We start from the raw sequence: 144,179 nt of genomic DNA, 5'->3' as shown, positions 1-144,179 counted from the left end.
CGAATATTGGAATATCTGACATTAGACAATCGCTTTTTAGCTAATGTTTCTTTTCATAAGTTCAACTCCGAAAAATAGAGAGAAGCAAGTGCTTGCACTTCTGGAAGTAGTTCCCGAGTCCGATTGGGATGTCCCATTTTTGCTAGACCTATGTGAGAGAGCCAAATATTATCAGGTTTGTGGATTGATTCATTCCATCAGACATGAGTATGTGGCTGCATTGGGTAGTTACATGAAGGATGTAGATGCGCACGTTCATGCCTTCCTCTTTAACAATAAAGCATTCTCATAGTTGATTGGCAAGACCTGCATTGATGTTCAAAAAAAAGGGTCATCCCTTCACTATTGTTAGGTGAATCTGAATTTGCACACGGTTTGCAAACAGACCTGTATCAAACTGCTACTGTGATCTTAAGCATGATTTACCAGAAGATGACTAAAGGTGGGATTTTGTCAAGTAGTTCTTCATTACCAACTAGCAGTAATACATGTAGCTCCCTCATAAAATATGGGGATAATGCTCTTCAAAGACCTGTGCTTCCTGCATGGGAAATAATGGAAGCTCTTCCTTTTGTCCTGGAAGCAATCTTAACTGCATGTGTTCATGGAAGGCTTTCATCACGAGACTTGACAACAGGTCTGAGAGACCTTGTTGATTTTCTTCCAGCGTCAATTGCTGCCATTATTGATTACTTTTCTTCAGAAGTTACTCGGGGTGTATGGAGACTAGTTCCAATGAATTGAACAGATTGGCCTAGTCCAGCAACAATTCTTAAATCAGTGGAATCCGAAATAAAAGCTATATTGACTCATGTTGGCGTTGCGGTTCCAAACTGTTCTTCTGGAGATTCACCAGTAATGCTTTCGTTACCAATGGCAGCTCTTGTCAGTTTGTCCATTACTTTTAAACTTGACAAGAGCCTGGAGTACATCCATGCCATCACTGGAGCTGCTTTGGAAAATTGTGCATCCAGTTGCCCTTGGCCTAGCATGCATGTAATTGTTTCTTTGTAGGCACAAAAGGTTCGCCGCTGGCACAACTTCATTGTCGTGTCAGGCTCTCGTTCTGTATTCAAACATAACAATGAATCTGTTGCTCAGCTGGTGAGAAGTTGCTTCACCTCATTCCTTGGAATATTTAGTATAACCTCAAAAGCCGAAACATGGCCGAAGGTCAAAGAGTTTCATGCAGTTATGATAATTCTAAAGTTTTAACATGCATTCTTGAACGCATGGAGAACGATCTTCATTTCTCTGCAAAGGTGTCTCTTGCTGATTATGTTCTAAGTGTTGTTGAAAAGGAAGTAAACCTAGTAATTCCTTTCCTAGAAAAGATAAATTCAGTGAGTTGCTGCAGGTTAATGCTTACAAGTAAAACATCAGTTAAAGAAATTCTAAATGACAAGTTTGTCAATCCTGCGGAAGGTATAGACTCAATTTGCACGTCTTCACCTGGAAACCGAATGTCTAATGTCTTCTCAAAAGCATTTTAAGATTTGTGTGGACATTTAAATGACACGGTTGATGAAGAGGAGTTTGGTGACATGCCACCTGGATTTGAGAAGAACTCGCAAATAATATTCCCTCCCTACAACTCAAAATTTCAACCTTCAAGAATAGTTGAATGTAATCCCAAGATTACAGAGTATGTTGTAGTTGCACTGTGCAGACAGAAGTTGCATGATGAAGTCTTAGAGAAGTGGAAGTTGTCAATTCTTGATTCTACATTTAAACAGGTTCTCATGTCATCATGTACCGTAAAGAAGAACTTTCAGTCTTATGGTCATGAGAGGAAGTCATTTAGTGCAAATAAGGAACATTTGAATAATGCTACTTCTGGAAAATGTTAACACCCATCAAATTTGATCAGTCACCAGTTATGCTAGGTATTTCACTATTTAACTGTAAATAAGTCAGGTAAACTGCGTAAACTGAAGCATTTTTAGTTAGATATAAGCTCAATTCTATAATATAAAGTGTGTTGTTACTTATGAATTTCTTGAGGATATTTTACACTTTTGGGTATGTTAGCAGGTCAAAAACTAGTCTGGAAGCTCAGGGAATCAAACGTCAGATGCGAAATTAAGCCCGAGCAAGAAAACGGAAGAAAAAATCAATTCTTGGAGAACCTGCTGTCCATACGCGTATGGCCTTACATGATACGCGTATGGACCTTCCCAGTACGCGTAGCATACGCATATCTCCAGAGGTATGGAAAATCTAGTAAAAAGACAAGCTTCTGGTGATACGCGTATGAGACTGGTGATACGCGTACCAGACTGGGCAATACGCGTATCAGAGGCTGTCTTACGTGCAGTACGCGTATGAGATTGGGCAATACGCGTATGAGACTGGGCAATACGCGTATGAAGCCCAAAATCAGGAAAAGCCCAACTGAATAGCTATTTAGAGGGGAGAACACGATTTTCCGGGGGTTGACGATTTTGGAGAGAAAAAAGATGCGTTTTGAGAGCTGGAGACTCTACGATTATCAGAGGATTCATATGTTCAAGAGTTTTCCGACGATTGAAGATTGATTCCTCACGAAATTCTGTAATGACAACAATGTTAATCTTTGTTTTTATTTCGATTATGAGTAGCTAAACCCCCCCATTGCTAGGGGGGTGACCCTGATTCTGAATGTGACAGGTTTTATGTTTATGAGTGCATTGACTATTTCTTCTTTTCCATTGATTTGTTCTTATTACCGTTCTTTATGCTTTATTCGTCGGACCAACGAATGATGATTAATATGAATAGTTTAAGCTGGACAGCAATTATTCATTGATATGTACAAGAATTCTGGATAGTAAAAATAACCTAGGACTAGGGATTTTCTATCTGACCGGTAATTCTTGATATTCGAATGCTTGAGTATGAACTTAATTATTTATGGACATAGTAATTAGGTTACATAATCAAAGGTCTTTTCACTAAGGAATTAGGAATAGATACCCTTGAGGACCGGAATTAATTGGACAGAATTATTGTCTAAGCCTTCATAAATTATATCTGTTACAAGAAGTTTCATTCACCGAACCCTAGCAATCTTCTCTCATTTGTCTCTTGTTCAACCTTTTACTTGTTTTATTTATTTGCAATTGGTAGTATAATTACTCACAACACAAAAACCAAAGGCTTTTGTCTAATTGAAACAATCTATAAACTCTGTATCGTCAAGCAGTCCTTGAGATCGAGAAACGGGGAATTTCCCTTTTATTACTACAGTGAGAAAAATAGTACACTTGCTATTTTCCCATCAAGTTTTTGGCGCCGTTGCCGGGGACTGCCAAAGATAATAGAGTTTATTAATTTATTTTCAATTAGAATTTTGTTGCTCTGCATCCAAAATTTTATTTACTGTTAATTTTATATTTTTTTTTATTATTATTATAAATAATTTCTGTCTAATCTGTGTATGCGAGGTAAGGCCTCAGCTGATTTTCATTTTGACGGAGAACTAGAGAGAACATTGCGTGCAAAGCTCAGAGAAGCTAGAAGAAAGAAACTGGCAAACTCTGACACCGAAGAACTGGTCACACCTAGCACACCAGCCTCTGTTCACTCCGAAAAATCTGAGTCAGACACAGATTCACATCCAGACACTATTAACATGGCTGCAGACCCACCCCCAGCGGAAAGACTTTTAGGTGACTATGGCAGACAAAATAATCCAGCAGTGCGGTTGACCATTGTTAACCAACCTGTTAATGTTGCTCACTTCCAGTTACACCCCTCAACTATCCGTCAGTTAGAAAGCAAACCTTTTGCAGGAAAGATCAATGAGGATGCAAACAAGCATCTGCAGAGGTTTCTGACTATGACTACATCATTAAAAATTGATGGGCATTCTGAAGAGGCAAAGAGATTGGTCATGTTCCCATTCACGTTATCTGAGGACGCTGAGGAATGGTTCTATTCCCTACCCGCAGGAAGCATTACTACTTGGCAACAAATGGAAACAACATTCTTGAACGAGTATTTTCCTGCTTCTGTGTATATCCGTAAGAGGTATGACATTGTGAATTTTAAACAGAAAGACGGTGAGACACTTGGAGATGCATACAAAAGATTCAAGAGATGTTTAGTTTCATGCCCTACACATAATCTGGACGCAACTGAATAAATGCAGAATTTTGTAAACGGGTTGAAGATGAGAACGAAGCAACTCATTGATACAGCTGCTGGTGGTTCATCTAATTTTTCAACAGCAACAGGTATCAAAAAGATCATCGAAGCTATTGCAGCGAATGAGCATTTGGAATTATATGACCGTACTGTGAATCAGCCGGAGGGAAAAATTGACTTGAAATTAGCAAATCAGGTAGTGAAAATGGAAGACCAGATTGCAGCTGAGGTTGAAAGAAGATTAAAAGCTATGAATTTAGGTACCCAGACTGTTGCTCAAGTTCAACCGGTTCAGACCATGATTTGTGAGATTTGTAGTGGACCACACTTTGCCATGCATTGTGTTGCAACCGCAGAACAAGTGCAAGCTATAAATTACCTGAGGCAGAATAATCCCTACTCAAATACATATAATCCGGGGTGGAAAAATCATCCTAATTTCTCTTGGAAGGATCAGCAAGGTGATATTCAGAAGCAAGGACCTCCACAACAACAACCACCTTACCAACCACAATATCAGTCGCAACAGCAACCTTATCAGCAACAAGTACCAAAGAAAGCGGATTGGGAGATTGCTATAGAGAAGATGGCGACTCAGGTTATGCAATTCCAGGAAGAAACCAGGAATAATCAGAAAAACACCAATGCATCCATCAAAAATTTGGAAATTCAATTGGGTCAGATAGCACAACAGATAACAAATTCTCAAACACCGGGCGCATTACCTAGTGCAACAGTGACAAATCTGAGGGAGCACCATAATGTGAGTACGGTAACAACAAGAAGCGGAAGATCTGTTGAAGATCTTAAGAAGAAGGATGAAGAAGAAGATCAATTGCTAGAAGTGGACTTGGAAATCTTAGAAAATAAGGCACCACCTGAGGAAGAAATTGTAATACCGCCGGTGGTACAAGAAAAGCTCACTGCACCAAAACCCATCATTAAGCTTCCATTCCCACAAAGAAACAAAAAGAAGAAGCAAGATGAGAAATTTTTTCAGAAATTCATGGAGTTGTTCAAGAAATTAGAAATCAATATTCCATTCTCTGAGGCACTCGAGCAGATGCCTATCTATGCGAAATTCATGAAAGACATCATCTCCAAGAAGCACCACTGACACTGACCCTGTTATACTAACTGAAACTTGTAGTGCTATTTTGCAGGGTATGAAGATTCCAGTGAAGAAGCCAGATAGAGGTTCTGTGACCATCCCGTGTACCATTGGAGATAGGTCCTTTAAAAGGGCGCTGATTGATTTGGGGGCTAGTGTTAGCCTTATGCCTTTGTCTATTTACAGGAAGCTAGGAACTCGAAATGTTCAAGATACCAGAATGACACTTCAATTTGCTGACCACTCAGTGAAGAGACCTTTTAGGGTAGTTGAGGATGTTCTGGTCAAAGTTGATAAATTTGTTTTTCCTGTTGATTTTGTAATTTTGGAAATGCCAGAAGATGAAGAGATACCTCTGATTCTGGGCAGACCTTTCTTAGAAACAGGTAGATGCATGATAGACATGGAGGGAGGTACCTTGACCCTAAAGGTATATGATGAAGAGCTCCGAATTGATGTCCTAGATACTATGAAACATAAAGAGAATATGTGTACAAACCACTCCGTGGAAGTAATTGATCAAATTGTAACTAGCACAATTCAAAGAAAGCTTCCTGAATTACCGTTGGAAAGAGTTCTTAGTCTGTCGTTCAGAGAGATTGAGGAGAAGGATGATGAAAAAGAAAAAGAAGTGGTAAGGAAAGAGGTTGTAAAGTTGTTAGATTCGGGAATGATTTACCCCATTTCTGACAGCTCGTGGGTAAGTCCTGTGCATGTGGTACCAAAGAAAGGGGGAACCACAGCAGCTTTAAATGAGAAGAATGGCGATACCTTCAAGGTTAATGGTCAGAGGTTGAAACCATATGATCCAGATGAAGGGGGACCAATTGAAACTGTTAAACTCATCTGAGTATGAGGTGTCCCGTCGAGCCATGCGACGTTAAACGAAGCGCTGCTTGGGAGGCAACCCAAGGGAGGTTTGAAATTTTTGTTTTTTGTTATTTTAATTTTGTCGAGTCAGTTGAAATTTGAATTTTAGTTTTATTTAGCATTTGTTCATGTCATCTGAGTCATTGTTTATTTTCTTTTGCTTTGATGTAATCACTTATTATGGGTTGTCTTAATCTAATGAATTTGATTTTGTTTACCTACATTTTCCTGTTTATTTCGTTAGATATGTGACTATGTCTGGCTATTGGTTATTTTGATCACTTACACCAAATACTTGGGTGTCCTCTCATTCAGTCCCCTTGACTGCAGATACTGTTGTTTATGATTGGACGCACTGGTTAAGATTAACATCAGAACCACAAGCACATGAGCTTTGAACTCAGAGGTATGATAGAACAAGTCAGCTTAACCCGTCCTGGTGAGATCAGAAAAAGCCAAACACTTATCATCATATGAGAGATATCAGGTATGTCTTTATCAATCTTGGTTTGCGTATGTTCTTTTGTTATTATTAGCTGTACGAATACACACACTGAGGCATGTTTTTGTTTATCACCTAGAGCCTTTCTAGCCATCCCATTATTATTATTATCCATTGTTTCACCCTATTGAGCCTGTTAATCATTTATTTCTGATATACCCGTTTTTTTTTCTCTCAACCCATAACCTTGTAAATATCCTACCCTGTTCAGAGTATGTGAGGATTGATTTCAGCTCTACGTTTCTATCTAAGTTTGGGGTTGCTGTTGGAATATCAACCTTTAAGTTTGGGGTAGCTTTGCAGTAAGTGAACAGTAAGTGAATGTAGTATAAAAAAAAAAGAAAAAAGAAAAACAACAACAACATGAAAAGAAAGAAAGAGAAAAGCGAAAAACAATAAAAGAACAGCTTTTGAGAAATGCTACATTCACTATAGATAAAAGGAAAAGAGGATTACAAAACCCTACAGGAATAATAGGAAAGAAACGTAGTGAGAGAATGAGTTCATGTACTCTGAACCAAAAAAAAACCTTTGTTCCAATTTCATACCCTACCTAAACCAAAGCTCCATTGCAACCCAAAAGACCTCAAAAAGTGTGTATGATTGTACATGTTGATAGGATGAGAGAATTTATTCAAACTTCTGATTTGATATTGCATATTGTGATTTGAGCGTGATAACACTTTAACCCAGAGAGACTTGGTGAGAGTGTGATATGAGCTGACAGGTAAAGTTATATCTCTGAGGGAAAGAGTTTCTAGCTCGTTGGTTATGTGGAAAAATCAGAAAACCTGAAAGAACATCAAGAGGTCCAGTGCGAATGATTTCAGCAGTATTGTGGCAAGAACTATTTTAAAGTAAGTTTGGGGTGACATGATCTTTGATGGTAATAAAATGTTACTTGAGGACAAGCAACAAGCTAAGTTTAGGGTTGTGATCAGTCACCAGTTATGCTAGGTATTTCACTATTTAACCGTAAATAAGTCAGGTAAACTGCGTAAACTGAAGCATTTTTAGTTAGATATAAGCTCAATTCTATAATATAAAGTGTGTTGTTACTTATGAATTTCTTGAGGATATTTTACACTTTTGGGTATGTTAGCAGGTCAAAAACTAGTCTGGAAGCTCAGGGAATCAAACGTCAGATGCGAAATTAAGCCCGAGCAAGAAAACGGAAGAAAAAATCAATTCTTGGAGAACCTGCTGTCCATACGCGTATGGCCTTACATGATACGCGTATGGACCTTCCCAGTACGCGTAGCATACGCATATCATCAGAGGTATGGAAAATCTAGTAAAAAGACAAGCTTCTGGTGATACGCGTATGAGACTGGTGATACGCGTACCAGACTGGGCAATACGCGTATGAGACTGGGCAATACGCGTATCAGAGGCTGTCTTACGTGCAGTACGCGTATGAGACTGGGCAATACGCGTATGAGACTGGGCAATACGCATATGAAGCCCAAAATCAGGAAAAGCCCAACTGAATAGCTATTTAGAGGGGAGAACACGATTTTCCGGGGGTTGGACGATTTTGGAGAGAAAAAAGACGCGTTTTGAGAGCTGGAGACTCTACGATTATCAGAGGATTCATATGTTCAAGAGTTTTTCGACGATTGAAGATTGATTCCTCACGAAATTCTGTAATGACAACAATGTTAATCTTTGTTTTTATTTCGATTATGAGTAGCTAAACCCCCCCATTGCTAGGGGGGTGACCCTGATTCTGAATGTGACAGGTTTTATGTTTATGAGTGCATTGACTATTTCTTCTTTTCCATTGATTTGTTCTTATTACCGTTCTTTATGCTTTATTCGTCGGACCAACGAATGATGATTAATATGAATAGTTTAAGCTGGACAACAATTATTCATTGATATGTATAAGAATTCTGGATAGTAAAAATAACCTAGGACTAGGGATTTTCTATCTGACCGATAATTCTTGATATTGGAATGCTTGAGTATGAACTTAATTATTTATGGACATAGTAATTAGGTTACATAATCAAAGGTCTTTTCACTAAGGAATTAGGAATAGATACCCTTGAGGACCGGAATTAATTGGACAGAATTATTGTCTAAGCCTTCATAAATTATATCTGTTACAAGAAGTTTCATTCACCGAACCCTAGCAATCTTCTCTCATTTGTCTCTTGTTCAACCTTTTACTTGTTTTATTTATTTGCAATTGGTAGTATAATTACTCACAACACAAAAACCAAAGGCTTTTGTCTAATTGAAACAATCTATAAACTTTGTATCGTCATGCAGTCCTTGAGATCGACAAATGGGGAATTTCCCTTTTATTACTACAGTGAGAAAAATAGTACACTTGCTATTTTCCCATCAAAATTCATTCAAGCACTTCTAAAAATGCCATGAATTTGTCTTCGGATGTTCATGTTTTGCCCGAAGCTCCGGTACCGGATACTGAGATCAAGCCAAATGATTTGCCTTCTCATAATGGTTTTGAACATGTCCATGCTGCAATACCCGCTCCATTTTCTTGCTGAAGTAGTAGACAGGATGCCCATTTTGTATCAATATTACACACACTCCATTTCTTCAAGTGTGTCGAGAAATTTCACTGCAGTAAAAAATCACAATAACTCAGTAAGGCAGTAAAGGTTCACAAGCAACAAAAATAAAACATTTTCACAGAAGAAGTACAAGGTACATGTTACCTTTTTCAGAATAAACACCAAAACGGGGTAGACAAACTGGCGGCACCAAAAGCACTTCCAAGTTCGACATCCCTTTGATCTTAGCGGCCAATGCAAAACCCTAGCAGTGGGACTATAAAAGGAGCGGATACTGTTCACAGAGAGGAGGAGAAGATTAACGACTACTGTTCAAGAGCCGAAAAACCCTAGTTCCTTAGAGGAGCCGCTACTGTTCACTAAGAGAAAAAGGAGCCGGCGACAAGGAAGAAAGAAAACCATAGTTGTTCTTGGTGGTGAAGAGTGGAAGATCAAAAACCGGTTCAGACGGAACCTTACCTACATCCGTCGGTCAATCTTGCCGCAACCGGTTAGTTTCCTTTTCGAGTTTCTATTTCCATTTCTCCGTTTAGCTCCCTTGAAGCTTCCATTTTGTGTGGTTATCTTGCCGTTAAATCTTTGTTGTTCAAAAATGGAAAGAAACAGAATCTATGTGCGTTAAAGATGAACTTGTTCTCCTACTGTTTTATCAACTTTGTATTTTATTTAAAAGGTTTTGGTCCATTTTTTATCTTATGTATTAGTGCTTGAAACCATATGACAGGGATGCCTACTTGGCGGAGTTGGCTAGAGCGTCGGTTTGGTAGGCCTTTGGTTGTGGGTTCGATACCCTGATGCTGTATTTTATTCGAGTTCCATTCCATTTTCTTTATTTAACACTATGTCTTCATTAGAGCCTTTGGGTTATAATAGGGTCATGAGTTCCATCCTTGTATAATTCATATTCCTAATCTTTATGTTTTATTTTCATTTCCTGACTTTTGTTAATTTTTATAATTGTCATCAATTTATTTTATTGTTTAAACATCGATTTTAATTTATGGATTTGGCAATTTTCTTGTTATTTATCCGTGATTATTTTTATCGATATAGTGATAGTATTTCGCCGCGTTTTGACTAATCACATATGACATTTCAATTATTGTCAATATGTGCAAACCGACTTTGAGCACATTATTTAGGTTTTGTGTGTCCCTCAATTTCCATCCGTGCAAATCCCGATTTTACTTTTTTTCGATTTAATTTTTAAGTGTATTGTAAATATAACTTGTTGTGTTATTTATTTTCTTCACATGACTTACTCTTGGGCCTTCTTACAATGAGCCAGTTCTCTTGCACTTACACTCATACATTGCATTATTTGTTGTTTGGGCCCGATTTAATTATTCCAGTACTTTGAATCCCCATTTGATAAAATGTACCCCCACTCCCCCGATGTGTAATAATTTTACTGCTTTTCATTTCTTTATTGGTTTGACTGTTTAGTTAGCTACTAACACAAGAATAAAATCAACCATTTCCAAAAGATCAAAAATAATGACTCGATCCAACGCCGAGTATTTTTCTCAATAAACGAATCAAATCCATTTCTTCCTCCCATTTTATTCCATTTCTTTCAAAACTTTATCAAACGCTTGATCCGACGTCAAGCCATTTTTTCATAACAAAAACTCAAAAAATAATAATTCATATTTAAGACCTTTTCAATAAAGATGGAAATGGAACATGGTGTATACCACGCACTCCTGAAACTAGGGTTCGAGATGGATGTCTCGCCTACCCTAGCTCTCGCCATCATCCAAATTTATCTACTTTGTTTTCTCTCAAACACTCATTCAAATATTTCTCTTAAACGTCCATCAATGCTTGATCTAATGTCAAGTCATTTTCACAACAAAAACTCAAAATACTTAATTCCTATCTAAACACCTTTCAATAAAAATGGAAATGGAATGTGGTGTATACCACGCACTCCTGAGATTAAGATTCGAGGTGGATGCCTCGCCTATCTTAACTCTCGCCATCATTTAAAATTGTCAAATGCGGTTTCTTCAAACCCTTTCTCAATCAAACCTTAAAAAAACTTAATGCTTATTAAACATTTTTGCAAATAAGATGGAAATGGAACGTGGTGTATACCACGCACTCCTGAGACTAGGATTCGAGATGGATATCTCGTTCATCCAAGTTCTCGCCATTACTCAAAACACATCAAACCAATCAATTTCTTTTTCTCACCGTCGTGCGATTAACCCTTCAAACCTTTTCTCAAACGAAAGGTACTTTGTTTCAAAACAATGCAAGGCAATGTTTTCTACCTGTTTTGGGTAGTCCAACAATGTTTTCGTCGATTTGACATAAAGTAGCTTTCGCTAAAATCGACCAACAAACAAACATTTTTCTACCCAGAACTACGTAAGCCTTGACTTCTCTATTGAGATACGTAGGAGCAGGATTTGTAAATCTTGTCAGGTCCACTAATAAAAAACTTAGGTTTAGTCCTTCGTCAAAAATCCAAAAATATTCTCCTCTCATCCTTTCTTTCTTTCCCACTTAATAACTTGAAAAGCCTAACATTTCAAACTAACACTAACGCACACAACTGACCTAATGGTTCCCGTTGAGTACAACGGACGTGAGGGGTGTTAATACCTTCCCCTTGCGTAATCGACTCCCGAACCCTGATATTGGTTGCGATGACCATATCTTATCCTTTCTTTTAGAGGTTTTATCGATATTTCCCCTTTCCTTTTTAGGAATAAATAAAGTTCGGTGGCGACTCTGTTCAGTCCATCATTGCGAGCGTGCGATCGCACTTCGCTTTAAAGTCGTATCCCCATTTTTTGAGGTGCGACAACTACAACTAACTGTAAATAATTTATTCTGTACGTTTTTCGGTTTAGATGGTCTGATCTAGGGATGAACTACAACAAATGTCTTAAACATGCTATAATGGATTGTTCTAGTGACATATGTTTGGATGAATTTTATTTGTAATCTAACAATTTAAACATGTCTTTTTGTATGTAATGAATTACATAATATTATATAATTGGAAGGTAGTATTCTGACAATTTCTCCAACAAATGAATTCCTCGTCTCCTTTAAGTGTCATTCTTTTCTCACAAAGAAAATAACAACCACCTCAAGCTTAAACACAACACAACTAGAAACACCATAAAGTATATCTATAGAAGAGACATAAGTTCTAAAAATAAAATATAATATACCCATTTCTAAAGTATGATTGTCCTTCGCAAGAGACAATGAAAAAATTATACATATCTTTTGTGACAAAATTCATGCATGCAGTAGTTCTAGGAATTGAACCACTATCATGAACAAACATATGAAGAAGTATCCTAATAATCCAAATATATAATTTGATAAGAGGAAAAAACAATTGGTCTTATAAAAAGTTGTGAAGATGGTCCTAATAGCAATGTTAGTTTTAATTTTTTTGAATTTAGTCAAAAATCGACACAATTATTTTTTACAAAGATGATAATTATGAGTGAGTTTATTTTTGAATATGTTCAAAATGAAGTATTTAGATATTTTGTTAGTGTGAATTGTTCTAGATTTAAAATTCCTATTCATGTATTTGTTGCTCAAGATTGCATATTTTTCTATAATGATGAGAAAAAGAAATTGAAGAGCATGTTGTCTACAAATAAACAAATGGTATCTCTTACCATCAATTGTTGGATATCGGTACAAAATTTAAATGACATGTGTTTGAGTTAAATAAGAAAATATTAAGCTTGAATCTAATTTTAGATCACAGTGGATAAATAATTGGTAAATGCTTAGAGACATCCTTGAAAGAATGGGATTAAAACGTTTGCTGTATAATTGTAGATAATGAAAGTGCTAATAATATTGATCTCACATATCTAATTAGAAGAATAGTAATTTGAGTGGTCATACTTTGTTAAATGAGGAGTTCATGCATATGAGGTGCTCAATAATTGTTGTACATGCATCAATCTAACCACTCTTTCCTCTAATAAGATATGGGAATGCAACATTATTAACACTTACTTTATCAATAGTTACACAATAAACTTTTTCGATCCTCCACTATTTGAAGCATATGCCTTTAAGAACTTATCAATTCTTTTTCCCTTGTGATACAAAATCATATTTAAACTCAATATATATCTTATTCAACTCTTACCACTCATCAATGAAAAATATGCACATGTTATTCAATTTGTACATGTGTCCAACAATCTATGGTAAAAGAAACAATTTACTTATTTGAAGATCATATGCTCTTTGACTTCTCTTTCACATCATTATACAAAAGCATGCAATATTTAACCATTCTAACACGAGTAGAAACTTCAAATTTAAGACAATCCACAATAACATAATACCTAAGTCTTTCATTTCAATATTTTTAAAATAAAAATCATCCATAATTATTATATGTACATCGAATAACAATGTAAGTTCTTGATTAAATTTAACAAATTCAAAAATAACAGTCTTATTAGGGTTATCTTCACAATCTTTGCCTACACCAATTTTTTTTCTCTTATCAAATTTCTTATTGAGACTAAGATGTTTGTTTATGCTAATGATTATATTCCTAGAGCTAGTGCGTGCATATACTTTATTACAAAAGATACATATCTCCTTATCATTGTCACGTGTGAAGTATAGTCGAACTTTAGAAAAGAATCTAAAAGGTTTTCTTTTCGTACTTATTTATTATTTGAACATGTACCTTTTGTTCTTAGTTATTTCGGTGTTTAAGCATGAGGTGTTTATTTTTTTCCTTGTGATGAAAGAATAATACTCAGAGGAGGAGGGATAGATCCACTTGTTTGAGAATAGCCGACTTATGTACGACTGCTTATAACACTATCACTTGTTATGTTTGACTGTTTTCTTCTTCCAAACAAGTGCATCATTGAAATATATTCGATGCAATTCGGATACTGAGTTTTTGAGTGCAGGTTATACTTTATTATGTTCTTATAGATCAATTTATCCTGCATCTTCCATTAAAATCATGTCATACACTTCTAGAAAGCTTATGATGTTATGTTTGACTATTTTCTTCTTCCAGACAATTGCATCATTTAAATTTACAGTGTTAAACTCGTTGGGTCGAATTCAGACTATGGTAGCTATATGAGGAACCAATGTGATCTACGTATATACAATGTGCGTTTCTATTTCTTCAAAGCTAAAATCATAGTTAAACACTATTGTCTTGTAACATTAAGCAACTAAATTATTCTAAACAAATTTATTATAATTGGTAGGATATCTTCGTTATGCTCCAGAGCTCGGAATTTACACATAATACAATGGCGCACCAAAAAAAGATGGAATCTTTATGTATGCCAGAGTTGTAATTGATGTATGTTGTAACCATCGAGAAACTCAACTGACTGAACTTGTTGTTGAAAAAGTGTTGCAATTAGATAATCACATTCACATTGGAGTCTATGTTTTGCTTTATAATCTGTCTGTAATGTAACACCCTAAACCCCAAAATGCGAAATAATGCAAATATAAAACAACTACACACATAAGGTGTCACTCAAACACAACATAAACCTGCTCCATAACACGAGTTATATAAAACATGCATTAATTTAAACACCTGACATCACTTACTCGCCTTTACATAGGCTCATCGTTACGGGGAAAAAATCAAATAAAGTAACTCAACAACCAAATAAGTATCATAACATAAAACATGATTATGGAAAAATTCCTTAAACGTCAATAACTTTAAAATAAATAACAAATAATAAGACCAAAACATTCGTTCATCCAATGTTACAGATCAGAGTAACGAAATCTAAATATCGCATACAAATGGGGGAAAAAAGAATAGTCTTGTCGCACCATGAAAAATACAGAGTCGCCACCGGATTTTATTTATTCTAAAGGAAAGGGAAAATAGTGATAAAACCCCAAATGAGAGAAATGGTCTCGCAACCAAGAGTGGATTCGGAAGTCGGTTATGCAAAGGGGAGATATTAGCACCCCTCACATCCATGGTACTCCATGGGAACCACTTGCTCGTATCAAATGGGTATGGATGTTTTTTATCTATATGTTGCTTGCTATAGGGAATGAGATGAAATAATATGTGGCTTGCCAAGGATTTGGGCCCTTGCACCTATGTATCCTCATACGTGCAATAAGGAAGTCAGAGCTCTGTAGTTCAGCTTACAAACGGAACATTTATTTGATTGTTTTTATTGAGCAATATTAACATTCACATGCTACTGTTCACTTACTTGTATACTCTGTCATGGGAGCAAGAAGTATTTGCTTGTTTACGGTAAAGTGGATGTTCTTGGCTCAAACTCTAGCAGTTAAACATTACTTGCTCACCCATGAATGCTTAAGCGTTATTCACGGTGGAATGGAAGTAACACGTTCTTTCTGACAGGTTTTGAAAAGGATGCCCTAAGGTAAAAGATGATTTGATTTGTCGGAGTTGATTTTATGTACGGAGACAAGCATTAGACCATTGGCTAGATACTGTCAACAGTCCAAGAACTCGGGAGTTAAGAGGACAATGTTATCATAACCACTCTTTTTCATCCAAAAAAGAGATTTGAATTATGAAAGTAGTTTGGCAAGTCTAATCATTGGAACTTAGAGGGAGACGAGTATCTGACCATCGACTAAGTACGGTCGACAATCAGAGTACTTGGGAATCGAGAGGACAATGAAGTCCTAACTACTCCTTTTCTCCCTCATAGCACCTAGATCTAACTTGTTTGAATCATTAGATGTTTTAAGGGGGAAAGTCAAGTGTTGGGTCCTCAGGCTAGGTACGGCCGACAACCCAAGTACTTGAATTTTGTGTACAAGCACGTACACCCCATTTTGCATTCCGATTTGTTATGAAAATGGTTTTGAAAAAGAAACTTGGCGTTGGATCAAGTGGTTAAATTTTTTATGAAAAGTGTGAGTGAAGAATGAGAGTGAGAGATAGAATTAAGTTGAGAATAAAATGGAGAAGAGATGATATAATGGATCATGGAATAAATGGGGAATGCTTGTCGTTGGATCAAATATTCACGTTGCAATGGTGTGAGTTTTATTCGAAAAATAACTTGACGTTGAATCAAGTACCTTTTGTTTCTTTCGAAATGCTTTGTTTATCATTTTCTATTTTATCTTTGTTATTAGCATGCATGGTGAATTAACTAGAAAGCGATAAATCTATGTTATTACATGATCATGGGGTGGGGGAGCATTCAACACAAAATGGGGGGATGGATCCACACAATACATCATAAGAGAATGAAAAGGAAATAGAAGTTATAAAGTATTAAACTGTGTATTATGCCTAAAGTATACAAGTGGCATGGTACTTCAAATAATACAAGGCTGTTGAATGAGAATGGATTGGTTAGGAGCATGACTAGTTAGGAGTGAGCCCGGATCTCAACGTCACATGTGGGTACAAAACAACAAACGGGTTAGCATGAGATCAAGTCAAATAAATAAGAATGATGCAACAATATGTAAGCATATTCAATGGTTAAGACCGATTTGAATGGTAATGGATTAATCAATGAAAAGTAATCAAAGATCTATCATATGATCATGGCAAATGAAATTAGACATACAAAGAATTCATCACCTAAATTGAAATTGGATTTTTAATTTATCAATATGATCACAAACCAAATGAATCGATTAAATGGACAATTAAAGTGAACATTAATCCTAATGGTTAAAATCTACTTAAACATGAGTTATAACCAAATTAAAAAGGGAAATTCACAATCCAAATTACAACTTGGTCACCTCTGACAGTTATGATAAAAAGGGTTTTCATTTACCAGTTGGAGTTTGTTGAGACCGTTAAAGGTTGAAGAGGTTGTTACAATTTTTTTGAATTCTGTTAGGGGATTGGAGAGATTTGAGAGGAGGTTCTGTTAGTTAGTTACATTGCAGGTTGGTTTAAGTCTTCACACGAAGGGAACCTCTCTTTAAATAATAATACACAACATCCAACATATAAGCCCAATAAGGTTTTGACAAAAAGTGTATGGCTTCCAAAAATATAAATAAAATAAAACTCCACAAAATCAATTCTAAATCTTCGAGAATCAAATATAAATAAATCTTACTTAAAAATAAATAAGAATTCCAAAAACTTCACCAAAGGATTAAGAGTAAAATCAAAGGAAAATTCATTTTGAATCAAGTTCCTGATTTATCAAAAAAGGAAACAAATCTTGTAGCGCAAAATCTAATAAAGTTCACTTAAGTATCGTAAGGTACCACGTACTTAAGTGATTTTGGTATATCATAAGATATGGGCCACATACACTTAAGTGGGCTTTTTAGCTTACAGCCCACACAAGTGGTTCTATAAATAGAACCCTTGTGCAGAAGCATTTGATATATATGAAATTTTGTTTCTCTCTCTCACTCTCACTCAAAGCCTTCATTCGTAGCAGCTAGCACTGGGATTGAAGGAATCCGTTCATGTGGACTGAGTAGAGGCATTGTCATCATTCAACGTTCGTGATCACTCCTTAGATCTGCATCAAAGGTTTCAATCGCCACAAGAGGTAACGATTCTATCACTGATCATGCCCATTCATAAAGATCACCAAAGGAGAAAATTTTTAATTTCCGCTGCGTTTTGGATCGTTATTATCCTTTAGTGGTATCAGAGTCACTTACGAAATCATGGATTTGATAGTTTTTTATTTTCTATATTTTTTGTATTAATACGATTAAAATAAAAAATGAATCAAAGAATAAACGAGTAATTAAATTTGGCATCATGTGTGTACGATTTGGATGATTGATGTTGACTATGCTTCAGAATCCGATGTTAGTATGGTGGAGCAGCTATACATCGATCGCCCATAGGTTACACAATTGTGATCGATCAAGTTATATATATGATATAAGTAATTTTGATGCAAACTACGGTATATATGATATATTGTTTCTCTTTCGTTCATTCAAACACTTAATGGTTTTTTTCCTTTGAGCGATCAATGGTCATTTGCTTCGAAATCTGACGAAAGTATGGTGAAGCAATGACGTGTTGATCAATCATACTGAATTAACAATCGAGGTGTGTTTGACGGTATGAAACTAGTGCATTAGGGTTCATGACGGTACAAGGATTGTGTTGTCAAAAAGTTATGTGATTAAGGTTATGACTGCACAAGAGTTGTGCTTTAAAGTATCAAGTGTTGATGCGAAAAACAACGTCGATTTCAAATGAATTGTTCATGTAAATTTTGCGTCGGGGCGCTGCCCCTACAACCTCGCTAACTCTACATAGTGTGATCGATCACCGTGTTCTCAAGATGATTGGGTCCCCGTGTTCTCAAGATGATTGGGTATATGGAGAACCTCGGGAGGTTGGGTTTTCCCCTCAGAAAGGAACTTGCGACTGATTTGATCTTGCAATCATTCCCATATAGATTCAGACAATTTTTCTGTAATTTCAATATGAATGATATGGACAAATCTCTTTCTGAACTGCTATCCATGCTAAGAACTGCTGAGCAGAATCTGAAGTCAAAAGGGAAGTCCATTATGATGATCGGAAATGGAAAGAGATAGAACAAAAGACCCACCAAGCAGGGTGATAAAGGGAAAGGCAAGGAAGTTGCCAAACCCAAACCATAGCTCCTGCTTTGAAGCCTAGTGGAGGCATAGCAAAGGAAGTCACCTGCTTCCATTGCGGTAAGACCGTAAACTGGAAGAGAAACTGCCCAAAGTACCTGGAAGATAAGAAGAATGGAGTAGAGACTTCAACTTTAGGTATTTTTGTTATTGAAATTAATTTATCTACTTCTGCGTCATGGGTATTAGATACTGGATGTGGTTCTCACATTTGTACCAATGTGCAAGGGATAAAAAGGAGTAGAGATTTGGCAAAAGGTGAAGTTGACCTACGAGTGGGCAATGGAGCAAAGGTTGCTGCTTTATCCGTAGGAACTTATGTATTGACTTTACCTAGTGGTTTAATAATTCAGTTAGAGAACTGTTATTATGTACTTGCAATTAGCAGGAATATTATTTTTGTTTTTTGTTTCTTGCTTGGATAAGTTTGGTTTTTCATTTATAATAAAGAACAATTGTTTCTCCATTTATTTGAATGATATATTCTATGCTACTGCACAAATGAACAATGGACTATATGTCCTTGATCTTGAAATACCGATTTATAACATTAATACTAAAAGGATGAAACCTAATGAGTTAAATCCAACTTACCTTTGGCATTGTCAATTAGGCCATATAAATGAGAAACGCATTTCCAAACTCCCCAAATATGGACTCTTGGATTCTTTTGATTATGAATCATATAAGACATGCAGATCTTGTTTAATTGGAAAGATGACAAAGTCTCCATTCATAGGAAAAGGTGAAAGAGTTAATGATCTTTGGCCCTTATACATACTGATGTATGTGGACCATTGAATGATTTTTAGTACTTCATCACATTTATTGATGATTTCAGTAGATATGGTTATGTGTATTTAATGAAATACAAATCAGAGTCCTTTGAAAATTTCAAGGAATTCAAGAATGAAGTACAAAACCAAATAGGTAAGAATATTAAAACTCTTCGATCAGATCGAGGTGGTGAGTATTTAAGCCTAGAGTTTGATGACCATCTGAAAGAGTGTGGGATTCTATCCCAACTTACTCCTCCTAGAACACCCTAATGGAACGATGTATCTGAGAGAAGAAATTGAACCTTGTTAGACATGGTCCGATCCATGACGACTTACGCCGATCTTCCAAACTCCTTTTGGGGACATGCACTATTGACAATAGCTTACACACTTAACTGTGTTCCATCCAAAAAGGTTGAGAAGACACCATATAAGATATGGAGTGGTATGAAACCACATATGTCTTACATGAAGATTTGGGGTTGAGAAGTTTATGTGAAATGACAAATTTCAACAAAGCTTGAGCCCAAATCTAACAAATGCTTATTTGTGGGGTATCCTAAAGAAACAAGAGGGTATTACTTCTACAATCCTTCTGAAGGCAAAGTGTTTGTCACTCGAACTAGAGTTTTCCTAGAAAAGGATTTTATTTCCAAAGGAATCAGTGGGAGGAAAGTAGAGCTTGAAGAAATTCAAGAATCACAAAGCATTGATACACCTATGGAGGAAATAGAGTAGGAAACACAAGTAGTTGTGGAAGAGCAACCTACTCAAGTAGAACAAGACCAGCGTAGGTCAAGCAGGATACGTCGCCTACCTGAGAGATATGGATATCTCATAACTGATCAAGGGGATGTATTACTCATGGATCAATATGAGAATGTGACCTACCAAGAGGCCATAATTGGTCCCGGGTCTGAGAAGTGGTTAGAAGCCATGAAATCTGAAATGGATTCCATGTACACAAACCAGGTTTGGACCTTGGTAGAGTCTCCTGTGGGAGTTAACCCTATAGGATGCAAGTGGGTCTTCAAAAAGAAGACGGACATGGATGGTAAGGTACATACCTATAAGGAAAGATTGGTTGTAAAAGGATATAAACAAATTCATGGGGTTGACTATGATGAAACCTCTTCACCAGTTGCAATGCTTAAATCTTTTTGGATTTTACTTGCTATCGCTGCATATCATGATTATGAAATATGGCAGATGGATGTCAAAACTGCTTTCCTTAATTGGAATCTTCTTGAGGATGTGTACATGACAGAACCTGAAGGATTTGACATACCAGAAGAAGCCCAAAAGATATGTAAGTTACAAAGATCAATCTATGGATTGAAGCAAGCTTCCAAAAGCTGGAATCTTCATTTTGATGAAACAGTAAAACAATGTGGATTCATCAAGAATTAAGATGAGCCTTGTGTCTACAAGAAGGTTAATGGGAGCATGATCGTATTCTTGGTATTATATGTAGATGACATATTACTCATTGGAAACAATGTCCCGACCCTACAACAAGTAAAGTCTTGGTTGGGGAAATACTTTTCTATGAAGGACCTAGGTGAAACAGCCTATTTATTAGGAATTAGGATCTATAGAGATAGATCACAAAAACTACTTGGCCTAAGTCAGAGTACATACATAGACAAAGTGCTGAGATGCTTTAATATGCATGATTCCAAGAAAGGATTCATACCTATGCAACATGACTTGTGTCTATCAAAAACACAATCCCCTTCAACTAAGGAAGAAAGGGATTGCATGAATAAGATTCGATATGCATCTGCAATAGGATCTATCATGTATGCCATGTTATATACTCGACCAGATGTCTCGTATGCTTTAAGTGCAACGAGTAGGTACCAATCTGATCCTGGTGATGCTCATTGGGTAGCTGTCAAGAATATCCTTAAGTATTTGAGAAGGACTAAGGACTCATTCTTGGTATATGAAGGTCAGGAAGAGCTTGTTGTAATTGGATACACCGATGCTAGCTTCCAGACAGATAAAGATGACTTTAGATCGCAATCTGGTTATGTGTTTTGCTTAAACGGTGGCGCTGTGAGCTTGAAAAGTTCAAAGCATGATATAATTGCTGATTCTACAATTGAGGCCGAGTATATTGCTGCCTCAAGTGCAACAAAGGAAGCTGTTTGGATCAAAAAGTTCATTAGTGAACTTGGCATAGTTCCTAGCATTGTGGATCCCATTGATCTCTATTGTGATAACAATGGTGCTATCGCACAAGCTAAGGAGCCTAGATCTCACCAACGATCCAAACACATACTTCAGAGTTATCACCTCATTCGAGAGATAATAGATAGAGGAGATGTGAAAATATGCAGAGTACCAACACTTGACAATATTCTTGACCCACTAACAAAGCCTCTTGCATAGCAGAAGCATGATGTCCATACTAGATCTATGGGCATTAGGGGTATGCCTGATTTGCTCTAGTGCTAGTGGGAGATTATTGGTGTAAGCCCTAGAGTCCAATATTTTTGGTAGTTGTATCGAATTATTTATTAATAATAAAAGGCTTTTTTTTATTATGTTTATTTAATAAAGTCCCTAGAATAGCTAGTCCGTTTAATGTATCAAGTGTGACTTAATCATGAGATCCCATTAAACATAAGGACAATATTCTTAAAGTATTTGTAGTCGAGCTTTGTTGTAAAATGGGATAACATTAAAGCATTAAGACTATTATGTATATAGACTGATGATCACATCTCATGGATCATGGATAAGGAGTTATCAAGTTTTAAACATAGGTATGAATTATAAGAGTAATATTTATACTGGATTGACCTGCTATGATAATACTATATAGAATGTTATGCAAAGTGTCATAAGTTATTCTCATGGTGATAGTGGTGTATACCACTCTTTGACCTAAAACCACTATGGATCCTAGATGTAGAGTCGAGTGCCTTATTGCTGATCAAACATTGTCTGTAACTGGATGATCATAAAGACAATTGATGGGTACTCCATGAAGCATGCTGAAGGACATGAGTGACCTAGATGGATTTTGTCCATCATGCGTAATAGGAGAAATGTCTAAGGGCTCAATATTAAACTGGACAAGGATGACACAGTCTATGCCTTATGTTCAATATAGACATAAGGGCAAAAGGGTAATTGTACACATTAGTATTATCACAAAAGGATTTATCAGATCACATGACATTTTCGTGTCTTTGGTAGCAGTGATGTGTTGCTAGATACCGCTCACTGTTTATTATGTTAAATACGTGATTTAATATAATTACCAATGTCGCGAGAACCTACATGGTCACACACAAAAGGAAGGATTGATGAGAGATAGAGTAAATAAGGAACACCGTAAGGTACAATGCACTTAAGTTAATTGTAGAACAATTTAAGGTATGGTGCACTTAAGTAGAATACGAAATATGGCAAGATACCACGTGCTTAAGTGGTTTTGGTATATCATAAGATATAGGCCACATACACTTAAGTGGACTTTTTAGATTACAACCCGCATAAGTGGTTCTATAAATAGAACCCTTGTACATAAGCATTTGATATATATGAAATTTTGTTTCTCTCTCTCTGTCTCTCTTAAAGCCTTCATTCGTAGCAGTTAGCACTGAGATTGAAGGAATCCGTTCGTGTGGACTGAGGAGAGGCGTTGTCACCATTCAACGTTCGTGATCACTCCTTAGATCTGCATCAAAGGTTTCAATCGCCATAAGAGGTAATAATTTTATCACTGATCATGTCCATTCGTAAGAATCACTACAGGAAAAAAATTTAATTTCCGCTGCGGTTTTGATCACTATTCTCCTTCACTAGCTTGGGTTGTCTTACCCTTACGTCGTCCCTTCTTATAGGGATGGAAATTTGACCCGTTTCCAGTAGGTACCCACAAAAATCCGCAAAAATGGGTACATGCACAAACTCGGATAATTATTTATTTAAATAAGTGAGTATGGATGCGGGTATGGACATCTTAGTACCCACCCCTCCCCATACCCGTAAAATATATTTATTTATATATTTTAATTTATATTATCATATAAAAATAAAAGTCTATCAATTTTTAAGAATACGTCAATGTTAAACCATTACATATTTAATATAAGTATTTGTTTATTTCTTAATTCAATAGTAAATTTTTTGAAAATTTTTAATGATCTTAAAAAGATAAAATGATATGATATTTTATATTTGATATATTTATTTTTATTATAAATGCGGGTAACAGGTATGAGTATGGGCACTTACATACCTAGAGGACACGAGTAGGGGTGTAAATGAGTCAGTTTGGGTTGGGTTTGGCCAAAGTCAAAATTCATACCACATAGACTATATTGAATTGGGTGAAATAAAATAACCACCCACAATATCATTGGGTCGGTTTGGATAAAACCATTGGGTTCGGTAGTGGGTCGCCCAATTCTTTTCCTTGTTTTATTGGATAATTGTAAATAATTTGACATTCTTTTTAAAAAAAGGCTCCAATTATTTTTTTTCTTGAAAAATACTTTAATCGTATTAACGTTATTCTTTTAACATCAAATATCTAAACAGTATATAAAATTTATAATAAAAGTATTTGCAAAAATCAAATTTGTATTACGGTAGTACCCATGGACGGATCCAGGTGATGGCAGGGTGTGGCTATAGTCACACTAGTTTTTTTAAATATTTTATATATTATATATATACACTAATGATTATTATTAGAATAATTAGTTTTTTTATATTATATATAAAAATACATGTTTATTAGAATAATTTATAAAAAATATGATTAACTCATATTTCTCTCTCACACACCATCTCTCATGCTTATCTCTTCCTCTCATATTTATCAAGCTTTAATTTTATTTCTCCAATTTTTTCACTTGGCTTGGTTGCATTTATTAATGGGTGGTTGAAAATCAAATGTAAAGTGAGTATATGGTGAAACTATGCTTTTGTTAGATGTGCTTCATTCTTTTGATTTTATCTTCATGTTATATATGATGGTTGAGATTTTTAGGATTTATAAATTATTTGAGTGTAACGCTACAAAAGTGTGATCAAGATATTTTGAACGCTTTATCACTTGTCAATGCTACCAAACAAGAATTACAAGAAATAAAGAATGATGGATGAGAAGAACTTATATCTAAGATTATGAAAATTTGCAATAAGCATGATATTTATGTGCCTGATATGGAGGCACCATATGTGCAAGGGAAGAAACCTAGACGACAGGCTACAACTTCTAGTGTTTCTAATTTGAATCATTATAGGCATGATTGTTTGTTTAGTGTTTTAGATTTGCAATTACATGAGCTTAATGCTAGGTTTGATGAAGAGAATACTGAACTTTTACAATGTGTTTCATGTTTGAGTCCCTCATCGTCATTTGCAACTTTTTTTGATGTGAAAACATTATTAAGGATGATTGAGTTTTATCCAAATGATTTTGTAAATGTGTCGGAAGTTATGGTGCGAAATCAACTTCAAAATTATGTTAGAAATGTTCTATGTGACCTAAAATTTGCAAATTTGAAAGGAACTTTAGATCTTTGTGCAAAACTTGTGGAAACAAATAAGTGCAACACATTCGATATGGTTTATAAGTTTCTGAATTTGACTTTAGTCTTACCGGTAGCAACTACAAGTGTGAAACGTAATTTTTCAGCTATGAAGTTTGTGAAGAGTCAACTATGTAACAAAATGAGTGATCAATGGTTAAATGATCGTCTTGTAACTTTTATAGAAAAAGATGGTCTTGGAACAATTAACAATGATGTTATTTTTAGTTCATTTTCAAGAAATGGATAGTAGACAATTTTCATTGTAAATGTACTTTATTAAACAATATTATTTCTTATTCTGAATATAATGTCTGGATCCACCTCTGATAATACCTAGAACTAGAATTACGTAAATTACTAAAAACTTACTAGTATTAAAATCAAAATAATCAAAGTGTAATATCCTAAATAATTAAAATGCATGGCTAATAAATTAAGAGCCTAAAATTGAAGCAATCAAGTATGAATACATCAAAGTCATCATTCATCAAAATACAAAAAAGAGACAATAACAATGTTAAAATGTCCTTCATAATTCAAAAAGGAAGTTTTGACTTCAACATTAATATCTTCAACAAAATTACAATGATAAAAATATAAATATTAGTTCATATATCAATTCATTAAGAGACATAAAAAAAACAAAAAAAGTTAATAGTTAATGGTAAACTTTATGGATTGAGTGGATTTTATGGGTTGGGTCTGTGTTTACCTGAAATCCAATTATTTTGAACAATTTTTCATTTTCCAAGATCATATGAACCGAATTACCCATTCAAATCCTCTTTTTTTGGATCATTTTGAATGAGTTTGGCCGAATTTAGTGAGTTTATCCAACTCATGTACATCCCTAGGTACGAGTACTAACGTTGATATGCTAGCGGGTATGGGCTTGGATACTATAGTATCCCCTACTCATTGTCATCCCTACCTTCCTATGAGTTCCTCTCTTTCTTCTCTACAAAATCCACATATTTATTTCTCAAATCTAAAATGTTAGTTGCTCTAGAACAATTAAAAGGTTAGTTGTAGTTTTTGAAATTAAAATTGATAAAATCCTATCTAAGATGAACAATGCCTTAACAAAGATTAAATGATTGACTTTACTATCCATTGAAAAAGAAATTTGATAAGAAATCGATTATGATAATTTAATAAATGATTTTACATCTTAGAAAGTCTAAAAAATAAGTATATTTAAATTATTTATATAAAAATTAATTTTATAAATGTCAAATTCTTAGAATTCGTTTTAGACCTAAATATTCTGCAAAGTGGTAACAATAATGGTAGTTATAAATAAAGTTATTTTAGATCATTTCAAAAGAGATTTTAACATTTTCTAAATCAAAAATTTAATTTTAAGAGTTTATTATAACAAATAATTAAAAACATAAATAATCATTAATTTAACAAAACAAAAATAATATATAACTAGTCCTATCCAGAATTTACATAAGATTAGGATATACCAAAATTAATATTTTATTAAAAAAAAACATTATCATAGTTTTTTTAGGACATTTATGTCGTTTAATAAAAAAAATATTTATTTCCTTCCGTATTTATTTTCCTTTTATAAAACTATTAAATAATCACTATTTTATCTTCATCTTATTTAATTAAATTTTTTAATAAATCAAATAAAATGCAAATAAATTAGGGACTAAGTCCGGATTATTTTCTTCAAAACCTAGAAATTATTTTTATTTTTTTGAGAGACTATATTAGATCTTGCATATTTTTCTCAAAAATTAAATCTACACTTATTTAATTCTTTCCTAATTTTTTGGCAGATAGTTTCCTAAAATATGGTATTATTAGTTACAATCATCTAGCAATTATATCCTATAAATGAACACAACCTAATCCATCATTCAAAACTTTCAAGCTTGAATCTTTTCTCCACAAAACTCTCCCTTTCTCCGAATTTGCAAACATCTATTTTTCTTAAGTGAAACATGGTTCCATTGCTTTGTGTCAATGGTTGTGGTTTCTACGGTTCTTCTTCAAACAACAATCTCTGCTCAAAGTGTTACAATGATTATCTCAAAGAAAACATTGAAAAGTCAAATGATGAAAGCTTTGTTTTTGAATCAACATCTTCTTGTTCTTCAATGACCCCTAATACTGATAGTATCTGTGAGGCTATGGCAGCTACTTCTCTTACCGACAATCAAAACATAAAGACAGAGAAAAATAGGTGCAAGAGTTGCAACAAAAAAGTGGGACTATTAGGATTTAATTGTCGTTGTGGAAATGTATTTTGTAAAATGCATAGATATCCTGAAGAACATGCATGCAAGGTGGATTTAAAGAAGATTGGTCGTCAAATATTAGATAAACAAAATCCTTTATGTGTGAGTGATAAATTAGAACACCGAGTTTAGATGTGGATATCAATTTTAATTTTAATTTTTAATAATTAAGATTGTAAATATATTGATTCTTTATGAATATTTATATATATTTTTAATTATTAATCCTTCAATGTTTTTTAACTATTACATATTGTCATTTATAATTATTTTATTGATTATTGTACCGGAATAATTTGGCTTGGCATGAGAGAGGGTGGTTCTAAGGATTTCAAACAAATATTAAAGTAACCATGTTTCAAACAAAAATATTTCGACCACGAGAGGAAGCGCCACAGGCAATGGCAGTAAAGCCTCTGATGAAGATCCGACTCTGAAACACGGAGACTTTCGAGTATCTTCAGTAGAGCTTGATATGTTGGTTAGATGGAGATTTTGCAGATGGTGAAAATATCAGAAGAATTCAAACGCTTGTTATGGTGTACAACAACAATGAAGAAATTCGGTTTTGGGAGTCAATTAAAATTGATATTGATTGTCGTATTATGATGCATAGTTGTGAGGAAATTGTCCTGATGGTTGTAATTGCATATATATGTTGTTTAGTCATTGTATTTATTTGTCTTGTTGTTTAGTTGTTGTTTAAATTGTTGTTTAGTTGTTGAAACCGAATATTGTGATATTTATGAAATAAACGTTATTTTCAATCTAAAATAAAATGGTTACATAAAATGAATTACATATAAAAAGCAAGACTAAAAGTGGATTATTGAATTATGTTGTGGAGCTTGCTACAATATTGAGACAATTTGTACGATTATGTTTGGGTTGACGACATGAACTACGTAATCTCACCATTTTGTTCGTCGTATCCATTTTGGTTTGAATATGTGTGCTGTTAGGGTAACCCTTTTTCTTTCTTTGCATATTTTCATTGTGTCAGACTATCTCCCCTTTGATATGCAGGCCAATAATCCTCATTTGCTACCACCAGAAAGTTATTGTTGTAGATATTACATAATTTTATGACTTTATAAACGGCGGATAGTAAGTTGGAAGCGTCTTATCGAGCCTTTGAACATGTCTCTGTGACATGTGACCATGGTATGCGGAAGGCTTGGAACTTTCACAATCGCACCAACCTCTATCTAGTTCAACTCGAAGTATCCCATTGCCTTCCCCTCTTTGTGGTCCATTGCCTCATCTACGTTGAACCAGCCTTTACAACGGTCAAACATTGTGACCTCTTGTGTGTTAGCTTTGAAAGTTTCCTCCTTAATGAATTTCATTGAAGTTTCACTAAACAACTCCTTTGATTGTAACATTAAATTTCATTTTAAATGTTTGATCTCAAACTGTAACCCTAACCTAAAATAGGTTGTTTTCACTAAAGAGGATATCGGTAGGTTTCGGAGATATTTTAGAGAAAAAATCCATCCACCAATAGTCTCCCCTTCAACTAGAGCGATGGCGATTGTAAAAATGTTCATGTTGTCATCTTGTGTCACTGCCATGAGTAGTGTTCCTTTGTATTTCCTATACAATCATGTTCCATCAATTTGTACAATAGGTTTACATAACGCAAAACCTTTGATGTAGGGTTTATACGCCCATAAGAGTCGGTGGAATATTCCATTTCCACTAACACGAGTCATGTCTGGGGTATATGTCGACAGGGTCTCAAATGCACAATAGCCCCAATAGCAAAATGCTTAAGTGCCATCAGGTATTGTAGAAGTTTTTTGTACGAATCCTCCCAATTTCTGAATATTCGTTCAACCGCCTTAGTTCTAATTATCCATGCATTCCTGTACGAGAGAGTATAATTGTATTGTGTAACGATATGTGAGATTATTGTACTTGAGGTTCAATGACGGATCCTTGCTAATGACAGACAAAATTTCATCACGTATTAACTATGGTTCAACTGTTATGTCACGTCTATGTAGTTCTTTGTATAAAAATGCACAAAAGGGTACTTGTTCATTTTATTCTTGCATTTTTTTGCTCCAAGCATGGGGTTGGTTGAGAATGTTGTCACTTACCCCGTCAATGGGTATAGCTTCACATTCCCTTACGTAAAAAAGTAAGTTTTTTAATTTAATGCAATCTTAATTAAATTCTAAATAAAATTTTATCCTGATTCAATCCTAAGAGAGTAAAGATTATATTTAAAATTAAAATTGGGTAACGATTACTTTCCTAATTTTTTGGCAGATAGTTTCCTAAAATTTGGTATTATTAGTTATAATCATCTAGCAATTATATCCTATAAATAAACACAACCTAATCCATCGTTCAAAACATTCAAGGTTGAATCTTTTCTCCACAAAACTCTCCCTTTCTCCAAGTTTGCAAACATCTATTTTTCTTAAATGAAACATGGTTCCATTGCTTTGTGTCAATGGTTGTGGTTTCTACAAAATTGTTTATGTGTGAGTGATAAGTTAGAACACCGGATCTAGATGTGATAAGACAATAAATAGTGGATATCAATTTTAGTTTTTGCTTTAATAATTAAAATTGTAAATATATTTATTCATTCTGAATATATAGTTTTTTTTATTATTAATCCTTCAATGTTTTTTAACTATTATTATTAATTATTGTATGGATTTGGACCATCGTTGTGGCAATCCACTTAATAAAATGTGGGTAGTTTTTTTTTTTTATAAACAAAGAATATATCGATGAGAATATAAAAAAGTAAGAATTAATAAGCAAAAAAGGATTGTCAAGTCAATCTAAGAAGCTAAGAGTGAAGTTTAACTAAAAACACTAAGGGCCGGTTTGAAATGCATCTTAAAAACTGTTTTTTAGTTTTTGAAAATTTAAAATTTAAAAACTTGTTTGAATATAATGTTTTGCAAAAGTGTTTTTAAAAACTCTTTTCTATTTTTCAGTTTTTAAAAGTAAAAAAGTGAAACAGTTTAGTTGTGTTTTCCTTCTCACTTTTTAGTTTTTAGTATTACAAAACTTGAAGAAAAAACATAAAAAATTTATAATTTTCATTAATAACATTAATGTGATTTTAAAAGATTAGATTATCAAACATGTTTTTTCATTTTCATATTTTTAAAACAGTTTTTAAAAATTACCTTATCAAACAAATTTTTTTGTTAATTTTCTTCTTAAAAATAATTTTTTAAAATAGATTTGAAAAACAAATTTTAAGAACTAAAATTGGAAAGTGTTTCAAACAGGCCCTAAGTCTTTCTCGATAAACAAATCCTTTTTGAAAAAGATAGCATTTCTTGTTACTCAAAGAGTCAACCGAAACCAAAAAAACAAACACCTTCCTGTGAATAAAATATCAAAGTTATGGAAGTGGTCCAAAATAAAAGAAGAAACGGCTCTCCAATTAAACATGACACCTTACGTTTTAAGTAAATTTATCTTGATACTTGTAAAAATTCTGAAAATCTTACCATTTCCAGCTTCATATTGAAAATTTTGTGTGGATACCAAATTTTTTGTGAATTTACATATTTTTACCGCTCTCGTAAGATAGATACCATAAATTGAAAATAATGCCAAATTTCTGGTATGATCCCAGAATTATAAAAAACATGAATTTTCAATTTTATTTGACACAACGGTCTGCATAACTGGTTCAATTAAAAAGTCATCATATATAATAGATACATATTTATCATAAAAATTGTTTTGTGTTCAAGATTACAAACTTCCTAACTTCATCTTCCCAGTAGTGTCTGTTTTTGCATCTGTTATCGGAAATTTCAAATATAATCAAAATTTTTTATCTATCGGAAATTTGAAAATTTCCTTGTATACTAGAAATTTCAAAAGTTATGGTATTTTTTGTTTATCCTTGGATATTTTTTGAATTTTTGGTATTGTATTTCGGGATTTTTGAAATTTGTGATCTTTTTATTGGATTTTCTCAAATTTCCAATATAAATACGTGAACTTTGAAAAATATGAAAAATTGTGTCTCAGAAATTTTAAAATAACTATCGAAAGCTTCATTTTAGTATGTTTGAAAATGTGAAAATTATGAAAGAAAAGTAAAATTTGAAGTGAAAATGTTAGCAAGAATATTTTGAAAATATGGAAATTTTGGATGATGTCAGGTTTATTGGAAAGTGGCAAGAAGAAATATCCCAATCAAACCAACACCAGAATCTATAAACGTGAAGCAACCGGAGAGAATAAAACATATGAAAACTTAAAACGAATCGGAAGCTTATTGAAAAAAAGTTTCCACAGTAAACCCTAAATTATTTCCAATTAATCTTTAGCACTTGAGCAATTGAGCAAGGGATAATGAGTTGCTTACTCTTCACATCAATAGCAAAGGAGGTGGGATATATGGTCGTAACTCATTCTTATAATTGGAGAGGATGCTCTAATTTTCTCTATAAAAATCATATATAAAATTTCTCATTACTCTATGTGAAATAACTTTAAATCTATTAAATACTCTAAATACCAAAAACATTTCTATAAATATATGATTATTTTTAAATGTTTTTTTAACAAGTACATTTATATTAAAATTATCATAGATATTAATTTGTATATATTATTAATAATTTTTTTACACACATATTAATTATAGAATGGTATATTTCAAAATAATTGTATTATAATATGATATTGTCATATTAATTTTTAATACATCTTTATTAATATATATGTTTAGGGTTTAAGTATTCTTACCTATCTTAATGCACATATATTTTATTTAATTTTTTTATTATAAAAAGTTTATATTTGAAAAAGAATGAAAGATACTTAAAATTTCACCGTATGTTAAATTTTTTAGGTGATTTTGATCACTCAAATTTGATTTTTTTTAATTAGCCATATTTATAAAAAAAATCAAAATAATTATATTTTCAGAAAAAATATCAAAGTAATTATGTTTCAAATAAATAAAAAATTGACCACAAGGGGAGGTGGCACAGGCAGTGCCGCATGCCCGCAAAATTTGAACCAAAGCGTCATAGGGTATAACGCATGCATTCATGTCATGTCGTTGCATATGGTGCATGCATGCATAATCTAAAAGCATGTGCCATAATCAGTGGCTACTGTATTTTGTTTATACATATAAAGCATCACATCCCCGTCATTTTTTATCCATCTTTTAATTCTCTCCTTCAATTTCTCTTCAAAATGATGTGTTATATTGTCAAGAGAAATGTTAATTTGATTTATTCAGCAGTAAAGTCTCCGATGGAGATCCGACTCTAGAACACGGTCGAACATCTTCAGAGGAACTTGATCTGTTGGTTAGATGTGACTTTGTAGACAGTGAAAAGATCAGAAGCGTTTAGAGATTTGTTAGGATGTACAACAACAATGGAGAAAGTCTTTTCTGAGAGTCAGTTAAAACTGACACTGATTGTAGTATTATGGTGCATAGTTGTGAGGAAATTATCCTGATGGTTGTAATTGCATATATATGTTGTTTAGTCATCATATTTATTTGTCTTGTTGTTGTTTAAATTATAGTTTAAATTGTTATTTAATTGTTGTAACCGAATATTGTGATATTTAAGAAATGAATGTCGTTTTTAATATCAAATAAAATAGTTACATAAAATTAATTACATATAAAATGCATGACTAAAAGTGGATTGTTGAATTATGTTCTGGAGCTTGCTCCAACATTGAGACAGTTTGTACGATTGTGTCCAGGCTGATGGCATGAACTACATAATCTCACCATTCACTACAAAAATTCACGTAAAGCCACAATTTAAAGTTGATTACGTCGGTTTTGTCGAACGACGTAATATTAGTAATAAAATATCGATTTCAACCGCCATTATTTTCTTAAGTGTTTCTGAAACTTCTCAGTGTACGACGCGCTTCACTTGGAACCTTCTCAGTGGCAATACCGCCTTTGATCAAAAGGGTCGAAGGGAGTAGTTAGTGATGAAGAGATATCTTTTTTTTTTCTATTGCGCTAAATCAGAAATCAGACGTTGTTAATAATTTTCAACATAATGGTTTTGTTTTTATAGGAGACAACCACAATTGAACTTAAAACCATACAAGTTGAAGTGTGAGAAAGAACATTTGAACTCTAGGGACTCTCTTTTCATAATTAATATCCTGCCATGTATTCCATACTACACGTGAGGCTTATGCACGCCACATAATCCAACTTCCTATCATAATCGTTTTGGTGGATCTTTCCCCATGTCACCTCTCTATATTCCCCAGTTTGTTTTGGTGGATTTTTCACTCTCTCCCCTCTCCACACATAAACATATGATAATACTATATCTCATCCTAATGTGAGACTCTTGACAATGGCTAGTGAAAAGAGAGAGATTCAAAGCATGGCAGCTGAGAATAACATTGTTCAACCTGCAATTCCTAAGTTTGATGGACATTACGATTATTGGTCCATGCTTATGGAAAATTTTCTTCGCTCAAAGGAGTATTGAAATTTGGTGGAAACTGGAGTCCCTGCAGCAGAAGGAGTGGAGCTAACTTCAGTACAACAAAAATCAAGTGCAAACCAGAAGCTAAAAGATTTGAAGGTTTAGAATTATCTGTTTCAAGCCATTGATTGAACCATTATGGAGACGATCCTCAATCGAGACACTGCCAAGCACATTTGGCACTCCATGAAGCAGAAGTACCAGGGTTCCACAAGAGTCAAAAGAGCACAACTCCAAGCTCTTCGAAAAATGTTTTGTGGCCTAACTAGTTGATTAGAGGAGTGTCTGACTAATTAGAAGACTATTTTACACTAAATAATATATTAACTCGTTAACCTAATCAATTATATGTTTCTTTCGTTGAGTATAAAATTGATTGGGACAGTCTCTAATGATTGGTAATTGCTAAATATCAAAATATTTCATTTGGAGCCTTAACAATCTATTTATAGTGTCTAATTGATTATCCTAATCGATTATGACATCGAATTGGCACATGGATTATTTCCAAATTTATATCATACCATATTCTATAAATAAAGAGCTTCTTTATCACTTTTTCACATCTAGAAAATGAGTAGTGATCTTACTTTATCATTTCACACAAAATAAAGAGCTTCTTTTTCATTTTCTCACATATATTTAGTCATAGTGCTTTGAGTGCATTCTCGAGTCTAAGTGAGGATATTTGTTTTAGGTAAGGGCTTATTTTTAATTTACCAAATATGATTTACCTCTTGTGTAAAATATTATTCCATAGAAATTTGTTGTTTGATTGCGAGCTAAACAAGTAAAACCCCAGTTTGGTTTAGAGGATAGACAACTCAAAACTCTATCTTAGTGCGAAATCATCTCGTGGAAAATATCTTTTGGTTTGGAGAATAAAAATTTTAAGCCTTGTTCACTGTTTGGTTATAAGTTAGCCTGAAAAGTTCATTTCCTAATATAAGCAGGTTCATGGGAAAATCTTTCTAAAAGCTCTTAAGTTTATTGGATACTCTCAAGAATAATTCTTGGGCGACAAAAGTAGGTCATTCAAGGCCAAACCTGTATGATTCTATGGTATTAATCTCTCTCCCTTATTTCTTGTAATTTCCATTAATTCTTGTTTTGGTTTTCTGCTGCCTATTTATTCATGTGTTTTACAAAAGAAAAATTAAACTCTGATTTTGCAAATAATTTTGTTTCAACCAAAGTTTTTCAAACCTCCACAATCCACCCCCTTTTGTTTGTGGAGTTACATGTTCAACACATATCTCACATGGTGAAGAAGAAACTCATGATCATTGAAAATTTTAAGTCTAACTGTACCACTACCATATGAAATTCTTTTCTAACTGTGGCAAAATGTCACACACAATATTCAGACAATGTACACAACAATGTGATGGTGCAACAACAAATAATGAATACACAAAATAAATAACATAAGAGATTGTTAACCCAGATCAATGCAAAAGCACCTACATTTGAAGGGCATCAACCCAACGAAAGGAAATTCATTAATTAGTAGTCAATAGTACATGAAGGTCTCATCTGGACTCCCCAATCCAGTTCCCTTTTCCAAATTCTAATTCGGCTCTACCTGAATTTAAGACACCTCTCACTTTAACTCAAACACTCTCCCCAGTGTTAGTACATATACAAAAATATAAGTTTCTGACAAAACCCTGTTATAAAACAATTACAATCTCCATAGAGATCACAACAAACAACGTAAACCATAAAGCATTATATAGTATTGGAATGTGATTATTTCTTCCTTGTTGGTACTAAAGTCTTTAATAACATTATTATCGTCATCTTAATTGGCTTCTAAATCATTATCACTCAAAATGTCATCTTTACGAGCAACATTAGACAGATTCTTGTTGACATCATGAACCACATTTTCACAAATGCTTTTAGGATCAACCTCAACAAGGGTTACATGCAAGGGTTTACTCGCACCAGTTTCATCACTCATGAAATTCTCAATGACATTCTCACAAAGATGGTTATCAGAAGTTATTAGGGTTTATATGGTTTGGTTATTATTATCATATTAATCTTTTATAGTTTTACTTGTCTCAATTAGGGTTTAAAACTACATCAACAATTTTAGGAATAGGGAGATCGGAAGGTCTATATGATTTAGATTTTTCATATTGATCCTTGATGGGATAGATAATATTGAGATGAACAACATCAAAGAGAACATCATATTGGTGGCTTTTAGATTTATCTTAAGGACGAAGAGACTCTTTAGTATCTTTGCTCTGCTTTGTAATTGAGACAGTTGCTAGTCCAATACTAGTTAGTTCTAACATGAAATATTTTTGTTGTTCGGGAGGATAGGGACCTTTGGCATGACCATCGTCCTTTTCTATTTTCACAACACCTTTCATGCGATTTCCAAGAAAAATTTGTGACAACATCATCTACTTTAGATATATTCATAAGTATTTTAACAATTTTCTTCTCCTTACTAGAATTGTTAGTCACTTTTCCTTCAAAATTTTAATTATTTTAATATATATATATATATATATATATATATATATATATATATATATATATATTTGGGGATAAACTTATTCTAAGAGTACGTTTTTTAGTTTAATCTAAATCATAGTCTTTAAATTAAATCTAATCTAATGGTTAATTGAGTAAAAATGTTAATTAACCATTAAATTAGATTCAATTTAAAGATTATGATTTGGAGCAAACTAAAAAAAATTTACTCATGAAGTAAGTTGATCCTCACTTTCTATATAGCATTTAGTTATAAAAAAATATATAAATATAACATCAATCAATTGTTGTGGTTTTTAAATTCAAAGAACAATTTTATTTTTGTGTAAAAAAAAGCTTGTCAATTATTATTAATTAAAAGAAATAACTTATTTTGTTAATTGCATTGCTTAAATGTCGTTGTCGATTACCATACTCTATATGTTATTATTTTTCAGCCTTATTGTTTGCAATTTCTATGAAAATATAGGTGATTGTTCATTGATGTTACTATAGAACAATTGAAAGGTCTAGTTATATTTTTTGAAATTAAAATTAATAAAATCCTATCTAAGATCAACAATGTCTTAATAAAGATTAAATGAATTGACTTTACTATCAATTGAAAAAGAAATTTGACAAGAAATCGATTATTATAATTTAATAAATAATTTTGCATCTCAAAAAGTCCAAAAAATAAAATATATTTAAATTATTTATATATAAAATACTAATTTTATAAAGACTCAATTCTTAGAGTTCATTTTAGGCTTCAATATTCATTGAGACGACCTTCAAAGTGGTAATAGTAATGAAAATAAAAGAGACTGACTAGTCTGACTCGAGAATCAGTTTTGACATCAAGTGATTTTAGCTTCCTCTCAATCATAGTTGCGCGAATTAAACCATGATTCTCCTCAATAAATTCAGCGTCAATCACCTCTAAATCAACTAACTTTTTGATGCGTCACTCGTTTAACAATACAATAGAACTATTTTTCTACCGTGGTTTATGATTGAAAACCTATAGTCTTATTTCTGGCAAATAGCATTTACAAATGAAATTATTTTAGATAATTCCACCCTAGTTTTTATCAAGCCTTTTCTAAATCTTAAATTTAATTTCAAGAGTTTAATATCAAAAAAGATGTAAAAACATAAATAATCATTAATTTAACAAAATAATAGTAATAATGTATAGCTAGTCATATCAAGAATTTACACAAAAAATAATTAGGATTTTCTTATATTATTATTTTATTTTAAAATAAATAAATTTATCATATTTTTTTCTTTAGGACATTAATGTTGTTTTATAAATAAAAATATTTATTTCCTTCCGTCTTTATTTTCCTAATAGCAAATTATTAAATAATCATTATTTTCACTTCTTTTATTTTTTTTATAAATAAAATAAAATAAAATGTAAATAAAACAAGGACAAAATCCGGATTATTTTCTACAAAGCCTAGATATTATTTTTATTTCTTGAGAGGCTAAATTAGATCTTGCATTTTTTTCTCAAAAATTAAATCTACACTTATTTAATTCTTTATTTAAAATAAAATAATTGAATTATATCTTAATTTTAAATTTTGATCAAATCAATATTCAACTTGATTCAATCTTAATTAGTTTTTAATACATATTTATTAATGTATATGTTTATGATTTAAGTATTCTTACATAGCTTAATGCACATATATTTTAGGGCGATCCTTTTTCTTTCTTCGCATAATTCTATTGTGTCAAACTTTCTCCCCTTAATATGCATATCAATAATCTTCCTTTGCTACCACTGAAAAGTTATTGTTGTACACATTGCATAAGTTTATGACTTTATAAGTGGCAGATAGTAACTTGGAAGGGTCTTGTCGAGCCTTTGAACATGTCGCTGTGACATCGGAACAACGCATGCGGAAGGCTTGGAACTTTCCGCAATCGCACCAACCTCTCTCTAGTTCGACTCGATAATATCATCTTGGGCTCCCCTCGTTATGGTCCATTGCCTCATCTACACTGAATCAATCTTTACAACAGTCAAACATTGTGACCACATGTGTGTTAGCTTTGGAAACTTCCTCCTTAACGAATTTCATTGAAGTTTCACTAAATAATTGCTTTGATTGTAACACTGAACTCCATTTTAAGCGTCTGATCTCAAATAGTGACTCTAACCTAAAATAGGTTGCTCTCGCCAAAGCGGTTATCGGTAGATTTTGGATGCCTTTGAAGACATAGTTCATTGATTCCATAAGATTTGTTGTCATGTGTCCCCATCATTGACCATTGTTGAATTCCCTAGTCCACTTCTCCAATGGAATATTATCGATCCACCTTAATGCATCTGCATTTGTCAATATGATCTCTTCGCGGTAGTGTTTGAAGGAAGGTTCTGCTAATGCATACCCTGGATTCACAATCTTCTTTCGTAGCGTCTTGTCTTTGATCTCCCGCATGAAATTTTGAGCGATGTGTCTAATATTGTAGACATGCGTAGAAGGAGGATCTTGCCAGCCGTTATCAAGGTTTTTATAAGCACTCTCAATAGATAGATGTCTGTCTGAAATCAAGCATAAGTTAGGTTGAAGACCAATGCGTAATCAGAGATTTTTTAGAAAAAACTCCATCCACCAGCAGTCTCCCTTTCAACTAGAGCGAAGGCGATTGAAAAAGTATCGATGTTGTCATCTTGTGCCACTGTCATGAGTAGTGTTCCTTTATATTTCATGTACAACCATGTTCCATCAATTTGTATAATAGGTTTACAGAATGCAAAACCTTTGATGCATGGTTCATACGCCTAGAAGAGTCGGTGGAATATTCCATTTCCACTAACACGAGTCCTGTTTGGGGTATATACCGATAAGATCTCCAAAATTGCAACTATTTTAGAAGCATAATGCTTAAGTGTCACCAGATATTGTGGAAGTTATTTGTATGAATCCTTCCAATTTCTGAATACTCATTCAACCGCCTTAGTCTTAGCTATCCATGCCTTCATGTATGTGGGAGTATAATTGTATCATATAAAGATATGCGAGATTATTGTACTTATCTTCAATAACTGGTCCTTGTTAATGATAGACAAAAGTTCATCGCATATTAACTGGGGTTAAGTTGTTTTATCCCATCTATATAGTTCTTTGTGTAAAAACGCACGAAAGGGTACTTGTTTGTTTTATTCTTGTGTTATTTTTCTCCAAGCATGGGGTTTGCGAGAGTGTTGTCACTATCCCCCGTTAATGTGAACAACTTCACATTCCATTACGCAACAAAGTAAGTTTATCTCATTTGTTCCATATGTTTATTTTATACTACTGTCATACCTCGATTTTGGCCTTGAAAATTTTTCCCCATCAATCACTCGTTTGCATTCTTTCTTCATTCAACTTCATACATGTTCATGTTTACTATTTCATATTTTTTACGTTTTTCACATTCCAAATTTACATTCATATTTTCTTCATTCACATTGAAAAAAAATTCCATTCATATTCAAGAATTTCCACATGCTCATTCATAGTTCGATTACTTCGTTCATTCATTCAATCATTATCATCCATGCACATGGCATATGAATAACTTATAATAAAAAAAACATCTCATCACATGAATACATGAAGTCTCTAAGATACAAAGAAAGATTTTGGACTTGCTACGAGAAACACCAATTTTTCATTCACATCAATGTCATATTCATTACAAATCAATAACTTGTCCGAAACATACATGATTTACAAGGGTGGCACTTAAGTTTTAATTACAAGGAGGAAATTTCCGACTTCGCTGATAATGAACCATGGAAGCATGAGAAAGGTTTTCCAAACTATTCATAAAACAAACTTCAGAATCAACACCAATCATAGGAGTTCGAGGACGACACAATATCGTTCATTCTAGTTTTGAACCAGCACAAAAGCCTTATGCTTCATAGGTGTGGGATAATGAAGATGCATCAAAGAGATGAAGGAAACCACCAAAGCATTCCTTGGCAAGACAGTTTGTGATGATGTCGTTACCACCCCAGCTTATTTCAATGATGCACAGAGACAGGCCACCACGGATGCTGATGTCATTGCCGGGTTCAATGTTGCTAGAATCATCAATGAACTCACAGCTGCTGCTATTGCTTTTTGAATCTATTCCACGTACTCTGGCACAAAATTGTGGAGGAAATGCATCAGGACAATGACTGCACTACAAAGAAAACATGTGAGATCTGTGATGTGTTATTGCACCGGCATCATCATCAGCCAATTGATGATATTCAGAAAAGGAGGATTAAGGATCTTGCAAAAAACGTCTAGAGGAGGCAATGTTAAAAGTTGTTTCCTCTAAGGAGGACTACATGAACTTGGAAACACTAGAGAGTCGTTTGTCTAATTTCCTTCGACGAGCAACTATGAATAATAACAGCCAACAATATCCTCGGTTTATTAGCTCCTCTCCCATTAGTACAATTTGTCTTGGAGATTGAGAAAATGGGGTAGCAAAAAGCTACTTTGTTTGTTGCATTTTCCGTGTGTGATCATGATAATCCCAATGTCAGATTTTATGATTGTGGGGTTTGGTTGACTCAAATCTTCATACTTTTTTCTGGTACAAGAAATGGCAAAACAGAACTGAAGAGTCTCAATTAAGAATAACACTAATATCATCAAGTTTTTGCCAAATCAAAACCATCTTAGCCATGGATACCTTGTCACAATCGGAGTGCAGACGCTTATATTCTTGGTGGTGGGATAGCCACAACAGCCCAAAGAATTCAAAATGGCTTCAGGAAAATCTTACAGATATAGACACCAAAGTCAAATCAATGATCAAGCTCATTGAAGAGGAAGCAGATTCATTTGCAAGGAGGGCAGAAATGTACTATAAGAAGCGTCCGGAACTCATGAAATTAGTGGAGGAGTTCTACCGAGCATATCGGGCATTAGCAAAGCGATACGATCATGCAATGAGGGAGCTACGTCATGCACAAAAAACAATGCCAGATGCATTTCCCTACTCAGCACATTACATCCTGAATGATGATTCGCCATGCAGTTCTTTGGGCCCTGAGGCTCAACCACCAGGACCAGGATTTTCCCGTCCAGTTCATCGATCAAAAAATAATGAAAGGAGTTCAGAAGAATCTGATGCTGAAGTTCAAACCTTAAGGGAAACCATGCCCAAAATGCAGTATGACAAGGATGCTCTCTTTGTTCAGTACCAGAAGAGTTTGGAGAAGTTGTCCAAAATGGAAAGTGATCTTAATAAGGCACAAGACGACGCTGAAGGCCTTGATGAACGAGCGAGTAAAGCTGAAATTGAAGTCGAAAATTTGAAAGAATCTCTGAAGCAGCACTCGATGTTACTTACTTTGATAGGATCCTTCTAACCTTCCATTTCCAAAAAAAACATAAGCCATGGATGATTTAGCTTGTTGTTGTTACTTGCATCTCTTTAGATGAAGGACCTTCACTCATTGATAGCCGACATCTAAACAGACCTCAAACCTGCAGGTTTTGGTTTCCAAACAAGCAAAATAAATTGTACATCAGTTCAATAGTAATATTAAACCAGATCATGTAACAATGGTAGCAGTTTTAATAGCTTGTATTCATTCTGGTCTTGTAGCACAAGGACAATTGCTATTCAGAAAAATGATAGAAGTCTATGCAAATAAATCCAAGGATTGAGCATTATTCTTGTATGGTCCATTTCTTTGGAAGGGATGGTCTTATTGACAAAGCAAAGGAGTTTGGAAGTGTTTAGTAATATCATACAGGATTATATATGTGCGGTTACCGTCATACTAAGACCCACCAAAGTCATTTCAAAACGGTTAAATTCCTGAACTGACCATTGTGCTTACAGGCCTCAGTTAAAACTTGAAAGCGACGCAAACCACACATCAATCTGCCAAGTAATGCATCAGGAACCTAGCAGTTTGATCCGTCACCCTTGCTCCATGAACCTCCTGTAATGCAAAAGTCGCATTTGGACTACTTCAGGTCAGCATGTCAAACATGTTTCAAATTCAAGGACGAATACATGGGTCAGCAGCAAATAGAATTGCCGACATATTTGATAATCTTGCAGCAGCATACCACCGATCTACACTGCTATCCTGCCAGAAGCTAGCCCCTGTAATTCAAAAACCAACTCAGTTCAGCTCATGTCAAGATGAAATTTGCAACAAACTTCGCCTTGCTTATGTATTTGTTCTGTTGTCAGAGTGTTATTTGCAGCTGGAAAATACCAAAGATTTATCACCAATAGCACAACCTGATCACACAAATGGCAATATAAGGTTTGCTCATTATTACAAGGTTGTAGAGCAAGAATGTAAAAATGTTTCCTTTATCAATAACCTGAACTTCAAAAATATAGTTGAATTACCATCAGACAACTTTGGAGCGTATATCATATCAATGGCTACTGCACCATCTGATGTGCTTGCAGTTGAACTTCTGCAACGCGAATGCCATGTCAAGCAAACGTTGAGAGTTGTACCGTTGTTTGAGAAGCTTGCAGATCTGGAGGCAGCTCCTGCCGCTTTGGCTAGGTTGTTTTCAATAGATTGGTACAAAATTCAGATCAATGGGAAACAAGAAGTCATGATTGGGTATTCTGGTTCAAGTAAAGATGCTGGAAGGTTTTCTGCAGCATGGCAGCTATACAAGGCCCAAGAAGAGCTTATAAAGGTAGCCAAGGAATTTGGTGTTAAACTAACCATGTTTTATGGTCGCGGAGGGACTGTTGGGAGAGGTGGCGGTTGTAACACCCCGATGAAATAAGGATAATTATTTAATTTAAATTAATATAATATTTATTAATTTAATTAATTAATTGGATTATTATTATAATTATAATTATTGGAATATAATGTTGGAATCAGTAAAAAGAGTCCCATTTGGTAAAAAGAGGTTTTCACGTGAAAACAGAGAAACGACTCAAAAGTGAAAAAGGGCAAAGAGCAAGAGAACAAGGGTTGAAGAAAGGAAAAGCTTGAGGGTCAAAGAATCAATTGCCGGATTAACTCAGGTAAGGGGGGTATATCGTCGATTAATGGGTATTATGGGATAACATGTAGTGGGAAGTGATAAAACATGATTTTGACTCTGATTAGAATGATGTATGCTGAAAATTGTGAAATATTGGATGAACGAAATATGGGTTTTAATTGGAGAAATTCGTAGGAATTAGATGTAATAATGGTAGGAATTGTGAAATCGAATAAGGTATGATTCGTGTTAGATGATATGAACGATTACTGTGTAAAAATTGGATTGTAGGAGGTTGGATCTGACGAATCTCGTGGTAGAGAAAACCATAGCAGATCTGAAAATCTGGTTTCTGGTCATACGCGTATGGCACTAGGCAATACGCGTATGAGATGGTCTGGTACGCGTATGGCACTAGGCAATACGCGTATGGATGAGGAAGATGATGATTTTAACGTAGTTTTGTCTCTGTTGGTACGCGTACGAGAAGGTGGTACGCGTAGCATACGCGTATGAGGCAGGCAATACGCGTATGGGATTGGCTGAGAATTGGGCCATACGCGTATGGGACTAGGCAATACGCGTATGGGCAGGATTGTGATTTTTTTGTGCAGTTGTTGTGCAGTTTTTGGTTGTTCAGCTGAGTAATGTAATTTAGCTGATGTATGATAGAGTAGGGATCATTTCCCGTTGTTTTGAGTAGTATAGGTATTAGTAGAGTGTGTTAATGCTGTGATTGATTATGTGGTATGACATGATATGATTACGTGGTGAATATGTTGATGATGTATGATGATATGCATAATGTTGTGAATGTATCTATCATGTATGAAATTATGAATGGACTGTTTATGGCTTAGAGTGTGAGCATATGTCCATTGTGGATGATTGTTGATGTTTGCATGACTAAGTGATTTAGCTTGCATATTGTGGCCTTTATGGTGGTAGCTAATTCCCATGGTGAGGAATTAGTGAGTTAGTATTGTGGATTGTTGTTGATGTTTGCATGCTAGGTGATTAACGTGCATATCATAGCCCTTGGGGTGGTAGCTAATTCCCATGGTGAGGAATTAGTGAGTGAGTCACTAGGTCTCAAATGAGTGGGACTAGTGAGCTTGGTAGCCGTATCTGGATTTGATCGGTGAGGTTGAACTATATGTTCACGAATAGTCGGTACCGCATGCATGGAGTCTCATTGCATAATGTATGTATGTATGACGTATAATATGAATGGATGTATTCCAATATTATACGTGTGTTTTATGGTTGTGTTGAGTTTGAGTATGATGATGATGATGATTATGAGTTGATATTGCCGTTGCTGAATATGTGAGATCTGATTAGGGTGGTGATATGTGTTAAATTACTTAGCATTACATGATATTTTATAATGCTTATTATATCGATTGAGGAACTCACCCTTACAACTATTTTTCAGGTAATGAGCAGTGATTGAGTAGAAGCTAGTCCTTGGAGTCTAGCGTAGTTCCTTAGTGGGTCATGCTCTGATAGATGTAACATCGGGATGGGATGTTTTTAATTGTTTTATTGTTGGTTGTTGAACCATTTTACATGTAATGTGTTACATGTTTTACTATGATTGATGAGATTTTTATCCGCTGCGTATTATGCAAATGTTTATTTTGATAAATAAATGAGTATGACCAGATATTTTGGAACACGGTGTGAAGTGTCAAGTGTGACACCCTTGAATTGCATATTTACTCTGATTTATGTTTTGATGTTTTAATTTATTTTTGGGGTATTTTAGAAGGGTGTTACATTAGTGGTATCAGAGCATAGTCGATCGAGTCGAGTCGTAATTATTCTGTTCCCCTGTACGGGATAGGTGTTGTGTAACCCTATCAGTACTTATTGTTTAGTTTGTTGGGTTTTCAGAATAGAGATGGCTGGAAGAGGTAGAGATGATGTTGCGATTGCTGAGGCTCTGGGTATGCTAGCTGGAGTACTTGGAGGGAATCCGAATGTTGTGGGAATGGGAGTTGCTCGTCAACTGAGTGAGTTCCAGAAGAACAATCCTCCAATGTTTAAGGGAGCATACGATCCAGAGGGTGCTCAGAAGTGGTTGAAGGAGATCGAGAGGATCTTCCGAGTGACTGAGTGTGCCGATAACCAGAAGGTCAGGTTCGGTACGCATATGCTGTCAGAGGAAGCAGATGATTGGTGGGTTACTACCCGCACTGAGTTGGAAGCTACTAGGAATGCTGAGATCACTTGGGCGGTGTTCAGAGAGAGATTCCTGAGGAAGTACTTTCCAGAGGATGTCAGAGGAAAGAAAGAGATAGAGTTCTTAGAATTGAAGCAGGGTAACAGGTCTGTTACTGAGTATGCTGCTAAGTTCACAGAGCTGTCGAAGTATTACACTCCCTATAATGAGGCTACTGGGGAATTTTCGAAATGTGTGAAGTTTGAGAACGGGTTACGTCCCGAGATCAAGCAGGCTATTGGGTATCAACGGATTAGAGTGTTTTCCGATTTGGTTGACTGTTGCAGGATTTTTGAACAGGATACCAAGGCTAGAGCAGAGAGCTATCAGCAAAGGGTTGATAGGAAAGGCAAGAATCAGAATGATCGTGGGAAGCCGTATGCAGTTGGCAAAGGTTTCCAGAGACAGAGTGGGATGAAGAGGCCTAGTGGGGGAGACTCCAGTGCCCCTGCTAAGTGTTACAGATGTGGTCAGGCTGGACATCGTATCCATGAGTGTACCAGTACTGAGAAGAAGTGTTTCAAGTGTGGAAAAGGTGGTCACTTGGCTGCAGAGTGCCGGTTGAAGACTGTGACTTGTTTCAACTGTGGAGAAGTGGGTCATATCAGTCCACAGTGTCCTAAGCCGAAGAGAGAGAACCAGTCGGGAGGCAAGGTCTTTGCTTTATCGGGTTCTGAGACTTTTGCAGATGATCGTTTGATCCAAGGTACGTGTTATATTAATGGCTTTCCTCTTGTAGCTATTATTGACACAGGTGCGACTCATTCCTTTATATCTTTGGATTGTGCTGTGAAACTTAAGTTAGAGATATCTGAGATGCATGGAAGTATGGTGATTGATACTCCTGCGAAGGGTTCAGTGACTACTACTTCAGTTTGTTTAAATTGTCCTTTGAGTATTTTTGGTAGAGACTTTGGGATGGACCTAGTGTGTCTTCCACTAGTGCAGATTGATGTTATTCTGGGTATGAACTGGTTGGTGTGTAACCGAGTTTATATCAACTGTTTTGATAAGACGGTGATCTTTCCTGAGATTGAGGAAGGAAAGGATTTGTTTCTATCAGCGAGGCAGGTGAATGAGGCAGTAGCAGATGGGGCAGAGTTGTTTATGCTGTTAGCGACTTTGGAGGCTAAAGATAAACTGGTGATTGGCGATCTAGCCGTGGTGTGTGATTTTCCTGATGTGTTTCCGGAAGAAGTGAATGAATTACCACCAGAGCGTGAAGTTGAGTTCTCGATTGATTTGGTACCTGGTACTAGGCCGATATCGATGGCTCCGTACCGTATGTCTGTTGTTGAGTTAACTGAATTGAAGAGTCAGCTAGAAGATCTGTTGGATAAGAAATTTATTCGTCCGAGTGTGTCACCGTGGGGTGCACTAGTGTTATTGGTTAAGAAGAAAGAAGGTACTATGAGATTGTGTGTGGACTACAGGCAACTGAATAAAGTGACGATCAAGAATCGGTATCCTTTGCCGAGGATTGATGATTTGATGGATCAGTTGGTTGGTGCGAGTGTGTTCAGCAAAATAGATTTGAGATCGGGATATCATCAGATACGTGTGAAAACTGAGGATATTCAGAAGACTGCTTTCAGAACAAGGTATGGACATTATGAGTATTCTGTAATGCCTTTTGGTGTGACTAATGCGCCTGGAGTGTTTATGGAGTATATGAATAGGATTTTCCATCCGTACCTAGATCAGTTTGTTGTGGTGTTTATTGACGATATTTTGGTGTATTCGAAATCTGAAGAAGAGCATGCTGAACATTTGAGAGTGGTTTTAGGGGTTCTACGAGAAAAGAAGTTATTTGCTAAACTGTCTAAGTGTGAATTTTGGTTAGAAGAGGTTAGTTTTCTTGGTCATGTGGTTTCAAGAGGTGGTGTTGCTGTTGATCCTTCTAAGATAGAAGCGGTATCTAAGTGGGAAGCTCCGAAGTCAGTTTCTGAGATAAGGAGTTTTCTTGGACTTGCAGGTTATTATAGGAAATTTATTGAGGGATTTTCTAAGTTGGCGTTACCGTTAACGATGTTGACTAGAAAGGGGCAAGCGTTTGTTTGGGACTCAAAGTGTGAAGAAGGTTTCCAAGAGTTAAAGAGAAGGTTAACAACTGCTCCTATTCTGATATTACCGAGTTCGTCGGAACCATTTGAGGTTTACTGTGATGCTTCACTGTTGGGTTTGGGTGGTGTGTTGATGCAGAACAAGCAGGTTGTAGCTTATGCTTCGAGACAACTGAAGGTTCATGAGAGGAACTATCCGACACACGATTTAGAGTTGGCAGCCGTGGTATTTGTTCTTAAGTTATGGAGGCATTACTTGTACGGGTCAAGATTTGAGGTTTTCAGTGACCATAAAAGTTTAAAGTATTTGTTTGATCAGAAAGAGCTGAATATGAGACAGAGGAGATGGTTAGAGTTTCTGAAGGATTATGACTTTGGTTTGAATTACCATCCGGGTAAAGCAAACGTAGTGGCTGATGCATTGAGTCGGAAATCATTGCATATGTCTATGTAAATGGTTAAGGAATTGGATTTAATTGAGCAGTTTAGAGACTTGAGTTTGGTGTGTGAGAGTACTCACAATAGTGTTAAATTGGGAAGGTTGAAGTTAACAAGTGGTATTCTGGATGAGATTAGAGAGAGTCAGAAATCCGATGTGCTTTTGGTTGATAAGTTGACTCTAGTGAATCAAGGTCAAGGTGGTGAATTCAGAGTTGATGAGAATGGTGTTTTGAAATTTGGTAATCGGGTGTGTATTCCGGATGTTACCGAGCTTAAGAAGAGTATTCTTGAGGAAGGACATCGTAGTGGCCTGAGTATTCATCCTGGGGCTACGAAGATGTATCATGATTTGAAAAAGTTATTTTGGTGGCCGGGAATGAAAAGAGAAATTGCGAGTTTTGTTTATTCTTGTTTGACTTGTCAGAAGTCAAAGATTGAGCATCAGAAGCCGTCTGGGCTAATGCAACCGTTGGCTATTCCAGAGTGGAAGTGGGATAGTATCAGTATGGATTTTGTTTCTGGTTTACCGAGGACAATTAGGAATTTTGAAGCTATTTGGGTGATTGTCGACAGATTGACAAAATCGGCTCATTTCATTCCGATCAGAATGGATTATCCGTTAGAGAGATTAGCTGAGTTGTATATTGAGAAAATTGTAAGTTTGCATGGTATCCCGTCGAGTATTGTTTCGGACAGAGATCCTAGGTTTACATCGAAGTTCTGGGAAGGTTTGCAGAGGGCTTTGGGAACTAAGCTGAGATTGAGTTCTGCATATCATCCGCAGACTGATGGTCAGACTGAGAGGACGATTCAGTCACTGGAGGATCTTTTGAGGGCTTGTGTTTTGGAAAAGGGAGGTGCTTGGGATTGCTATTTACCTTTGATTGAGTTTACCTACAACAATAGTTTTCATTCGAGCATTGGTATGGCACCGTTTGAAGCTTTGTATGGTAGGAGATGTCGGACACCTTTATGTTGGTATGAGTCCGGTGAGAGTGCTGCGATTGGACCGGAGATTGTTCAACAAACTACGGAAAGGATTAAGATGATTCAAGAGAAGATGAGGATTGCTCAGAGTCATCAGAAGAGTTATCACGACAAGAGAAGGAAGTCACTTGAGTTTCAAGAGGGAGATCATGTGTTTCTTCGTGTCACTCCGATAACTGGGGTTGGTCGAGCTTTGAAGTCGAAGAAATTGACACCTCGATTTATTGGTCCTTATCAGATTTTGGAGAGGATAGGAGAGGTAGCCTATCGTATCGCTTTACCGCCGTCACTTGCGAATTTGCATGAGGTTTTTCATGTGTCTCAGTTGAGGAGGTACATTCCTGATCCGTCGCATGTGGTCCACGTAGATGATGTACAGGTGAGAGATAACCTGACTGTTGAAACATCACCTATGAGGATTGAGGATCGAGAGTTGAAGCAGTTGCGGGGTAAAGAGATTGCTTTGGTGAAGGTAGCTTGGGGAGGACCAGCAGGTGGCAATGTAACTTGGGAACTTGAGAGTCAGATGAAGGAGTCTTATCCGGAGTTATTCACTTGAGGTATGTTTTCGAGGACGAAAACTCTTTTAGTGGGGGAGAGTTGTAACACCCCGATGAAATAAGGATAATTATTTAATTTAAATTAATATAATATTTATTAATTTAATTAATTAATTGGATTATTATTATAATTATTATTATTGGAATATAATGTTGGAATCAGTAAAAAGAGTCCCATTTGGTAAAAAGAGGTTTTCACGTGAAAACAGAGAAACGACTCAAAAGTGGAAAAGGGCAAAGAGCAAGAGAACAAGGGTTGAAGAAAGGAAAAGCTTGAGGGTCAAAGAATCAATTGCCGGATTAACTCAGGTAAGGGGGGTTTATCGTCGATTAATGGGTATTATGGGATAACATGTAGTGGGAAGTGATAAAACATGATTTTGACTCTGATTAGAATGATGTATGCTGAAAATTGTGAAATATTGGATGAACGAAATATGGGTTTTAATTGGAGAAATTCGTAGGAATTAGATGTAATAATGGTAGGAATTATGAAATCGAATAAGGTATGATTCGTGTTAGATGATATGAACGATTACTGTGTAAAAATTGGATTGTAGGAGGTTGGATCTGAGGAATCTCGTGGTAGAGAAAACCATAGCAGATCTGAAAATCTGGTTTCTGGTCATACGCGTATGGCACTAGGCAATACGCGTATGAGATGGTCTGATACGCGTATGGCACTAGGCAATACGCGTATGGATGAGGAAGATGATGATTTTAACGTAGTTTTGTCTCTATTGGTACGCGTACGAGAAGGTGGTACGCGTAGCATACGCGTATGAGGCAGGCAATACGCGTATGGGATTGGCTGAGAATTGGGCCATACGCGTATGGGACTAGGCAATACGCGTATGGGCAGGATTGTGATTTTTCTATGCAGTTGTTGTGCAGTTTTTGGTTGTTCAGCTCAGTAATATAATTTAGCTGATGTATGATAGAGTAGGGATCATTTCCCGTTGTTTTGAGTAGTATAGGTATTAGTAGAGTGTGCTAATGCTGTGATTGATTATGTGGTATGACATGATATGATTACGTGGTGAATATGTTGATGATGTATGATGATATGCATAATGTTGTGAATGTATCTATCATGTATGAAATTATGAATGGACTGTTTATGGCTTAGAGTGTGAGCATATGTCCATTGTGGATGATTGTTGATGTTTGCATGACTAAGTGATTTAGCTTGCATATTGTGGCCTTTATGGTGGTAGCTAATTCCCATGGTGAGGAATTAGTGAGTTAGTATTGTGGATTGTTGTTGATGTTTGCATGCTAGGTGATTAGCGTGCATATCATAGCCCTTGGGGTGGTAGCTAATTCCCATGGTGAGGAATTAGTGAGTGAGTCACTAGGTCTCAAATGAGTGGGACTAGTGAGCTTGGTAGCCGTATCTGGATTTGATCGGTGAGGTTGAACTATATGTTCACGAATAGTCGGTACCGCATGCATGGAGTCTCATTGCATAATGTATGTATGTATGACGTATAATATGAATGGATGTATTCCAATATTATACGTGTGTTTTATGGTTGTGTTGAGTTTGAGTATGATGATGATGATGATTATGAGTTGATATTGCCGTTGCTGAATATGTGAGATCTGATTAGGGTGGTGATATGTGTTAAATTACTTAGCATTACATGATATTTTATAATGCTTATTATATCGATTGAGGAACTCACCCTTACAACTATTTTTCAGGTAATGAGCAGTGATTGAGTAGAAGCTAGTCCTTGGAGTCTAGCGTAGTTCCTTAGTGGGTCATGCTCTGATAGATGTAACATCGGGATGGGATGTTTTTAATTGTTTTATTGTTGGTTGTTGAACCATTTTACATGTAATGTGTTACATGTTTTACAATGATTGATGAGATTTTTATCCGCTGCGTATTATGCAAATGTTTATTTTGATAAATAAATGAGTATGACCAGATATTTTGGAACACGGTGTGAAGTGTCAACTGTGACACCCTTGAATTGCATATTTACTCTGATTTATGTTTTGATGTTTTAATTTATTTTTGGGGTATTTTAGAAGGGTGTTACAGCGGTCCTACTCATCTTGCTATCCTGTCTCAGCCTCCAGATACTATCCATGGATCACTCCATGTAACTGTCCAAGGCGAAGTTATTGAGCAATCGTTTGGTGAGCAGCACTTGTATTTCAGAACACTACAATGTTTCACTACAGCTACTCTAGAGCATTGAATGCATCCTCCAATATCTCCCAAACCAGAATGGCGTGCTTTGATGGATCAGATGGCTGTCATTGCCACAGCAGAATACCATTGTATGGTATTCCAAGAACCACTTTTTATTGAGTATTTCAGGCTGGCCACTCAAGAGTTGGAGTATGGCCGTATGAATATCGGAAGTCGACCGACAAAGCGAAAGTCAAGTGGAGGTATTGAAACACTCCGTGCAATACCTTGGATCTTTGCCTGGACACAAACAAGGTTTCATCTTCCAGTGTGGCTAGGCTTTGGGGCAGCATTCAAGCATGTTATTGACAAGGATATTAGAAATCTTCAAATGCTTCAAGAGATGTACAAATCAATGGCCTTTCTTTAGGGTCACTATTGATTTAGTGGAAATGGTGTTTGCCAAGGGAGACCCTGGTATTGCTGCTCTATATGACAGGCTCCTTGTTTCAAATGATCTATGGTCATTTGGGGAGTTGTTGAGAACCAAATTTGTAGAAACCCTCTGGGAACTCATTTTACGAAAAAAGTTTGTCTCAAAGTCGTTCAAGATATGGGATGTGTCGGCGTGCTCATTACCATTTCAGGCAGCTGCAGCCAAGGAGGCTCCTATATCTGTTAGTCGTGTCGCATGGAGCCCTGGTGGAAGTTTTGTTGGTGTTGCATTTACCAAACATCTGATTCATTTATATGCGTACACCGGCTCAAAATGAGCTAACCCAACGTATAGAGATTGATTCCCATGTTGGTGGTGTGAATGATTTGTCATTTGCTCTTCCAAATAAATAGTGGTGCATTGTAACTTATGGAGATGATAAGTTGATAAAGGTGTGGGATGCAAATGGACGGAGACTATTTACCTTTGAGGGGCATGAGGCGCCCATATATTCAATATGTCCTCATCACAAAGAGAATATTCAGTTCATATTTTCAACAGCCATTGATGAAGAAACCAAAGGAAATAATAGTGTTACTGAAACTGAGAATATTTTGGTTCAGAATACAGTGGATGCTCTTATTCAGATAACTTATATGAATGTTGCTCCATCGGATACAACCTCTAGTGTTGGTGATGACGGATTAACAAAAGAGTGGCCTTCAAACGGCAAAGGTTGTCTGTTTGTGTTCATTGCATATTATGTTGCTCACCAAAGAGCTAAAGTTTCAAAGGACATGCTTTATCGAATATTGGAATATCTGACATTAGACAATCGCTTCTTAGCTAATGTTTCTTCTCATAAGTTCAACTCCGAAAAATAGAGAGAAGCAAGTGCTTGCACTTCTGGAAGTACTTCCTGAGTCCGATTGGGATGTCCCATTTTTGCTAGACCTATGTGAGAGAGCCAAATATTATCAGGTTTGTGGATTGATTCATTCCATCAGACATGAGTATGTGGCTGCATTGGGTAGTTACATGAAGGATGTAGATGAGCCTGTTCATGCCTTCGTCTTTAACAATAAAGCATTCTCACAGTTGATTGGCAAGACCTACATTGATGTTAAAAAAAAAGGGTCATCCCTTCACTATTGTTAGGTGAATCTGAATTTGCACATGGTTTGCAAACAGACCTGCATCAAACTGCTACTGTGATCTTAAGCATGATTTACCAGAAGATGACTAAAGGTGGGATTTTGTCAAGTAGTTCTTCATCACCAACTAGCAGTAATACATGTAGCTCCCTCATAAAATCTGGTGATGATGCTCTTCAAAGACCCGTGCTTCCTGCATGGGAAATAATGGAAGCTCTTCCTTTTATCCTGGAAGCAATCTTAACTGCATGTGTTCATGGAAAGCTTTCATCACGAGACTTGACAACAGGTCTAAGTGTTGTTGAAAAGGAAGTAAACCTAGTAATTCCTTTCCTAGAAAAGATAAATTCAGTGAGTTGCTGCAGGTTGATGATAGCAACTGCCATATCTCAGAGATGCTTACAAGTAAAACATCAGTTAAAGAAATTCTAAATGACAAGTCTGTCGATCCTGCGGAAGGTATAGACTCAATTTGCACGTCTTCACCTCGAAACTGAATGTCTAATGTCTTCTCAAAAGCATTTCAAGAATTGTGTGGACATTTAAATGACGTGGTTGATGAAGAGGAGTTTGGTGACATGCCACCTGGATTTGAAAAGAACTCACAAATAATATTCCCTCCCTACAACTCAAAATTTCAACCTTCAAGAATAGTTGAATGTAATCCCAAGATTACAGAGTATGTTGCAGTTGCATTGTGCAGACAGAAGCTGCATGATGAAGTCTTAGAGAAGTGGAAGTTGTCAATTCTTGATTCTACATTTAAACAGGTTCTCATGTCATCATGTACCGTAAAGAAGAATTTTCACTCTTATGGTCATGAGAGGAAGTAATTTGGTGCAAATAAGGGACATTTGAATAATGCTACTTCTGGAAAATGTTAACACCCAGCAAATTCATTCAAGCACTTCTGAAAATGCCATGATTTTGTCTTTGGATGTTCATGTTTTGCCCGAAGCTCTGGTACCGGATACTGAGATCAAGCCAAATGATTTGCCTTCTCATAATGGTTTTGAACATGTCCATGCTGCAATACTCGCTCCATTTGCTTGCTGAAGTAGTAGACAGGATGCCCATTTTGTATCAATATTACACACACTCCATTTCTTCAAGTGTGTCGAGAAATTTCATTGCAGTAAAAAATCACAATAACTCAGTAAGGCAGTAAAGGTTCACAAGCAACAAAAATAAAACATTTTCACATAAGAAGTACAAGGTACATGTTACCTTTTTCAGAATAAACACCAAAACGGGGTAGACAAACTGGCGGCACCAAAAGCACTTCCAAGTTCGACATCCCTTTGATCTTAGCGGCCAATGCAAAACCCTAGCAGTGGGACTATAAAAGGAGCGGATACTGTTCACAAAGAGGAGGAGAAGATTAACGGCTACTGTTCAAGAGCCGAAAAACCCTAATTCCTTAGAAGAGCCGCTACTGTTCATTAAGAGAAAAAGGAGCTGGCGGCAAGGAAGAAAGAAAACCATATTTGTTCTTGGTGGTGAAGAGCGGAAGATCAAAAACCGGTTCAGGCGGAACCTTACCTACATTCGTCGGTCAATCTCGCCGCAACCGGTTAGTTTCCTTTTCGAGTTTCTATTTCCATTTCTCCGTTTAGATCCCTTGAAGCTTCCATTTTGTGTGGTTATCTTGCCGTTAAATCTTTGTTGTTCAAAAATGGAAAGAAACAGAATCTATGTGCGTTAAAGATGAACTTGTTCTCCTACTGTTTTTTCAACTTTGTATTTTATTTAAAAGGTTTTGGTCCGTTTTTTTATCTTATGTATTAGTGCTTGAAACCATATGACAGGGATGCCTACTTGGCGGAGTTGGCTAGAGCGTTGGTTTGGTAGGCCTTTTGTTGTGGGTTCGATACCCTGATGCTGTATTTTATTCGAGTTCCATTCCATTTTCTTTATTTAACACTATGTCTTCATTAGAGCCTTTGGGTTATAATAGGGTCATGAGTTCCATCCTTGTATAATTCATATTCCTAATCTTTATGTTTTATTTTCATTTCCTGACTTTTGTTAATTTTTACAATTGTCATCAATTTATTTTATTGTTTAAACATCGATTTTAATTTATGGATTTGGCAATTTTCTTGTTATTTATCTGTGATTATTTTTATCGATAAAGTGATAGTATTTCGCCGCGTTTTGACTAATCACATATGACATTTCAATTGTTGTCAATATGTGCAAACCGGTTTTGAGCACATTATTTAGGTTTTATGTGTCCCTCAATTTCCATCCGTGCAAATCCCGATTTTACTTTTTTTCGATTTAATTTTTAAGTGTATTGTAAATATAACTTGTTGTGTTATTTATTTTCTTCACATGGCTTACTCTTGGGCCTTCTTACAATGAGCCAGTTCTCTTGCACTTACACTCATACATTGCATTATTTGTTGTTTGGGCCCGATTTAATTATTCCAGTACTTTGAATCCCCATTTGACAAAATGTACCCCCACTCCCCCGATGTGTAATAATTTTACTGCTTTTCATTTCTTTATTGGTTTGATTGTTTAGTTAGCTACTAACACAAGAATAAAATCAACCATTTCCAAAAGATCAAAAATAATGACTCGATCCAACGCCGAGTATTTTTCTCAAGAAACGAATCAAATCCATTTCTTCCTCCCATTCTATTCCATTTCTTTCAAAACTTTATCAAACGCTTGATCCGACGTCAAGCCATTTTTTCATAACAAAAACTCAAAAAATATTAATTCATATTTAAGACATTTTCAATAAAGATGGAAATGGAACGTGGTGTATACCACGCACTCCTGAAACTAGGGTTCGAGATGGATGTCTCGCCTACCCTAGCTCTCGCCATCATCCAAATTTATCTACTTTGTTTTCTCTCAAACACTCATTCAAATATTTCTCTTAAACGTCCATCAATGCTTGATCTAATGTCAAGTCATTTTCACAACAAAAACTCAAAATACTTAATTCCTATCTAAACACCTTTCAATAAAAATGGAAATGGAATGTGGTGTATACCACGCACTCCTGAGATTAAGATTTGAGGTGGATGCCTCGCCTATCTTAACTCTCGCCATCATTTAAAATTGTCAAATGCGGTTTCTTCAAACCCTTTCTCAATCAAACCTCAAAAACACTTAATGCTTATTAAACATTTTTGCAAATAAGATGGAAATGGAACGTGGTGTATACCACGCACTCTTGAGACTAGGATTCGAGATGGATATCTCGCTCATCCAAGTTCTCGCCATTACTCAAAACACATCAAACCAATCAATTTCTTTTTCTCGCCGCCGTGCGATTAACCCTTCAAACCTTTTCTCAAACGAAAGGTACTTTGTTTCAAAACAATGCAAGGCAATGTTTTTTTACCTGTTTTGGGTAGTCCAACAATGTTTTCGTCGATTTGACACAAAGTAGCTTTCGCTAAAATCGACCAACAAACAAACATTTTTCTACCCAGAACTACGTAAGCCTTGACTTCTCTATTGAGATACGTAGGAGCAGGATTTGTAAATCTTGTCAGGTCCACTAATAAAAAACTTAGGTTTAGTCCTTCGTCAAAAATCCAAAATTATTCTCCTCTCATCCTTTCTTTCTTTCCCACTTAATAACTTGAAAAGCCTAACATTTCAAACTAACACTAACACACACAACTGACCTAATGGTTCCCGTTGAGTACAACGGACATGAGGGGTGCTAATACCTTCCCCTTGCGTAATCGACTCCCGAACCCTGATATTGGTTGCGATGACCATATCTTATCCTTTCTTTTAGAGGTTTTATCGATATTTCCCCTTTCCTTTTTAGGAATAAATAAAGTTCGGCGGCGACTCTGTTCAGTCCATCATTGCGAGCGTGCGATCGCACTTCGCTTTAAAATCGTATCCCCATTTTTCAAGGTGCGACAACTATAACTAACTGTAAATAATTTATTTTGTACGTTTTTCGGTTTAGATGGTCTGATCTAGGGATGAACTACAACAAATGTCTTAAACATGCTATAAGGGATTGTTCTAGTGACATATGTTTGGATGAATTTTATTTGTAATCTAACAATGTAAACATGTCTTTTTGTATGTAATGAATTGCATAATATTATATAATTAGAAGGTAGTATTTTGACAATTTCTCCAACAAATGAATTCCTCGTCTCCTTTAAGTGTCATTCTTTTCTCACAAAGAAAATAACAACCTCCTCAAGCTTAAACACAACACAACTAGAAACACCATAAAGTATATCTATAGAAGATACACAAGTTCTAAAAATAAAATATAATATACCCATTTCTAAAGTATGATTGTCCTTCGCAAGAGACAATGAAAAAACTATACATATCTTTTGTGACAAAATTCATGCATGCAGTAGTTCTAGGAATTGAACCACTATCATGAACAAACATATGAAGAAGTATCCTAATAATCCAAATATATAATTTGATAAGAGGAAAAAACAATTGGTCTTATAAAAAGTTGTGAAGATGGTCCTAATAGAAATGCTAGTTTTAATTTTTTTGAATTTAGTCAAAAATCGACACAATTAGTTTTTACAAAGATGATAATTATGAGTGAGTTTGTTTTTGAATATGTTCAAAATGAAGTATTTAGATATTTTGTTAGTGTGAATTGTTCTAGATTTAAAGTTCCTATTCATGTCATTGTTGCTCAAGATTGCATATTTTTGTATAATGATGAGAAAAAGAAATTGAAGAGCATGTTGTCTACAAATAAACAAATGGTATCTCTTACCATCAATTGTTGGATATCGGTACAAAATTTAAATGACATGTGTTTGAGTTAAATAAGAAAATATTGAGCTTGAATCTAATTTTAGATCACAGTGGATAAATAATTGGTAAATGCTTAGAGACATCCTTGAAAGAATGGGATTAAAACGTTTGTTGTATAATTGTAGATAATGAAAGTGCTAATAATATTGATCTCACATATCTAATTAGAAGAATAGTAAATTGAGTGGTCATACTTTGTTAAATGAGGAGTTCATGCATATGAGGTGCTCAATAATTGTTGTACATGCATCAATCCAACCACTCTTTCCTCTAATAAGATATGGGAATGCAACATTATTAACACTTACTTTATCAATAGTTACACAATAAAATTTTTCGATCCTCCACTATTTGAAGCATATGCCTTTAAGAACTTATCAATTCTTTTTCCCTTGTGATACGAAATCATATTTAAACTCAATATATATCTTATTCAACTCTTACCACTCATCAATGAAAAATATGCACATGTTATTCAATTTGTACATGTGTCCAACAATCTATGGTAAAAGAAACAATTTACTTATTTGAAGACCATATGCTCTTTGACTTCTCTTTCACATCATTATACAAAAGCATGCAATATTTAACCATTCTAACACGAGTAGAACCTTCAAATTTGAGACAATCCACAATAACATAATACCTAAGTCTTTCATTTCAATATTTTTAAATAAAAATCATCCATAATTATCATATTTACATCGAATAACAATGTAAGTTCTTGATTAAATTTAACAAATTCAAAAATAACAGTCTTATTAGGGTTATCTTCACAATCTTTGCCTACACCAATTTTTTTTTCTCTTATCAAATTTCTTATTGAGACTAAGATGTTTGTTTATGCTAATGATTATATTCCTAGAGCTAGTGCGTGCATATACTTTATTACAAAAGATACATATCTCCTTATCATTGTCACGTGTGAAGTATAGTCGAACTTTAGAAAAGAATCTAAAAGGTTTTCTTTCCGTACTTGTTTATTATTTGAACATGTACCTTTTGTTCTTAGTTATTTCGGTATTTAAGCATGAGGTGTTTGTTTTTTTCCTTGTGATGAAAGAATAATACTCAGAGGAGGAGGGATAGATCCACTTATTTGAGAATAGCCGACTTATGTACGACTGCTTATAACACTATCACTTGTTATGTTTGACTATTTTCTTCTTCCAGACAAGTGAACCATTGAAATATATTCGATGCAATTCGGATACTGAGTTTTTGAGTGCAGGTTATACTTTATTATGTTCTTATAGATCAATTTATCCTGCATCTTCCATTAAAATCATGTCATACACTTCTAGAAAGCTTATGATGTTATGTTTGACTATTTTCTTCTTCCAGACAACTGCATCATTTAAATTTACAGTGTTAAACTCGTTGGGTCGAATTCAGACTATGGTAGCTATATGAGGAACCAATGTGACCTACGTTGATACAATGTGCGTTTCTATTTCTTCAAAGCTAAAATCATAGTTAAACACTATTGTCTTGTAACATTAAGCAACTAAATTATTCTAAACAAATTTATTATAATTGGTAGGATATCTTCGTTATGCTCCAGAGCTCGGAATTTACACATAATACAATGGCGCACCAAAAAAAGATGGAATCTTGATGTATGCCAGAGTTGTAATTGATGTATGTTGTGACCTTCGAGAAACTCAACTGACTAAACTCGTTGTTGAAAAAGTGTTGCAGTTAGATAATCACATTCACATTGGAGTCTATGTTTTGCTTTATAATCTGTGTGCAATGTAACACCCTAAACCTCAAAATGCGAAATAATACAAATATAAAACAACTACACACATAAGGTGTCACTCAAACACAACATAAACCTGCTCCATAACACGAGTTATATAAAACATGCATTAATTTAAACACTTGACATCACTTACTCGCCTTTACATAGGCTCATCGTTACGGGGAAAAAATCAAATAAAGTAACTCAACAACCAAATAAGTATCATAACATAAAACATGATTATGGAAAAATTCCTTAAACGTCAATAACTTTAAAATAAATAACAAATAATAAGACCAAAACATTCGTTCGTCCAATGTTACAGATCAGAGTAATGAAATCTAAATATCGCATACAAATGGGGGAAAAAAGAACAGTCTTGTCGCATCGCGAAAAATACAGAGTCGCCACCGGATTTTATTTATTCCAAAGGAAAGGGAAAATAGTGATAAAACCCCAAATGAGAGAAATGATCTCGCAACCAAGAGTGGATTCGGAAGTCGGTTATGCAAAGGGGAGATATTAGCACCCCTCACATCCATGGTACTCCATGGGAACCACTTGCTCGTATCAAATGGGTATGGATGTTTTTTATCTATATGTTGCTTGCTATAGGGAATGAGATGAAATAATATGTTGCTTGCCAAGGATTTGGGCCCTTGCACCTATGTATCCTCATACGTGCAATAAGGAAGTCAGAGCTCCGTAGTTCAGCTTACAAACGGAACATTTATTTGGTTGTTTTTACTGAGCAATATTAACATTCGCATGCTACTGTTCACTTACTTGTATACTCTGTCATGGGAGCGAGAAGTATTTGCTTGTTTGCGGTAAAGTGGATGTTCTTGGCTCAAACTCTAGCAGTTAAACATTACTTGCTCACCCATGAATGCTTAAGCATTATTCACGGTGGAATGGAAGTAACACGTTCTTCCTGACAGGTTTTGGAAAGGATGCCCTAAGGAAAAAGATGATTTGATTTGTCGGAGTTGATTTTATGTACGGAGACAAGCATTAGACCCTTGGCTAGATACTGTCAACAGTCCAAGAACTCGGGAGTTGAGAGGACAATGTTATCATAACCACTCTTTTTCATCCAAAAAAGAGATTTGAATTATGAAAGTAGTTTGGCAAGTCTAATCATTGGAACTTAGAGGGAGACGAGTATCTGACCATCGACTAAGTACGGTCGACAATCAGAGTACTTGGGAATTGAGAGGACAATGAAGTCCTAACTACTCCCTTTCTCCCTCATAGCACCTAGATCTAACTTGTTTGAATCATTAGATGTTTTAAGGGGGAAAGTCAAGTGTTGGGTCCTCAGGCTAGGTACGACCGACAACCCAAGTACTTGAATGTTGTGTACAAGCACGTACACCCCATTTTGCATTCCGATTTGTTATGAAAATGGTTTTGAAAAAGAAACTTGGCGTTGGATCAAGTGGTTGAATTTTTGATGAAAAGTGTGAGTGAAGAATGAGAGTGAGAGATAGAATGAAGTTGAGAATAAAATGGAGGAGAGATGATATAATGGATAATGGAATAAATGGGGAATACTTGTCGTTGGATCAAATATTCACGTTGCAATGGTGTGAGTTTTATTCGAAAAATAACTTGACGTTGAATCAAGTACCTTTTGTTTCTTTCGAAATGCTTTGTTTATCATTTTCTATTTTATCTTCGTTATTAGCATGCATGGTGAATTAACTAGAAAGCGATAAATCTATGTTATTACATGATCATGGGGTGGGGGAGCATTCAACACAAAATGGGGGGATGGATCCACACAATACATCATAAGAGAATGAAAAGGAAATACAAGTTATAAAGTATTAAACTATGTATTATGCCTAAAGTATACAAGTGGCATGGTACTTCAAATAATACAAGGCTGTTGAATGAGAATGGATTGGTTAGGAGCATGACTAGCTAGGAGTGAGCCCGGATCTCAAAGTCACATGTGGATACAAAACAACAAACGGGTTAGCATGAGATCAAGTCAAATGAATAAGAATGATGCAACAATATGTAAGCATATTCAATGGTTAAAACCGATTTGAATGGTAATGGATTAATCAATGAAAAGTAATCAAAGATCTATCATATGATCATGGCAAATGAAATTAGACATACAAAGAATTCATCACCTAAATTGAAATTGGATTTTTAATTTATCAATATGATCACAAACCAAATGAATCGATTAAATGGACAATTAAAGTGAACATTAATCCTAATGGTTAAAATCTACTTAAACATGAGTTATAACCAAATTAAAAAGGGAAAATCGCAATCCAAATTACAACTTGGTCACCTCTGTCAGTTATGATAAAAAGGGTTTTCATTTACCAGTTGGAGTTTGTTGAGACCGTTAAAGGTTGAAGAGGTTGCTACAATTTTTTTGAATTATGTTAGGGGATTGGAGAGATTTGAGAGGAGGTTCTGTTAGTTAGTTACATTGCAGGTTGGTTTAAGTCTTCACACGAAGGGAACCTCTCTTTAAATAATAATACACAACATCCAACATATAAGCCCAATAAGGTTTTGACAAAAAGTGTATGGCTTCCAAAAATATAAATAAAATAAAACTCCACAAAATCAATTCTAAATCTTCGAGAATCAAATATAAATAAATCTTACTTAAAAATAAATAAGAATTCCAAAAACTTCACCAAAGGACTAAGAGTAAAATCAAAGGAAAATTCATTTTGAATCAAGTTCCTGATTTAACAAAAAAGGAAACAAATCTTGTAGAGCAAAATCTAATAAAATATGAAACATGTGCCAAGTAAATAGATCGAGACACAATGTCTCACACCATGTCAAAACGTCTTGCTTAACAAGTTACTTACAAAAAATTGTCAATCAAGTGTAATAACAAACTCCCCTTAAGGCTATTTTTTTGGAAAATCAACAACATTAAAGATGTTATGCATATTCTTACACACTCTCTTCCAGTTCATCATTTGTAGATCATAAAAAATTCAAGACTCACATAAGAACACTAAAAAAATCATTGTGCCACAAACATCATATCACAACAGAACATCTTTTAGATGAGAGAACATAAATCACAACAGAGTATAAAGAGTAATATGCAATTCGCTTCATGAATAGCAATAATAGCAAATAAAAAAGGACAAAGGAAAGAGACTAATGTCAGGCCTACAAGGGCATACAAAAAACAAAAAAAATAGCCACATAAGGGGATATAACATCAACAAACAACAAAATTATAGGGAAAAATAATCAAGAGTGAAACAAAAATATTCAATCATACAAATGACACACATCTTCCTTGAAAGAAAAAATTCCAGTTAAAAGAAAAGAAATTGTGAACCCATAAACAAGTTATTGAAAGGAGGCATCTGAATCTTCATCAGAGACAATATAATACTCGACATCTTCATCCTCATCATCATTGGCCATGTCTTCATCTATAAAGAGTGTCACGTCATTTTTCTTAACATGTAATACAAAAAGTTGAGATGATAAAGTACCTGCAACATTTGGACTCAAAATTAGCCCTTCCCACACACCCTCTCTAGCATTGGGCGTAGATATGATTTCCTGTAAAATCTTGGCTTCTTGCATAAAGTCCTTTAGGAGATGTGTTCTAACAGGTCCAGGCAGGGGTGGTACATCATCAACAACTAGATTATACTTATCATTTTTTTGAATATTGAGAAGAACAATGTTAGAGACATGTTTCTTCGAAAACAACTTACAACTAAAATTTAACAAACCAGGAGATACACCTACTTTATTTCAACACAAACAATATTATTCTTTTGGTTGAACAAAATACCAAAAATAAGAAATGAAAATCCAATAGGAAATTTTATGGCATAGGATTCTACATGCTTAACTAATTGCTCAAACACATAGTCACCAAAATCGAAACTCTTTGAGAATTTAACGAAAGAGTTATGACATTTTATTTATTCATAACTAAATTTTTAAAAAAATAATAATTTTTTTTACCTAAAATATGGAGGCCTAAAGCCCAACCTGTTGTTGTAAGCCCTAGAGGCCAATACTTTTGGTACTTGTATCGAATTATTTATTAATAATAAAAGGTTTTTTCTTTATTATGTTTGTTTAATAAAGTCCCTAGAATAGCTAGTCCGTCTAATGTATCAAGTGTGACTTAATCATGACATCCCATTAAACATAAGAACATTATTCTTAAAGTATCCGTAGTCGAGCTTTGTTATAAAGTGGTATAACATTAAAGCATTAATACTATTATGTATATAGACTGATGATCACATCTCATGGATCATGGATAAGGAGTTATCAAGTCTTAAACATAGGTATGAATATTAAGAGTAATATTTATACTGGATTGACCCGTTATGAGAATACTATATAGAATATTATGCAAAGTGTCATAAGTTATTCTCATGGTGATAGTTGTGTATACCACCCTTCGATATGAAACCACTATGGACCCTAGATGTAGTGTCGAGTGCATTATTGCTGATCAAACGTTGTTCGTAATTGGATGACCATAAAGATAGTTGATGGGTACTCCACGAAGCATGCTGAGGGACATGAGTGACCTAGATGGAATTTGTCCATCCTGCGTAACCAGATAAATGTCTAAGGGCCCAATATTGAACTGGACAAGGATGACATGGTCTATGCCTTGTGTTCAATATAGACATAAGGGAAAAAGGGTAATTGTACACATAAGTATTATCACAAAAGGATTTGTCAGATCACATGACATTTTCGTGTCTTGGGTAATAGTGATGTGTTGCTAGATACCGCTTACTGTTTATTATGTTAAATACATGATTTAATATAATTATCAATGTAGCGAGAACCTATAGGGTCACACACAATAGGACGGATTGATCAGAGATGAAGTAAATAAGGAACACCATAAGGTATGATGCACTTAAGTGAATTGTAGAACATAGTAAGATACGGTGCACTTAAGTGGAATACGAAATATCGTAAGGTACCACGTACTTAAGTGATTTTGGTATATCATAAGATATGGGCCACATACACTTAAGTGGGCTTTTTAGCTTACAGCCCACACAAGTGGTTCTATAAATAGAACCCTTGTGCAGAAGCATTTGATATATATGAAATTTCGTTTCTCTTTCTCACTCTCACTCAAAGCCTTCATATTACTTGGTTTCTCTTCTGACGTTCGCTATTGTTCATTTTTGGTTTCATTTTTCTTGGTTCATACATTTATTGAGTATTCTCAACAATAATTATTATGTTGCAATGCTAGCAATGGAGACTAGACATTATGGGTTAAATTTCACCAACTGTTCCATTTGTTTCTCGATGTAGAAAAAGGAGGCAGCAATATCTAAAACACCTTCTACCAATCAAAGGTACACTATGCAGCTTATGAGTGTATTTATTCTAGCATACATAGCGTAGCTAGTAACTTAAGAAGTTTAGGTATGGATGTTATTTGATAGAGTAAATTAGAGTCGACTATTCTTCTGTTAGCTTTCAGTTAGACCATTATACAATTCTACATATATATTTTCTAGTCAATGTTTATCTTTTATAAAAACTATATGATGATATATAACTATGCTACAAATTAGTGCATACCACTAATGCTTAATGCATGGTTCATACATTCTCATGCTATTGAAGTCAGAGATATCTGAAAATGTTGAGAAACTAACTCAATAAACCAAAATTGTTTTGGTTTTGGGTTGTTGTTGGAGACATGAATGCCCTGCACAGAGACTAACTCAATAAAGCGAAATTGTTTTGTCTCATCCCATTTTTGGTTTCTCTTCTGAAATTGTTTTTTGTTTATTCTAATTAGTAATGGATAATACATGGATGTCTTCCAATCGATTGTCGAGAGAGTACGAGAATGGGGTATCAGAATTCGTTAAGTTTGTCGTTGCGCACGCCGAAGACCCCAGTAGAATGATATGTCCTTGCTTGGGATGTTGTTATGGGAAACGGGTTGACGCAGTTCATTTGGGTGTTTGATTATGAGAAGTTTCAGATTCCTATATTTGGTTGCAAGTGGGTTGAAAATAATAACGGCATTCGAATGGATAAGTCAGGATTTTTGCAAGTGGATCTTAATAGGGTGGGATACAAAGATGAGTCTTTTATTCTAGCCTCTCAAGCTAGACAAGTGTTCTGTGTCAATGATCCGAGAAGTACGAAATGGTCTATAGTTCTTTTTTCCAACAAAGTAATTGATGAAAACACTAGAGATCAAGGTGATATTGATGTTGAGATTGAATCGTTTACCAGAAATGATCAAGATGAGAATATTATATCAAATGATTCATATATTAGAAATGATCATAATGAGGGTATTTGGATCAATCCAACCGTCCGTGTTGTTAAGAGACATGTAGAACATATTCCAACCAAGAAAAGAAAGAGAACTTAGTGAAAAAGGTACAGGTCAAATGATTTTAATTGTTTTCTTTATTACGGGTAAAATGGCTTTTATTACAGCAAATCGAGTCAGTTGCATAAAAAAAAGGTATAAACACAATTATATGATATTTATGCATAAAAAATGTTAATTCTTGATCTTATACTTCACCTAACTAATTTTATGATATTTTACTTTCATGCTATTGATATTGAATAAAAAGAGGTTGTTGCTAAGAAGACTGCGGCTAGCAAAAAAAACATACATCTCAGAGATGCTTTTGCTACTTAGTTTTATTTCTTTTTAAGTTATGAATTGGTTGTATATTTAGAATCTTTAGAAGTTAAACGATTATATATCAGTGGATTGTTGTATATGTATGGATTGTTGTATATAAGGCTTGTTGAATGCAATGTGTGAAAAAGGGCTTCAAATTATACAGTTTTAGGTGTACTGCTTCAATATACAGGTTGTCTAAAATAAATAAAAAAATATAGCGCTTTTTAAAAAAAAAAAATTAAATAACCACCCACTTTAGAGGGCGCTTTCCAAAATAAGCGCCCTCTAAACCCTTTAAATTTCCACTTTAGAGGGCGCTTTCCAGTAAAAGCGCCCTCTAAACCCTTAAAAGTTTCCACTTTAGAGTGCGCTTTCTTTAAAAAGCGCCCTCTAAAGTGGCCCTTAAAGGGCTTAAAGAGCCACTTTAGAGAGCGCTTTCACCAGGAAAAAAAACGCTGTCTTTACCTATGCCAGCGCCAGATTAGAGGGCGCTTTAAAGCGCTGTTATAGGCCAAAAAAGCGCCCTCTTTTCCCTTATTTGGCGTAGTGAAAGGAGAAATTTTTAATTTCCGCTGCGTTTTGGATCACTATTCTCCTTTAGTGGTATCAGAGCCACTTACGAAATCATGCATTTGATAGTTGTTTATTTTCTGTATTTTTTGTATTAATACGATTAAAAGAAAAAATGAATCAAAGAATAAACGAGTAATTAAATTTGGCATCATGTGTGTACGATTTGGATGATTGATGTTGACTATGCTTCAGAATTCGATGTTAGTATGGTGGAGCAGCTATACATCGATCGCCCATAGGTTACACAATTGAGATCGATCAAGTTATATATATGATATAAGTAATTTTGATGCGAAATACGGTATATATGATATACTGTTTCTCTTTCGTTCATTCAAACACTTAATGGTTTTTTTCCTTTGAGCGATCAATGGTCATTTGCTTCGAAATCTGACGAAAGTATGATGAAGCAATGACGTGTTGATCAATCATACTGAATTAACAATCGAGGTGTGTTTGACGGTATGAAATTAGTGCATTAGGGTTCATGACGGTACAAGGATTGTGTTGTCAAAGAGTTATGTGATTAAGGTTATGACTGCACAAGAGTTGTGCTTTAAAGTATCAAGTGTTGATGCGAAAAACAACGGAGATTTCAAATGAATTGTTCATTAAAATTTTGCGTCGGGGCGCTGCCCCTACACCCTCGCTAACTCTGCATAGTGTGATTGATCACCGTGTTCTCAAGATGATTGAGTCCCCGTGTTCTCAAGATGACTGGGTATATGGAGAACCTTGGGAGGTTGGGTTTTCCCCTCGGAAAGGAACTTGCGACTGATTTGATCTTGCAATCATTCCCAGATAGATTCAGACATTTTTTTCCTTAATTTCAATATGAATGATATGGACAAATCTCTTCCTGAACTGTTATCCATGCTAAGAACTGCTGAGCAGAATCTGAAGTCAAAAGGGAAGTCCATTATGATGATCGGAAATGGAAAGAGATAGAACAAAAGACCCACCAAGCAGGATGATAAAGGGAAAGGCAAGGAAGTTGCCAAACCCAAACCATAGCTCCCGCTTTGAAGCCTAGTGGAGGCATAGCAAAGGAAGTCACCTGCTTCCATTGCGGTAAGACCGTAAACTAGAAGAGAAACTGCCCAAAGTACCTGGAAGATAAGAAGAATGGAGTAGAGACTTCAACTTTAGGTATTTTTGTTATTGAAATTAATTTATCTACTTCTGCATCATGGGTATTAGATACTGGATGTGGTTCTCACATTTGTACCAATGTGCAAGGGATAAAAAGGAGTAGAGATTTGGAAAAAGGTGAAGTTGACCTACGAGTGGGCAATGGAGCAAAGGTTGTTGCTTTATCCGTAGGAACTTATGTATTGACTTTACCTAGTGGTTTAATAATTCAGTTAGAGAACTGTTATTATGTACCTGCAATTAGCAGGAATATTATTTTTGTTTTTTGTTTCTTGCTTGGACAAGTTTGGTTTTTCATTTATAATAAAGAACAATTGTTTCTCCATTTATTTGAATGATATATTCTATGCTACTGCACAAATGAACAATGGACTATATGTCATTGATCTTGAAATACCGATTTATAACATTAATACTAAAAGGATGAAACCTAATGAGTTAAATCCAACTTACCTTTGGCATTGTCAATTAGGCCATATAAATGAGAAGCGCATTTCCAAACTCCCTAAATATGGACTCTTGGATTCTTTTGATTATGAATCATATAAGACATGCAGATCTTGTTTAATTGGAAAGATGACAAAGTCTCCATTCATAGGAAAAGGTGAAAGAGCTAATGATCTTTGGCCCTTATACATACTGATGTATGTGGACCATTGAACATACTAGCCAGAGGAGGTTTTCAGTACTTCATCACATTTATTGATGATTTCAGTAGATATGGTTATGTGTATTTAATGAAACACAAATCAGAGTCCTTTGAAAAGTTCAAGGAATTCAAGAATGAAGTACAAAATCAAATAGGTAAGAATACTAAAACTCTTCGATCAAATCGAGGTGGTGAGTATTTAAGCCTAGAGTTTGATGACCATCTGAAAGAGTGTGGGATTCTATCCCAACTTACTCCTCCTAGAACACCCTAATGGAACGATGTATCTGAGAGAAGAAATTGAACCTTGTTAGACATGGTCCGATCCATGACGAGTTATGCCGATCTTCCAAACTCCTTTTGGGGACATGCACTATTGACAATAGCTTACACACTTAACTGTGTTCCATCCAAAAAGGTTGAGAAGACACCATATAAGATATGGAGTGGTATGAAACCACATATGTCTTACATGAAGATTTGCGGTTGAGAAGTTTATGTGAAATGACAAATTTCAACTAAGCTTGAGCCCAAATATAACAAATGCTTATTTGTGGGGTATCCTAAAGAAACAAGAGGGTATTACTTCTACAATCCTTCTGAAGGCAAAGTGTTTGTCACTCGAACTAGAGTTTTCCTAGAAAATGATTTTATTTCCAAAGGAATCAGTGGGAGGAAAGTAGAGCTTGAAGAAATTCAAGAATCACAAAGCATTGATACACCTATGGAGGAATTAGAGCAGGAAACACAAGTAATTGTGGAAGAGCAACCTACTCAAGTAGAACAAGACCAGCGTAGGTCAAGCAGGATACGTCGCCTACCTGAGAGATATGGATATCTCATAACTGATCAAGGGGATGTATTACTCATGGATCAATATGAGCATGTGACCTACCAAGAGGCCATAATTGGTCCCGGGTCTGAGAAGTGGTTAGAAGCCATGAAATCTGAAATGGATTCCATGTACACAAACCAGGTTTGGACCTTGGTAGAGCCTCCTGTAGGAGTTAACCCTATAGGATGCAAGTGGGTCTTCAAAAAGAAGACAGACATGGATGGTAAGGTACATACCTATAAGGGAAGATTGGTTGTAAAAGGATATAAACAAATTCATGGGGTTGACTATGATGAAACCTTTTCACCAGTTGCAATGCTTAAATCTTTTCGGATTTTACTTGCTATCGCTGCATATCATGATTATGAAATATGGAAGATGGATGTCAAAACTGCTTTCCTTAATGGGAATCTTCTTGAGGATGTGTACATGACAGAACCTGAAGGATTTGACATACCAGAAGAAGCCCAAAAGATATGTAAGTTACAAAGATCAATCTATGGATTGAAGCAAGCTTCCAGAAGCTGGAATCTTCATTTTGATGAAACAGTAAAACAATGTGGATTCATCAAGAATGAAGATGAGCCTTGTGTCTACAAGAAGGTTAATGGGAACATGATCGTATTCTTGGTATTATATGTAGATGACATATTACTCATTGGAAACAATGTCCCTACCCTACAACAAGTAAAGTCTTGGTTGGGGAAATACTTTTCTATGAAGGACCTAGGTGAAACAGCCTATTTATTAGGAATTAGGATCTATAGAGATAGATCACAAAAACTACTTGGCCTAAGTCAGAGTACATACATAGACAAAGTGCTGAGACGCTTTAATATGCATGATTCCAAGAAAGGATTCATACCTATGCAACATGACTTGTGTCTATCAAAAACACAATCCCTTTCAACTAAGGAAGAAAGGGATTGCATGAATAAGATTCGATATGCACCTGCAATAGGATCTATCATGTATGCCATGTTATATACTCGACCAGATGTCTCGTATGCTTAAAGTGCAACGAGTAGGTACCAATCTGATCCTAGTGATGCTCATTGGGTAGCTGTCAAGAATATCCTTAAGTATTTGAGAAGGACTAAGGACTCATTCTTGGTATATGAAGGTCAGGAAGAGCTTGTTGTAATTGGATACACCGATGCTAGCTTCCAGACAGATAAAGATGACTTTAGATCGCAATCTGGTTATGTGTTTTGCTTAAACGGTGGCGTTGTGAGCTTGAAAAGTTCAAAGCAAGATATAGTTGCTGATTCTACAATTGAGGCCGAGTATATTGCTGCCTCAAGTGCAACAAAGGAAGCTGTTTGGATCAAAAAGTTCATTAGTGAACTTGGCATAGTTCCTAGCATTGTGGATCCCATTGATCTCTATTGTGATAACAATGGTGCTATCGCACAAGCTAAGGAGCCTAGATCTCACCAACGATCCAAACACATACTTCAGATTTATCACCTCAGTCGAGAGATAATAGATAGAGGAGATGTGAAAATATGAAGAGTACCAACACTTGACAATATTGTTGACCCACTAACAAAGCCTCTTGCGCAGCAGAAGCATGATGTCCATACTAGATCTATGGGCATTAGGGGTATGCCTGATTTGCTCTAGTGCTAGTGGGAGATTGTTGGTGTAAGCCCTAGAGTCCAATATTTTTGGTACTTGTATCGAATTATTTATTAATAATAAAAGGCTTTTTTTTATTATGTTTATTTAATAAAGTCTCTAGAATAGTTAGTCCGTTTAATGTATCAAGTGTGACTTAATCATGAGATCCCATTAAACATAAGGACAATATTCTTAAAGTATTTGTAGTCGAGATTTGTTGTAAAATGGGATAACATTAAAGCATTAAGACTATTATGTATATAGACTGATGATCACATCTCATGGATCATGGATAAGGAGTTATCAAGTCTTAAACATAGGTATGAATATTAAGAGTAATATTTATACTGGATTGACCTGCTATGAGAATACTATATAGAATGTTATGCAAAGTGTCATAAGTTATTCTCATGGTGATAGTGGTGTATACCACTCTTTGACCTAAAACCACTATGGATCCTAGATGTAGAGTCGAGTGCCTTATTGCTGATCAAACATTGTCTGTAACTGGATGAACATAAAGACAATTGATGGGTACTCCATTAAGCATGCTGAAGGACATGAGTGACCTAGATGGATTTTGTCCATCATGCATAATAGGAGAAATGTCTAAGGGCTCAATATTAAACTGGACAAGGATGACACAGTCTATGCTTTATGTTCAATATAGACATAAGGGCAAAAGGGTAATTGTACACATTAGTATTATCACAAAAGGATTTATCATATCACATGATATTTTCGTGTCTTTGGTAGCAGTGATGTGTTGCTAGATACCGCTTACTGTTTATTATGTTAAATACATGATTTAATATAATTATCAATGTCGCGAGAACCTACATGGTCACACACAAAAGGAAGGATTGATGAGAGATAGAGTAAATAAGGAACACCGTAAGGTATAGTGCACTTAAGTTAATTGTAGAACAATTTAAGGTATGGTGCACTTAAGTAGAATACGAAATATGGCAAGATACCACGTGCTTAAGTGGTTTTGGTATATCATAAGATATAGGCCACATACACTTAAGTGGACTTTTTAGCTTACAACCCACATAAGTGGTTCTATAAATAGAACCCTTCTACATAAGCATTTGATATATATGAAATTTCGTCTCTCTCTCTCTCTCTCTCTCTCTCTCTCTCTCTCTCTCTCTCTCTCTCTCTCTCTCTCTCTCTCTCTCTCTCTCTCTCTTAAAGCCTTCATTCGTAGCAGTTAGCACTGAGATTGAAGGAATCCGTTCGTGTGGACTGAGGAGAGGCGTTGTCACCATTCAACGTTCGTGATCACTCCTTAGATCTGCATCAAAGGTTTCAATCGCCATAAGAGGTAATAATTTTATCACTGATCATGTCCATTCGTAAGGATCACTAAAGGAAAAAAAATTAATTTCCGCTGCGTTTTGGATCGCTATTCTCCTTCACTAGCTTGGGTTGTCTTACCCTTACGTCGTCCCTTCTTATAGGGATGGAAATTTGACCCGTTTCCAGTAGGTACCCACAAAAATACCTATAATGGGTAGGGTAAAAATCCGCAAAAATGAGTACATGCACAAACTTGGATAATTATTTATTTAAATAAGTGAGTATGGATGCGGGTATGGACACCTTAGTACCCACCCCTCCCCATACCCGTAAAATATATTTACTTATATATTTTAATTTATATTATCATATAAAAATAAAAGTCTATCAATTTTTAAGAATACGTCAATGTTAAACCATTACATATTTAATATAAGTATTTGTTTATTTCTTAATTCAATAGTAAATTTTTTGAAAATTTTTAATGATCTTAAAAATCTAAAATGATATGATATTTTATACTTGATATATTTATTTTTATTATAAATGCGGGTAATAGGTATGAGTATGGGCACTTACATACCTAGAGGACACGAGTAGGGGTGTAAATGAGTTAGTTTGGGTTGGGTTTGGCCAAAGTCAAAATTCATACCACATAGACTATATTGAATTGGGTGAAATAAAATAACCACCCACAATATCATTGGGTCGGTTTGGATAAAACCATTGGATTTGGTAGTGGGTCGCCCAATTCTTTTCCTTGTTTTATTGGATAATTGTAAATAATTTGACATTCTTTTTAAAAAAAGGCTCCAATTATTTTTTTTCTTGAAAAATACTTTAACCGTATTAACGTTATTCTTTTAACAGCAAATGTCTAAACACTATATAAAATTTATAATAAAAGTATTTGCAAAAATCAAATTTGTATCACGGTAGTACCCATGGACAGATCCAGGTGATGGTAGGGTGTGGCTATAGTCACACTAGTTTTTTAAAATATTTTATATATTATATATATACACTAATGATTATTATTAGAATAATTAATTTTTTTATATTATATATAAAAATACATGTTTATTAGAATAATTTATAAAAAATATGATTAACTCACATTTCTCTCTCTCTCACACACCATCTCTCATGCTTGTCTCTTCCTCTCATATTTATCAATCTTTAATTTTATTTCTCCAATTTTTTCACTTGGCTTGGTTGCATTTATTAATGGGTGGTTGAAAATCAAATGTAAAGTGAGTATATGGTGAAACTATGCTTTTGTTAGATGTGCTTCATTCTTTTGATTTTATCTTCATGTTATATATGATGGTTGAGATTTTTAGGATTTATAAATTATTTGAGTGTAACGCTACAAAAGTGTGATCAAGATATTTTGAACGCTTTATCACTTGTCAATGCTACCAAACAAGAATTACAAGAAATAAAGAATGATGGATGAGAAGAACTTATATCTAAGATTATGAAAATTTGCAATAAGCATGATATTTATGTGCCTGATATGGAGGCACCATATGTGCAAGGGAAGAAACCTAGACGACATGCTACAACTTCTAGTGTTTCTAATTTGACTCATTATAGGCATGATTGTTTGTTTAGTGTTTTAGATTTGCAATTACACGAGCTTAATGCTAGGTTTGATGAAGAGAATACTGAACTTTTACAATGTGTTTCATGTTTGAGTCCCTCATCGTCATTTGCAACTTTTGATGTGAAAACATTATTAAGGATGGTTGAGTTTTATCAAATGATTTTGTAAATATGTCGGAAGTTATGGTGCGAAATCAACTTCAAAATTATGTTAGAAATGTTCTATGTGACCTAAAATTTGCAAATTTAAAAGGAATTTTAGATCTTTGTGCAAAACTTGTGGAAACAAATAAGTGCAACACATTCGATATGGTTTATAAGTTTCTGAATTTGACTTTAGTCTTACCGGTAGCAACTACAAGTGTGAAACGTAATTTTTCAGCTATGAAGTTTGTGAAGAGTCAACTATGTAACAAAATGAGTGATCAATGGTTAAATGATTGTCTTGTAACTTTTATAGAAAAAGATGGTCTTGGAACAATTAACAATGATGTTATTTTTAGTTCATTTTCAAGAAATGGATAGTAGACAATTTTCATTGTAAATGTACTTTATTAAACAATATTATTTCTTATTCTGAATATAATTTACTTCATACTTTTTTTCATATTTAGCCACATCAATATATAATGTCTGGATCCACCTCTGATAATACCTAGAACTAGAATTACGTAAATTACTAAAAACTCACTAGTATTAAAATCAAAATAATCAAAGTGTAATAAATTAAGAGACTAAAATTGAAGCAATCAAGTATGAATACATCAAAGTCATCATTCATCAAAATACAAAAAAGAGACAATAACAATGTTAAAATATCCTTCATAATTCAAAAAGGAAGTTTTGACTTCAACATTAATATCTTCAACAAAATTACAATGATAAAAATATAAATATTAGTTCATATATCAATTCATTAAGAGACATAAAAAAACAAAAATAGTTAATAGTTAATGGTAAACTTTATGGATTGAGTGGATTTTATGGGTTGGGTCTATGTTTACCTGAAATCCAATTATTTTGAATAATTTTTCATTTTCCAAGATCATATTAACCGAATTACCCATTCAAATCCTCTTTTTTGGATCATTTTGAATGAGTTTGGCCGAATTTAGTGAGTTTATCCAACTCATATACATCCCTAGGTACGAGTACTAACGTTGATATGCTAGCGGGTATGGGCTTGGATACTATAGTATCCCCTACTCCTTGTCATCCCTACCTTCCTATGAGTTCTTCTCTTTCTTCTCTACAAAATCCACATATTTATTTCTCAAATCTAAAATGTTAAAAATCTTGACCACAAACAAACGAAAAAAATAAATATGAAAATATAGGTGACTGTTCATAATGTTGCTCTAGAACAATTAAAAGGTTAGTTGTATTTTTTGAAATTAAAATTGATAAAATCCTATCTAAGATGAACAATGCCTTAACAAAGATTAAATGATTGACTTTACTATCCATTGAAAAACAAATTTGATAAGAAATCGATTATGATAATTTAATAAATGATTTTACATCTTAGAAAGTCTAAAAAATAAATATATTTAAATTATTTATATAAAAATTAATTTTATAAATGTCAAATTCTTAGAATACGTTTTGGACCTAAATATTCTGCAAAGTGGTAACAATAATGGTAGTTATAAATGAAGTTATTTTAGATCAATTCAAAAGAGATTTTAACATTTTCTAAATCAAAAATTTTATTTTAAGAGTTTAATATAACAAATAATTAAAAACATAAATAATCATTAATTTAACAAAACAAAAATAATATATAACTAGTCCTATCCAGAATTTACATAAGATTAGGATATACCAAAATTAATATTTTATTAAAAAAAACATTATCATAGTTTTTTTAGGACATTTATGTCGTTTAATAAAAAAAATATTTATTTCCTTCCGTATTTATTTTCCTTTTATAAACCTATTAAATAATCACTATTTTATCTTCATCTTATTTAATTAAATTTTTCTCAAAAATTAAATCTACACTAATTTTTTGACAGATAGTTTCCTAAAATATAGTATTATTAGTTACAATCATCTAGCAATTATATCCTATAAATGAACACAACCTAATCCATCATTCAAAACTTTCAAGCTTGAATCTTTTCTCCACAAAACTCTCCCTTTCTCCGAATTTGCAAACATCTATTTTTCTTAAGTGAAACATGGTTCCATTGCTTTGTGTCAATGGTTGTGGTTTCTACGGTTCTTCTTCAAACAACAATCTCTGCTCAAAGTGTTACAATGATTATCTCAAAGAAAACATTGAAAAGTCAAATGATGAAAGCTTTGTTTTTGAATCAACATCTTCTTGTTCTTCAATGACCCCTAATACTGATAGTATCTGTGAGGCTATGGCAGCTACTTCTCTTACCGACAATCAAAACATAAAGACAGAGAAAAATAGGTGCAAGAGTTGCAACAAAAAAGTGGGACTATTAGGATTTAATTGTCGTTGTGGAAATGTATTTTGTAAAATGCATAGATATCCTGAAGAACATGCATGCAAGGTGGATTTAAAGAAGATTGGTCGTCAAATATTAGATAAACAAAATCCTTTATGTGTGAGTGATAAATTAGAACACCGAGTTTAGATGTGATAAGACAATAAATAGTGGATATCAATTTTAATTTTAATTTTTAATAATTAAGATTGTAAATATATTGATTCTTTATGAATATTTCTATATATTTTTAATTATTAATCCTTCAATGTTTTTTAACTATTACATATTGTCATTTATAATTATTTTTTTGATTATTGTACCGGAATAATTTGGCTTGGCATGAGAGAGGGTGGTTCTAAGGAAAGCAAGACAAGTAGCCTAGATGAGAGAGGGTGGTATAAGTAATACTCAACTCAATAGAAAGAGAAAGGTAGAATTGATTTTCAAACATTAGCATACAACCACAATCTAATATACAATAAAGGATTGTCAAGTCAATCTAAGAAGTTAGAATGAATAGAAGTATTACAACTAGCTCCAAACCAATCACAAGTAAACTAAGTCCTTCTCAATAAATAAATCCTCTTTGAAAAAGATAGCATTTCTAGTTAGTCAAAGAGTCAATGGAAAACTAAAAAAACAGACGAAAATTTCAAATTTCCTTTACTTTTTTATTTAAAATTGTTTATTACCTATCAATTCTTATTCAATAGTTGATATTATAATTTTAATTAGACAATAGATGACACTTCTTAAACATATGATAATACTATATCTCATCCTAATGTGAGACTCTTGACAATGGCTAGTGAAAAGAGAGAGATTCAAAGCATGGCAGCTGAGAATAACATTGTTCAACCTGCAATTCCTAAGTTTGATGGCCATTACGATTATTGGTCCATGCTTATGGAAAATTTTCTTCGCTCAAAGGAGTATTGCAATTTGGTGGAAACTGGAGTCCCTGCAGCAGAAAGAGTGGAGCTAACTTCAGTACAACAAAAATCAAGTGCAGACCAGAAGCTAAAAGATTTGAAGGTTAAGAATTATCTGTTCCAAACCATTGATTGAACCATTATGGAGACGATCCTCAATCGAGACACTGCCAAGCACATTTGGCACTCCATGAAGCAGAAGTACCAGGGTTCCACAAGAGTCAAAAGAGCACAACTCCAAGCTCTTCGAAAAATGTTTTGTGGCCTAACTAGTTGATTAGAGGAGTGTCTGACTAATTAGAAGACTATTTTACACTAAATAATATATTAACTCGTTAACCTAATCAATTATATGTTTCTTTCGTTGAGTATAAAATTGATTGGGACAGTCTCTAATGATTGGTAATTGCTAAATATCAAAATATTTCATTAGGAGCCTTAACAATCTATTTATAGTGTCTAATTGATTATCCTAATCGATTATGACATTGAATTGGCACATGGATTATTTCCAAATTTATATCATACCATATTCTATAAATAAAGAGCTTCTTTATCACTTTTTCACATCTAGAAAATGAGTAGTGATCTTACTTTATTATTTCACACAAAATAAAGAGCTTCTTTTTCATTTTCTCACATATATTTAGTCATAGTGCTTTGAGTGCATTCTCGAGTCTAAGTGAGGATATTTGTTTTAGGTAAGGGCTTATTTTTAATTTACCAAATATGATTTACCTCTTGTGTAAAATATTATTCCATAGAAATTTGTTGTTTGATTGCGAGCTAAACTAGTAAAACCCCGGTTTGGTTCAGAGGATAGACAACTCAAAACTCTATCTTAGTGCGAAATCATCTTGTGGAAAATATCTTTTGGTTTGGAGAATAAAAATTTTAAGCCTTGTTCACTGTTTGGTTATAAGTTAGCCTGAAAAGTTCATTTCCTGGTATAAGCAGGTTCATGGGAAAATCTTTTTAAAAGCTCTTAGTTTATTGGATACTCTCAAGAATAATTCTTGGGGACAAAAGTAGGTCATTCAAGGCCAAACCTGTATGATTCTATGGTATTAATCTCTCTCCCTTATTTCTTGTAATTTCCATTAATTCTTGTTTTGGTTTTCTGCTGCCTATTTATTCATGTGTTTTACAAAAGAAAAATTAAACTCTGATTTTGCAAATAATTTTGTTTCAACCAAAGTTTTTCAAACCTCCACAATCCACCCCCTCTTGTCTGTGGAGTCACATGTTCAACACATACCTCACATGGTGAAGAAGAAACTCATGATCATTGAAAATTTTAAGTCTAACTGTACCACTACCATGTGAAATTCTTTTCTAACTGTGGCAAAATGTCACACACAATATTCAGACAATGTACACAACAATGTGATGGTGCAACGACAAATAATGAATACACAAAATAAATAACATAAGGGATTGTTAACCCAGATCAATGCAAAAGCACCTACATTTGAAGGGCATCAACCCAACGAAAGGAAATTCATTAATTAGTAGTCAATAGTACATGAAGGTCTCATCTGGACTCCCCAATCCAGTGCCCTTTTCCAAATTCTAATTCGGCTCTACCTGAATTTAAAACACCTTTCACTTTAACTCAAACACTCTCCCCAGTGTTAGTACATATACAAAAATATAAGTTTCTGACAAAACCCTGTTATAAAACAATTACAATCTCCATAGAGATCACAACAAACAACGTAAACCATAAAGCATTATATAGTATTGGAATGTGATTATTTCTTCCTTGTTGGTACTAAAGTCTTTAATAACATTATTATCGTCATCTTAATTGGCTTCTAAATCATTATCACTCAAAATGTCATCTTTACGAGCAACATTAGACAGATTCTTGTTGACATCATGAACCACATTTTCACAAATGCTTTTAGGATCAACCTCAACAAGGGTTACATGCAAGGGTTTACTCGCACCAGTTTCATCACTCATGAAATTCTCAATGACATTCTCACAAAGATGGTTATCAGAAGTTATTAGGGTTTATATGGTTTGGTTATTATTATCATATTAATCTTTTATAGTTTTACTTGTCTCAATTAGGGTTTAAAACTACATCAACAATTTTAGGAATAGGGAGATCGGAAGGTCTATATGATTTAGATTTTTCATATTGATCCTTGATGGGATAGATAATATTGAGATGAACAACATCAAAGAGAACATCATATTGGTGGCTTTTAGATTTATCTTAAGGACGAAGAGACTCTTTAGTATCTTTGCTCTGCTTTGTAATTGAGACAGTTGCTAGTCCAATACTAGTTAGTTCTAACATGAAATATTTTTGTTGTTCGGCATGACCATCGTCCTTTTCTATTTTCACAACACCTTTCATGCGATTTCCAAGAAAAATTTGTGACAACATCATCTACTTTAGATATATTCATAAGTATTTTAACAATTTTCTTCTCCTTACTAGAATTGTTAGTCACTTTTCCTTCAAAATTTTAATTATTTTAATATATATATATATATATATATATATATATATATATATATATATATATATATATATATATATATATATATATTTGGGGATAAACTTATTCTAAGAGTACGTTTTTTAGCTTAATCTAAATCATAGTCTTTAAATTAAATCTAATCTAATGGTTAATTGAGTAAAAATGTTAATTAACCATTAAATTAGATTCAATTTAAAGATTATGATTTGGAGCAAACTAAAAAAAATGTACTCATGAAGTAAGTTGATCCTCACTTTCTATATAGCATTTAGTTATAAAAAAATATATAAATATAACATCAATCAAATGTTGTGGTTTTTAAATTCAAAGAACAATTTTATTTTTGTGTAAAAAAAAGCTTGTCAATTATTATTAATTAAAAGAAATAACTAATTTTGTTAATTGCATTGCTTAAATGTCGTTGTCGATTACCATACTCTATATGTTATTATTTTTCAGCCTTATTGTTTGCAATTTCTATTTCATCCTTTATTAATATTGTTATTCACATCCCACCTTTTATTTTAATGTTAGCGTACACATTATCTTTCTCTCTTCCTTTTCATCTTCCTCTCTTACTCTCAATTTCATACTTTTGTTGTCAAGTCTCTTTAACTATTTATTTTATTAAGTTGTTCTCCACTCCAAGTTCTATTTTGTGTTACGTCACTATTTATAGGTATGTGATGTTTATCTTGAATTATTCAATTTGATAAGTTTGTGTATTTGCTTGCAGCATGGTGTTTAATCCCGTTCTTTTAATTATTCATTCACTACAACAAACAAGACCTTAGACAGCGCTTTTTTTAGCCTTAGACAGCGCTTTAAAGCGCTGTCTAAACCTCCGCTGCTAAAGGTTTAGACAACGCTTTTTTAAATCTTAAAAGCGCTGTCTAAGCCCCCCCCCCCCCCCCCCCCCCCCTTAGACAGCGCTTTGGCCAAAAGCGCTTTCTAAGACCCTACTATTTTAATTTTTTTAGGTATAACCTTAGACATCGCTTTTCAAAAAGCGCTGTCTAAGCCCCCCCCTTAGACAGCGCTTTTGCCTAAAGCGCTTTCTAATCCCCCCCTTAGACAGCGCTTTTTACAAAAGCGTTGTCTAAGGTATACGAAAATTTTTGAAGCTTTTGTTTTAAACCACATTTTTTCCAGGTTTATAAACCAGAATTTCTACCTGTTTTCAACCAGATTTTGACAGACAATTATCACATTTTATATATGCCATTTTGGCCTTTTTTCTACCAATTTTTGGCTAACAAATATATATATATACCAATTCAAACCAATTTTGCCTTAAATGTATCAAAATATATACAAATTTATGTACACATTTACAAGTCATAACATATACTACAAATGTACACATTAATTACACAAATTTATGAACAAACATTGAGCTTTATCATGAATTGACACCACTCCTCTTTGATTTCGTCCACTTGATCCTTTGTATAAAATGCACACTTGAATTCATCAAAGTACTACATAATAATATAACATATTTTGAATTAATTCCAACTATTTAATTATATGAGATATGTGTAAATATAAAAATAACTCATAAGTTAGAAATACATACATCGGTGAGAATCTTTAATCGGCCCAAAGCAAGAGTATCTCGCATAAACCTCAACATGAAATACCCGCAATCTATTTGATTACGTTGTTGAGGACACTACATATGAAAAAAAAAAGGATTATAAATCCTAAGTTTTATCAAGTGTCATCACTAATATAATAAAAAATGTGATAATTAAAAATATACCGCCACTTTAATCCATGTAATGGAGTTGGCGCCCCTCCTTGAGGTTTGGATATCTCGTTGGGCCCGAAAAGCTTGTAGGACGCTAATAAAATAAAAATGAAGCAATTAGAACAATTCACATAAACTAAGAAAAATTTTGAACATTCTCACTTACGTGTCAATTAGGACCTTCATATCCGGGTATGTTGTCCAATCATTTCCTAACGAGTCAAGATAATACACAATTTCTCGGATAGGATTGATTGCGAGCAACAACCAATGTCCACTGTAATGATTAGGCAAATGTTAGATGGTAACTTGGAAAATAATTATAATAGATGAATTTAGAATGAAATGCTAACCCGGTATTAAACGGTATAAAAAACAACTTCTCCGCATCTTTATTGTCCATGAGGATCCGAAGAACGTACTCCGTCACGGTATCTTGTCTTTTGGATTTGAAAGCTTCCCATTCTTCAGCCGATATCAAACTTTCATATTTTTTAGGAAGCTCCGCATCCACAAAATTACCATCCGCATCCTTAAGGCACTGCCATCTTTCTCAAATTGGCCATGACGGTTGTCAAACAATCTGTCACCACAATTCACCATGGCACTGATGTTTAACAACACTCGGAAAGACAGAGTAGCAACTAGCAAGCCAGCAACCACTTGGTGTTTGCTACTTTTGATTGCTTTATTCAATAGCTAATAACTAAGATTGTGTACTTGAATAAAAGGGGCATCTACGAACAAACGTCAATTTAGCTGACATCGAAACACTCCTATATGCTTCCCATTCAAAAACAGCATTTTGGAATTAACTGAGACTAAAACCTCTATATTGAGGTCATTCAAGCATAAGAAGAACATTGTCATCAGTTGGAATAATTAAGACACCAAAAAGATTAAAATATACGGTGTCCAATGATATGAAATAATTGAACTCTATTTCAGTATCTGATTTGAGGCTAAACTCATAATAATACACAAGGTTTCCAAACTCATCTCTAAATCAACATAATTGTTTTCTCTCTTCCAATCACATGTACTGTGTACATGTTATTGGATTGATTTTATGACTTCTCAAAACCCCATCAACAAAAATCCTAATTTTCCTCTGATTTTACAAGGAAAGCAACAAAAACTCACAGTTGATAATAGTAAGAAAGGCTAGGGTCCAGGATGGTTGCAAGAAAGAGTAACCTGTGAAACATCATGACAATTCCTTGAATCAACGCTAAGATTTGACACCATTCTACAAGTTGCTACTGTATTGTGAAGAGGCAAAAGTGATTGCACACTCCCAAGCTGGTATACACAATTTCTGTTAAATTCATCAATTTCACATCAGAAAAAAATGAAATTGGGGCAAATCTCCAAAACATGTAGGGTTATGAAATTGAGAAACAACTAAAACTAATTACACATTTTTTGACAAAATATTGTAACTACCTATGCATTAGTCTAAAACAAAAAGTAAAATTTGGAACTGCAAGAATGGAATTGGGTATGAATGAAAAGACAAAAAGTAATAAAATTTGGGGGTTGAAAGATGTTACCTGATAAAGGGTGAGAATCGACGGTGAGGGGTAATCGAAGGAGAAGCGTTAGTGGTGGGTCTGAGAGCTGATTTGAAGGAAGAGATGGAGAAAAGACGTCGAGTGCATTGAGAAGAAGCCATGACTGGAATGCGCTTCAATCAAGTAGAATCAAATCTGTTCCATTATAACCCTATTGTTCCAAATGTATAATTTTGTAATTTTGTTTTTATCCTTACTTCTTTATTCTTTAAAGTTATATTTATTATATAGACCGATTCTAGCACTATAATTTTTTTTTTAATTGAAAGACTTTAAACAGCGCTTTCTCAAAAGCGCTGACTAAGGTCTATATTTAAAAGCGCTTTCTAAAAGCGCTGTCTAAGGGGGGGTCTTAGACAGCGCTTTCTAAAAGCGCTGTCTAAGACCCCCCCTTAGACAGCGCTTTCATTATTTTTTTAGAACATTTTCCGTGTTTTATTTTTATTTTAACCTTAGACAGCGCTTTCTTTTAAAAGCGCTGTCTAAGATGCGCTGTTAAAAAACCTTTTTGGCGTAGAGATTTTTTATTTGTTTGTTGGTTTAACTCTTTTAATTTTCAAATTTTAAAATATTTTTCATGTTATCAATTTGTTAGGTTTTGAATCGAACAATAATTTATTCACTACGCCAAATAAGGGAAAAGAGGGCGCTTTTTTTGGCCTATAACAGCGCTTTAAAGCGCCCTCTAATCTGGCGCTGGCATAGGTAAAGACAACGTTTTTTTTCCTGGTGAAAGCGCTCTCTAAAGTGGCTCTTTAAGCCCTTTAAGGGCCACTTTAGAGGGCGCTTTTTAAAGAAAGCTCCCTCTAAAGTGGAAACATTTAAGGGTTTAGAGGACGCTTTTACTGGAAAGCGCCCTCTAAAGTGGAAACCTTTAAGGGTTTAGAGGGCGCTTTTACTGGAAAGCGCCCTCTAAAGTGGAAATTTAAATGGTTTAGAGGGCGCTTATTTTGGAAAGCGCCCTCTAAAGTGGGTGGTTATTTAACATTTACATGCATCACATGTCTCTGTGACCATATTCTCATTTCAGATTATGTTGCAGCCACAAGAGGTAACCAGAAGAAAATGGCATACAACTGCTTGTTATAATTCACAAGAGCAACTAAAGGTTCTTTTTATGCTTTTATAATATTAAAATACAAATACTGATATATGCTTATTGTTTATATGATCCTCTTGCTATTTGAAATGTCATGAACCGAAACCACTGCTACTCTAATTGAAATGTATAATAACCACTCTCTTTCATTTATTTGTTTATAATCAATCAATTACAACAAAAATGTAAGTATGCTGCTAGATTAGAAAATCACATTGTTTTGGTATTTTTCATATTTAACAAGACCAAAGAGCACAAAAATGAATTGAGTTGATTCAGAAAAAAAAATATGAATGTGAATACATGAGTGAACACTAGCTGAAGTGCTACTCGAAAGGAAACTTCATCTAAAAAACTGTTGTATTTCTTCAAGAGTTTTTCCCTTTGTCTCGGGGACCCAAATGGCAACAAATCCTGCTGTGAAAACACACACTGCAGTATATATTGTGAAGGTTCCTGATAAAAACATAGGAAGCTTCTGGTTAGAAACAATATATATTTATAGAAAATTAACATAGGCAATACACACAAACCTCCCGAACTCCAATCCAAGAGCAAATTTGTTGTTAATGTAACCAACCAGGAAAAGAACCAATTGGCAAGTGTTGCAAAACTTCCAGCTAGGCCTTTGATGTTAATCGGAAGAATCTATTATGTAAAATATATTCAACACATCAACTATCACATTATATTACAATAAAGGTTTGTTCATATAGGGTTGTCATGCATATTATTATTGAAGAAAATTGTACCTCAGACATTATAATCCATGGCATTGCTCCTAATCCCAGAGAGAATGCAATAACCATGACCTGAAAGAAATTGAAAGTTTATAATAATGAAGTTAGGGAAACAAACAATAGAAACCATCATTTGTGTAATAAAGTTGTATTTACACACCACAACTCCAGCCACCGATACGAGGCTCAATGTCGCATATAAATCAAAATCTGGTGATATATATTCCTGAGAGCAAATTCAACATAAAATATATTATCCATATAAAAAACCAAAAATATAAAGAAGAATTTACTGATATATAATCCTGTGAATCTGTGTTACAAATTTCTGAACATTTATGCATGAATGCATGTGTAATATCTAGTTAATGTATTATGTATATATAAAAATAAACAAAACAAAAATGTTCAAAAAATATAACAAACAAAAAAATTATTATTACCTTCAAGTAGAATGATATTGAAACAACCAAAAGACTCAAAGCCATTGCAGATGAAGAAACCTACAATAGGAGATTTTGATTAATCTCTTATTACCCTCCAAACAAATAGTAATGTGAATGCAAAAATTATCGAAAAAGCTCAGACTCATAATAAGTAAAAGTCGGCGACCAGATTTGTCTGCTAACCACAAAGTTAAAATCGTAGCAAGAACCTAAATGACATGTAAATATTGTTCAGATTATGGTCTGATAAATTTGGAACGTTACAAATTTAGTTTCCTTTCGGTCGAACCTGAACAGCGCCGACTCCAAATGTTGCTACACCACTCATAAGCTGCATAGTGTACCTTTGATTGGTAGAAGGTGTTTTAGATATTGCTGCCTCCTTTTTCTACATCGAGAAACAAATGGAACAGTTGGTGAAATTTAACCCATAATGTCTAGTCTCCATTGCTAGCATTGCAACACAATAATTATTGTTGAGAATACTCAATAAATGTATGAACCAAGAAAAATGAAACCAAAAATGAACAATAGCGAACGTCAGAAGAGAAACCAAGTAATATGAAGATTAGAAAAATACCTATGGTGTCAAAATCGAACAGCTAACAACGAATTAATAGAAGGAGGAAACGTCGTAGATCTAACAGAGGTGGAAGGAGAACGCCTTAGAAGTAGCGAAAATCGTAGCAGTGAGAACCCTAACGTGAAAAAGAACGAAAATAACAGAGAGTGAAGTAACAAAACGCGCAGTATGTTATAATTTTAATGTTTACTAAAGGGGACCTTAGAGGGCGCTTGTGGAAAAAAAGCGTCCTCTAAAGGGGGCCTAAGAGGGCGCTTATGAAAGCGCTCTCTAAGGCTTTCCAAAAGCGCTTTATAAACTGGAAATGCACATGGACTTATAGAGCGCTTTTTTAAAAGCGCCCTCTAAGGGTAACCTTAGAGGGCGCTTTCTAAAAAGCGCCATGTATTGTTGTCCCTCTATCTTCTCCTTATTTTTTCGCTTCACCTTAGAGGACGCTTTATTACAAAAGCGTCCTCTAAAGTGCGTTGTCTATTCCAGTTGTTCGCTCCTTATTTTTTCGCTTCACTTTAGAGTGCGCTTTTGTAATAAAGCGCCCTCTAAGGTGCGCTGTCTATTCCAGTTTTTGGCGTAGTGATTTTTGGGGAACATGAAAACAGACAAGTAATAATATAACACTTAATGTTGTGAAAATCAGGTTCCAGTGTTCTAATTTTTTTCTCTTTAATATTTATTTATATTTTGTAAATTATTTTTTGCTTTTATCTTAAAATATATAATGTCAACTCAAAAATATGAATCAGATTATTCAAAACTACAAAACAAATTAAGCTTTAATGCATCGTAAAAAAGGGTTCTAGATAAATTTATTAAAACAAACGAAAAAAAGTAATATGAAAATATAGGTGATTGTTCATTGATGTTACTATAGAACAATTGAAACGTCTAGTTATATTTTTTGAAATTAAAATTAATAAAATCCTATCTAAGATCAACAATGTCTTAATAAAGATTAAATGAATTGACTTTACTATCAATTGAAAAAGAAATTTGACAAGAAATCGATTATTATAATTTAATAAATAATTTTGCATCTCAAAAAGTCCAAAAAATAAAATATATTTAAATTATTTATATATAAAATACTAATTTTATAAAGACTCAATTCTTAGAGTTCATTTTAGGCTTCAATATTCATTGAGACGACCTTCAAAGTGGTAATAGTAATGAAAATAAAAGAGACTTACTAGTCTGACTCGAGAATCAGTTTTGAAATCAAGTGATTTTAGCTTCCTCTCAATCATAGTTGCGGGAATTAAACCATGATTCTCCTCAATAAATTCAGCGTCAATCACCTCTAAATCAACTAACTTTTTGATGCGTCACTCGTTTAACAATACAATAGAACTTTTTTTCTACCGTGGTTTATGATTGAAAACCTATAGTCTTATTTCTGGCAAATAGCATTTACAAATGAAATTATTTTAGATAATTCCACCCTAGTTTTTATCAAGCCTTTTCTAAATCTTAAATTTAATTTCAAGAGTTTAATATCAAAAAAGAATTAAAAACATAAATAATCATTAATTTAACAAAATAATAGTAATAATGTATAGCTAGTCATATCAAGAATTTACATAAAAAATAATTAGGATATTCTTATATTATTATTTTATTTTAAAATTAATAAATTTATCATATTTTTTTCTTTAGGACATTAATGTTGTTTTATAAATAAAAATATTTATTTCCTTCCGTCTTTATTTTCCTAATAGCAAATTATTAAATAATCATTATTTTCTCTTCTTTTATTTTTTTTATAAATAAAATAAAATAAAATGTAAATAAAACAAGGACAAAATCCGGATTATTTTCTATAAAGCCTAGATATTATTTTTATTTCTTGAGAGGCTAAATTAGATCTTGCATTTTTTTCTCAAAAATTAAATCTACACTTATTTAATTCTTTATTTAAAATAAAATAATTGAATTATATCTTAATTTTAAATTTTGATCAAATCAATATTCAATTTGATTCATTCTTAATTACTTTTTAATACATCTTTATTAATGTATATGTTTACGATTTAAGTATTCTTACATAGCTTAACGCACATATATTTTAGGGCGATCCTTTTTCTTTCTTCGCATAATTTTATTGTGTCAAACTATTTCCCCTTGATATGCATATCAATAATCTTCCTTTGCTACCACTGAAAAGTTATTGTTGTACACATTGCATAAGTGGCAGATAGTAAGTTGGAAGGGTCTTGTCGAGCCTTTGAACATGTCGCTATGACATCTGAACAACGCATGCGGAAGGCTTGGAACTTTCCGCAATCGCACCAACCTCTCTCTAGTTCGACTCGATAATATCATCTTGGGCTCCCCTCGTTATGGTCCATTGTCTCATCTACACTGAATCAATCTTTACAACAGTCAAACATTGTGACCACATATGTGTTAGCTTTGGAAACTTCCTCCTTAACGAATTTCATTGAAGTTTCACTAAATAATTGCTTTGATTGTAACACTGAACTCCATTTTAAGTGTCTGATCTCAAATAGTGACTCTAACCTAAAATAGGTTGCTCTCGCCAAAGCGGTTATTGGTAGATTTTGGATGCCTTTGAAGACATAGTTCATTGATTCCATAAGATTTGTTGTCATGTGTCCCCATCATTGACCATTGTTGAATTCCCTAGTCCACTTCTACAATGGAATATTATCGATCCACCTTAATGCATCTGCATTTGTCAATATGATCTCTTCGCGGTAGTGTTTGAAGGAAGGTTCTGCTAATGCATACCCTGGATTCACAATCTTCTTTCGTAGCGTCTTGTCTTTGATCTCCCGCATGAAATTTTGAGCGATGTGTCTAATATTGTAGACATGCGTAGAAAGAGGATCTTGCCAGCCGTTATCAAGGTTTTTATAAGCACTCTCAATAGATAGATGTCTGTCTGAAATCAAGCATAAGTTAGGTTGAAGACCAATGTGTAATCAGAGATTTTTTAGAAAAAACTCCATCCACCAGCAGTCTCCCTTTCAACTAGAGCGAAGGCGATTGAAAAAATATTGATGTTGTCATCTTGTGCCACTGCCATGAGTAGTGTTCCTTTATATTTCATGTACAACCATGTTCCATCAATTTGTATAATAGGTTTACAGAATGCAAAATCTTTGATGCATGGTTCATACGCCTAGAAGAGTCGGTGGAATATTCCATTTCCACTAACACGAGTCCTGTTTGGGGTATATACCGACAAGATCTCCAAAATTGCAACTATTTTAGAAGCATAATGCTTAAGTGCCACCAGATATTGTGGAAGTTATTTGTATGAATCCTTCCAATTTCTGAATACTCGTTCAACCGCCTTAGTCTTAGCTATCCATGCCTTCATGTATGTGGGAGTATAATTGTATCATATAAAGATATGCGAGATTATTGTACTCATCTTCAATAACTGGTCCTTGTTAATGATAGACAAAAGTTCATCGCATATTAACTGGGGTTAAGTTGTTTTATCCCATCTATATAGTTCTTTGTGTAAAAACGCACGAAAGGGTACTTGTTTGTTTTATTCTTGTGTTATTTTTCTCCAAGCATGGGGTTTGCGAGAGTGTTGTCACTATCCCCCATTAATGTGAACAACTTTACATTCCATTACGCAACAAAGTAAGTTTATCTCATTTGTTCCATATGTTTATTTTATACTACTGTCATAACCTGATTTTGGCCCTGAAATTTTTTCCCCATCAACCACTCGTTTGCATTCTTTCTTCATTCACCTTCATACATGTTCATGTTTACTATTTCATATTTTTTACATTTTTCACATTCCAAATTTACATTCATATTTTCTTCATTCACATTTAAAAAAAAATCCATTCATATTCAAGAATTTCCACATGCTCATTCATAGTTCGAATACTTCGTTCATCATTCAATCATTATCATCCATGCACATGGCATATGAATAACTTATAATAAAAAAAACATCTCATCACATGAATACATGAAGTCTCTAAGATACAAAGAAAGATTTTGGACTTGCTACGAGAAACACCAATTTTTCATTCACATTAATGTCATATTCATTACAAATCAATAATTTGTCCGAAACATACATGATTTACAAGGGTGGCACTTAAGTTTTAATTACAAGGAGGAAATTGCTGACTTCGCTCATAATGAACCATGGAAGCATGAGAAAGGTTTTCCAAACTATTCACAAAACAAACTTCAGAATCAGCACCAATCATAGGAGTTCGAGGACGACACAATATTGTTCATTCTAGTTTTGAACCAGCACAAAAGCCTTATGCTTCATAGGTGTGGGATAATGAAGATGCATCAAAGAGATGAAGGAAACTGCCAAAGCATCAAAGACAATTTGTGATGATGTCGTTACCACCCCAGCTTATTTCAATGATGCACAGAGACAGGCCACCACGGAGGCCGATGTCATTGCCGGTTTCAATGTTGCTAGAATCATCAATGAACTCACAGCTGCTGCCATTGCTTTTTGAATCTATTCCACGTACTCTGGCACAAAATTGTGGAGGAAATGCATCAGGACAATGACTGCACTACAAAGAAAACATGCGAGATCTATGATGTGTTATTGCACCGGCATCATCATCAGCCAATTGATGATATTCAGAAAAGGAGGATTAAGGATCTTGCAAAAAACGTCTAGAGGAGGCAATGTTAAAAGTTGTTTCCTCTAAGGAGGACTACATGAACTTGGAAACACTAGAGAGTCGTTTGTCTAATTTCCTTCGACGAGCAACTATGAATAATAACAGCCAACAATATCCTTGGTTTATTAGCTCCTCTCCCATTGGTACAATTTGTCTTGGAGATTGAGAAAATGGGATAGCAAAAAGCTACTTTGTTTCTTGCATTTTCCGTGTGTGATCATGATAATCCCAATGTCAGATTTTATGATTGTGGGGTTTGGTTGACTCAAACCTTCATACTTTTTTCTGGTACAAGAAATGGCAAAACAGAACTGAAGAGTCTCAATTAAGAACAACCCTAATATCATCAAGTTTTTGCCAAATCAAAACCATCTTAGCCATGGATACCTTGTCACAATCGGAGTGCAAACGCTTATATTCTTGGTGGTGGGATAGCCACAACAGCCCAAAGAATTCAAAATGGCTTCAGGAAAATCTTACAAATATAGACACCAAAGTCAAATCAATGATCAAGCTCATTGAAGAGGAAGCAAATTCATTTGCAAGGAGGGCAAAAATGTACTATAAGAAGCGTCCGGAACTCATGACATTAGTGGAGGAGTTCTACCGAGCATACCGGGAATTAGCAGAGCGATACGATCATGCAATGGGGGAGCTACGTCATGCACAAAAAACAATGCCAGAAGCATTTCCCAACTCAGCACATTACATCCTGAATGATGATTCGCCATGCAGTTCTTTGGGCCCTGAGGCTCAATCACCAGGACCAGGATTTTCCCGTCTAGTTCATCGATCAAAAAATAATGAAAGGAGTTCAGAAGAATCTAATGCTGAAGTTTAAACCTTAAGGGAAACCATGTCCAAAATGCAGTATGACAAGGATGCTCTCTTTGTTCAGTACCAGAAGAGTTTGGAGAAGTTGTCCAAAATGGAAAGTGATCTTAATAAGGCACAAGACGATGCTGAAGGCCTTGATGAACGAGCGAGTAAAACTGAAATTGAAGTCGAAATTTTGAAGGAATCTCTGAAGCAGCACTCGATGTTACTTACTTTGATAGGATCCTTCTAACCTTCCATTTCCAAAAAAAAACATAAGCCATGGATGATTTAGCTTATTGTTGTTACTTGTATCTCTTTATATGAAGGACCTTCACTCATTGATAGCCGGCATCTAAACAGACCTCAAACCTGCAGGTTTTGGTTTCCAAACAAGCAAAATAAATTGTACATCAGTTCAATAGTAATATTAAACCAGATCATGTAACAATGGTAGCAGTTTTAATAGCTTGTATTCATTCTGGTCTTGTAGCACAAGGACAATTGCTATTCAGAAAAATGATAGAAGTCTATGCAAATAAATCCAAGGATTGAGCATTATTCCTGTATGGTCCATTTCTTTGGAAGGGCTGGTCTTATTGACAAAGCAAAGGAGTTTGGAAGTGTTTAGTAATATCATACATGATTATATATGTGCGGTTACCGTCATACTAAGACCCACCAAAGTCATTTCAAAACGGTTAAATTCCTGAACTGACCACTGTGCTTACAGGCCTCAGTTAAAACTCGAAAGCGATGCAAACCACACATCAATCTTCCAAGTAATGCATCAGGAACCTAGCAGTTTGATCCGTCACCCTTGCTCCATGAACCTCCTGTAATGCAAAAGTCGCATTTGGACTACTTCAGGTCAGCATGTCAAACCTGTTTCAAATTCAAGGACGAACACATGGGTCAGCAGCAAATAGAATTGCCGCAATATTTGATGATCTTGCAGCAGCATACCACCGATCTACACTGACTTCCTGCCAGAAGTTAGCCCCTGTAATTCAAAAACCAACTCAATTCAGCTCATGTCAAGATGAAATTTGCAACAAATTTCGCCTTGCTTATGTATTTGGTCTGTTGTCAGAGTGTTATTTGCAGCTGGAAAATACCAAAGATTTATCACCAATAGCACAACCTGATCACACAAATGGCAATATAAGGTTTGCTCAATATTACAAGGTTGTGGAGCAAGAATGTAAAAATGTTTCCTTTATCAATAACCTGAACTTCAAAAATATAGTTGAATTACCATCAGACAACTTTGGAGCGTATATCATATCAATGGCTACTGCACCATCTGATGTGCTTGCAGTTGAACTTCTGCAACGCGAATGCCATGTCAAGCAACCGTTGAGAGTTGTACCGTTGTTTGAGATGCTTGCAGATCTGGAGGTAGCTCCTGCCGCTTTGGCTAGGTTGTTTTCAATAGATTGGTACAGAAATCGGATCAATGGGAAACAAGAAGTCATGATTGGGTATTCTGATTCAGGTAAAGATGCTGGAAGGTTTTCTGCGGCATGGCAGCTATACAAGGCCCAAGAAGAGCTTATAAAGGTAGCTAAGGAATTTGGTGTTAAACTAACCATGTTTCATGGTCGCGGAGGGACTGTTGAGAGAGGTGGCGGTCCTACTCATCTTGTTATCCTGTCTCAGCCTCCAGATACTATCCATGGATCACTCCGTGTAACTGTCCAAGGCGAAGTTATTGAGCAATCGTTTGGTGAGCAGCACTTGTATTTCAGAACACTACAACGTTTCACTGCAGCTACTCTAGAGCATGGAATGCATCCTCCAATATCTCCCAAACCAGAATGGCGTGCTTTGATGGATTAGATGGCTGTCATTGCCATAGAAGAATACCGTTGTATGGTATTCCAAGAACCACGTTTTGTTGAGTATTTCAGGCTGGCCACTCCAGAGTTGGAGTATGGCCGTATGAATATCGGAAGTCGACCGGCAAAGCGAAAGCCAAGTGGAGGTATTGAAACACTCCGTGCAATACCTTGGATCTTTGCCTGGACACAAACAAGGTTTCATCTTCCAGAGTGGCTAGGCTTTGGGGCAGCATTCAAGCATGTTATTGACAAGGATATTAGAAATCTTCAAATGCTTCAAGAGATGTACAAATCAATGGCCTTTCTTTATGGTCACTATTGATTTAGTGGAAATGGTGTTTGCCAAGGGAGACCCTGGTATTGCTGCTCTATATGACAGACTCCTTGTTTCAAACTGTAATACCCCAAAATTTACCCTTCATTTTTCCTGGAAGCATACGCTTTACACCTCATGCATGCATTCATTTTTAGGTCATTTAGCATTTGCATTTCATCATGACAATCGGAATATATTTCCAAAAAAAAAGAACTTAAATAAATAAATAATTAAATAAATAAATAAATAATTAAATAAATAAATAAAAGAAAAAATCTCAAACTTGGACCTCTCTCAAAAGCCCACTAAGCTACCAATATTAGGCTATAAATACTAGAGTTTCATTGAAATAAAACAGACAGAAAAAGGAAGGGAAGCAAAAAACACTCTGAGGTTTCCTTGGAACAAAACCCTGGACAAAACCTAGAGAGAAACCTGACAGAGAACTCAGAGCAGCCTCCAAACCCTGAAGGGAACTCAATTGCATAAAATCACCTCTGCCTCACATAAACCCTAAAGATTGTTTTGTAAACCTCACGGGTGCAACTCAATTTCAATCAAGCTCTCCAATCAGGTTTGCCCTATATCCATCATCTTTATGCCTTTAATTTGAATACTCTGAATGTTTGAGGTATTATGGGTGAATTTGATACCCTTTTGATGCATGTCTTTTTTGTGAATTTTAATGGCATGGTTCATGTGGTTACATTTTGATTTGGGGGCAACCCTTGATTACCCTATTTTTTTTGTCTCTAACCTGTTTGTTGAGTTTTTGTGAGGGCTCACATGACTTTTGCAGGGATAACTTGCGTGGTTTTCCACTTTATTTGTGGGATACCCCCTGGAGGTTTCATTCTGATTACCTGTACTGACTCACTTTCTTTGATGGTGTTTAGCTGGGAAGGATCCCTGGGTTTCCCATTCCTCTAATTGTTGTTACTTCGGATCTTTATCCGCGTGGTACCTTTTACATTTTTCCCGCATTTTACTGCTTTCCTAGCTGGAAGACCTCGATAGGAGGCAATGTTTTTGTGTGTGTATTTTTTTTTACAGGTTCCTTCGTCGAGGACTGCCTTTTTGCATAAGCATCCCTAACCCTACCAACTAATTGATTTTTCTTCTCCTAACACGTTTACTCCTTCTACTACAGGCGAGTAAGTCTCCAAAGGTCGAGCATCAGGTAGATTGCGTAGTGACGTCGTTCGTCCAAAACCCAATCCATAACCCCGTAGTTAGCCGAACTACGGCTTGCTCTGATTCTCATTCCAGATGAGATACGTAGGCATAAGACGCGATGTCTTAGCGAGCACACATCCCCCCAACCCATAGGTCAGCCGAGCTACGAAGACTCTGATTCTCATATTCAGATGAGATACGTATGCAGTGGATGCGACATCCGTGCGAGTCATTTTCTTTTGACCCCTCTTTTTTCTTAAACAGCACAAGATAAACTCACACCCTTTAGACAAGAACTACAAAAGTGGATCCCGTAGAGTACTACGGATGCGTAGGGGTGCTAATACCTTCCCTTCGCATAACCGACTCTCGAACCCAAGATTTGGTTGCGACACCTCGTCTTTTCCTTTCCTCTTTTCAGGTTTACTTCGAGCGTTTCCTTTCCCTCCTTTGGGATAAATAACGCACGGTGGCGACTCTTCTGTCATTTTCTTTCGCCGGTTATTTTTTTGCACACTGTATTTTTCAGGTTGCGACAGCTGGCGACTCTGCTGGGGACCCGGTTTCCCTAAGCGAGTCCCTCCTAGCTTTTGTAGTTTGTTTGTTTATTGGGTGTTCATGCTTTTGTACAGTTATTTATTTACCTGCTTTACCTTATTGCATTGTGTACATATCATTGCTGTATCTGTTGGCTGGCTATGGCTGCTTGGTGATCTTTGTGAGATGAGTTCTATACCCGAACTCGAGTGCACTTAGGATAGGAGAATGGCATAGTCTTGTCGACTTGTGTGGAGTTATTCCTTAGCAAGTTGACTTGCAAGCCCATTCACTTGGTGGAGGTCATGTTGAGATCAATAATGTCACACAAGTAAGTTGTGGTTAGACATTACTTTTTCCAATATAGACCTTAGAAGCCGAGGACCTTAGTTTACCAAACCCATCTTGGCCTATTCGTAGGACGTAGTGCGAAAGTCGTTCAAGTGTAAGATTTGATACGATTGTTACGCGATACTACACTCATAAGAGTCTCTCTTGAGAATATTTTTGGAATACGAGTAGTCGTTCCTCCGATAATATCCGAAAGATGGGATTATGACTATGGGAACCTTTTGTAGAACATGTTTGGCAGGTTTAAACCTTAGTACACTCCTTTTGGGTGGTTCTTAACCTAAACTCCATGCTCGTGACTAGCAACAAACCCTTGATTCATGGTTGATCCGATCAGGTATCCTTAATATCAATGAAACTTGGGTGTTGATAAGGTGTAAACCATAATCCACCAAAATGGGTGGTTGATATTAAGGATAACATGATCCATCCCATGACCTTTGTTTGGTGTGCTCTTAATTTCTCTCCAGACAGTGCCACCTGACAGATGTTCAAGCAGATACAGCGATCCTGATTCCCATGCCACTGCACTGCATTCACATCATTTTGCATCACATCATTTTGCATTCATAATCATTCACACATGTTTATCCATTTCTGTGGGGTTTATATCTTCTACTTGATTCTAGTCGGAATTTCCTTGGTTCTCATCAACGGCTTAGTCTTTTTTTTTACATCGTTTATCTATTGAGAGACTGGGATCAAGGGGGTAGAATACCTTTGGAATTGATAAACATGTCATTGCATTTACATATTCATTAGCATGTCTTGCATAACAGGTACCGCCACAGTGTTCTCAGTTTGTTTGGTGTTCCATCAGCAGGATAGCTGACCCAGGCATTCACCGGTACGGTACCCGTAGAAACCAACAGAGAGTAATGGAAAGCCTACAGGCAGAGTTCGCCGAGATGAAAATCCGCATGAATCAATTCATGGATGTGGTTCAAGGGGTGGCTTAGGGACAACAAGAGCTCAGGCAGATGATACAGAGGAATCCCCCTACTCAACCAGAGACGGTGACTGATCCTCCAGCTGGAGAGGCTAATGGACCCAATGGACCAGGGCCTATCCCAATCCTACATGTCACCTCCAGTCAACAGCCCGTTCATGATGATCAGGACGATCAGTTCCCCCTGCTGCAGGAAGACTTTGGTATGGGTCATGGTGTGGACCCCATGTTTAGAAGATTGGAAGAGAGGTTGAAGGCAGTGGAAGGACAGAATCCTCTGGGAGTAGATGTTGTTGACTTGGGGCTGGTCCCAGGTGTGAGAGTGCCACCGAAATTCAAGGTCCCGATATTTGACAAATACAATGGCAACTCTTGCCCGAAGACCCATGTGCAAGCCTATTTCCGTAAAATGGTTGCATACTCCGATGACGAAAAGTTGCTTATGTAGTTTTTCCAGTACAACCTAGCTGGGGCATCCCTGGAATGGTATATGAGGCTGGACAGAGCCCACATCCGTTCCTGGAGGGATTTGGCTGAGGCTTTCGTGAAGCAGTATCAGTATAATGCAGACATGGCTCCGGACAGAACTCAACTTCAAAATCTGTCTCTTAAAAGCAATGAGTGCTTCAGAGAATACGCTCAACGCTGGAGAGAAACAACTTCCCGTGTTCAACCTCCTATGTTGGAGAAGGAAATGGCTAACATGTTCATGAACACTCTTCCAGGACCTTATTTGGAGCGCCTGGTGGGTTGCAATGCCTCCAATTTTGCTGATGTAGTCTCTACCGGAGAGAGGGTGGAGAATTACTTGAGGACATACAAGACCCAAAGTGGAGATGGATCCTCATCAGGGGTGAAGAAGCCGTTCATTCAGGGACAGAAGAGGGGAGAAGGGGATGCAAGTGCCATATCTTCTTATTAGAACAAGGGTAACCGGAGGAATGACTTTCAGAACTATCATTAACAACTGTATGTTGCGGCTATGACCATTCCAGCTGCAGCACCACTACAACAACAACAACCACAACGTCAACCAGCTCAGTACCAACCACAACAACCGGGTAACAGACCCGCCTATCAACCGAGGCCAAGGACGATGGACCGGCGTTTCGACACTCTTCCAATGTCGTACGCTCAGTTGCTTTCTAGTCTTCAACAACTACAACTTGTGCAGTTGTACACTCTGGCTCCTCCCGTTGATAGGCTTCCGGTGGGTTATGACGCCAACGCTAGGTGTAGCTTCCACTCTGGGGCACCTGGCCACAATATTGAGAACTACAAAGCTTTTAAGCACGTAGTTCAGGACCTCATTGATTCAAAGGCCGTTAACTTTGCACCAGCTCCTAATGTCGTCAACAATCCCATGCCCCAGCATGGTGGAGCCAACGTTAACATGGTTGAAGGAGAAGTCAAATTAGTCTCTGCGGTCAACAATGAAGATGGGGATAGTGATTGCGACATCGATAACTGGGTGCGTCCGAGGATCCCGGGTGAAGTTCTCAACAATTGGTCTTCTGAGGAGATTGTCCAAGCCACTTGTCTGGAGGAGTAATTTTCTTTGTTTATTCATGCATATCCAAGTCTTACGTTCCGCCAGGGCGTAATGACTCATTGTAGGGCTCATCTATGTGACACTTGCATTTTTTATCATAAATAAAGGACGTCTTTTTGCATTCAAATATTTCGTTCCCTATCTTTCTATTTTTGCAGTTTTTCAAAAAAAAATGGCAATGTTTTGTTTAGTTTCCACTTTTTTTTTTCACACTCATAAGCACATACCATCACTCATGCAGATGCACATCACCGGATCCTATTGATAACGGTTCTGCTATGGCTCGCTTCGACTTTGAAAATCTAATCTTTCAAGCTGAAGAAGAGGGTGATGAAGACTGTGAACTCCCTGAAGAACTTACCAGGTTATTAAAACAAGAGGAAAGGGTCATTCAACCGCATCAAGAGTCCGTTGAAGTGATTAATCTCGGCACCGAGGACGCCAAGAGAGAAATCAAGATAGGGGCTGCTTTGGAAGACAATGTGAAGAAGGGGTTTATTGAATTGCTGCAACAGTATGTTGACATATTCGCTTGGTCTTATCAGGACATGCCAGGGCTTGACACAGACATCGTGGTACATCGCTTGCCGCTCAAAGAAGGTTGCCCTCCGGTCAAGCAGAAGCTCAGAAGAACAAGATCAGAGATGGCTGTCAAGATAAAGGAAGAAGTGCAAAAACAATTGGATGCAGGGTTTCTAGCAGTCACAAATTATCCGCCATGGGTTGCAAATATCATTTCGGTACCTAAGAAGGATGGAAAGGTACGGATGTGTGTTGACTACCGGGATCTGAACAGGGCTAGTCCTAAACATGATTTCCCCTTACCTCACATTGACATTTTGGTGGATAACACGGCTCAGTTCTCGGTATTCTCCTTCATGGATGGATTTTCTGGCTATAATCAAATTAAGATGGCACTAGAAGACATGAAGAAGACAACATTAATAACCCCATGGGGCACCTTCTGCTACCAGGTGATGCCGTTTGGTCTGAAAAATGTCGGAGCAACATATCAGCGAGCGATGGTGACTCTGTTCCATGATATGATTCATCATGAAATCGAGGTTTATGTTGATGATATGATTGCCAAATCTCTGACAGAAGAAGAATATTTGGTGAATTTGCAGAAACTGTTTGAGCGTTTGAGGAAATTCAAGCTGAGGCTTAATCCGAACAAGTGTACTTTTAGGGTGAGATCTGGAAAACTACTGGGTTTTGTTGTTAGCGGAAAAGGGATTGAGGTGGATCCGGCCAAAGTGAAAGCGATACAGGAAATGCCTGAGCCAAGAACAGAGAAACAAGTCTGTGGTTTCTTAGGGAGGTTGAACTACATTGCAAGGTTCATCTCTCACCTAACAGCCACGTGTGAGCCAATATTCAAATTGTTGAGAAAAGATCAGGCTATCAGGTGGAATGATGATTGTCAAAGGGCGTTCAAGAAGATAAAAGAGTATTTGCAGAATCCTCCTATCCTTGTGCCTCCGGTCCCAGGGAGACCGCTGATTATGTATTTGACAGTACTAGACAATTCCATGGGTTGTGTTCTCGGTCAACACGACGAGACAGGTAGGAAAGAGCATGCCATCTACTACCTGAGTAAAAAATTCACAGATTGCGAGTTGAGATACTCAATGCTTGAAAAAACATGTTGTGCACTTGCATGGGCTGCGAAGCGATTGAGACAATACATGATGTCTCACACAACCTTACTGATCTCCAAAATGGATCCAGTCAAGTATATATTTGAGAAGGCAACTCTCACCGGAAGAGTTGCTCGTTGGCAAATGATACTGACAGAGTACGACATCCAGTATACTTCCCAGAAAGCCATCAAGGGGAGTATTCTGTCAGACTATCTTGCTCAACAGTCGGTTGAAGATTATGAGCCGATGAAGTTTGATTTTCCAGATGAAGACATCATGTTCCTCAAGATGAAATACTGTGAAGAGCCAGTTGTTGAAGAGGGACCTGATCCAGACGAAAAGTGGACTAAAATGTTTGATGGGGCCGTCAATGCCAGAGGAAGTGGAATTGGTGTTGTCATTACAACTCCAAAAGGTGCCCACATGCCTTTCACCACTCGTTTGACTTTCGAGTGCACCAATAATGAAGCTGAGTATGAAGCCTGTATCTTGGGTATTGAGCAAGCCATTAATTTGAGAATCAAGACTTTGGACATCTTCGGAGATTCAGCTCTGGTAATCAATCAAGTGAATGGTGATTGGAACACTCTCCACCCCAATCTGGTCCCTTACAGAGATTACACGAGAAGACTATTGACTTTCTTCACAACAGTAAAGTTGTACCATATACCTCGTGATGAGAACCAGATGGCAGATGCTCTTGCTACTCTATCCTCCATAATTACGGTGATTCGTTGGAACCATGCTCCCAAGATCGACGTGATGCGCCTTGATAGGATCGTGTATGTGTTTGCTGTTGAACTAGTAGTTGATGACAAGCCCTGGTACCACGAAATCAAGTGCTTTCTGAAGAATCAAGAGTACCCTGCAGGGGCATCCAACAATGATAGAAAGACTTTGAGAAGATTGGCAGGCAGTTTCTTCTTGAACAAAGACGATGTGTTGTATAAGAGGAACTTCGACATGGTTTTGCTCAGATGCGTGGATGGACACGAAGCAGACATGTTAATGCAGGAAGTTCATGAAGGCTCCTTCGGTACTCATGCCAGCGGACATGTAATGGCTAAGAAATTATTGAGAGCAGGTTATTACTGGATGACCATGGAATCTGATTGTTTCAAATATGCTCGGAAGTGCCATAAATGCCAGATTTATGCTGATAAGGTGCATGTGCCGCCGAATCCTTTGAATGTGATGTCTTTGCCCTGGCCTTTCGCTGTGTGGGGCATCGATATGATTGGAAAGATTGAGCCGACTGCCTCCAATGGGCACCGCTTCATCCTTTTTGCCATCGACTATTTCATCAAGTGGGTCAAAGCAGCATCATTCGCGAATGTCACCAGAGATGTGGTTGCCCGTTTCATCAAGAAAGAAATCATTTGTCGCTATGGGATTCCCGAAAAAATCATTACTGATAATGGTTCTAATCTCAACAACAAAATGATGAAGGAGTTGTGCCAGAGCTTCAACATTCAACATCACAATTCTTCCCCTAACCGCCCTAAGATGAACGGTGTTGTTGAAGCGGCAAATAAGAACATAAAGAAGATTGTGCAGAAGATGGTCGTTATGTACAGAGATTGGCATGAGATGCTACCCTTCGCCTTGCATGGGTACCGAACTTCAGTACGTACATCGACCGGGGCAACCCCTTACTCCCTTGTGTATGGTATGGAAGCAGTCCTACCTGTTGAAGTGGAGATTCCTTCTCTAAGAGTCCTGTTGGATGTCAAGTTAGACGAAGCTGAATGGATTTAGACAAGGTTTAATGAGTTGAGTCTTATCGAAGAGAAGCGAATGGCAGCCATTTGTCATGGGCAGTTGTATCAAAGTCGGATGAAGAGAGCCTTTGATCAGAAAGTACGTCCTCGATGCTTCCAGGTCGGAGATTTGGTGTTGAAAAGGATCCTTCCTCCTCAGATAGATCACAGGGGCAAGTGGACTCCTAACTATGATGGACCGTATATTGTCACCAAGGTTTTTGATGGTGGGGCCTTAATGCTTGCAACGATGGATGGTGAAAACTTCACTTCCCCGGTGAACTCAGATGCAGTTAAAAAATACTTCGCATGAAATAGACCCGCTGGACAATAAAAAGAGTAGTCCAGGCAAAATTGGGCATCCCGGAGAACCAAGAAAATGAAAAAGGTTCGGGCAAAAATTAGGGATTAAAAGTGAAAAGATTGTACACCCGGTAAGTTGAAAACTTGAAAAGGCAACTTAGGCAAAAATTGGTATCCCGATGGATTGAAAACCCGAAAAGGGCGATCCAGGCAAAAGTTAGGGATTAAGCGAATAACTGCATTCTGAATAGTTCTGAATCTCATCTCGTGTCAATGACTGGAAACTTTTGAAGGATAGGAAACAGTCCAATCACTCTTTCAGAAAGCTGATCATCTGGAGGATCTTGAAGACGAGCAAGTCATAGCAAAATTGGAACCCAATAGAAATCCATTTCACATTGCCATTAGATTAATTTCTGTTTTTATCTTTTGTGTGATTACCTCTTTCCAGGGATTGCTTCCTGATGTAAATGCCTATTCAGAGGTCGTTCAATCAATAAAACCATGTTATTCAGTATATCTCTATTTTCATTTTCATTTTTCTGTTTTGTTTGCAAAAATGACGTCCGAATTTTTTGATAAACATTGCATCATGACACATAAGAGTTTTATAGGTACATGCTTAATAAACATTTAAAATCGCTGTAAATTTTAAGTGCTTTGGATCGTCTATTCAGAACAGGTACCCTCGGGGCATTTCCTTAAAATCCCCTGCAGATGATCGTGAATGTTTTCCACCAACAGACGAATTCGGTATCTTATCCCTACAGAGCTGATCAGAGCGTTGGATTCTTCAATCCCCAGCAGGTTCTCACCACTGTACCTCCCCCCAAGCGGTTGTTTCAGATTATACACTCCCTAGTAGAGTTGACAGTGTCAGACTATATACCCCCAGCGGAGTTGACAGTGCCAGACTGTATCTTCCCAGCAGAAGCGACTGCTCCTCAGAGTTCGAGGCCAGATCGATAATCCCAATGCCAGATCCATGGTTTCTTTCCTTGAGGCAGAACCTCGGTACCGTATCGGTGTTCGCTTCCCCTGCTGAGTCATCTCTCGCAGATCGTGGTTGCTAGAACCACTATCGCTTTCCCCAACAGCAGGTTTTCAGTGTCGTTCTCTCCCCAGTCAGAGTCTCGGTATTTCGTCATTGCTAGAACACCGTGTGGCGGGTCATTTCCCCACAGAGTTCTTTGTGTTGTGCATCTCCAACAGCCTTGCCAGGGTCCAGAAGATGGTGATCATTTCCCCAGCAGATTCCCTTGCCTCAGCTTGGCATTCTCCCTAGCATTTCGCATCCATGCATGTAGAATCATATTGCATTGCATCCTCCCAAATCGCGTAGCATTTCCATTTTCATGGAGCATTACGCCATTGAAAAATTCAAACATACGCATGTAAGCATAAAACATTCTCGGTATCCCAAGTGATAAGCCAGAAGTTGTTTCCAGTACTCAGACTGAAGATTGTTCATGACTTACCTTTGTTATCCATAGCAAGTGTCATTGGCCCATGCGCCGCCTCTATTATCGTTCCCTATTTCTGCCGATGCTGACAGGCATGAAGTTTCCGGTATTCAGACCGAAGTGGCGTTCAGGCCAGTTTTCCGATGTTCAGATCGAAGAAGTTTCCGACGTTCAGTTCGATGCAACTTGTGGCGTTCAGGCCAGTTTTCCGATGTTCAGATCGAAGAAGTTTCCGACGTTCAGGTCGATGTAACTTGTGGCGTTCAGGCCAGTTTTCCGATGTTCAGATCGAAGAAGTTTCCGACGTTCAGGTCGATGCAACTTGTGGCGTTCAGGCCAATTTTTCGACGTTCAGATCGAAGAAGTTTCCGACGTTCAGGTCGATGCAACTTGTGGCGTTCAGGCCAGTTTTCCGATGTTCAGATCGAAGAAGTTTCCGACGTTCAGATCGACGCAACTTGTGGCATTCAGGCCAGCCTCTCGGCGTTCAGACCGATATTAATAATCTCATATATCCCGATATTCAGATCGAGGTCATTTCCAGTATTCAGACTGATGAGCAACATTCAGGCCATGGTTATTTCTGTGTTACCATTTATTTTGGTATCCAGGTTAACATTCTTTTTCGGTATTCAGACTGACTCTCACCGTACCAGACGAATTCTTCTTTCAAGACCACCTCTTTGCCGATTCTGACAGGCATTGTTACTTCACTTCACTTCAATGCAAATTTTCGGACTTTTATTGTATTCAATCCCTTGATACCTCGAAAGTGCGAAAGCCGCTGCTATCTACTTTTCGGGTCTCCAGTTGATTGAATAGGGGCAGCTGTAATACCCCAAAATTTACCCTTCATTTTTCCTGGAAGCATATGCTTTACACGTCACGCATGCATTCATTTTTAGGTCATTTAGTATTTGCATTTCATCATGGCAATCGGAATATTTTTTCAATAAAATAAAATAAAAAATAAAATAAAATAAAATAAATAAATAAATAATTAATTAAATAAATAAATAATGAAATAAATAAATAAATAAAAGAAAAAATCTCAAACTTGGACCTCCCTCAAAAGCCCACTAAGCTACCAATATTAGCCTATAAATACTAGAGTTTCATTGAAACAAAACAGACAGAAAAAGGAAGGGAAGCAAAAAACACTCTGAGGTTTCCTTGGAACAAAACCCTGGACAAAACCTGGAGAGAAACCTGACAGAGAACTCAGAGCAGCCTCCAAACCCTGAAGGGAACTCAACTGCACAGAATCACCTCTGCCTCACATAAACCCTAAAGATTGTTTTATAAACCTCACGGGTGCAACTCAATTTCAATCAAGCTCACCAATCAGGTTTTCCCTATATCCATCATCTTTATGCCTTTAATTTAAATACTCTGAATGTTTGAGGTATTATGGGTGAATTTGATACCCTTTTGATGCATGTCTTTTTTGTGAATTTTAATGGCATGATTCATCTGGTTACATTTTGATTTGGGGGAAACCCTTGATTACCCTTTTTTTTTGTCTCTAACCTGTTTGTTGAGTTTTTGTGAGGGCTCACATGACTTTTGCAGGGATAACTTGCGTGGTTTTCCACTTTATTTGTGGGATACCCCCTGGAGGTTTCATTCCGATTACCTGTACTGACTCACTTTCTTTGATGGTGTTTAGCTGGGAAGGATCCCTGGGTTTCCCATTCCTCTAATTGCTGTTACTTCGGATCTTTATCCGCGTGGTACCTTTTACATTTTTCCCGCATTTTACTGCTTTCCTAGCTGGAAAACCTCGATAGGAGGCAATGTTTTTGTGTGTTTATTTTTTTTTTACAGGTTCCTTCGTCGAGGACTGCCTTTTTGCATAAGCATCCCTAACCCTACCAACTCATTGCTTTTTCTTCTCCTAACACGTTTACTCCTTCTACTACAGGCGAGTAAGTCTTCATAGGTCGAGCATCCGGTAGATTGCGTAGTGACGTCGTTCGTCCAAAACCCAATTCATAACCCCGTAGTTAGCCGAACTACGGCTTGCTCTGATTCTCATTCTAGATGAGATACGTAGGCATAAGACGTGATGTCTTAGCGAGCACACATCCCCCCAACCCATAGGTCAGCCTAGCTACGAAGACTCTTATTCTTATTTTTAGATGAGATACGTATGTAGTGGATGCGACATCCGTGCGAGTCATTTTCTTTTGACCCCTCTTTTTTTGTAAACAACACAAGATAAACTCACACCCTTTAGACAAGAACTACAAAAGTGGATCCCGTAGAGTACTACGGATGCGTAGGGGTGCTAATACCTTCCCTTCGCATAACCGATTCCTGAACCCAAGATTTGGTTGCGAGACCTCGTCTTTTCCTTTCCTCTTTTCAGGTTTACTTTGAGCGTTTCCTTTCCCTCCTTTGGGATAAATAACGCACGGTGGCGACTCTTCTGTCATTTTCTTTCGCCGGTTGTTTTTTCACACACTGTATTTTTCAGGTTGCGACACAAACGATCTATGGTCATTTGGGAAGTTGTTGAGAACAAATTTGAAGAAACCCTCTGGGAACTCATTTTACGAGAAAAGTTGGTCTCAAAGTCGTTCAAGATATGGGATGTGTCGGCGTGCTCATTACCATTTCAGGCAGCTGCAGCCAAGGAGGCTCCTATATCTGTTAGTCGTGTCACATGGAGCCCTGGTGGAAGTTTTGTTGGTGTTGCATTTACCAAACATCTGATTCATTTATATGCGTACACTGGCTCAAATGAGCTAACCCAGCGTATAGAGATTGATGCCCATGTTGGTGGTGTGAATGATTTGTCATTTGATCTTCCAAATAAACAGTTGTGCATTGTAACTTATGGAGATGATAAGTTGATAAAGGTGTGGGATGCAAATGGACAGAGACTATTTACCTTTGAGGGGCATGAGGCGCCCATATATTCAATATGTCCTCATCACAAAGAGAACATTCAGTTCATACTTTCAACAGCCATTGATGAAGAAACCAAGGAAAATAATAGTGTTACTGAAACTAAAAATATTTTGGTTCAGAATACAGTGGATGCTCTTATTCACATAACTGATATGAATGCTGCTCCATCGGATACAACCTCTAGTGTTGGTGATGACGGATTAACAAAAGAGTGGCCTTCAAACGGCAAAGGTTGTCTGTTTGTGTTCATTGCATATTATGTTGCTCACCAAAGAGCTAAAGTTTCAAAGGACATGCTTTGTCGAATATTGGAATATCTGACATTAGACAATCACTTCTTAGCTAATGTTTCTTCTCATAAGTTCAACTCCGAAAAATAGAGAGAAGCAAGTGCTTGCACTTCTGGAAGTAGTTCCTGAGTCCGATTGGGATGTCCCATTTTTGCTAGACCTATGTGAGAGAGCCAAATATTATCAGGTTTGTGGATTGATTCATTCCATCAGACATGAGTATGTGGTTGCATTGGGTAGTTACATGAAGGATGTAGATGAGCCTGTTCATGCCTTCCTCTTTAACAATAAAGCATTCTCACAGTTGATTGGCAAGACCTGCATTGATGTTCAAAAAAAAGGGTCATCCCTTCACTATTGTTAGGTGAATCTGAATTTGCACACGGTTTGCAAACAGACCTGCATCAAACTGCTACTGTGATCTTAAGCATGATTTACCAGAAGATGACTAAAGGTGGGATTTTGTCAAGTAGTTCTTCATCACCAACTAGCAGTAATACATGTAGCTCCCTCATAAAATCTGGTGATGATGCTCTTCAAAGACCTGTGCTTCCTGCATGGGAAATAATGGAAGCTCTTCCTTTTGTCCTGGAAGCAATCTTAACTGCATGTGTTCATGGAAGGCTTTCATCACGAGACTTGACAACAGGTCTGAGAGACCTTGTTGATTTTCTTCCAGTGTCAATTGCTGCCATTATTGATTACTTTTCTTCAGAAGTTACTCGGGGTGTATGGAGACTAGTTCCAATGAATGGAACAGATTGGCCTAGTCCAACAACAATTCTTCAATCAGTGGAATCCGAAATAAAAGCTATATTGACTCATGTTGGTGTTGCGGTTCCAAACTGTTCTTCTGGAGATTCACCAGTAATGCTTTCGTTACCAATGGCAGCTCTTGACAGTTTGTCCATTACTTTTAAACTTGACAAGAGCCTGGAGTACATACATGCCATCACTGGAGCTGCTTTGGAAAATTGTGCATCCGGTTGCCCTTGGCCTAGCATGCCTGTAATTGTTTCTTTGTAGGCACAAAAGGTTCGCCGCTGGCACAACTTCATTGTCGTGTCAGGCTCTCGTTCTGTATTCAGACATAACAATGAATCTGTTGCTCAGCTGGTGAGAAGTTGCTTCACCTCATTCCTTGGAATATTTAGTATAACCTCAAAAACTGAAACATGGCCGAAGGTTAAAGAGTTTCATGCAGTTATGATAATTCTAAAGTTTTGACATGCATTCTTGAACGCGTGGAGAACGATCTTCATTTCTCTGCAAAGGTGTCTCTTGCTGATTACGTTCTAAGTGTTGTTGAAAAGGAAGTAAACCTAGTAATTCCTTTCCTAGAAAAGATAAATTCAGTGAGTTGCTGCAGGTTGATGATAGTAACTGCCATATCTCAGAGATGCTTACAAGTATAACATCAGTTAAAGAAATTCTAAATGACAAGTCTGTCGATCCTGCGGAAGGTATAGACTCAATTTGCATGTCTTCACCTGGAAACCGAATGTCTAATGTCTTCTCAAAAGCATTTCAAGAGTTGTGTGGACATTTAAATGACGTGGTTGATGAAGAGGAATTTGGTGACATGCCACCTGGATTTGAAAAGAACTCGCAAATAATATTCCCTCCCTACAACTTAAAATTTCAACCTTCAAGAATAGTTGAATGTAATCCCAAGATTACAGAGTATGTTGCAGTTGCACTGTGCAGACAGAAGCTGCATGATAAAGTCTTAGAGAAGTGGAAGTTGTCAATTCTTGATTCTACATTTAAACAGGTTCTCATGTCATCATGTACTGTAAAGAAGAATTTTCAGTCTTATGGTCATGAGAGGAAGTCATTTGGTGCAAATAAGGAACATTTGAATAATGCTACTTCTGGAAAATGTTAACACCCAGCAAATTCATTCAAGCACTTCTAAAAATGCCATGAATTTGTCTTCGGATGTTCATGTTTTTCCCGAAGCTCCGGTACCGGATACTGAGATCAAGCCAAATGATTTGCCTTCTCATAATGGTTTTGAACATGTCCATGCTGCAATACCCGCTCCATTTGCTTGCTGAAGTAGTAGACAGGATGCCCATTTTGTATCAATATTACACACACTCCATTTCTTCAAGTGTGTCGAGAAATTTCACTGCAGTAAAAAATCACAATAACTCAGTAAGGCAGTAAAGGTTCACAAGCAACAAAAATAAAACATTTTCACAGAAGAAGTACAAGGTACATGTTACCTTTTTCAGAATAAACACCAAAACGGGGTAGACAAACTGGCGGCACCAAAAGCAATTCCAAGTTCGACATCCCTTTGATCTTAGCGGCCAATGCAAAACCCTAGCAGTAGGACTATAAAAGGAGCGAATACTGTTCACAGAGAGGAGGAGAAGATTAGCGGCTACTGTTCAAGAGCCGAAAAACCCTAATTCCTTAGAGGAGCCTCTACTGTTCACTAAGAGAAAAAGGAGCTGGCGGCAAGGAAGAAAGAAAACCATAGTTGTTCTTGGTGGTGAAGAGCGGAAGATCAAAAACCGGTTCAGACGGAACCTTACCTACATCCGTCGGTCAATCTCGCCGCAACCGGTTAGTTTCCTTTTCGAGTTTCTATTTCCATTTTTCCGTTAAGCTCCCTTGAAGCTTCCATTTTGTGTGGTTATCTTGCCGTTAAATCTTTGTTGTTCAAAAATGGAAAGAAACAGAATCTATGTGCGTTAAAGATGAACTTGTTCTCCTACTGTTTTTTCAACTTTGTATTTTATTTAAAAGGTTTTGATCCGTTTTTTTATCTTATGTATTAGTGCTTGAAACCATATGACAGGGATGCCTACTTGGCGGAGTTGGCTAGAGCATTGGTTTGGTAGGCCTTTGGTTGTGGGTTTGATACCCTGATGTTGTATTTTATTCGAGTTCCATTCCACTTTCTTTATTTAACACTATGTCTTCATTAGAGCCTTTGGGTTATAATAGGGTCATGAGTTCCATCCTTGTATAATTCATATTCCTAATCTTTATGTTTTATTTTCATTTCCTGACTTTTGTTAATTTTTACAATTGTCATCAATTTATTTTATTGTTTAAACATCGATTTTAATTTATGGATTTGACAATTTTCTTGTTATTTATCCGTGATTATTTTTATCGATATAGTGATAGTATTTCCCCGCGTTTTGACTAATCACATATGACATTTCAATTGTTGTCAATATGTGCAAACCGGCTTTGAGCACATTATTTAGGTTTTGTGTGTCCCTCAATTTCCATCCGTGCAAATCCCGATTTTACTTTTTTCGATTTAATTTTTAAGTGTATTGTAAATATAACTTGTTGTGTTATTTATTTTCTTCACATGGCTTACTCTTGGGCCTTCTTACAATGAGCTAGTTCTCTTGCACTTACACTCATACATTGCATTATTTGTTGTTTGGGCCCGATTTAATTATTCCAGTACTTTGAATCCCCATTTGACAAAATGTACCCCCACTCCCCCGATGTGTAATAATTTTACTGCTTTTCATTTCTTTATTGGTTTGACTGTTTAGTTAGCTACTAACACATGAATAAAATCAACCATTTCCAAAAGATCAAAAATAATGACTCGATCCAACGCCGAGTATTTTTCTCAATAAACGAATCAAATCCATTTCTTCCTCCCATTCTATTCCATTTCTTTCAAAACTTTATCAAACGCTTAATCCGACGTCAAGCCATTTTTTCATAACAAAAACTCAAAAAATATTAATTCATATTTAAGACCTTTTCAATAAAGATGGAAATGGAACGTGGTGTATACCAAGCACTCCTGAAACTAGGGTTCGAGATGGATGTCTCGCCTACCCTAGCTCTCGCCATCATCCAAATTTATCTACTTTGTTTTCTCTCAAACACTCATTCAAATATTTCTCTTAAACGTCCATCAATGCTTGATCTAATGTCAAGTCATTTTCATAACAAAAACTCAAAATACTTAATTCCTATCTAAACACCTTTCAATAAAAATGGAAATGGAATGTGGTGTATACCACGCACTCCTGAGATTAAGATTCGAGGTGGATGCCTCACCTATCTTAACTCTCGCCATCATTTAAAATTGTCAAATGCGGTTTCTTCAAACCCTTTCTCAATCAAACCTCAAAAACACTTAATTCTTATTAAACATTTTTGCAAATAAGATGGAAATGGAACGTGGTGTACACCACGCACTCCTGAGACTAGGATTCGAGATGGATATCTCGCTCATCCAAGTTCTCGCCATTACTCAAAACACATCAAACCAATCAATTTCTTTTTCTCGCCGCCGTGCGATTAACCCTTCAAACCTTTTCTCAAACGAAAGGTACTTTGTTTCAAAACAATGCAAGGCAATGTTTTTCCACCTGTTTTAAGTAGTCCAACAATGTTTTCGTCGATTTGACACAAAGTAGCTTTCGCTAAAATCGACCAACAAACAAACATTTTTCTACCCAGAACTACGTAAGCCTTGACTTCTCTATTATGATACGTAGGAGCAGGATTTGTAAATCTTGTCAGGTCCACTAATAAAAAACTTAGGTTTAGTCCTTCGTCAAAAATCCAAAAATATTCTCCTCTCATCCTTTCTTTCTTTCCCACTTAATAACTTGAAAAGCCTAACATTAAAAACTAACACTAACGCACATAACTGACCTAATGGTTCCCGTTGAGTACAACGGACGTGAGGGGTACTAATACCTTCCCCTTGCGTAATCGACTCCCGAACCCTGATATTGGTTGCGACGACCATATCTTATCCTTTCTTTTAGAGGTTTTATCGATATTTCCCCTTTCCTTTTTAGGAATAAATAAAGTTCGGTGGCGACTCTGTTCAGTCCATCATTGCGAGCGTGCGATCGCACTTTGCTTTAAAGTCATATCCCCATTTTTCGAGGTGCGACAACTACAACTAACTGTAAATAATTTATTCTGTACGTTTTTCGGTTTAGATGGTCTGATCTAGGGATGAACTACAACAAATGTCTTAAACATGCTATAATGGATTGTTCTAGTGACATATGTTTGGAGGAATTTTATTTGTAATCTAACAATGTAAACATGTCTTTTTGTATGTAATGAATTGCATAATATTATATAATTGGAAGGTAGTATTTTGACAATTTCTCCAACAAATGAATTCCTCGTCTCCTTTAAGTGTCATTCTTTTCTCACAAAGAAAATAACAACCACCTCAAGCTTAAACACAACACAACTAGAAACACCATAAAGTATATCTATAGAAGATACACAAGTTCTAAAAATAAAATCTATTATACCCATTTCTAAAGTATGATTGTCCTTCGCAAGAGACAATGAAAAAATTATACATATCTTTTGTGACAAAATTCATGCATGCAGTAGTTCTAGGAATTGAACCACTATCATGAACAAACATATGAAGAAGTATCCTAATAATCCAAATATATAATTTGATAAGAGGAAAAAACAATTGGTCTTATAAAAAGTTGTGAAGATGGTCCTAATAGCAATGTTAGTTTTAATTTTTTTGAATTTAGTCAAAAATCGACACAATTAGTTTTTACAAATATGATAATTATAAGTGAGTTTGTTTTTGAATATGTTCAAAATGAAGTATTTAGATATTTTGTTAGTGTGAATTTTTCTAGATTTAAAGTTCCTATTCATGTCATTGTTGCTCAAGATTGCATATTTTTGTATAATGATGAGAAAAATAAATTGAAGAGCATGTTGTCTACAAATAAACAAATGGTATCTCTTACCATCAATTGTTGGATATCGGTACAAAATTTAAATGACATGTGTTTGAGTTAAATAAGAAAATATTGAGCTTGAATCTAATTTTAGATCACAGTGGATAAATAATTGGTAAATTCTTAGAGACATCCTTGAAAGAATGGGATTAAAACGTTTGTTGTATAATTGTAGATAATGAAAGTGCTAATAATATTGATCTCACATATCTAATTAGAAGAATAGTAATTTGAGTGGTCATACTTTGTTAAATGAGGAGTTCATGCATATGAGGTGCTCAATAATTGTTGTACATGCATCAATCCAACCACTCTTTCCTCTAATAAGATATGGGAATGCAACATTATTAACACTTACTTTATCAATAGTTACACAATAAACTTTTTCGATCCTCCACTATTTGAAGCATATGCCTTTAAGAACTTATCAATTCTTTTTCCCTTGTGATACGAAATCATATTTAAACTCAATATATATCTTATTCAACTCTTACCACTCATCAATGAAAAATATGCACATGTTATTCAATTTGTACATGTGTCCAACAATTTATGGTAAAAGAAACAATTTACTTATTTGAAGACCATATGCTCTTTGACTTCTCTTTCACATCATTATACAAAAGCATGTAATATTTAACCATTCTAACACGAGTAGAAACTTCAAATTTAAGACAATCCACAATAACATAATACCTAAGTCTTTCATTTCAATATTTTAAAATAAAAATCATCCATAATTATCATATGTACATCGAATAACAGTGTAAGTTCTTGATTAAATTTAACAAATTCAAAAATAACAGTCTTATTAGGGTTATCTTCACAATCTTTGCCTACACCAATTTTTTTTTCTCTTATCAAATTTCTTATTGAGACTAAGATGTTTGTTTACGCTAATGATTATATTCCTAGAGCTAGTGCGTGCATATACTTTATTACAAAAGATACATATCTCCTTATCATTGTCACGTGTGAAGTATAGTCGAACTTTAGAAAAGAATCTAAAAGGTTTTCTTTCCGTACTTGTTTATTATTTGAACATGTACCTTTTGTTCTTAGTTATTTCGGTGTTTAAGCATGAGGTGTTTGTTTTTTTCCTTGTGATGAAAGAATAATACTCAGAGGAGGAGGGATAGATCCACTTGTTTGAGAATAGCCGACTTATGTAAGACTGCTTATAACACTATCACTTGTTATGTTTGACTGTTTTCTTCTTTCAGACAAGTGCATCATTGAAATATATTCGATGCAATTCGGATACTGAGTTTTTGAGTGCAGATTATACTTTATTATGTTCTTATAGATCAATTTATCCTGCATCTTCCATTAAAATCATGTCATACACTTCTAGAAAGCTTATGATGTTATGTTTGACTATTTTCTTCTTCCAGACAATTGCATCATTGAAATTTACAGTGTTAAACTCGTTGGGTCGAATTCAGACTATGGTAGCTATATGAGGAACCAATGTGATGTACATTGATACAATGTGCGTTTCTATTTCTTCAAAGCTAAAATTATAGTTAAACACTATTGCCTTGTAACATTAAGCAACTAAATTATTCTAAACAAATTTATTATAATTGGTAGGATATCTTCGTTATGCTCTAGAGCTCGGAATTTACACATAATACAATGACGCACCAAAAAAAGATGGAATCTTGATGTATGCCAGAGTTGTAATTGATGTATGTTGTAACCATCGAGAAACTCAACTGACTGAACTTGTTGTTGAAAAAGTGTTGCAGTTAGATAATCAAATTCACATTGGAGTCTATGTTTTGCTTTATAATCTGTATGCAATGTAACACCCTAAACCCCAAAATGTGAAATAATGCAAATATAAAACAACTACACACATAAGGTGTCACTCAAACACAACATAAACCTGTTCCATAACACGAGTTATATAAAACATGCATTAATTTAAACACCTGACATCACTTACTCGCCTTTACATAGGCTCATCGTTACGGGGAAAAAATCAAATAAAGTAACTCAACAACCAAATAAGTATCATAACATAAAACATGATTATGGAAAAATTCCTCAAACGTCAATAACTTTAAAATAAATAACAAATAATAAGACCAAAACATTCGTTCATCCAATGTTACAGATCAGAGTAACGAAATCTAAATATCGCATACAAATGGGGAAAAAAGAACAGTCTTATCGCACCGCGAAAAATACAGAGTCGCCACCGGATTTTATTTATTCCAAAGGAAAGGGAAAATAGTGATAAAACCCCAAATGAGAGAAATGGTTTCGCAACCAAGAGTGGATTCGGAAGTCGGTTATGCAAAGGGGAGATATTAGCACCCCTCACATCCATGGTACTCCATGGGAACCACTTGCTCGTATCAAATGGGTATGGATGTTTTTTATCTATATGTTGCTTGTTATAGGGAATGAGATGAAATAATATGTGGCTTGCCAAGGATTTGGGCCCTTGCACCTATGTATCCTCATACGTGCAATAAGGAAGTCAGAGCTCCGTAGTTCAGCTTACAAACGGAACATTTATTTGGTTGTTTTTACTGAGCAATATTAACATTCGCATGCTACTGTTCACTTACTTGTATACTCTGTCATGGGAGCGAGAAGTATTTGCTTGTTTACGGTAAAGTGGATGTTCTTGGCTCAAACTCTAGCAGTTAAACATTACTTGCTCACCCATGAATGCTTAAGCGTTATTCACGGTGGAATGGAAGTAACACGTTCTTTCTGACAGGTTTTGAAAAGGATGCCTTAAGGCAAAAGATGATTTGATTTGTCGGGGTTGATTTTATGTACGGAGACAAGCATTAGACCCTTGGCTAGATACTGTCAACAGTCCAAGAACTCGGGAGTTGAGAGGACAATGTTATCATAACCATTCTTTTTCATCCAAAAAAGAGATTTGAATTATGAAAGTAGTTTGGCAAGTCTAATCATTGGAACTTAGAAGGAGATGAGTATCTGACCATCGACTAAGTACGGTCGACAATTAGAGTACTTGGGAATTGAGAGGACAATGAAGTCCTAACTACTCCTTTTCTCCCTCATAGCACCTAGATCTAACTTGTTTGAATCATTAGATGTTTTAAGGGGGAAAGTCAAGTGTTGGGTCTTCAGGCTAGGTAAGGCCGACAACCCAAGTACTTGAATGTTGTGTACAAGCACGTACACCCCATTTTGCATTCCGATTTGTTATGAAAATGGTTTTGAAAAAGAAACTTGGCGTTGGATCAAGTGGTTGAATTTTTGATGAAAAGTGTGAGTGAAGAATGAGAGTGAGAGATAGAATGAAGTTGAGAATAAAATGGAGGAGAGATGATATATTGGATCATGGAATAAATAGGGAATACTTGTCGTTGGATCAAATATTCACGTTGCAATGGTGTGAGTTTTATTCGAAAAATAACTTGACATTGAATTAAGTACCTTTTGTTTCTTTCGAAATGCTTTGTTTATCATTTTCTATTTTATCTTTGTTATTAGCATGCATGGTGAATTAACTAGAAAGCGATAAATCTATGATATTACATGATCATGGGATGGGGGAGCATTCAACACAAAATGGGGGGATGGATCCACACAATACATTATAAGAGAATGAAAAGGAAATACAAGTTATAAAGTATTAAACTGTGTATTATGCCTAAAGTATACAACTGGCATGGTACTTCAAATAATACAAGACTGTTGAATGAGAATGGATTGGTTAGGAGCATGACTAGCTAGGAGTGAGCCCGGATCTCAAAGTCACATGTGGATACAAAACAACAAACGGGTTAGCATGAGATCAAGTCAAATGAATAAGAATGATGCAACAATATGTAAGTATATTCAATGGTTAAAACCGATTTGAATGGTAATGGATTAATCAATGAAAAGTAATCAAAGATCTATCATATGATCATGGCAAATGAAATTAGACATACAAAGAATTCATCACCTAAATTGAAATTGGATTTTTAATTTATCAATATGATCACAAACCAAATGAATCGATTAAATGGACAATTAAAGTGAACATTAATCCTAATGGTTAAAATCTACTTAAACATGAGTTATAACCAAATTAAAAAGGGAAATTCGCAATCCAAATTACAACTTGGTCACCTTTGTCAATTATGATAAAAAGGGTTTTCATTTACCAGTTGGAGTTTGTTGAGACCGTAAAAGGTTGAAGAGGTTGTTACAATTTTTTTGAATTCTGTTAGGGGATTGGAGAGATTTGAGAGGAGGTTCTGTTAGTTAGTTACATTGCAGGTTGGTTTAAGTCTTCACACGAAGGGAACCTCTCTTTAAATAATAATACACAACATCCAACATATAAGCCCAATAAGGTTTTGACAAAAAGTGTATGGCTTCCAAAAATATAAATAAAATAAAACTCCACAAAATCAATTCTAAATCTTTGAGAATCAAATATAAATAAATCTTACTTAAAAATAAATAAGAATTCCAAAAACTTCACCAAAGGATTAAGAGTAAAATCAAAGGAAAATTCATTTTGAATCAAGTTCCTGATTTAACAAAAAAGGAAACAAATCTTGTAGAGCAAAATCTAATAAAATATGAAACATGTGCCAAGTAAATAGATCGAGACACAATGTCCAACACCATGTCAAAACGTCTTGCTTAACAAGTTACTTACAAAAAATTGTCAATCAAATGTAATAACAAACTCCCCTTAAGGCTATTTTTTTGGAAAATCAACTACATTAAAGATGTTATGCATATTCTTACACACTCTCTTCCAGTTCATCATTTGTAGATCATAAAAAATTCAAGACTCACATAAGAACACTAAAAAAATCATTGTGCCACAAACATCATATCACAACAGAACATCTTCTAGATTAGAGAACATAAATCACAACAGAGGATAAAGAGTAATATGCAATTCACTTCATGAATAGCAATAATAGCAAATAAAAAAGGACAAAGGAAAGAGACTAATGTCAGGCCTACAAAGGCATACAAAAAACAAAAAAAATTAGCCACATAAGGGGATATAACATCAACAAACAACAAAATTATAGGGGAAAATAATCAAGAGTGAAACAAAAATATCCAATCATACAAATGACACACATCTTCCTTGAAAGAAAAAAATCCAATCAAAAGAAAAGAAATTGTGAACCCATAAACAAGTTATTGAAAGGAGGCATCTGAATCTTCATCAGAGACAATATAATACTCGACATCTTCATCCTCATCATCATTGGCCATGTCTTCATCTATAAAGAGTGTCACGTCATTTTTCTTAACATGTAATACAACAAGTTGAGATGATAAAGTACCTGCAACATTTGGACTCAAAATTGGCCCTTCCCACACACCCTCTCTAGCATTGGGCGTAGATATGATTTCCTGTAAAATCTTGGCTTCTTGCATAAAGTCCTTTAGGAGATGTGTTCTAACAGGTCCAGACAGGGGTCGTACATCATCAACAACTAGATTATACTTATCATTTATTTGAATATTGAGAAGAACAATGTTAGAGACATGTTTCTTCGAAAACAACTTACAACTAAAATTTAACAAACCAGGAGATACACCTACTTTATTTCAACACAAACAATATTATTCTTTTGGTTGAACAAAATACCAAAAATAAGAAATGAAAATCCAATAGGAAATTTTATGGCATAGGATTCTACATGCTTAACTAATTGCTCAAACACATAGTCACCAAAATCGAAAGTCTTTGAGAATTTAACGAAAGAGTTATGACATTTTATTTATTCATAACTAAATTTTTAAAAAAATAATAATCTTTTTTTACCTAAAATATGGAGGCCTAAAGCCCTACCTGTTGGTGTAAGCCCTAGAGGCCAATACTTTTGGTACTTGTATCAAATTATTTGTCAATAATAAAAGGTTTTTTCTTTATTATGTTTGTTTAATAAAGTCCCTAGAATAGCTAGTCCGTCTAATGTATCAAGTGTGACTTAATCATGAGATCCCATTAAACATAAGAACATTATTCTTAAAGTATCCGTAGTCGAGCTTTGTTATAAAGTGGTATAACATTAAAGCATTAAGACTATTATGTATATAGACTGATGATCACATCTCATGGATCATGGATAAGGAGTTATCAAGTCTTAAACATAGGTATGAATATTAAGAGTAATATTTATACTGGATTTACCCGCTATGAGAATACTATATAGAATATTATGCAAAGTGTCATAAGTTATTCTCATGGTGATAGTTGTGTATACCACCATTCGATATGAAACCACTATGGACCCTAGATGTAGTGTCGAGTGTGTCGTACCTCGTATGAAAAAATGTGGGATACGACCTAGCGAAGCACGATCGCACGCTCGCAATGATGGACTGAACAGAGTTGCCACCGAACTTTATTTATTCCTACAAAGGAAAGGGGAAATATCGATAAAACCCAAGACAAAACGACAATGATTATGGTCGTCGCAACCAAATCAGGGTCCGGGAGTCGATTACACAAGGGGAAGGTATTAGCACCCCTCACGTCCGTTGTACTCAACGGGAACCATTAGGTCAGTTGTGCGCGTTATTGTTAGTTTGAAATGTTAGGCTTTAAGTTATTAGGTGGGAAAGAAAGAATAGAAGAGAGGAAAATATTTTTGGATTTTCAACGAAGGACTAAACCTAAGTTTTTTATTAGTGGGCCTGACAAGATTTACAAATCCTACTCCTACGTATCTCAATAGAGAAGTCAAGGCTTACGTAGTTCTGGGTAGGAAAATGTTTGTTTGTTGGTCGATTTTAGCGAAAGCTACTTTATGTCAAATCGACGAAAACATTGTTGGACTACCCAAAACAGGTGGAAAAACATTGCCTTGCATTGTTTTGAAACAAAGTACCTTTCGTTTGTGAAAAGGTTTAAGAGGTCAATCGCACGGCGGCGAGAAAAGAAATTGATTGGTTTGATGTGTTTTGAATAATGGCGAGAACTTGGATGAGCGAGATATCCATCTCGAATCCTAGTCTCAGGAGTGCGTGGTATACACCACGTTCCATTTCCATCTTATTTGCAAAAATGTTTAATAAACATTAAGTGTTTTTTAGGTTTGATTGAGAAAGGGTTTGAAGAAACCGCATTGACAATTTAAAATGATGGCGATAGCTAAGATAGGCGAGGCATCCGCCTCGAATCTTAATCTCAGGAGTGCATGGTATACACCATGTTCCATTTCCAACTTTATTGAAAAGTGTTTAATAATGGAATTAAGTATTTTTGAGTTTTTGTTATGAAAATGACTTGACATTAGATCAAGCATTTGATGAGCGATTGAGAAAGATTTGAATCAGTGTTTGAGAGAAACAGAATAGATAAATTTGGATGATGGCGAGAGCTAGGATCGGCGAGATATCCATCTCGAATCCTAGTCTCAGGAGTGCGCGGTATACACCACGTTCCATTTCCATCTTTATTGAAAAGTGTTTAGATAGGAATTAATATTTTTTTGAGTTTTTATTATGAGAAATGGCTTGACGTTGGATCAAGCACTTGATGAAGTTTGAGAGAAATGGAATAGAATGGGAAGAAGAAATGGATTGATTTGTTTATTGAGAAAATACTCGACGTTGGATCGAGTCTTATTTTTGATCTTTTGGAAATTGTTGATTTTATTCTTGTGTTAGTAGCTAACTAAACAGTCAAGCAAATAAGAAATAAAAAAGCGACAAAATTATTACATGCCATGGGAGTGGGGGTCCATTTTGTCGAATGGGGATTCAAAGTACTGGAATAATTAAATCGGGTCCAAACAACAAATAATGCAATGTATGAGTGTAAGTGCAAGAGAACTATCTCATTGTAAGAAGGCCCAAGAGTAAGCCATGTGAAGAAAATAACACAACAAATTATATTTACAACACACTCAAATATTAAGTTGAAAGAAACAACATCAGGACGTGCACGGATAAAAATCGGGATGCGAGGATGCGAATCAATGTCGCATAACGCAATGACGTGCAAGACAGATGGAAATTGAAAAGAAAATAGGAAATCTAGATAATGTGCTCAAAGCCGGTTTGCACATATTGACAATAATTGAAATGTCATATGTGATTAATCAAACTGCGGCGAAATACTATCGATGTATCGATAAAAATAATCATGGATAAACAACATGAGAATTGTTGAATCCATAGATTAAAATCGACATTTAAGCAATAAAATAAATCAGGGACAAACACAAATATCAACAAGTGTCGAAAAAATGGGAATGAAACATGAAAATATTAAAAGAGAAAATAATAATTAAAAATGATAAAACAATGAAATAAATGGGAAGTGACATACACAAGGATCGAACCCACCACATAAGGGGAAATGAGACTCCTTCCCCACCACCCGGCCACAGGTGGTCATCCGTCACCTTACAGCGATTCAAATACATTAAAAGAAACGCAAAAAAATAAATAGAAAAATAAAAAAAAAACTAATAAAAGGCCAACATGGGCCGAGTTTGGGCCGGAGGAGAACCCAACGGTCTTTGTACCGGGGAGATTCGGGTCAAACCAAAACCTGCTCCAAATTGGCCCACAATGACGTGGTGGGAACCGACCCAGCCCTAGCCACGTGGCTGTTGGGCGGTGGGACTAGGTGGCGAACAGTCACAAATAGTGACCAACTGTCAGCTGCTCATGGGGAAACGGCAAAAGAGAACACCAAATGTACTTTGGGTATAGCAAACACCGCTAGCACTGTTTCCCAAACCAACAGGACCATTAATGATAATATTAACAATTACTCAAAATAAAACCAAAGGGAAAACAAAAGCAAGAGTAACGGTGGTGTTCGTCTCTTTCTGAAACAATCCACCTTCCCTAAAAAACTTCTTTCATTTTTGAAAAGCACAAATGGTGACGAAGGTAATACCGGCAATGGAGTTTAATCTAGCGACATCCAACTATGGTAAACAACACAACAAGCATAAGGGGAAGGTAATAACCTGTGAAACCGTGAATGCGACAACGGTTGGGTCGTTCTTCGAACTGCTTCCACTTCCCTTCGTGTTCCGGAATGGTGGCTTCAGGTAATTGCAATTGCGATTGAAACTCTCCGGTTCCCTTTCTCTCTTTTCTTGTTTTTTTTTCTTGTGAACAGTCGGTCGCTCCTCCTCAAAAAAATTAGGGTTTCGTGAATAGTAATCGCTTTTTATACAGGACCCCTCTCTTTCCTCTGTTGTGTTTTCTGCTGTGTAGTGGAGCCTTCGTACGGAGGATGCCTGGAGATTTTGTCTTCATCCTAGCTTGGTGGTCCCGGGTCTCATTTCTCTTCCTTTCGAAACTTCACTGCTGGTAAAAACTTTTACCCTCATAAGTTACTCAACTGAAAAGTTTGCGTTTTTGGAATTAACTGATTTCGTGTTGTTATTGTAGCAGTTCTACAAGCTCTTAGCAATGGAAGTATCCTGTAAACACTTAGCTTTTGTTTAACCATGCGCTCCTTCTTCTGAAGGATGGTGGGTTTGGGTTAGTCTTGGCATGACTTGGTAGCACCAATAGTTGACAGTTTGAGCTCACAAACAGGAACACCTGAGAATTGCTGCGACTAAATTTGATGTCTCTTCCTTGGTAGGTCTTTGCATCACTGAATCGGCACCGTTGGCAATTTCTCTAAACTCTAACATTTGATTTTGATGCAAGGGTACAGAATGTTGTTGATAAGCTGTAGTTTGGCAAAGACCGTATCTCCAACTCTGAAGTCCGCCAAACTTCGTTTAGCATCAACACACTTCTTCATGACTTATTGAGCACGATGGAGACTGTACAAAGGTTTGACATTTTATTTCGATAATGACTTATGAGATTTTGTACGATTTCATGATTTTGATTCTAATGGAGCTTGTCGCAGGGTCCTGCTTATGGAGGTGTTCCGGTAACCAATTCACTTTGTGGAGAAGCATCTCTTAGTTGAAATTGTGATAATAGTAATTTCCAGCTCTACCGTGTACGTTGTCCTCATGTCCCATCTTTTGGGCAGTCGGATGTGCATTAGAAGGAGGGCCCTGCATCATTCTCGGGCTCTACTGTTTTGAAAGTTAGGAACATGTTAATAAAATAAATCAGAACCATCCTGTTGTGATTGTATTGTCGGGGCAGGCTGTTTCATGCTGCCTGTTTCATGCTGCCTGAGGACCCTCTGAATTGTTGTGGTTTAGTAGTATGGTTTAATTATTATTATTGGGCTGATGTGCGCTTTATTTTGCTTGTTTGGAGACAAAAACTGCAGGTTTGAGGTCTGTTAAATGACCGGATTGCAGATTGGTTCAGGTTGGAGAGGCAGATACCTTGGCATCAAGAAGCTTCCAATATCAGGCCCATGACAGACAGGGAGAGCATGCAATGCTCAGAAGTTGTGATGCAGTTGCAAAGAATGTGTAGTAGGCCAAGGGTTGCATTTGAAACCTTTGAGAAATCCTTTCCAAAACCTTCGTCTGCTGCCGCATCAAAATTCAAATTGAGGGAGTTGGACTGAACTTATGCATTTCATAACAAGTAGTGATATGTCTGTGGATAAGCCTTTGCAAATAGTTCTAGTCAACGGGAGGAGTAATTCTACTTGACAAGAAAGAATATTGAGCATATCCTCACAAGCATCCAGAACTGGTGATAACATCTCAATGGCAGCAAGGAAAGATTGGCACATTATCTATGCAGGTGAATATGAGTTCATTTTGAATTTTCTCTCCTGTAGTAGCCTTCCCTTTTGAATCATCATGATAGACAAACCAACACAGCCATCAATTCTTTTAATACAGAAAGCTTTGAACTTGAAAGCAACATAACCGTGTTTGCATCCTACAGGAAACGCAACATGGTTTTTGCAATTTCCTTAGATGTTCTCCGATCAGAACAATCCCAAGCACCTAAGTTCAGATCTGATCGCAACTGTGTAAGGTCAAACAAGAAGATATTCTTTGCAAAAAAAATCCTCATTGAACTGCTGTTGATAGGATTTAGCAATTGCAGGGTTGGTGAAAGTCAGTGTAATGTTTTTGAACTTAGGCTCGAGGTTTTTAGTTTGGACAGAAACACAGGTGAATGTACTGCATTTGTTATGGTCTTTCTCTATGTTTAGAAATGATGCAGGTCCTTGTTGCAAGGGATTCTTGGACTTAGATTGGCCATGAAGTGTGAATTTATATGGCTTTGTAGCATGTTGCAAATTTCATCTTGACATGAGCTAAACTGAGTTGGTTTTTGAACTGCAGGGGACTAACTTTTGGCAGGATAGCAGTGTAGATCATGTGGTGTGCTGCTGCAAGATCATCAAATATGCTGACAATTATGTTTGCCGCTGACCCATGTAAGGAGCACCATCAACTGAAAGGTTTATTTGTTGAGCTATGGCTTCAATACCATTTTCCCAAGCCTCTCGCACATATCAGATAGGGATGTTGTCAATGCCAAAACAGCCATTATCTCGCAGGCAACAGAAATATCAAATGTTGTTTCTCTTACCATCCCTTTCTCATCAGGTCCCTGACCAACCGAAGTTTTCCTTAGGAACCGGTCATTGATGTCCATTACTCTCCTCCATGTAATAGAATCAGGGTCAATATCAAGTCTAGCAAATTTAGTTACTTCTTCTGGTGTAAGATCATCTGGATTAGTCTTTGAAATGCCAAGCTTCTTGAGACGCCTAAACATGACATCATTAAAGCTTTTTTTTTCTTCTTTATTTGCAGGGCATAACCGGTTGAAAAGAGCTTATCTGATTGTGTTGATTCATGGAAAATTCGTGCATCAATTGCAGCGGCTAGAAGATTGTTTGTTGCAGTTATTGCATGGTATCTCCTGTTAGGTGAAGATTGAATTCATCCATGGGAACCACTTGGCTATAACCACCACCAGCTGCACCTCCTTTGATTCCAAAAGTAGGTCCTTGTGATGGTTGACGAACGCGGGTGAGCACCTTTTTATCAAGAAAAGCACCTAAAGCTTGACAAAGACCAACAGTAGTAGTAGATTTGCCTTCACCCAGAGGAGTTGGAGTAATCCCTCCAACCACAACATAATAACCGTTTTTTTTTATTGTTTCAGGTCATCCAAAACAGATAACAAAACCTTGGCCTTATATTTTCCGTAAAGGTCGTAATGATTGGGAGTAAGATTAAGAGTCTCAATTTGTGTCTGAAAGAATCTGATATAACCAATAACTTCTAACGAGACAGAGGTCGTGTCAGTCTCCCCATATGGGAAAACAAGCGGATGACAAGCAGCAATCATGCCACCTAATTTCTCCTTCGAAGGTTGATTGAGTTGTAGCTTGATGAACTCTAGCTCTTCTCGCCTTTTTTATTCGCCCCACCAGATGCAATGTTGTTGCAATCAGAAGATAGATCTGGTGGTGGATATCTCAAATTTGTATTATTATTGTTAGAGAAATATAACATGTTGGTGTTGAAACTTGTGACACATGAATTAAGTTCTTCATTTCCATGTCCATATCCATAGCTATTTCCTGAGTTTTCTTGTTTAACCTCAACAATAGAAGAATTTGAAGCTTGAGTTATTAGCATCTGATTTAAACTTTATGTGCTTCATCACGCTTGCCAACCCGAATGTAACCATTAACTATTGTATTCCATGATACACAATCTTCATACGGCATTTCTTTGAACAACTTAACAGCTTCATCAATTTGTAAGTCTTGGACATAAGTTGCAATCATCGCATTCCAAGAAACCACATTCTTACAAGGCATTCTGTCAAAGAGTTTCCTATGTATTTTGCTTTGTGAAGACTGTCAAGAGTTCCAACTTGTTTGTTTTCTCGTGGATTCCAATCACAAAGTGTGAGAAAATAATGAGAAAGGATAGAAGAAGAGAAGTATTCATTGCTTTACTCATTGTGTTTTTCTTCAACGGTGTTTTGGTGATGAGATACTTTATCCACATGCCATGTAAATGGATGAATGTTGTAATTGAAATATGAATGAATATGTGTATGGATGAATGGAAACTTTTCAATGTGAATGAAATAATGTGAATGCAAATTTGAACATGATAATATAAAAATAAAAATGTGAATGCAAATTTGAACATGATATATAAAAATAAAAGATGGTATATAGATGGAAATCTTCTTGAAAGGGAAAATGATGTTCCATGAGAGACAAAACATGGATTGAATTTAGACATGAGAATGACATTCCAATTGACTCCATCAAAATGTATCAAACATCTAAAGCCAAATAGAGAGGTAAAAATCTAATAATCATGGAATGGTCAGTAGTGGCAATGTCTAAACAACTAGTGTAGGTGGATGGATTCATGACCGAATGAAATGATCATGAGGAGGAAAGAAAAATGAATGATTGATGACGAAAATTTTCAGGGCCAAAATCGGGGTATGATAGAGTGCATTATTGGTGATCAAACGTTGTCCGTAATTGGATGACCATAAAGACAGTTGATGGGTACTCCACGAAGCATGATGAGGGACATGAGTTACCTAGATGGAATTTGTCCATCCTGCGTAACCAGATAAATGTCTAAGGGCCCAATATTGAACTGGACAAGGATGACACGGTCTATGCCTTGTGTTCAATATAGATATAAGGGAAAAAGGGTAATTTGTACACATAAGTATTATCACAAAAGGATTTGTCAGATCACATGACATTTTCGTGTCTTGGGTAGCAGTGATGTGTTGCAAGATACCGCTCACTGTTTATTATGTTAAATATGTGATTTAATATAATTATCAATGTAGCGAGAATCTATAGGGTCACACACAATAGGACGGATTGATCAGAGATGAAGTAAATAAGGAACACCATAAGGTACGATGCACTTAAGTGAATTGTAGAACATAGTAAGATACGGTGCACTTAAGTGGAATACGAAATATCGTAAGGTACCACGTACTTAAGTGATTTTGGTATATCATAAGATATGGGCCACATACACTTAAGTGGGCTTTTTAGCTTACAGCCCACACAAGTGGTTCTATAAATAGAACCCTTGTGCAGAAGCATTTGATATATATGAAATTTCGTGTCTCTCTCTCACTCTCACTCAAAGCCTTCATTCGTAGCAGCTAGCACTGAGATTGAAGGAATCCGTTCATGTGGACTGAGTAGAGGCGTTGTCATCATTCAACGTTCGTGATCACTCCTTAGATCTGCATCAAAGGTTTCAATCGCCACAAGAGGTAACGATTCTATCATTGATCATGCCCATTCATAAAGATCACTAAAGGAGAAATTTTTAATTTCCGCTGCGTTTTGGATCGCTATTCTCCTTTAGTGGTATCAGAGCCACTTACGAAATCATGCATTTGATAGTTGTTTATTTTCTGTATTTTTTGTATTAATATGATTAAAAGAAAAAATGAATCAAAGAATAAACGAGTAATTAAATTTGGCATCATGTGTGTACGATTTGGATGATTGATGTTGACTATGCTTCAGAATCCGATGTTAGTATGGTGGAGCAGTTATACATCGATCGCCCATAGGTTACACAATTGAGATCGATCAAGTTATATATATGATATAAGTAATTTTGATGCAAAACACGGTATATATGATATACTATTTCTCTTTCGTTCATTCAAACACTTAATGGTTTTTTTCCTTTGAGCGATCAATGGTCATTTGCTTCGAAATCTGACGAAAGTATGGTGAAGCAATGACGTGTTGATCAATCATACTGAATTAACAATCGAGGTGTGTTTGACGGTATGAAACTGTGCTATGAAAGAGTTATGCGATTAAGGTTATGACTATACAAGAGTTGTGCTTTAAAGTATCAAGTGTTGATGCGAAAAACAACATCGATTTCAAATGAATTGTTCATTAAAATTTTGCGTCGGGGCGCTGCCCCTGCAACCTCGCTAACTATGCATAGTGTGATCGATCACCGTGTTCTCAAGATGATTGGGTCCCCGTGTTCTCAAGATGATTGGGTATATGGAGAACCTTGGGAGGTTGGGTTTTCCCCTCGGAAAGGAACTTGCGACTGATTTGATCTTGCAATCATTCCCAGATAGATTCAGATAATTTTTCCTTAATTTCAATATGAATGATATAGACAAATCTCTTCCTGAACTACTATCCATGCTAAGAACTGCTGAGCAGAATCTGAAGTCAAAAGGGAAGTCCATTATGATGATGGGAAATGGAAAGAGATAGAACAAAAAACCCACCAAGTAGGGTGATAAAGGGAAAGGCAAGGAAGTTACCAAACCCAAACCATAGCTCCTGCTTTGAAGCCTAGTGGAGGCATAGCAAAGGAAGTCACCTGCTTCCATTGCGGTAAGACCGTAAACTGGAAGAGAAACTGCCCAAAGTACCTGGAAGATAAGAAGAATGGAGTAGAGACTTCAACTTTAGGTATTTTTGTTATTGAAATTAATTTATCTACTTCAGCGTCATGGGTATTAGATACTGGATGTGGTTCTCACATTTGTACCAATGTGCAAGGGATAAAAAGGAGTAGAGATTTGGCAAAAGGTGAAGTTGACCTACGAGTGGGCAATGATGCAAAGGTTGTTGCTTTATCCGTAGGAACTTATGTATTGACTTTACCTAGTGGTTTAATAATTTAGTTAGAAAACTGTTATTATGTACCTGCAATTAGCAGGAATATTATTTTTGTTTTTTGTTTCTTGCTTGGACAAGTTTGGTTTTTCATTTATAATAAAGAACAATTGTTTCTCCATTTATTTGAATGATATATTCTATGCTACTGCACAAATGAACAATGGACTATATGTCCTTGATCTTGAAATACCGATTTATAACATTAATACTAAAAGGATGAAACCTAATGAGTTAAATCCAACTTACCTTTGGCATTGTCAATTAGGCCATATAAATGAGAAACGCATTTCCAAACTCCATAAATATAGAATCTTGGATTCTTTTGATTATGAATCATATAAGACATGCAGATCTTGCTTAATTGGAAAGATGGCAAAGTCTCCATTCATAGGAAAAGGTGAAAGATCTAATGATCTTTTGGCCCTTATACATACTGATGTATGTGGACCATTGAACATACTAGCCAGAGGAGCTTTTCAGTACTTCATCACATTTATTGATGATTTCAGTAGATATGGTTATGTGTATTTAATGAAACACAAATCAGAGTCTTTTGAAATGTTCAAGGAATTCAAGAATGAAGTACAAAACCAAATAGGTAAGAATATTAAAACTCTTCGATCAGATCGAGGTGGTGAGTATTTAAGCCTAGAGTTTGATGACCATCTGAAGGAGTGTGGGATTCTATCCCAACTTACTCCTCCTAGAACACCCTAATGGAATGATGTATCTGAGAGAAGAAATTGAACCTTGTTAGACATGGTCCGATCCATGATGAGTCACGCCGATCTTCCAAACTCCTTTTGGAGACATGCACTATTGACAATAGCTTAGACACTTAACTGTGTTCCATCCAAAAAGGTTGAGAAGACACCATATAAGATATGGAGTGGTATGAAACCACATATATCTTACATGAAGATTTTGGGTTGTGAAGTTTATGTGGAATGATAAATTTCAACTAAGCTTGAGCCCAAATCTAACAAATGCTTATTTGTGGGGTATCCTAAAGAAATAAGAGGGTATTACTTCTACAATCCTTCTGAAGGCAAAGTGTTTGTCACTCGAACTAGAGTTTTCCTAGAAAAGGATTTTATTTCCAAAGGGATCAGTGGGAGGAAAGTAGAGCTTGAAGAAATTCAAGAATCACAAAGCATTGATACACCTATGGAGGAATTAGAGCAGGAAACACAAGTAGTTGTGAAAGAGCAACCTACTCAAGTAGAACAAGACCAGCGTAGGTCAAGCAGGATACGTCGCCTACCTGAGAGATATGGATATCTCATAACTGATCAAGGGGATGTATTACTCATGGATCAATATGAGCATGTGACCTACCAAGAGGCCATAATTGGTCCCGGGTCTGAGAAGTGGTTAGAAGCCATGAAATCTGAAATGGATTCCATGTACACAAACCAGGTTTGGGCCTTGGTAGAGCCTCCTGTAGGAGTTAACCCTATAGGATGCAAGTGGGTCTTCAAAAAGAAGACGGACATGGATGGTAAGGTACATACCTATAAGGAAAGATTGGTTGCAAAAGGATATAAACAAATTCATGGGGTTGACTATGATGAAACCTTTTCACCAGTTGCAATGCTTAAATCTTTTCGGATTTTACTTGCTATCGCTGCATATCATGATTATGAAATATGGCAGATGGATGTCAAAATTGCTTTCCTTAATGGGAATCTTCTTGAGGATGTGTACATGACAGAACCTGAAGGATTTGACATACCAGAAGAAGCCCAAAAGATATGTAAGTTACAAAGATCATTCTATGGATTGAAGCAAGCTTCCAGAAGCTGGAATCTTCATTTTGATAAAATAGTAAAACAATGTGGATTCATCAAGAATGAAGATGAGCCTTGTGTCTACAAGAAGGTTAATGGGAGCATGATCGTATTCTTGGTATTATATGTAGATGACATATTACTCATTGGAAACGATGTCCCTACCCTACAACAAGTAAAGTCTTGGGTGGGGAAATACTTTTCTATGAAGGACCTAGGTGAAACAGCCTATTTATTAGGAATTAGGATCTATGGAGATAGATCACAAAAACTGCTTGGCCTAAGTCAGAGTACATACATAGACAAAGTGCTGAGACGCTTTAATATGCATGATTCCAAGAAAGGATTCATACCTATGCAACATGACTTGTGTCTATCAAAAACATAATCCCCTTCAACTAAGTGTAGCACCTCAAATTTGCACCTCCCATTTGTACATACATTTCATTTTTAGGTCATTAGCATTGCATTCGCATTGCATAGCATGATACATCTCATCAGTCAAGACTGGTCAGGAGATTCAACTGTGCAAGGCAACAAGAGCATTCTCCATGTGATCAAAGCCCTAGGGTTGTTCCATTGAGCTTACATGACCCAAGGATCATTTGGAAGCATTTTGGCCAAGTGTTGAAGGCTCAGAACTCATCAGTGCATGTGCAAATCGTCTGAGGCCCACAGAAGTCAACAGAAGTCAACTACAAAGTCAACTGTGGATTTGGAGGTGGGAAGTGGTTAGAGATGCTTCATTCATGTTCAAACAAGTCTCATTTGACATTTCAAACACTCACATTGAAGAATTTGAAGTCAGGTCAAGACTTTCCAAAAATAGCAAGTGACCTATAATTTGAAATTTCCAAAAATGGCAAGGTTTTAGACCAACTTCAACTTAATATTACATCATCAAGAATGCTTCAAATGAAATTTTTTCCAACATGAAAGTTGAAGATCTTTCTCTCCCATTTCCAAAAAGTCTAAGATCATGAATTTCTCATGTGTGGTTGAGGAGATATGATCCAATCATGGCAAAGTGTGTTTAAAAATTCAAATGGGCATAACTTTTGAACCAAAGCTCCAAAATGAGTGGTTCTTTTTGCATTTTGTTCATCATGACATGTACTTTCCAGGCATATCATTACATGGCTTAAATTTCCTTTGCATGGGCATGTGCTTATTCATGAAGATTTGTGAAGAAGATTTCATAAAACCACTTTGGATGATTATGTGCATACAAAACCAATTCAAAAGCTTACATGGGCATTAATTAAGTGATTTTGGGCCAGATTCGTGCACTGTTCACGTGCTACCTCATGCATGGGGGTGAAAAACACATTTTGCACATACACCTCAAAATTGATTAATCTCATTTGCATTTGGCTTAAACAGGTTTTAAACATCATTAGCATGAGGTATATATTGGTAATCCTAACTGTATTGGTCATTAGCTCCATTTTCAGATCTAGAACCAAAAATCATCAAAATTCTTCTCTCAAATTTTTTTGCAAATTCTTCACACAAAAGCATTTCCTCTTGTTTGATTCATGCTCATGAGGTGTTTTTGAGAAGATTTGGATGTGGAATCAAGGAAAATCGTGCCAGATTGGATCATATGCAAAGCTTGAAGGTTCCATGGAGCTTGCAAAATCTGATGGATTCATGTGCATTTGAGCTTCAAATTAATCATCAATTACTTCATTAAGCATTGTAGAGAAGATTGGAAGCATTGCCAAGCCTTGCAGCACGAGTTCCAGGTTGCTGTTCTTCAAGAGGTCAGTTTTTTGATCTCAATAATTTTGCAAATCTTTGTTATAGTTGTATAGATCTTTGATTGGTGATGATGCTGGTGAAAAAATCAAGTAAAATGATGCACTATAACATGATATATGTGTGTTTAAAGTTTTGCATCCAAAATGTTTCTCGATTTGTGCTTAAATGATTGTTGATCTTTGCTCTCCATTGCAAGAGCTTCATGTTGATGTGTTTGTTTTTGAGTTCTGGAAAGAATTCTGAAAAAATGTTGAAGCTCGCGCACTGTTCATCTTCTTCTTCATGAAGAAGATGAAGATCTTCTGCCATGCGTCGACCATACAGCAATGTTGCGTCGACCGTTCGACAGTTTTGAGTCGACCATAGCTGGCCTTGCGTCGACTCCTCTCTGGTTAGGGTTTTCTGTGAAACGGCGTCGTGTCACCTTGGCGCCACTTTTTTTGAATCTGTACAGGGTTCGATCCCTGCTGAGCGCTGATTTTCAAAATGCTTTCATATTTTCATCTTTTCCCTCTACTTTGCCGTGCTTTGATTTTAATTTTTCTTCCAACTTAGAAAAATCATATAAAATAGAAAAATGCATCAATTTCACTCCAATTTTTTGCACAATGCTCCTTCTCCTGTCTAATTTTTTATGAGCATAAAATTGCAAGTTGTGCTTGGCTGGAAAAATGATTTGTGCTAAGATGTTTGAATACATATGCATGTGTGATATTGCTTTGCTTATCTTGTCATAAAATGCTTGTTTCTTATCCAATGACTCTGAAATTTTGTGTGTAGTTTCTAGACACATTTCTGGACATGTTGGCTTTGGTTTGATATTTTTCCCATGCACCAATTCTGTTTTATGATTGAGTTAACTTGGTGTGACAATTTGTGTCACACCTTTGATTGCTTGACTTGTACAATGTGATTGCCATGCCAAATGATGTCCAATTCTCCTGATTTTTTGTGTGATATATGTTATGGATGTATAGATTGCTCATGATTTTTTCCAGATTTTTTTGAATCATTTCTATTTTGATTGAGATTTTTCATTCATGTTGACCATTTGGATGCTTTGAAATCACCTTTGACTTTACTTGATCATGAAATGCATTTGGTTAATGATTTTGATGTGAGCCTTTTTAGGATATGTAAATATGTGTTTGAAGTTGCTTCATGTCAAGTTTGAAGTTCTGTTTTGACTTTTTGACCCTCTTTTGACCCTAGGCTTTGACCTAGTGGTTTGGACTTATCATTTGAGTTGTGATTTCAGGTTCAGATGCACATTGCCATGATTGGAGAGGTTCATTCATTTGAGCTTGATTATTGGTTGATGTTGACTAACACTTGTGTGTTTTGTAGGTTGATGCCAATTAATTTGTGTTTGCCTTGTGCCTTGCTCATTGTTGTCTGATGATGCTTTGTCTGTCTGTTTGATATTGATTGTGGATTGTTTGTCTGTACAGTTGAACTGATTGGTTTAGATTTTTCACAGGTACCTAAGTGGCTTTGAGATCATTTTGAACTTGCTCTGCTAGCTTGTGGTTTTCTTACCACGGAGGTATAATTCTTCTGACTTCATGTAGTCTGGAAGACCTGTCCTATTATGTGGGCAGGCACCTGTCTGAAGCCCTCCTTAAGAGGCAATGCCTGTGAATGTTTAATTTTGTGCCAAGCAGGTAAAGACCTCTTAAGAGGCAATTGACAGATAAAAGGGATGTGCAATCCATCCCCTGCTATTCAGTTGTGTCATTCACTTTGCTCACGCCATGTGTTGATGCATTGTGAATAAGAACCCAAGATCTTGTTGTGTCAGTCATTTGTGGAGAAGAGTTCCTTCATTCTGAACTCCCACACTTTCATTGTCTGAAGCTCTCCCAGGCCAGGGATAAGAGCTATGAGGTCTTACCCTCATTCTCATTTCATCTGCTTCACCCTAACTCTCAATGTTAGGGTTAAGAGCTAACCACACCCCATTCCAGTTGGCTTGTTTTTGCAGCCTAGCCTTGTATGAGCCCAAACTGTTTGCATATAGTGTGTGTGCTTGTTTATTGTGCTTGTGTTTGTTTGATTGTGCTGCTTAGGATAGCTTGCTCCCTGTGCAAGTTAGGGTAGAAACCTCAACCTAGGACCATTGTGGATTACATGATAACTATTAGGCTCGAGTCAGGCTCCCTTCTAGTTTGTCATTTCCCAGTCTCTGGTTAGGTTAGAAGTTCTTTCCCTGCGTAGGGGAACTACGTCGCCCTGATCCTCATACCAGATGAGGTACGTAGGCAAGAGATGAGCTGATCTCTCCGGGCGCCCTTTTTCTTTTCCAACCCTTTGTGTTGTTTGTTTGGAGTCTGACGTAAGTCCAGCGATTGGCAGTTGGTTTCCTGTGTGTCTGTTTGTTGGTTCGGAGTCTGATGTAAGTCCAGCGATTGGCATTCGGTTTCCGTGTTTGCCTGTTTGTGTGGAGTCTGACGTAAGTCCAGCGATTGGCGGTCGGTTTCCTGTGTTGGTTTTGTTTGGCGTGCGTTAGCCGAGCTACGAGTGCTCTGATTCTTCTCCGGTCATAGAAGATACGTATGCATAGGATGCGACATCCTAGCGAGCACGTTTCCCCTGTCCCGAACTACGTCGACTCTGATGTCTGTGTATGACAGGCTACGTAGGCCCAGGATGCGATATCCTGCCGAGTCCCGTTTCTTCCGTCTTTCTGTGTTTCCTTCCAGCCTTGTGTAGTTTGTGAGCAGTCTTTAGCAACCTTTCTTCTTTTCTTTTGTGCGTGGATCCCGTCGAGTACGACGGATGCGTAGGGGTGCTAATACCTTCCCTTCGCATAACCGACTCCCGATCCCATCAATCTCTGGTCGCGAGACCATGTCTTTTCCAGGTTTACTTCGAGCGTTTCCTTTCCCTCTTTTGGGATAAATAACGCACGGTGGCGGCTCTGTTGTTTCGTTTTCCCACCGGTTTTTCGCGTAATGCGACAGCTGGCGACTCTGCTGTGGAAACAGAGAGAAGTTGACCTCTTGCTGGTCCATCTTCCCTAAGCGAGTCAATCCTAGCGCTCTTTAGGATAGTGTTGGTTGCTTGTACTACTTTATTTCTTGCATTTATGATTATGATGTGACTGTATATATGTGCATTATGTGTTTGCATGCATCATATTATCATTGTGCTGGCTGTGTATCTGTTTCTCTGTTGGGGTGGGAGTTACCAGAGGTAAAAGGCCCAATACCCAGGCTATGAGTGAACTTTAGGACAACTAGGAATAGAGTGATTCATGGGAAACGGGTGGTATCGCGCCACTTAGCGGAACTTGATATCACGAGCAGTTCAGATCCTGATGGGGTATTATCGGTGCATACATCGGGTGTGTACATGATGATATTCTATGAAAGGGTTGTTTATCTTGCGTTTCTCTTGACCTTACCCTGACCTAGATGACACCCGTGAGTGGGGAGGGTTTGAATCATTTGCAGGTACTGATGATGACTATGGTTCAGTTGGACTTATGGATATCTATCTCTGACGCCGGAATTCTGTCTGTGATATTTATCAGCGGGTTCCGTTTATTTCGGATCCCCGAGTTGAATTTGAAGATACTTGTTTAGAGGATCTGGTTGTCATCCGTTCAGTGGATTTCCTCGATGATGGTGATATATTCCCCGGTTCCGTTTATTTCGGAACTTCCCAAGTTGGATTTATGGTTACTCGGGCCATCAGATGATTGTGATCAGTTCAGAGACCGGTCCAGTACAGTTGATCCTCAGATGACTTGGAAGATGGCACAGTGACCTGCCTGCATGCATTTGCATCATTCCCATTTCGCATTCATCTGCATTTAACCCATGTCTATCCGTACTCAGGGTCCATTTTTTATTGAGATTTTGGTCGAGAGATATCCTGATGGCAATGTTATTGTTGAAATATTATCCGTCTCAATGAAGCTAGAATCAAAGGACAATGCTTCATACGGATAGACATTGCATGCGTGAGTCATATTAACCTGTTTTATGTTTTGTAGGTGTCAGTATCTAACCGGTGCGCATAGCTCTTCCGTTCAAATATCCAAGCTGATGGATCCACCCAACGTCGACATTCTCGAATTGAAAGAGATGATGAGAGAGTTGTTCAAAGTCGTGCAAGGGCTCGCCTTGGGGCAGAAAGCGATTGCTGAGAGGGTGGAAAGGATTGAAGGCTGGATGATAAAGGAGAAAGTTCAGGGAAAGGCTCCGTCACCCGTAGTAAAGAAGCCCTATGGTAATGGTCAGCTCGAGAAGGAGGTTGAATCAGGTGGTGTGCGGGCCAAGAAAAAACGCGGTAAGGATCGTTACCACCCTTATGCTGCCACTGTAACCACTCCTGTTGGTAATCCACCTGTACAACGGCAGCAACCGCCACCTCAACAAAAAGCACATAAAGCTAAGGGCCAAGTGAAGAAGGAGACGACGGATCGTCAGTTTGATAAGCCACCCGTGACTTATACCCTTCTGTTCAAGAGGTTGAGGGATCTTGGGTTAGTTCGGCCAAGGATATTAGTTCCTGTAGAATTGCATCGGAGACCTGCAAACTACGATGAGAATGCCAGGTGCGAGTTCCATTCTGGAGCACCCGGACACAACATTGAGGGTTGTAGAGCTTTTAAGCATGTCGTCCAAGATATGGTGGAGTCTAAGGCTATCAGTTTGGCACGGATATTGAATGATGATGTTAACCCCGTGCCAATGCCAGGTCCCGTGGGGGTGAAGGTGGTGATGTCAAAAGACAAGAGAGAAACAAATGCGACTGATGGGGATCAGTTAAAAACTTCAGTGTCTGTAGTCCCAAAACATCTGATGAAGAGAGGAGTTTTCCCTAGCGATGATAACTGTTGTGCGGCTGTCGCCACAAAGGGGTGTGTAGTGATGGGGGAAACGACCCAGAGAATGATGGAAGTAGAAATGGACGGTGAAAATTTTGAAACACCAAGTCAGGCAGTTGAAACCATCAAGGTAGAGGATGCTATTCTAGCTGAGAAAGAGAAGAAGTTGTCCATTTCTTCTTACAAACAGGCCATAGAAGTGGTGAAGAACGGAGAAGCTCTAGGCTGGGGGAAGATCATAGACATTATGGTGAAAGCGGATATGTTCGGGGTTGGCTATCAGCCAGATCAAGAGTCATCTAGACAAAACAGAGGACGTCGTCCACCGTTCACATTCGTCAATACCGGAATGCTGGATCAAGGTCACGCCTGTACAGTGGATGAAGAGATTGACAGTGACTGCGAGCTTGACTCGTGGATAAAATCGTGCATACCAGGGAACTGGAAGGCCTCAAGGATCATCACTGCCACTCATCATGAAGAGTAGTATTTCTGTTTTTCAATTCTGTTTGCATGAAAGCCATGCGTTTTGCCCGAAACGTAATGGTCCATTGTAAGGGCCATCTCATGTTTTTCATTGTGCAACATTTTGCATCATTAATAAATGGATGTTTTTGTGATTAAAAGCGGTGTTCCCTGTTTTTCATTTATTTTTGCAGTTTAAAAAATAATAAAAATGGCAATGTTTGTTTTCATTTTCTTTCCTTTTGATTCATCTTGTTCCAACTTCAAAAGCGACTATTCTCCTGATCTCATTGATAACAATTCGGTTACACCTCTGTATGACTTCGACAGTCCGATCTATCATGCTGAAGAAGAAGGCGAAGAAGATTGTGATCTGCTGGAATTAGCCAGGTTGTTGAAACAAGAGGAGAAGGTGATTCAACCGCACGAGGAGCGATTCAAGATTGTTATTCCAGGCACCGCCGAGGTCAGAAAGGAAGTGAAAGTTGGGGCCGCTTCAGGGGCTAGTATAAAGAGCAGAATGGTAGCACTGTTAAAAGAGCATGTGGATACCTTCGCCTAGTCGTATCAGGATATGCCAGGGTCGGATAACGATGTCGTTGTGCACAAGCTACCGTTGAGAGAAGACTGGCCTCTAGTGAAGCAGAACGCCCGTGCCATGTATCAAAGAGCCATGGTGACTTTGTTTCATGATATGATTCATCGTGGAATCAAATGCTATGTTGATGACATGATAGCAAAGTCTCAAACAGAAGAGGGGCATTTGGTGGATCCGGGGCAAGTTGTTTGACCGGATCGAGGTAACTCAGACTGAGGTTGAGTCTGAATCAGTGCACTTGTGGAGTGTTGTCCGATAAACTGCTGAGGTATATTGTGAGCGGATAAGAGGAATCGAGGTAGATCCTGCTAAAAAAAAGAGATAAAGAAGAAAAAGCAATACGAGAAATGCCTGAACCGAGAACAGAAAAGAAGGTTCGTGGTTTCTTAGATAGATTGAACTGCATTTCACGGTTCATATCTCATCTGACAGTCACGTGGGAACCCATTCAAACTGTTGGAAAAAAGAGATCGAACGTTCAGGTGGATAATGATTGCCAAGGGGCATTGAAAGATAAAAGAATAAGTTGCAGGAACCTCTGATTCTGATGCCTCCTGTGGAAGGAACAACTGTTAATCTGGTACTTGACAGCCCTCGAGGGGTCTATGAGGTGCGTATTGTGTCAGCATGACGAGTCTGGTCGAAAAGAGCATGCAATTTACCTTAGCAAAAAGTTTATCGACTGTGAAACAATACATTCACTACTCGAGAAAACTTGATGTACTTTGGCATAGGCTGCTCGCCGACTGAGACAGTATATGTTGGTTCATACCACTTTGTGGATTTCCAAGATGGGTCTGATCAAGTAAACAAGTGAGAAGTCAGCATTGACCGGACGGGTGGCGAAAGGGCAAATGATGTTGACTGAATACGATATTCAGTATACCTCTTAGAAAGCGATCGAGGGGAGTGTATTGTCCGATTAGATCGCCCCGCAATCCATTGAGGATTTTCAACCAAGGAAGTTTGAGTTCCCTAATGAGGACATCTCGAGGTGCTCAAATCGAAAGATTGTGAGGAACCGATCCCGGAGGAGGGGCCTGACCCTGAATCCGAACGGATTCTGATGTCTGATGGGGTTTAAGTTGGATGAGTTAGCGCTGCTTTGGTTACGCCAAAGGGATCCCACGTTCCCTTCGTTGCCCGGTTAGCATTTGATTGCGCCAACAATGGTGGCTGGGTACGAAGCTTGTATCCTGGAATCGAACCTCGGTGCGCGCAACTACTGGGGCAACGCCTTCCTCATAGGAGTATGAGAAGGAATCGGTGCTACCATTTAAGGTCCTAATTGGAGAAGGCTGAGTGGATAACGACTCGGTATGACGCGTTGAGCCTGACTGAGGAAAAGAGGCTGGCAGTTACTTGTCATGGGGTGTAACACCTCAAAATTTGCCCACCTCTCTTGGGACTAGCTTAGCATATTGCATTGCATTCTTAGGACCTTAGGCATTGCATCTTTGCATATCATGTGGCAACATTGAGCAAGTCATCCTCTTAGGTCTTGATCAGAAGATAAAGAGGTTAAGATTCAAGCTAAGGGCTTTCATTGAACTGATCACTGATCATCTGAGGGTTGGTGTTTCAAATTAGGGTTTCATGGTTCCTCAAGGGGGTTGAGCATCATCTTGGTTGAAATGATACCTCATCATCATCATCATGGTCTTGTCATCAACAAGAGATCCCTTGTGCTTGATCAGATTCCTTGAGATTAGGGTTTTGACCTCTGGTCAACCCTAATCATCTGCATTGTGCCAATCAGAGTTTGTCAAGGAGATGAGGTTTTCAATGGATATGGGGATCATCATATGATTATATTGAGCTTATGGAAGCTAGGGTTTCATGTTTGAGCCATTTCATCAGGAGATTGAAGCTAGAGTTCATCTGTGCATGGCCAATTCATCTATCAGTCAGAAAAAGTCAACCAAAGGTCAACTGATGGATTTGGAGGTGGGAGAGGGTTAGAGACACTTCATTCATGTCCAAACAAGTTTCATTTGACATTTCAAACATCAAGAATGAAGAAAATAAAGTTAGATGAAAACTTTCCAAAAATAGAAAGTGACTTGTAATTCAAAATTGCCAAAAATGGAAAGGTTTTCTCCTTGAAATTACATGTCCAAAAATGCTTCAAATGAAATTTTGTCCAACATGAAACTTGTAGATCTTGCTCTCACCTTTCCAAAAAGTCCAAGAACATGAATTTCGCATTTGTGGTTGGCAAGTTATGGATTGATCTTTGTCAAGAAAAGTTGAATTTCAACAAGGCATAACTTTTGATTCACAAGGCCAAATGGAGTGAGACTTTTTGGAGCAAATTTCTTTTGATGTCCTCTATCCAAAACAAGCATTACATTTCATAAAAACTCATCACACAAAAAGTGCATTTTTCAAGTGAACTTAATTTGAAAATTGGAGGGAAAAAGGTCATTTTGAGAATTATGCCTTGTTTTCACATGATTCCACTTGCATTAGCTTACAAACAACATTTCTGAATTGATCCAAATCAGAAATTGGCACTGTTGCATTGGTTTGCACATGAGAGGGTGAATTTACCAATTGGCCATTTAGCACGAAACTTGCATTTCACTTAATCACTCGCATTTACACTAATCATGATTAACAGCATCATTAACATCACATATAAAACCATAATCATAACTGTTTTCTGATTAATCATAACAGAATTGAAATCTAGATCTAGAAATCCAAAAACTCTTCATCTTTTTCTCTCACTTTTTCTTCAAAAATTTGCAAAAACCTTGCATTGATCTTCATCAATCCTTGATCCATGAGCATTTTGGAAGCTAATTGAAGCAAGATTTCATCATTTCCAAGCCAAATCGTGGACTGTTAAAGTGAGCTTCAACAATGGCAACTTGAGCTTTCAACAAAATCGTGTACAATCAACATCCAAACCTTGCTTCATTCACTCCTACAAGCATCAAGGAGCATTTGTTTTGCATTGCCATGGCCTATAACCCGAGTTTTCACTTCTGCCAATTCTTGAAGGTGAGATTTTGATTTTGATAATTCTTAAAATTGATGAGTGCTTCTTGTAGATCCTTCCACGTAGAGTAATCTGCAATTTGAATCGTTAATTTTCATCAAGTATTGAACAAGTTATGCTGATTGGAAGTTTTGCATGTGGAAATGTTTTGGATCGATTCTCTTAAATTAGGAAGAATTAGGTTTACTTAATGGCATATTGTTGATGTGCATTGAGAGATCTTTCCAATGGTGTATGGTTTGTTGATTTTGGTGATGGTTTGTTCTTGAGTCATGAATCTATGAAGAACGCGTGATGAACTTTAGAAAATTTTCCAGAAAACCTCTTTTGATCTTCATTTCCGCGTTTTGCATGGCATTTGTTGTTATAAGCGCATGTACTAGACCACATGTCCAGGTCTATTGGCGCGCGCGCTGTAGTTTCAAAACTGTACCTCCTTCGATCCTTGGCTAGAGCCTTCCACTTTTTGGCATTTGTATTTTTCTCATCATATGTTACCATATTCCACATGCCTTCCTCATGTCATTTTTATTTTTTCCTTCCATTAGAAAATTCATAACTTCATAACCATTAATCCAATTGAGATGAAATGTTTTTCACCATGATCCTTGTAATCTCTACTATTTAATGGTGATTTTTGCAAAAATTGTGCACGTGTGATTTTTTGAATGGCCTAGGGTTTGTTCATATGTGTTCTTTCATGCACCTTGCTTGATGTTTTGATTGTGAAATGGTGATGCTTAATCCAAAATTCTTGAAATTTTGCATGCTTATTCTAGACATCTAAATGAACATTTTGGCTTTGAGTTTGAGATTTTATCATTCCTGGTTTGTGAGATATGAGCTGTTGAATCTAGGTGTGACAATTTGTGTCACACCATTTCTTGTCCAAATTGTGGAATTTCTTTACCATGCCATATGAACTTGAATTGATGTGAATTTTTGCATGTTGATACTTACGGATGTTAGTTTCACTTGTGAATTTTTGTGGAAATTTTGGATGCATTTCCAATTTGTTTGAGAATTTTCTTTCTGTTTGACCAATTGTGGACTTTTTGTTAGTCATAATTTTAAATGATTTGTGAAATTCTTGATATGTATTGGATGGACTTGAAATTTTGTGGAGTGATTCTAGACACTTTAAAGTTTGCCCTGGCTTTGGTTTGGTTCATTTATCATGTTCCTACTCTGTTTTGTGCTTGCTTGAATTTTATGCATGATTTTATGCCTTGTATGAGCTTGTTTTGCCTTGCCTTGACTTAGGGATTTTAGTTGACTTGCTTCCAATTGTCCAAATGGCCTAAAATTTGGTGTGATGATCCTTTATTGGGTTCTGTTTAGCCATGATTTTTCCTGGGATTTATTGAATTATGTTTGATTGAGTTTGGATTGATTCATTCTGTTTGGTCCAATGAGCTTTGAAATTGCATGTTTTGCCTTAGATGCTTCATGAAATGAAATTGATGAATGATATGAACATGAGACCAATTGGATTTGTTTCTAATTTGATTGAACTTGATTTGTGCCAATTTGCATGTTCTGTTTTGAATTATTTTCCCCCTTTGACCCTAGGCTTTGTCCTAGGGGTTTGCTTATGTTTGAGTTGTGTTTTCAGGACAAAGAAGCATATGGCATTGAGGGAATTAATTCACTTGGCTTGAGTTGTTTATTTGATTGATGTTGATTAACATTAATTTTGTTTTGTAGGTGGCTTCTAAGTCATTTGTGTTGAGCATTGGCTTATGCTTTGCTTGATGCATTGCTTGTGTACAGTTAACTGTTGACTTTTAGCTTGTCTGTTTGACTGTTTGAGCTGAGTACTGATTATGTTAGATTGATTTCAGGTACATTAGTTGTTATAGTTCATTGTGAACTTGCTTGTGCTGTTGCTTGGTTGCTTAACCAATTGAGGTATAGCATCACTAACTCCATGTAGTCTGGAAGACCTGGCCTGTTACTTGGCCAGGCACCTGTCTGAAGTCCTCCTTAAGAGGCAATGCTTGTGTTTGTTTATCTTTGTCCCCAAGCAGAAAAACACCTTTGTTAAGGCAATTGGCAGATACAAGAGATGTGCAATCCATCTCCTGCTATTCTGTTGAGTCATCCCTTGGCTCACATTACATGTTGATGCCTTGAGGATAGTAACCCAAGATCCTTGTACAGTTGTACAGTTGAGTCAGTGTCATAAGTGTAGAAGGGTTCCCACTTTCTGAACCCACACTTCCTTTGTTTGAAGCTCTCCCTGGCCAGGGATAAGAGCTGTGAGGCACACCCCTCACTCTCATTTCATCTGCTTCACCCTAACTCTCAATGTTAGGGTTAAGAGCTAACATCACCTGATACAGTTGGCTTGCTTTTGCAGCCTAACCCTTGTGTGAGCCCACTTTGTCTGTATATAGTGTGTGCTATTTGTGATTGTTTGCTTTGATTGCTTTGCCTGTCTAGGATTAGCTTGCTGCCTGTGCAAGTCAGGATAGAAACCTTAACATAGGGCTATGATGCATGATAACTATTAGGCTCGAGTCCAGCTCCCTAGTAGTTTGTGTCTCCCTTTGTGTCTGGTTAGGTTAGAATTTCTTTCCCGTTCAGGGGAACTACGTCGCCCTGATCCTCATACCAGATGAGGTACGTAGGCAGGAGACCGTGCGAGGTCTCTCCGGGCATCCTTTTTCTTTTTGTGTGTGTTTGCTTGACAGTTGCTAGGCTCGAGTTCCCGACTCCTTAGTAACTTGTTGTTTGTTTCTTCTTGTTGTGTGCTTGGAGTCCGGTATAAGTCCATCAAGTGGCATCTAGTTTCCAGTGTGGGTTGGTTTGGTTCGGAAGTTGATGTAAGTCCAGCGATTGGCGTTCGGGTTCCATGTTTGCCTGTTTTGTGTGTGTTTTGTTTGGCATGCGTGAGCCGAACTACGGCAACTCTGATTCTCATTCCAGATGAGATACGTAGGCATAGGATGCGATATCCTAGCGAGCCCTTTCCTCTCTTCCCCCACCTGTGTTGTTTCCTGTGTGTGTGTGTGTGCATTTGTTTGTGAGCAGTTTTAGCAACCTTTTCCTATCTTTTTGAGCGTGGATCCCGTCGAGTACGACAGATGCGTAGGGGTGCTAATACCTTCCCTTCGCATAACCGACTCCCGATCCCATTCTCTTTGGTCGCGAGACCATGCTTTTTCCAGGTTTACTTCGAGCGTTTCCTTTCCCTCTTTTGGGATAAATAACGCACGGTGGCGGCTCTGTGCTAATACCTTCCCTTCGCATACCGGTTGTTTTTCGCGGATGCGACAGCTGGCGACTCTGCTGGGGATTCATGATGTTGACCTATTGCTGGTCCATCTTCCCTAAGCGAGTCTCTCCTAGCGTTCTAGGATAGTTTAGGTTGCTTGTGCTGCTATTTATTGCATTTATTATTCTGATTGTGTATATATTTGCATAGATACTTGCATGCATCATACTATCATGTTGCTGTCCTCTGTACAGGTGGTTCCTCTGTTTTGG

The 144,179-nt window shown here is 36.3% G+C and overlaps 3 protein-coding genes, 1 long non-coding RNA gene and 2 pseudogenes across 4 annotated transcripts; 4 read left to right on the top strand and 2 right to left on the bottom strand.

Annotated features, from left to right (window-relative positions):
- The first annotated feature begins 23,455 nt into the window (after positions 1-23,455).
- LOC127129470 (uncharacterized) lies at positions 23,456-25,372 on the top strand (annotated as a pseudogene).
- A 1,637-nt stretch (positions 25,373-27,009) lies between these two features.
- LOC127132250 (zinc finger A20 and AN1 domain-containing stress-associated protein 6-like) lies at positions 27,010-27,496 on the top strand. The gene has a single exon (XM_051061169.1). It carries the CDS (start codon positions 27,068-27,070, stop codon positions 27,494-27,496), a length of 429 nt encoding a protein of 142 aa, XP_050917126.1. The 5' UTR covers positions 27,010-27,067.
- Positions 27,497-42,719: 15,223 nt separating this feature from the next.
- On the top strand, positions 42,720-107,028 carry LOC127129469 (phosphoenolpyruvate carboxylase, housekeeping isozyme-like; annotated as a pseudogene).
- On the top strand, positions 76,412-76,912 carry LOC127132249 (zinc finger A20 and AN1 domain-containing stress-associated protein 6-like). Its single transcript, XM_051061168.1, has one exon. The coding sequence runs from the start codon at positions 76,470-76,472 to the stop codon at positions 76,896-76,898; it is 429 nt and encodes a 142-aa protein (XP_050917125.1). The 5' UTR covers positions 76,412-76,469; the 3' UTR covers positions 76,899-76,912.
- On the bottom strand, positions 81,577-82,008 carry LOC127132253 (uncharacterized). The gene is made up of 3 exons (XR_007806643.1): positions 81,947-82,008; positions 81,761-81,856; positions 81,577-81,662 (listed from the first exon to the last, which is right to left on the bottom strand). It is a non-coding gene; the product is annotated as an uncharacterized LOC127132253 (long non-coding RNA).
- LOC127132252 (protein NONRESPONDING TO OXYLIPINS 2, mitochondrial-like) lies at positions 82,834-83,666 on the bottom strand. Its single transcript, XM_051061171.1, has 2 exons — positions 83,488-83,666; positions 82,834-83,252 (listed from the first exon to the last, which is right to left on the bottom strand). The coding sequence occupies exons 1-2, from the start codon at positions 83,607-83,609 to the stop codon at positions 83,099-83,101; spliced, it is 276 nt and encodes a 91-aa protein (XP_050917128.1). The 5' UTR covers positions 83,610-83,666; the 3' UTR covers positions 82,834-83,098.
- Positions 107,029-144,179: the final 37,151 nt, after the last annotated feature.

This window comes from Lathyrus oleraceus, chromosome 3 (genome assembly GCF_024323335.1).
Source record: "Lathyrus oleraceus cultivar Zhongwan6 chromosome 3, CAAS_Psat_ZW6_1.0, whole genome shotgun sequence".
Taxonomy (NCBI): domain Eukaryota; kingdom Viridiplantae; phylum Streptophyta; class Magnoliopsida; order Fabales; family Fabaceae; genus Lathyrus; species Lathyrus oleraceus.
Note: the sequence above shows the minus strand (reverse complement) of the source record. Positions and strands in the feature narration are given on the sequence as shown.

Excerpts from the sequence above, each read along its gene's own strand:
- LOC127132249 (XM_051061168.1), top strand. The coding sequence starts at position 76,470 with ATGGTTCCATTGCTTTGTGTCAATGGTTGTGGTTTCTACGGTTCTTCT.
- LOC127132250 (XM_051061169.1), top strand. The coding sequence starts at position 27,068 with ATGGTTCCATTGCTTTGTGTCAATGGTTGTGGTTTCTACGGTTCTTCT.
- LOC127132252 (XM_051061171.1), bottom strand. The coding sequence starts at position 83,609 with ATGGCTTCTTCTCAATGCACTCGACGTCTTTTCTCCATCTCTTCCTTC. Across the intron at positions 83,253-83,487 it reads CGATTCTCACCCTTTATCAG|AAATTGTGTATACCAGCTTG; the intron begins GTAACATCTTTC and ends TGAATTTAACAG.